At 45.4% G+C, this 144,179-nt stretch overlaps 1 protein-coding gene across 1 annotated transcript; it reads left to right on the forward strand.

Annotated features, from left to right (window-relative positions):
• The first annotated feature begins 82,123 nt into the window (after nucleotides 1-82,123).
• LOC123049118 (NDR1/HIN1-like protein 1) lies at nucleotides 82,124-83,064 on the forward strand. The gene has a single exon (XM_044472109.1). The coding sequence runs from the start codon at nucleotides 82,209-82,211 to the stop codon at nucleotides 82,854-82,856; it is 648 nt and encodes a 215-aa protein (XP_044328044.1). The 5' UTR covers nucleotides 82,124-82,208; the 3' UTR covers nucleotides 82,857-83,064.
• The last annotated feature ends 61,115 nt before the right edge of the window (nucleotides 83,065-144,179 follow it).

Below are 144,179 nucleotides of genomic sequence, written 5' to 3' on the forward strand. Positions count from 1 at the left end.
CTTTATAAAGAAGGAGTAGATTGTATCATTAGACGTTGTATACCTGAGCATAAACATGAACAAATCCTACGGAAGTGTCACTCTGAGGCTTACGGAGGACACCATGCATGAGATAGAACTGCACACAAGGTATTACAATCTGGTTTTTATTGGCCTACTCTTTTCAAAGATGCACGTAAGTTTGTTCTATCTTGTGATGAATGTCAAATAATTGATAACATTAGTAGACGTCAGGAAATGCCTATGAATTATTCACTTGTTATTGAACCATTTGATGTTTGGGGATTTGATTATATGGGACTTTTTCCTTCCTCCAATGGATATATTCATATTTTAGCTGCTGTTGATTATGTTACTAAGTGGGTTGAAGATATTCCAACTAGTAGTGCTGATCACAACACTTCTATTAATATTCTTAAAGAAGTTATTTTCCCGAGGTTTGGAGTCCCTAGATATTTACTGACAGATGGTGGTTCACACTTCACTCATGGTGCTTTTCGTAAACTTCTAGCTAAATATGATGTTAACCATAGAATTGCATCTCCTTATCACCGTCAGTCTAGTGGTCAAGTAGAACCAAGTAATAGAGAAATACAATTAATTTTGCAAAAGACTGTCAATACGTCTCAAAAAATTGGTCTAAGAAACATGATGATGCATTATGGGCTTAGAGAACTTCTTATAAAAATCCTATGGGTATGTCTCCATATAAAATGATTTATGGAAAAGCATGCCACCTACCTCTTGAATTAGAACATAAAGCTTATTGGGCCATTAATGAACTCAACTATGATTTTAAACTTGCCAGTGAAAAGAGGTTATTTGACATTAGCTCACTTGATGAATGGAGAACCCAAGCCTATGAAAATGCTAGGTTGTTTAAAGAAAAGGTTAAAAGTTGGCACGATAGAAGAATACAAAATCTGGAATTTAATGTAGGTGACCAAGTCTTGGTATACAATTCTCGTTTAAGATTTTTTTGCAGGAAAACTTCTCTCCAAATGGGAAGGGCCATATATTATTGAAGAAGTTTATTGTTCCGGTGCTATGAAGATTAACAACACCGAAGGCACTAACCCGAAGGTGGTAAATGGGCAAAGAATCAAACATTATATCTCAAGTATGCCTATAAATGTTGAGACTAACATTATTCATTCCATAACACTGGAGGAGCACATAAAGGAAAACCTTCCAGAACGCTCCAGAACCCTGAAAAGGAATAGGTATGTGATACGGTAAGTAAACTGACCCCAAATGTTCCATAAAGAAATTTACTCCGTTTTGGAATATTTAAAAAATTAGGAAAATAAAAAGTAGTCCAAAAAGCGCACGAGCAGGCGACAAGCCTGGTGGGCGCCCCTCCCGAGCTTGTGGTGCCCACGTGTGCCATCCGGACTCCGTTTTCCCCCAGATTACTTGTTTTGCATGGTAACTATTCATTATATAAACTCCCGGAGGTTTTGACCACCGTATCACGACAATATCCTCTGTTCTTATTTCGAGCTATTTTTCTGATAGATACGAAAGTATGTCGTCACAAGATTCAGATGGAGCGAGCAATGTTTCCCACTATGTTGCAGATCCAAGGACCTTTGGGGACATTTACCCCTATTTATGGTCCACGGATGAGGAGCGAGATTCCAACTTGGAGGGAGCGCAAGATGCGAGCTCAGATGAAGACGAAGTCGCTCTACCTCAACCATGGGATATGCATGTGGAGTTCAAGAAGTTAAGCCTCCCAAACAGACTAAACAAACCTAAGATCGAATTTATCCCATCCCGTTTTTTGTAGGAAACCAAAGTGGCATTATGTAAAAGGATACTAAAGCTTGAGCAAGAAAACAATGATTTGAGGGTGGAAATTTCATCCTCAAACGCAAGCTGGAGAAGCTTTCCGCTACATCTTCAACTTCATCACCACCACCTCCGAACAAGGAGACTTGACTACACGGGTAGGGCACTCCCCTTGTCTTGAGCCAAGCTTGGGGGAGGTTCCCCTGTATCGTATCACCATCATATTTGTATCTTTATCAATTATTTTAGTTTGATCCTTTTCGTTAAATCGTAATCTAGTAGAATAAAAGTTTTAGTATGATCTAGTCTTTAAGTTTTTGTTTCGTAATCTATCTATATAATCGAGTATGAGATTTATATAATAAAGATTAGTTTTGGAGGGATTTAATTTCTTGCTTGATCTTAGGGATGGTAAAGAATAAAGAAAAAGATCATATAATAATCTGATGGGGAGTGATGACTTCACATATAAGAAGTATAATGCATGAAATTTGTTGAAGGTTGACAAACATAGTGTTGGTCATTGTTGCAATTAATGAGAAGAAATGAGGAAAGAGAGATTTCACATACAAATACACTATCTTGGACATCCTTTACAATTGTAAGCACTCATTAAAATATTATATGCTAATAAGTGGATGTTAGACAAGGAAGACAATGTAATGTGTTGTGTTTCCTTATTTCCGAATACAAGTTATAATGTCATGGATCATCCATAATGTTGAGCATGCTTTCTATCCTTACTAGCCAAAAAAATTATGCACCAAGTAGAGATACTACTTGTGCATCCAAAAACCATTAACCCAGTTTCATGTCATGAGAGTCCAATATATCTACCTTTGGATTGAGTAAGATCCTTCAATTAAGTTGTCATCGGTGCAAGAAATAAAAATTGCTCTCTAAATATGTGTGATCTTTTAGTGTGAGGAAAATAAGCTTTATACGAACTTGTGACGGGTAAGAAACAAAAGTGACGGACTGCACAACAAAGTTCTCTATTACAATCGGCAATATAAAGTGACATTCCTTTGCATTAAGATTTTGTGCATCGAAATAAAAAGCGCATGACAACCTCTGCTTCCCTCTGTGAAGGGCCTATCTTTTATTTTAATACCTATCTTTATGCAAGAGTCATGGTGATCTTCATCCTTACTTTTACTTTTCTCTTTTTGGCAAGCGCTATGTGTCGGAGAAAGATCGAGACATACATATCCACTCAGATGTAGGTGATCATATCATAAGCCCCTTTCTTTCTATGTGTCTGGTTGAAGCTTTGATATCATAAGTATCACGTGAATGTTAGCAATTGTGAAAGATTAAGTGATGCTTGAGTATGTGAATTTGCTAAATAGATGTTCTTACATTGACTCATTCCGACATTATGACAAATTGCAATTGCGTCAAACGACCGAGATCATAGTTTGTTAGTTTTCAATGAAGTTTTGGTTCATATTTTATCTTGTGAACAAATTATCACTTTAGCATAAGAAGTCATATGACAATATATTGCTGTTCTCAAGATGATCATGATGCCCTCATTTCCGTATTTTGTTTTATTGACACCACTGTCTCTAAAACATGTGGTCATAATTATTGATTTCGGCTTTCGCTTGAGGACAAGCGAGGTCTAAGCTTGGGGAAGTTCATACGTCCATTTTGCATCATGTTTTTAAGTTAATATTTATTGCATTATGGGCTGTTATTACACTTTAGGATACAACTCCTATGCCTTTTCTCTCTTATTTTACAAGATTTGCATGAAGAGGGAGAATGCTGGCAACTGGAATTTTGGACCAGAAAGGAGAAAATCTGGGATACCTATTATGCATAACTCTGAATGTCATGAAAGTTTACTGTGAATTGTTTTGGAATATATAAGAAAATATTGGGCAAAGAAAGAACAGAAGGGGACCCACCAGGTGGCCACAAGCCTGGGGACGCGCCCTACCCCTAGGGCGCACCCCCTAAGCTTGTGGGCCCCCTGGCCAGGCTCGTACCCATCTTCTGCAATATGAAGCGTTTTGACCTAGAACAAATCAAGAGAAGCCTTTTGGGACGAAGCGTCACCGTCTCGAGGCGGAACCTGGGTAGAAGCAATCTAGGGCTCCGGCGGAGCGATTCCGCCAGGGAAACTTCCCTTGGGAGGGGGAAATCGAAGCCATCGTCATCACCAATGATCTTCTCATCGTGGGAGGACCAATCTTCATCAACATCTTCACCAGCACCATATCATCTCAAACCCTATTTCATCTCTTGTATTCAATCTTTGTCTTAAAATCTCAGGTTGGTACCTATGGGTTGCTAGTAGTGTGGATTACTCCTTGTAGTTGATGCTAGTTGGTTTATTTGCTGGAATATCATATGTTCATATCCTTAATGATATTCAATAACCCTCTGATCTTGAACATGAACATGCTTTGTGAGTAGTTACTTTTGTTCCCGAGGACATGCGGGAAGTCTTGTTATATGTAATCACGTTAATTTGGTATTCGTTCGATATTTTGATGAGATGTATGTTGTCTTTCCTCTAGTGGTGTTATGTGAACGTCGACTACATGAAACTTCACCATGATTTGGGCCTAGGGGAAGGAATGGGAAGTAGCAAGTTGTCGGCATCCTGGGAACGGGGGTACCTAGACTTGCCTACCTGCGGCCCAGGGTGTGGCTCCACCAAAGGCCTGGTATGGCTCACCTATGGCAGCAACCACTCAAGACCCTCTCGAGGGGCCACACCAAGACCTCCCCAGGGGTGGCCTCGCTAGGCTGGCTCCCGAGGGGCGGAGATATCTATGAAAGGGACACCTCGCGAGGTCCACGTGACGTGAGCCATGACGACCAAGGCCAGGCGGGCGCAGAGTACATGTTTCGTCTTTGGTCCTAAAGGGGCAAGCGCAGGCGAGGAGTCCCGAGGCATCCGGCAAAGGTTTCCATATCAGTGCAACAAGACCAAGACCAGTAGGACGGCAGGACAGAGGTCACCGCGGAGCCCACGGCAGCGTCACCACCAGAACCTTTGGCAGGCGAAGACCACCTTTTGTCAGGATAGCATGTACTAGTTGTCTCCCTTAAAAATTGGCCGTTGTGGGATCCCTTCCCTCCTAACATTTGGGAAGAGGACCGGGGCCTCTATAAATAGGACTAGCCACCACCGTAGTCAGGGATCGGCTCATCTTGGATTGGATCCACTCCACCAAGGCCATCTCACCAGCTCATCGAGCTCAAGAACACCTCACGTTAGGAGGTTGTTCATCCACTGTACTAGTTCATCCTTAGCCCACGAGGCAATCCACCACACCATACTAGAGTAGAGTATTACACCATAACGGTGGCCCGAACCAGTATAAACTCTCGTGTCCCTTGTTCCTTGGGTTCGGCGAGCTTGGCCTTGAGATCGTTGCGAGAGTGAGCTAGGGAGAGATCTTCGTGCGCACCCCAGAGTTCGAACCTCAAGGGTTTGCCAGAACTCGTAATTCGACACTAGATGATGGGTTGCTAGAGTGACAGAATCTTAAACCCTAGTTTATGCGTTGCTTCGTAAGGGGCTGATTTGGATCCACACATTTAATGGGCTATGGTTAGATTTATCTTAATTCTGCTTTCATAGGTGCGGATTCTTGCGAGAAGGGTTAATCATAAGTGGGAGGCTTGTCCAAGTAAGGACATCACCCAAGCACTGGTCCACCCACATACCAAATTATCAAAGTAGCGAGCGTGAATCATATGAGCATGACGAAAACTAGCTTGACGATAATTTCCATGTGTCCTCAGGAGCGATTTGCTTTATATAAGAGTTCGTCCAGGCTTGTCCTTTGCTATAAAAAGGATTGGGCCACCTTGCTGCACACTTTTTACTTGTTGCTCATTATGAATCACCTTGCCACCAAACTATTTCTTGCTGATAACTTCAGTGCTTGTAGAGAATACCTTGTTGAAAACCGCTTGTCATTTCCTTCTACTCCTCATTGGGTTCGACACTCTTACTTATTGAAAGGACTACGATTGACCCCCTATACTTGTGGGTCATCAAGGTGTCCTCTGCAGGGCCACGGCATCTTCATCCATGTCCGTGGCCTCACCATAGTCTAATTTGTCGGTTAAATCGTCGACCGTGGCGACTGGGTGGGTGGTGGGTGGGATGTAAATTTCCCGATCGTCGCCTTTAAGTCCGACCTAATCATAGACCGACGTCTTCTCGTCCGAGATGAACATGCCCTGGATATGGTCAAGCATCTCATTAAGGTGAGACAACTCTTTCGGATTCATTACTGGATTGTAAGCAGAGCTGACTTGAAGTATGCCCGGCGTGTAGCTTGACGTGTCTTCGACATGCGCGGGGTCTGGGAGTGATTCTGGGTTATGCACCAAGGTCAGGTCCAACCCTGATGTAATTCCTGAAGTGGGTACCTGATCTACATCTGAGCCGGAGATCGGAAGGGCATCGACCAAAGTAGTCATGTTAGGGGTCTCTAACAATGCCGCGGCGGGGATCGGTTCCAGGATCGAGCCCCCAGTGCCAAATGGTTCTCGATTTGGTCGGAGGCCCATCCCGATAAGACGAGCTCACCACGGGAGTCCGTAGTGTACTCGAGGCCGCCAAAGGTCACAATCTGACCTGGGGCATAGTTCCCGACCATGGCCAGATGGCAAGTCGAGTCGGCGCAAAAGACCATGCTGTCGAATACAAAAAGCTGGCCGGGGGCGAAAATGCTCCCGAGGCCTTTGGAGCAGTTGATCTGCAGATGAGCCATCGATCCTTTTGGTGTCTGCACATCAGAACTCTCCATGAAAGCACCAGTGTCAGTGTCAAAATCGACAGACCCCAGGGTAGGGGGTCCCGAGCTGTGGATCTCGGATCGAGGGTAATAGGGACGAAGGAGACGATTGAGAGGATCGGGAAGAGGGGTCTAGAGGGGGGGTATTAGACCCTTAACAAGCGAAAGTAGCAGTTTTTAAAACTTTCAAGTTAAGGTTGAGTTTTAGCACAAGTTAAAGTATTCACAATACATTTCAAGCAAGCACGATGATGTCGCTTGAAGCTATGTCGTTTTTTCCTCAAAGAGGAAGGGATGATGCAGCATAACGGCGGTAGGTATTTCCCTCAGATATGAAACCAGGGTTACCGAACCAGTAGGAGAACCAAGCAACACAACGTAAACAACCCCTGCACACAGATAACAAATCCTCGCAACTCGACGTGTTAAAGGGGCTGTTAATCCCTTCCGGGGTATGGCGCCTCAAGATAGGCAAACAGACATGAGATAATTTTGTAGTAAATTGATAGATCGAACGACAAATAGAATAAATAAGGAAAAATTGCAGCAAGGTATTTTTGGTTTAATAGATCTGAAAATAAAAGCAAAGGAAAAGTAGACCGCAAGCAAATATATGAGAAAGAAGACCCAGGGGCCCTAGGTTTCACTAGTGGCTTCTCTCGAGAAAGATAGCAAACGGTGGGTAAACAAATTACTGTTGGGCAATTGATAGAACCTCAAATAATTAAGATGATATCCAGGCAATGATCATTACATAGGCATCACGTCCAAGATTACTAGACCGACTCTTGCATGCATCTACTACTATTACTCCACACATCGACCACTCTCCATCATGCATCTAGTGTATTAAGTTCATGGAAAAATGGAGTAATGCAATAAGAATGATGACATGATGTAGACAAGATCTATCTATCTAGAGATAGACCCCATCGTTTTATCCTTAGTAGCAACGATACATACGTGTCGGTTCCCCTTCTGTCACTAGGATCAAGCACCGTAAGATCGAACCCACTACAAAGCACCTCTTCCCATTGCAAGATAAATAGATCAAGTTGGCCAAATAAAACCCAAAGATTGGAGAAGAAATACATGGCTATAAGAGATCATGCATAAAAGAGATCAAAGAAACTCAAATACTTTAATGGATATAAAAAGATATAACTGATCATAAACTCAAAGTTCATCAGATCCCAACAAACACGCCGCAAAAAGATCATATGGATATCCAATAGACCATTGTATTGAGAATTCAGCGAGAGAGAGAAAGCCATCTAGCTACTAACTACGGACCCGAAGGTCTGCAAAGAACTACTCACGCATCATCGAAGAGGCACCAATGGAGGTGGTGAACCCCATTCGAGATGGTGTCTAGATTGGATCTGGTGGTTCTAGACTCTGCGGCGGCTGGATGAATATTTCGTCGATGCTTCTAGTGTTTCTTGAATATTGGGGTATTTATAGAGCAAAGAGGCGGTCCAGGGGCACCCAAGGTGGGCACAACCCACCTGGGCGCGCCTGGGCCTCCTGGCGCGCCCTGGTGGGTTGTCCCCTCCTCGAGACTTCCCCCGGGTGCAACCAGGGCCCAACTTCTTCCTTCTGGTCCATAAAAAATCTCCGTACAGTTTTGTGGCATTTGGACTCCGCCTGATAAGGATTTTCTACGATGTAAAAAACATGGAAAAAACAGCAACTGGCACTTGGCACTATGTCAATAGGTTAGTACCAAAAAATGATATAAATGACTATAAATGATTGTAAAACATCCAAGATTGATAATAAAACAGCATGGAACAATCAAAAATTATAGATACGTTGGAGACGTATCAGCATCCCCAAGCTTAACTCCTGCTCGTCCTCGAGTAGGTAAGTGATAAAAAACATAATTTTTAATGTGGATGCTGTCTATCATGTCATATCATATTCTTTTCTTTATAGCATGGACATTTGGACTATGTGATTCAAAGCAATTGTTTAGTTTTGACATAATAATTTAGATAATTAAGCATATCAACAAGCAACCATGTCTTTCAAAATATCAACACTAAAATAAGTTATCCCTAGCCCATCATGCTCAAACATTGATCCATTCATGAAACACACTTTAATATTAGCTACACCCAATACTTAAGTACGATCATATTGCCTCCTAGTTGGTGCTTTTTTAAGAGAAGATAGAGACTTAAATTTTTAAATAAAAATTGCATAAAGTAAAAGAAAGGCCCTTCGCTGAGGGAAGTAGGGATATGTAGAGGTGCCAGAGCTCAAAGCGAAGAACTTAGAGATAAAAACATTTTGGGAGGTGTATCCATCCCACCAACAAAAACGACTTAGAGTTCCCAACACTTTCCATGCTAGATATGCCATAGGCGGGTCCCACACGAAAAATAAAGTTTATTCCTTTTCCCACCATACTTTCACTTTCCATGGCTAGCCGTATCCACGGTTGCCCTCCATACCAACACTTCCCAAGGAATTTATTATTTGACAACATAAAGTAAATTCATTTTTTTTGCATTTCGGGACTGGGCATCCCTAATACCTTTGCCTTACTCTCGTGCAATGACAAGTGAATAAACACTCATCTTGAGAATAACACATCTAGCATGGAAAATATTAGCCACCCGTTACCGTTCCGCGAGCGAAAAAACACACAAAAGAGAAGTTTATTTTGAAAATTAGAGATGGCACATGCAAATTTGCTTAGAACAGCAAAAGAATACCGCATATAGGTAGATATAGTGGACTCATGTGGCAAAACAGGTTTAAAGGATTTTGGATGCACAAGTAGAGATCATACTTGGTGCAAAATGAAGGCCAGCAAAGAGATTGAGAAGCGACCAACCAAGAAACGAATAATCTCATAAGCAAGCATTAAGCATAATTAACACCAAATAATGCACCACAAGTATCATATAATTTTCATTGCATGATTATTGACTTTCATGCATGCATTGGGAATCACAAACCTTAAGACTAATATTCTTACTAGAGCACAATTACTCATCAACATAACTCACATATCACATCATCATATCTCAAAACTATTACTAAGAATCAAGTTTATTTTGTCCAATGATCTTCATGACATTTTTTTTCTTTATCCTTCTTGGATATCTATCACTTTGGGACTAATTTTCATGTGTTGCTTTTCATAAACTCAAACAAATATAAGTGAAGATCATGAGCATAACAAATTTTCTTTCTCTCAAAATAATTTAAGTGAAGCAAGAGAGAATATCTTCAAAATTTTACTAACTCTCAAATAAATCTAAGTGAAGCAAGAGAGCATTTTCTTCAAAATACTAAGCACACCGTGCTAAAAAGATATAAGTGAAGCACTAGAGCAAGTCCATTGCTCATAAAAATTTAAGTGAAACATAGAGAGCAATTCTAACAAATCACGATATAATATTGGCTCTCCCAAATAGGTGTGTCCAGCAAGGATGATGCCTTAAAACACAAAATAAAACAAGAAAAGACTCATATCATACAAGACGCTCCAAGAAAAACACATATCATGTGACGAATAAAAATATAGCCTCGAGTAAAATACCGATGGTCGTTAGACGAAAGAGGGGATACCACTCGGCGGCATCCCCAAGCTTAGTTGGCTGCTCATTCTTGGATAATAGCTTGAGATGCCGGGGCATCCCAAAGCTTAGGATCTTCTATCCTTCTTTCATCCATCGTAAGATAACCCAAAACTTGAAAACTTCAATCACACAAAACTCAACAAAACCTCCGTGAGATCCGTTAGTGTAAGAAAGTAAACCGCTATTATAAGTGATGTGTCAAACCAATTCATATTTTTTTGTGTTATATCTACTATATTCCAACTTTTCTATGGCAAAAAATCATCAAAGAAAACCATAGAGCCATCAAAATAAGCACACAACACAAAGAAAACAGAATCTGTCAAAACAGAACAGTCTGTAGCAATCTGACTTAAATGAAAACTTCTGGAACTCCAAAAATTCTGAAAAATTAGGACAACCTGAGCAATTTGTATATTAATCTTCTGCAAAAAGAATTAGGGCAAAACCTCTTTATGAAAAAAATGAGAATTAATTTCATGAGCGCAAAGTTTCTGTCTTTTTCAGCAAGACCAAACAACTATCACCCAAGAAGATCCTATCGGTTCTACCTGGCACAAACACTAATTAAAACACAAAAACACAATCATAATAGTAGCATAATTGTCTAAACACACAAGAACAGAAAGCAAAAAGCAAAAATAAATTTTATTCATTGGGTTGCCTCCCAGCAAGCGCTATAGTTTTACGCCCTTAGCTAGCCAACAAGCGCTATGGAAAAAACAGCAACTGGCACTTGGAACTATGTCAATAGGTTAGTACCAAAAAATGATATAAAATGACTATAAATGATTGGAAAACATCCAAGATTGATAATAAAATAGCATGGAACAATCAAGCATTATACATACGTTGGAGACATATCACACGACAAGAGTATATGCAGCGGAAAGAGTAAAGCATGCAAGTTGCAAGAAAGTAAAGGGATGGGATTGGAGTTTGCAAACGCAATGGAGACACAGAGATTTTTGGCGTGGTTCTGATAGGTGGTGCTATTGTACGTCCACGTTGATGGACACTTCAACCCACGAAGGGTAATGACTGCGTGAGTCCACGGAGGGCTCCACCCATGAAGGGTCCACGAATAAGCAACCTTGTCTATCCTACCATGGCCATCGCCCACGAAGGACTTGCCTCACTCGGGTAGATCTTCACGAAGTAGGTGATTTCCTTGCCCTTACAAACTTCTTGGTTCATCTCCACATCTTGACGGAGGCTCCCAAGCGACACCTAACCAATCTAGGAGACACCACTCTCCAAAAGGTAATAGATGGTGTGTTGATGATGAACTCCTTGCTCTTGTGCTTCAAATGATAGTCTCCCCTACACCCAACTCTCTCTCTCTCTCTTAGATTTGGCTATGGTAGAAAGATTATTTTAGTGGAAAGCAACTTGGGGAAGGTTAGAAATCAAGATTCTTGTGGTAGGATTGGAATATCTTGATCTCAACACATGAGTAGGTGGTTCTCTCTCAGAAAATGTATGGTGGAATTGTAGGCACGTTCTGATAGCTCTCTCAGAAATGGAGAAGGGGTGGAAGGGTATATATAGCCTCCACACAAAATCCAACCATTACACACATTTGACTCATCTTGGTGGGACCGAATAGTTAAACTCTGTGAGACTGATATGTTCAAAAATGTGAACGTTAGGAATCTTGGTGGGACTGACTGGAACAACTTGGTGGGACCGATGTTCTAGGGCTTAGGGCAAATCTTTTCTCGGTGGCACCGATTGCATCAACTCGGTGAGACTGAAGTGAAGCAATAAGGAAACAGAGAGTTGGTCAAGCCATCTCAGTGAGACCGATTGCAATTCTCGGTGAGACCGAAATAATTGCAGCAAGTACCAGAGAATTGGCAAGACCATCTCGGTGAGACCGAGATCCGTATCGGTGAGACCGAACTGTTAGGGTTTCTAGCAGTGGCTATGTCATATGAACTCGGTGGCGCTGGATAGAAATAATTGGTGGGGCCGAGATTGAGTTTAGGATTTTGACATATTTGGATGGAGAAAGTGGCTGAGGGTTTCGGAGCAATATAACTAAGCATTTGAGCAAGCAAGCCATTAAGCAACACCTCATCCCCTTTTAATAGTATTGGATTTCCTATGGACTCAATGTGATCTTGGATCACTAAAACAAAGATGAAGAGTCTTGAGCTTTTTCCAATCTTTGCCCTAGCACCTTGATGGGGTTCCACATCCCCTTGTCCTTTCCACGCCATTGTTGAACTTGTTTGAAATACACTAGATGAAACTATTAGACCAACAAGAGGTATGTTGACATTAATTACCAAAATCACCCAGGGAGCACTTGTGCTTTCAGTCCCCCCTTTTTGGTAATTGATGATAACATACATCAAAGCTTTAAGTAAATGATATGAAGAGTAGTAAGTAAGGCTTTGGAGGAACATGTAACATGCATAAGCTCCCCCTACATGTATGCAAACATGTGAAGATAGAATGTAAGAACATGTGAGTGCATAACATGACAGAGTAAATAGAGAGTTACCTGTATCTTGGCTATATGCATGAGTGCAAACAATGTGGTTGAGAAATGTACCTTCATGTTTTTGATTCCCTCTTGCAAACAATATGTGCAACAACAAGGGATCATCATGCAGATGAATGTGATGCATATACTTACCTTGTGGTCTTGAGCTGACTAATGGGAGAAGGTAGGGTGAGGTAAAATCAGAGCAAAGATAGGTCAATTAAGGCAGAGCAACACTAGAATCAATCATACTAACATGTCTTCCCCTCTTAATGACATGTGACTTCTCTCCTCTTTATTAACATGCATTTGTAGAAGAGCTTAGTGTGCTCATTTGATAAGCTTTGATGTGTTCTCTCTGCCCCTTTGACATCAATTTCCAAGAAGGGTACTTCTGGAATCATGAGCCAAGTAGGCTTGGTCCTTGAGAGTCACTACAAAGTAGCAGGTAGCTTAAGATGCCGATAGAGGAAAAGAATCATTGAGTGGAGCTGAAGAAAATAGGCAATATCAAATGACAAAACGCTTTCTCGGTGTTGAAATCAGTGACACCGATCTCTTTCCGTCGGTGACTCCAAGATTACAGAGCCACAAAAGGTGCTCATAAGTGAGACCGAGCTAGCCCTTGTCGGTTGTACCGATGAACTATGTACAAGGGAACCTTGCATTTCGGTCTAGCCGATGGGCTTGGATCGGTGAGACTGAGTTCAACATAGAGCAAAATTTTGTCAACTCAGCTCACTTGGGAAATGAAATCTCACAAGGATTTGCAAGGAATTGTCATAAGTATTTGCAATGAACTTACTATAGAAACACAGATGAATAACAGAAATGTAAAAGAGATCTAGATGTTTTTTGAGAAGAGACACAATGGCAAGAAAATATGCAAAAGGGAAAACCAACTAAGCAAAAAAAAACAGTAGAGCACTTCATCTAGAAATGGTCGGCGACAATGTCACCTATGTTATAGTATATTGACGGGGGAGCCAAGTGAAATCAGAGTTAAGTGAAATCACTTGATCGTAGGTCATACTCATCATTTAAGCTCAAAATGGGGTTGCCATTTTTCGTTTAAACATTTTGATGTATTCACGTCTTGTTGAGTTGCTTTAACACATGACTTTGAGTAAAGCTTCTCTAAGATGGAATGGCATACCTTGGGTTGTGGTGTTGATCTTGATCATGTAGTTGAACTTATGTTAGATGCTCAAGGTTGATGTAGTCCATCAAGAGTTGGCAGCACCACTAGATGTTGAATTTCATCTTGCAAGGAATAGCACTTGTGTATCCAAATTGACAATCATGAAATCTTACATATTGGAATAGTCAAAGGATATGTTGAGTGAGTTTATGCTTCCTTGAAATTAACCACCAACTCATAGGAACTTCATGGTGTAGAAATTGATTGGGATGTGAGTGATTTGCAATTTCCTTGATTGATGCTCATCCAAGTACCTACGCGGGTTAGATAACATGCAAGGGTGCAAGAAATAAATCCAAGATAATAGACCATCATCATAAGAGAAATATCAAGGATTAGTCATAAAGAGGCTCATGCCTTGCATGTATCCAAATGGAATTTCTACTCCAAGTTTGAGGCATCGATGGTATTTAATTCACCTCTCAAACGGCAAAATATCTTTTCATCAAGCGGTTTGGTGAATATATCCGCCAATTGCTTATCGGTACGAACATGCCTAAGATTGATGTCTCCTTTAGCAACACTACAAAAAAAGACACATCCGTGACATTTTGGGCCGAACGAATTTTTTTCTGTCATACTTATGACACTTCTATGATGATAATTGTGACAAAACCCGGTATCATCATAGATGTGGTGGGGTCCTACTTCTATGACAAAAAATCATGACAGAAAATGGGCTTTTCGTCCTGGGCGGGCTGCAGACGCAACTGCATGACATTCTTTGGGCCGTCCATGAGGGAAAAGACCGTGGTAAAAGCGAGGGCGAGGAAAATATCAGGGAGTTCCCGGTTACGGTGGGTGGTCGGGGGCTGAGCGATGCGCGTTTCTCTCGTACGTACGCGCGTGTGTGCGAGGCGTTGGGCTCTAACTGAACCCAAGTGAGGCGTTGGGCTCTAACTGAACCCGAGCGATTGATCCCTTGCTGTTAACTGAACCCGAGTGATTCCTTCGCTACTGCTGCTAACTGAAGCTGATCGATGCAACCTCTGGATGAACAGTGAGCGTTGTTGGGGGGTTTGGATGAACAGTTTCCGGTGGGGGTTGGATGAGCAGTAACCCGTGGTAGTAGAGGCCGTTGCCGCTGGATGAACAGTACCCCGATCGATCGAGTTGGTGGATGAACAGGACCCTGCAGAGGGCTGGATGAACAAGACCCCTTGGAGGGCTGGATGAATAGTAGCCGGTGGAGGGCTGGTTGAACAGTAGCCGGTGGAGGGCTGGATGAATAGTAGCCCGTGGAGGGGTGGTTGAACAAGACCCCGTGGAGAGGGCTGGTTGAGCAGTAGCCGGTGGAGGAGCGCGCGGTCGAGGCTGGATGAACAGGAGCCCGTGGATGAACAGTCGCAGGTGGAGGCTGGAGGAGGTCGACGGTGGATAAATAGGAGCCCGTGGAGGCAGTCGACGGTGGAGATAAACAGTATCCTGTGGAGTCCCGTTTTGTGGTACGCCACACCCCTCCCAATGAACAGGACCCCCGTTTCGACCGTAGCGCTCCAACACAAGTCTGTTTCCTCTGTTTTGCGGTACGCCACACCCGTCCCGATCAACAGGACATTGTTTCCTCTGTTTTGCGGGATGCCAGACCCCTCCCGATGAACACGATCCCGTTTCGACCGTGGACGGTTGAACACAAGGACGTTTCCTCCGTTCTGTGGTACGTAGGCCTCGTTTCCATCGGTTGTTCCGTCCAAGCCGGTTGGCTCCCGATGAACAGCACGCGTTTCGTTGCCTCCCGATGAACATGACGCATTCCGTTGCCTCCCCATGAACACGAAGACGACGAAGTTTCTCCGTTCTGACCCAGCCATGTATACAAGCCCTGGCCGTACGTATGCGCGAGAAGACGTTTGAGACCCTGCCCGTATGTACGTACGTGGCCGTATTTACTTTCTTGCACCCTGGCCATTGTACGTACGTGTACATGCTACGTGCGCGCCTCTACTACAACACGTGTCGTTCCTTACACGGCCACGGTTCATTGCTGCAGCCTACAGACAGACCGATCGACCAGTATGTACGTACACGTTCGCGACCAGAATGACAACGCTACATACGCTTCAACCGGGTGGGTCCCGACTGTCAGGCACTTCCTTGCGTGCAAAGATGTAGCTGGTGGGTCCCAACAGTTAGGGGGCGAATCATTTTTTTGCCCGTAATATGGACGCACTTCCTTGCATGCGAAGATGTAGCTGGTGGGTCCTAGCAGTCAGGGGGGAAACATTTTTTTTCGTGAAATACGGTGGCCCGTCCGGTGGGTCCCTGCTGTCAGGTGGAGGAATAATTATTTTGCGCGTAATAAGGAGGCACTTCCTTGCTGCGACCATGACCCAGCTGTCAGCCTCCCCACGTACAGTACTCTTCCGACGAAAGTCGTCCGTTGACCACATTGACCACACCGCGCCGAGAGCACCAGGGCGGTGGACGATGGCGAGGCCTAGGAAGGGGACGATGCAGAGCAGGGGAAGACGCGGCAGTGGATGCCCACGCGGAGAGGAGTGCGAGGGTTCACTGGTTCGGCTGCGGTGTGAGCCTGCCATCGCTGCAGGGCCTGGCCAGTGGCGGGAGTAGTAGGGGGCAGTGAGGCCTCAAAGGCAGCACAGCCGGCAAGTATAGGCAGGAGCAGGCGGTCTCGTCGGCGCTGGTTTGGGCGGCTGGGGCAAGAAGAGCAGCGATTGAAGAAACAGCAGGACCGTTCGATTCAAATCCAACGGCCACTGCTGCTAGAATCGTTTGTTGACTAAGTTGACAAAGCCATGCGTACGCGTCAACTTAGTAGGCCCACAGGCCAGCCTCCGAACCGGTGCGCCCCAGATGTCAGTGGGAGGAATCATTTTTTTCGCGTAATAAGGAGGCAGTTGATTGCGTGCGGCCAGGCCAGCGGAGGGAGTAGGGTGTGCCGGTGAAGCCTACGGGGCATGACAGCGGGCCACAAGAGGAGGGAGCAGGCAGTCCCGCCGGCGCTGGTTTAGGCGGCTGGAGCAGGAAGATCAGAGATTGAAGAAGCACGTCGGCCGTTGTATGGACATCCAACAGTCACTGCTGCTAGAATCGTGTGTTGACTAACAAAGCCTTGTGTAAATAAGTCAGCCTCGAAATTTGTGGCGTGTACAGTCCATTTTCTATTATTTTTATATTTTTTACTCATTTTCTAATTCATATGGAATTTATTGCAGCCCATTATCCATTTTTAGAATTGCTGCCCATTTTCTGGTCAGTACTAGGGTTAAAAAATTGAACTAAAAATGTGCGAAATTTTGAAAATTCGCAATTTTTTCCTAGGGAACAAAATATTCTTAATCCAAAAATTATTAGCCATACTAAAACAAATTTAAAAATAAATTAGTACTATGTCATGTTAAAATCCAATGAAATATAAAATATCAGTGAAGAACAAAAACAAAAAAAGAAACTAATTTTCCCATTTACTTTTAACAGATACTGACCAAACTCTTTGGCAAGGCCGGAATGCATCAGTCCTCGTCTTGAAAGAGTTGCAGCCCAGTAAGTCGGAGAAAACAAATAGGCCTAGCTTGGGTATTCTTCAAAAAGAAATAGTGGCCTACCTATTTTCCCAAAGAAAAAACTGTTGGGCTGGTCATGTTGTTAGACGGGCCACAGAGACCACACAACCCAGTTTATAGCCTGCTCCTCCGAACAAATCCACACAAAAAATTGTGCAATTTTGTCGTTAATTGACTATACGTTGAAAATGATGTGGGTCCTCGATATCAGCAGGGTGGATTAGAGTAAAAACACGAGGGGTGCATCTGAGTAGTAAAAGAGGCGCTTTGCTTGTGTTCGGGAGTGGACCTGGTGGGTCCGTACTGTCATACTCACATCTACAGTCCTCTCCCGATTCACTATGTTGACAGGGCCGGACAGCGGCGCCGCGGCGAGCGCACCATGGCGGAGGATAAAGTGTTGTTGCCAATGTGCTGGGCTGGGTTGGACATTCTTATTGAAAAAATAAAAATGCACCGGAACTATTTACGACGTTGATTACGATTTGCATGGGTCTGCTGGTTGCAGGAAGAAAATGGTGGGAGAAAGAAGACTGGTCGCTATCTTTGCCTAAGAGTTATATCGACTAAATGTAAAGACACTATCATAGGAAATAATATCCTCCTATTAAATCATGAATTTAAAGAACTGGTACATGAGCATTTAGCTTTATTTATTTATTTATTTATTTATGTTTAGGGGACCATGAGCATGTACCTGGGCCAGATTCATGTGAGAGCCTCCCTTCCAGTTAATTATGGGCTCCTCTATTGGGCCTTCATCAGTGGGTTGCATGTTGTCAACAAGTGGAAAATGTGTTCCTACGAAAAATAGTATGCACTACGTACAGTACGGGGCACTAAAGGATCGGACCATGCAACGACTTCCAAAACATTGTGTTTGTCGTTCTAACAACACATTTATTCAACCAACAGACAAAATATACTACTGATTGTACATTGAAAATAGCAGCAGTAGCAACCAGGGCTGGGGGTGCAACAGAAGCAGTAAGCAGGCCAGAAGAGTAAAGACGCAGCTCTCTCTTCCAAACCAAACATTAGCCATCATTACAAAAGGGCTACCAAGAAAGAACAAGTGTATACATCAAACTAAATAAAGATCCTACTACACCAAGTGTACGCATCTAACTAACTGGCTTAGTTAGATGTTACTATTTATTAAGCTGTGGAGATTGGCTGACGGCTTGAACCAGATGGGTGCCTAACGGGGGAAACTCCAGCCAGCAGGTCGAAGTCTGATACTTGCGACCCTCTCTCCTACTTTGGGCTGCAGAGTGTGGCGGCACATATTAGGGTATGGTGCATCCAGAGACGCATGGTACGCTGTGTACACACAATTTTGCCTGATGAACGAAACCGTGCTGCCATCATGATCCTTGCTGCCGGTTATCTCCTGGCTAATCGGATAATTCAGTCCGAGAAACAGAGAGCGCGTACGAAGGCTACTTACTAGGCTCCAGTCAAAAATTCCTGAAGGCCCAGAGAAGCTGGGATCCTGCTCAAAGACCTTGCAGTGATTGTGATTGTATTCCGCGAAACAACACGTCCGGTACGTGCGAACGATCATCAATCATTCGCCATCGTCTCATCGAGCCAGGAACCACCTGCAACTGCCAGGCCGCTTTTCTTTGAAAGTTTCTGGGATTAGTAAGGGTAGGGACACCAGGCGGCCTACAACATCATATCAAGTTGGAGTCAAATAAAAAAGGGCTCTTAATGTAGTCAATCTTAAGAACAGCATGTTATGAGCATGAATATTTTTCCAGTAAATGTTGACATTAATATAAGCAAGCCATCATGATATCATAGGAAAGTAACATACTGCTGTAGCAGCCGTTTGTAGCGATGACTGGACTAGGCCAGCAATACGTCCAGCCATAGAAGGAGTCGACGACGTAAATGAAGCCCTTGTGTTCAATGGCATCAGAGAACCATGGAGGATGTATGATCCTGCGATGGACGTGCAGATTTATCCACTTACCGCAGTGACCTTTCAGATAGGCGAGACCGCAGTTGAAGAACGCAATTAGCCTGAAGTCTCATCAGCTTGCTTAGCTGCTTGCGCTGCAGCTCCCGAGCAGGGCTAACCTTTCTTGAACTCTATTGAAGTGCTGTCGGTTTTGTATATTATTTTGTCGGCGTGTTTATTTGCACTGGTGGCGATCTTTGATGCCAAGTGTATGTAATTTGCTGTCTGCTTGTGCTTTATTATCATAGTGGCGAACTTTGATGCCCAGTGGATATAATATGCTATAATTTCTTTATTGTATAGTCTAGGTTTTTCTTATTCACGATGCTGCAGTTATTTTACTGTATATATATATATATCATGTCTTCGCAGTAAACCGGCCAAACCATAAAATTATGGTACATAATCGGGTCGGCATGCAAATCACTACATAATGGGTCCGTTAACAGGCCTAAATGTAAACTGGCCCACTAGTAGATTTGGGCCTCTAATAGGCCGAGTAAACCGCCGGCCCTATTTTCGCAAGAAAACTCTATGGGCTTTTAGGAGGCTGAAAAGTAGGTTGGGCCTGAAACGTGCCGAACAGCTCATGGGCCGGCAGCAGGCTGAAATACACCTCGTCCCATGATTGTGCCAATCACATCACGGGCCATTAATAGGCCAAAATTGTCTGGGTCCTTGTTTGGCCCAGTCAGATTATCGGCTGTGAGCAGGCTGGATGCAAACTAGGCCGTAGTTAGGCCCAACTATATGACAGGCTTTTAACAGGCCGAAATAAATATAGGGCTGAAATGTTAAACATGCCTTTAACAGGCTGAAACTAATATCAGGCCAAATTACTAAATGGGCCTTTAGCAAGTGGGCCCAAAAGCATAGCGTCCAGTTGACAGGCCGAATCTGATATGGGCCATAATTTAGCCCAAACCTCTTAAAGGGTCGGATCTGATCTGGGCCGTAATTTAGCCCAGAACGTGGTAGGCTTTTAACGGGCCGGATCTCATATGGGCCTTTATTGGGCCCGGAACGTGGTAGGCTGTTAATGGACCGGATCAAATATGGGCCTGCATTTCGCCCAAAACATGGCAACCTGTTAACGGGCCGGCCCATTAGTGTCCTCAAAATCTTGTGGGCCTTTAGCTGGGCCGACCCATTACGGTCGGCGAAATCTCGTGGGCCTTTAGCCGGGCTGGCCCATTATGGTCGGCGAAATCTCGTGGGCCTTTATGGGCCACTTTAGTTAGTCGGCCCACGTGTCAACATATCATAGGTGCATCTCGCCCATTGGATGAGTGACACCTGTGCCGACGCGAAGCTGACACGTGGTTCTGTCGGCCAAGAGAATTTTACACGTGGAAAATCGTCATTGGTCGTGGCTGTTAGCGGGTTATCGGATCCAAAACTAGACCCGATAGCTTAACGGCGACCCGTTACGATGGATGCCACGTGTCGGTCACCCTTGACGAAATCACTTCCATGACATGGCATTTATCGTCATGGAAGTGAACCCTTCCGTGATGATAATTTTGGTAATGTCATGGAACACTTCTACGACAGCACATGTATGACTATCTTGATTCTGTCATAAAATCGTCATGGATGTACATGCATGACAGAAAACGTGACGTACTGTGACAAACACGTATCATCACGGAAGTGTCTTTTTTTGTAGTGCAACATGTTCTTGAATAAAATGATGCCGAACTTCAATATGTTTAGTTCAAGAATGTTGCACGGGATTGTGAGCAATCCTAATAGCACTTTCATTGTCATAAAGCAATGGAACATGTTTCACATGTATCCCATAATCTTTAAGACTTTGGGTCATCCAAAGTAATTGAGCACAACATGATCCGACGACAATGTATTCTGCTTCGGCGGTGGATAAGGATATCGAGTTTTGTTTCTTGGAGGACCAAGACACAAGGGATCTGCCAAGAAATTGACAAGTACCCGAAGGGGACTTCCTATCAACCTTGCCACTGGCATAGTCCGAATTGTAGTAGCCAACAATATCAAAAGATGACCTCTTAGGATACCAAATGCTAAAGTTTGGTGTATGAATTAAGTATCTCACTATCCTTTTCATGGCCTTAAGATGACATTCTTTAGGAGTTGCTTGATATTGTGCACACATGCACACACTTAGCATAATATCGGGACGGGAGGCACATAGATATAACAATGAACCAATCATAGAACGGTAAACCTTTTGGTCAACCAGATTGCCATCCTTAGTCAAGTCAAGATGTCCACTAGTAGGCATGGGTGTTTTCATAATTTTGCTTTCTTGCATGTTGAACTTCTTTAAAAGATCCTTGGTATACTTTGTTTGTGAGACAAAGGTACCTTCCTTAGTTTGCTTGATTTGCAGTCCAAGGAAAAAATTGAGTTCACTCATCATAGACATCTCAAACTTCTCCGACATTAGCCTTCCAAACTTTTCACTAAAATGGGGGTTAGTAGAACAAAATATGATATCATTCGCATAAATATGGCACACAAAATAATTCACCATTTACGCTTTTAGTAAAGAGTGTAGAACCAATTTTTTCAATTTCAAAGCCTTTTCAATAAGAAACTTTGTTAAGCATTTATACCAAGATCTAGGGGCTTCTTTAAGACCATAAAGAGCTTTATGAAGTCTTTAGACATGATTAGGTTTCTTGGGATTAACAATGCCGGGAGGTTGTTAACATAAACTTCCTCCTCAATTTCTCCATTTAGAAAAGCACTTTTAATGTCCATTTGATATAAAGTGATATCATGGCGACTGACATAAGCAAGTAAGATGCGAATGGACTCGAGTCTAGCAACGGGGGCAAATGTCTCACCATAGTCCATACCTTTTAGTTGAGTGTAGCCTTGAGCGACGAGACGGGCCTTGTTGTGTAGAACTTTTCCATCTTCATCTTGCTTATTCCGAAACACCCATTTGGTTCCAATGACATTATGATCATCGTTGGGCTTTTCAACCAATGTCCACACTTGATTCCTTTCGAAGTTGTGTAGCTCTTCATGCATAGCATTTATCCAATCCGGATCCTCAAGAGCTTCTTCTACCTTCATAGGTTCAACACTAGAGATGAATGAGTAGTGTTCACAAAAGTTAGCCAAATGAGTTTTAGAGCGAGTGATTCTCACGGTTTGCATGTCATTGAAGATTTCTTCGACGACATGATCTCTTGAGGCTCTTGCTCTAACTCGTGAGAGCTTTTGCTTGGGATGGGGTGGAACATCCTCATCATCTTCTCCTCTTCATTGTTGGTGGCATTGTCGTTCTCTTGTGGAGGTGGAGAAGGAGGTCGAGGTGGTTCATCTTGTTGTACTTCCTCATTTCCTCCGTCTTGACGTGTTCCACTTGTGGATGCCTCCAAGTCAACTTGTGGTTCACCTTGATGTGAGGTTGAGGCTTCCACTTGAATCGATGAAGTACTCTCCTTCACCTCCGTTGGGTGAATCTTGCCGATGGAAAAATATTGAATTGCTTCCGATGCATCTTTGTCTCCTACATCAATTGGCAATTGCTCTACTTGCGAGCCGTTAGATTCATCAACCTTCACATCTACCGTCTCTTCAACCTTTCTGGTGAAATTGTTGTAGACGCGGTAGGTGTGAGAGTTTGAACCGTAACCAAGTAGGAAACCTTCATGAGATTTAGGAGAAAATTTCGAGCAACCATGCTTGTCAAGAATGTATAATTTTGAGCCAAATACTCAAAAGTATCAAACTTGGGGTTTGTTACCGGTGAGTAGCTCGTATGCCATTTTGCCGAGAAGCTTGTGAAGATATAGTCGATTCATAGCATGACAAGCTGTCTCAATCGCTTCCACCCGAAAGTGTTTTGGCGTCTTGTATTCATCAAGCATCATTCTCGCCATCTCGATAAGTGTACGGTTCTTCCTCTCAACAACTCCATTTTGTTGAGGCGTGTATGTAGCAGAGAACTCATGTGAAATCCCCTCTTCATCAAGAAAAGTATCCACATTGGCGTTGTTGAACTCCATTCCGTTGTCACTCCGAATCTTCTTGATCTTCACTTCAAATTGGTTTTGGGCCTTCCTGACGAAATTCTTGAAGAACTTTTGGACCTGCAATTTGTCATCAAGAAAGAACACCCACATGAATCTTGAAAAGTCGTCAACAATGACTAAACCGAATGAGTTACCACCAAGACTCTTGTATGCTGGGACTGAAAAGATCCATATGAAGTGGCTCGAGCGGCCTTCTCGTGGTCATGATGTTCTTCACGGGATGACTCCCTCCAACCCGTTTTCCTGCTTGACAAGCACTGCAAAGTCTATCCTTGTCAAATATAACATCTTTAACACCAAGGATATGATCACCTTTAATAAGCTTATCAAGATTTCGCATGCACACATGACGTAACCTTCTATGCCATAACCATCGTTTAGAAGATTTAGCAATTAAACAAGTACGAGGTTGGGCTCTCTTAGTGAAATCAAGAATGTATAGATCACCTCTACGAATACCAGTAAATACGATGTTATGATTATCTCTATGGAACACTTGGCAATCTACTTCGGTAAATAGAACATTGAAACCAAAGTCGGCTAGTCTAGACACTGAAAGGAGATTGTAAGCAAGAGATTCAACTAGCATAACATTTTGGATAGAGCTGCCATTGGAAATGGCCACCTTACCAAGGCCAAGTACCTTACCCTTGGAGTTATCTCCAAAAGTTACATACTTGCGTGGGTCATCATTTTTAGCAAGCTCACGGAACATGTCCTTATCTCCAGGCATATGATCAGTTCATCCACTATCAAGAATCCATTCTTTCCCTTCGGCCATGTAGTCATGAAAGTTGGCCATGAGACTAAGATTTCTCATAGTCTCCTCAAAGTTAATGTCACTATCTTCATCTTCATCATAATAGCCATGCTCAATATCATCATCATGCGTGTGATCATCACCTAGAGCAAGTGATTTATTAGATTTATGACCATGACAATGTGCATGTTTATGAATTCTAATAGTTTGTGAAATGATGCTACTAATGACACCAACATTTCTGTTAGCACGCATAAGATCACAAAGCTCATATAGACATATCAAACTTAGGATCACTAGGCTTCATTTTATGAAAAGCAATAGACTTTTGAAGAATCTCATCTAGATTTTTCAAGGAATAATTCAGAAAATGTTCCTCAAGATATTTCCATATAGTATAAGCACATTCAAAAGTAGGCAAGCACACACACAAATTTCTAGGCAAGCCTTTAATGATAAGATCAATAGTTCTAAGATTGCGAACCATGTCAAGATACTCATCGGGGGTAGGATGCAAAGGAACAAAAGGAGGCACATAAGGGCTAGTAATATACTTGTTCAAATCATATTCATTGAAAATCTCAAGCATCTCATTCTTCCAAGAACTATAGAACTCCCCGTCAAGCATAGACACTCTATGTCTAATACTCCCGATCGTAGACTCATCCATCTTCCTCCAATGGTGATTAAACCAGAGTAATGGAGACCAAAGCTCTGATACCAATTAATAGAATCGAGAAGAGGGGTCTAGAGGGGGGCTATTAGACCCTTAACAAGCAAAAGTAGCAATTTTTAAAATTTTCAAGTTAAGGTTGAGTTTTTGCACAAGTTAAAGCATTCACAATACATTTCAAGCAAGCATGACAAGAGTATATCACTATTGCAGGATGCTGCTAACGCGACACTATGATCAGAGACCCTTTGACGAAACTGCGTGCGATGCCATAATCGCAAACGGTGGTGTAAAAAACCGTCAAAAAAGGTGCAAAACATTTGCGATGGAGGATGCATCAAACACGGTTCAAATTTTAGTTGCATTTGCGACGCAGGGCATACGGTTCAGCTCATTTAACTCTTTGCGATGAGGAGGAACAAAAGAAACGGGCAACCATATGAAGGTTTGTGCGATATACAGCATACGGTTCACTCAGATGAACTGTTTGTGATTAGGCAACACAAAAGAAACGGTCAGCCAGATCAAGGTGTGTGCGATATACGGCATGCGGTTCACTTGGATGAACTGTTTGTGTTGAGACAAGAGAACAAGATGTGTGTGATACGCGGCAAATAGGTCTGTAATCAGAAATGTGTGCGAAGATCGATAATAACACAGATGGTTGCTGCTAATAAGACGTGTGTGTTGTGCGATGGGATTGCATACAGAACAACAACATATATATATACACACACACTTATAAAGGACATGGTTGCATAACCAAATTAAACATCCACTTACATAGGTGGCTACTACAACCATGGCATTTGCACACACCAAAGTAAACTATTACATGCATAATTACATAGGTGGCTACTACACACATGACATTTCCACACACCAATAAAGTAAACTATATATTACATGCATGATTAACTAGCATAAACGGTCATCTAATCATCACCTACTTCTTGTGACGCTTGCTCTGCTTGTGGCTCGATCCGGGCTCGTCGATTTGGGTAACGAGGCACTTCCTCATGTCAACGATCCGCCTGTGTATCTCGTAGCATGTGTACACGCCCTTGGCCGCAAACCTAAGGTGAGGTTCATCCAGTTGCCGCATCAAGGCCCTGTGCCAGGATAGGGGACTTGTTCTCTGGGCATCCTGCTTCATCTTTTCGTAGTAGGGATCGATGATGGCCGACGTGAGTTTGACCAGGGAGTCCTTCTTCGTGCTGCCCCAGACCCTATAGTGGTCACGGATTTCGATAAGGTTCTTGCAGGCCAAGCCCGTAACATTGAGCGCATTTACATCGTCGGTGGTTTCCACCTTGGCGAATTGTAGTCGGTGCTAGTGACAAACCTGTTGAAACGGTCGCAAGGCTCTGTGGTCATGCAGTAGTGGTAGATGAGGACATGATGGCGCACGCACAACTGGGCGACGGAAACCTTTTGATCTATGCCGGGACAACCGGCGGTGTACTGGAGGTCGATGCCGACCACCTTGTACTTGTCTCGAGCAAGCAACTGCTCAACGCTGTTGATGTAGTCGTCCACCACGGCTGGGTTGATGGTGTACACCACTGAGAGATCTGTCTCCCTCGCGCGGGTCTCCACTCTATGCTCGCCGAACTCCATTGGAGCGCCGCTAGACATCCCCTCTCTATGTGTCGTCGTGGGTGTGCCTGTTGTGTTGTGGGGCGCGATTGAAAGGTTGAAGAGACTAAGGTTATAATGGCTGCGGGAATTAAAGGGGAAGCCGGACGGCCAGGAATATCGGCAGGCCCTGATGGCAGTTCTAATTTACAGCGCGTAACTCCATTGTGCCGCACGTAACTGCATCACGTGGCAATGCGCGCGGCGCAACTGCATGCATATTTGGCCCCCGAAATGATCGTGCGCGCGCCCAACCGCCGGCAGAGCGCGCGCGGAGGGACGCGAGTAGAGCGCTCCGCGGTTGCCTCAATGGCGAGCAACCATATATATATGCATATAGAAGTCGAACACGCAAGGAAAAGCTGTCCACAAGCCGAGCGCGCTGACGGACGTGAGCAGAGCGCGCCGTGGTGCCTAACAGCGGGATAGACCTTCATTCAAGCCAATCAACATGTGTTCAAAAAAACAAAATTATCAAAAAGTAACAAGATAGACACTGGCAGCACAACTTATAAATTGACGGATGGAGTACTAGTTACAGTGATGCATTAAGCAAAGGGATCGCACATGTCTATATTGACTAGAACGAGAATGCAAAAGCACAATAAGAATTAGGCCACGATGATGTGATCGCAGTGGTGGTTACAGGAGGCAAGAAGAAAGATGCATCCATCAACGTACGGCCTCCTCCTCCTTAACCCAGTGCATTGGACCACCGGCCGGCGGCTAAGGAGCAGTGGCTTTTGTGGCGAGGTCAAGGTGCTTCTCAGCAAAGGCATCCAAGGCTTCCAGCCGGCTGAAGAAGGCCAACGTCGTAGCGTCCTCACTGGCCTAGTAGATACCTATGTACACGATTTGCTCGTACACATGGATGTGTAGGTTGACGGATTCTTGTAGTGCGAGGCACCTCACGGCGAGCGTGACCTCTAGGTGGACATTCTTCATGGCGTCGGCGGGCAGTTGCAGGGCCACCAGTGATTAAAAGAGGTTCCGATCATGGAGGCCGATTAGGGTGGCAGGCAACGAGGAGCCCGGGCGCACAGGCTGGAGGAGTACAGCGATGTCGTCCGCGAGCTTCTTGACGACGGTGAACCTGTTGGTGGTGCGAACGATCATCTGGTCTAACTGAGAGTCGTAGCTGGCGTCGACGGTGGCCATCCACCAGCCGGTCGTCAACACCGTCTGGAGACAATTCACGGTGCCATGCCGCAGGCCGGCGTTGTGGACCATCTGGCACAGCCGCTGGCCGCTCGCGCGCATCGCCCCCATGTGTCTGGAGTGAGCACTTTTGTGCTTATTAGTGTACGTGCTTAGGCAAATGCTTAGGTGCGTACGATGTGGTAGATGCATTGGAATGGAGGGGCGCCTTTATATGAGTGCAAACTGCGTTGCATTCACATCGTGCAGCCTCTTTTCCCGGTCCTCCACCCAGTACTTCCCTCATGCATTCACACGATGCTAATTGAAGGAGGATGCATCATTGGCCGTTCAACATTTCGAGAACCGCTACCCTCTCCCTCGTCTGCATTAAAGCCGTATCGGGAGCTGCACCGCCCGCTGTCAAATCGAATAGTACAGCACCGCCCGCTGCACGCCCGGCTGAACACGCCTCCTCGCCTCCATCTATGCTTAATTACTGAATTTTAGTTGCAAAAATTAGATACTGCTAGTGATGTTTAGCTTCATATTTTGATGAATCGCAGTGTTTCAAGGTTGACAAATGGCAATGTTACTAGATCAACAAATGTCAATCTTTCCAGTTTGACAAATGGCAACATACCCAATATGACATATGCAAATCTTACCAAATTGTTTGTACGTGGTTGCACACAGGTCATCCAAAACAACCGTTTGCATTGAAGCGATGCACAAATCCTGCGCTGCGGATTTTCCCTCGACTTAAGGGGGAAGGCCATAGCTCTCACTTTGCATATGGGTGTTCTATCTAAAACGTTTGCGATCAAGAGCTGCAGAAATTCTGCTCGGCACATTTTCTCTTGGCTTCCTGGGGAAGCTGTCGGTTTGCATACGGGAGTTCTAACTAAAACGTTTGCGATCAAGAGCTGCACAAATCCTGCTCGGCACATTTTCCCTTGGCTTCTTGGGGAAGTTGTCAGTTTGCATATGGGTGTTCTAACTAAAACGTTTGCGATGAGTGTTTTATATTTAAAAACCATTGACGTTTTTTCAATAGAAAATCGTTTGATAAGTCTGTACATTCAGAGAGAGAAACGCAAGTTCATTCAAACCAGATCTTTCATTCAGTCACACTGCGAATTTATATTCATATGATCGATAATTCGAGATATAGTATTAAACCCCCAAAAAACTATTTCCAGCGGCGGCGGAGGCGGCGTGCCGCGCCATGGTTGTCGTTGTCATCCTCCGGGACGCCGTTGTTGAAGTCTTCAAGGCAGCACAAAATGTTATTCACTTGTAAATCAAACATCATGTCGTCGCGCGATCGACGGGCAGGGTGTGGGAGGACGGCAACTGGCGCGGCTGAGAGGTAGTGGTCGACGGCAGCGTCCCATGCCGCGGAGGGAGGCGTGTGCACGTGCACGGGCGCGGCGGGTGTAGCCAAACGCACGGGGACCGGCGCCGCGGTGGGTGGAGGGGCGTGCACGGGCAGGGGCATGGGCGCTGCGGGTGCAGCCAAATGCACGGGGGCCGGCACCACGGTGGGTGGAGGGACGCGCATGGGCACGGGCATGCTGGTGCTGGCATGTACACAAGCTCGCGCGGGTCCGCGGAGACCTTGCTGACGCCCGCGGCTTCCAGCTCTATGATTGTGCACGGCGACCAGCCCGTCAATGCTACGGGGATGGTCGCTGGCATGGGCGCGGGGATGGGAGCTAGGACGGGAGCGGGAGCAGCAACCTCCTCGGCCAGCTCATTCTGGGCCATGTCCATGAGGCCCCATTCCTCCTTATTTTCTATCTCCTCCGGCTCGGAGTCGATTTGACCAAACTTGAAGACTAGTGGCAGATGATCATTCTGCGCCATGGCGTTGGTGGAGGTCTGCGGGAGGGAGGGGAATGGGAGGCGAACAGTAAGGCCGGCCGTATTAAACAGCAGCTCGGGCACCATTAATGGAGAGGAAGGCGGGCGGCCATGGAAGTCAAAGGGCTCGCTTCCCAGTGAGCTTGCGCAGCATACAGCTCGCACACTTCCCGGTGAGCCTGCGCATTGGAGGACAGCTTGCACGCCTCTTGGTCAGCCTGCGCACCGGACTCCACTCGCACGCCTCCCGTTCAGTCAAGGTCAAGCAGCTGTCCGCACGGCACCTCCTATAGCCATTAAAACAAAGACACGTGGCGTCACGTGAATGGTTAACAGAACGCACACGATTTGAATTATACAAACGTTTGAGATATTGAAGTGGCAGCTATTTTTTCAAAATGCTTTGTTGGCTGTTATTCGAGTGCGCCTTCTCTCAAAATCGACACGAAAAATACCACAACATGTCGGGTGCCATTCCATGATAGCATGCCAAGTTTCATGAATTTCAGATGAGTTTTGGATTTACTAGAATTTAAAAACAATGTATCTCAATGTTTTTCCGGCAATCAACGGTGCCCTGGTGTTTGAAATTCATTCCCATTTCTTGCATGGGACCTAAGCATGCACCAAGGACACACATTTGATTTTTCAACCAATTTATAAGCATTAGAGCATGTGCATGTAGTTCAAATTTGAATTATGCACATAAATGCATTGAAAACTCAATTAGTGCATAAAAATGTCCAAACGAGCGCCAAAAAATCACAAAAATTGACACAACACTCCTGTTGTTCTATGTTGACACGAGAAATTTTTTGAAAGCAATAAGAGGCAATGGATATCGTTTCGTCCCCAAAGGTGGGACGTTCCCCACCGAAACCATCAGGCTTGTTGTGAGAAGCTCTGGTTTGTGAGAAGCATATCCCCAAACCTGCCCCAAATGGGACAAAAAATTTACCACCACATGTTGATGCCGCTCCATAATAGCATGCCAGGTTTCATGAATTTCAGACGAGCTTCGGATTTACTAGAATTTGAAAACTAGGTATCTCAATGCCTGCGGCCGAGTGACCGTGGCAGGGTGTTTGACATTCATTCCCATTTCTTGGATGGGACCTAAGCATGCAACCAAGGGCACAAATTTGAATTTTCAACCAATTTATATGCATTAGAGCATGTGCATGTAGTTCAAATTTGAATTATGCACATAAATGCATTGAAAAATCAATTAATGAATAAAAACGTCCAAACGAACCCCGAAAAATTCCAAAAATTGACACAACACTCATGTTGTTCTACGTTGACACGAGAAAATTTTTGAAAGCAATAAGAGGCAATGGATATCGTTTCGTCCCCAAAGGTGGGACGTTCCTTACCGAAACCATCAGGCTTGTTGTGAGAAGCTCTGGTTTGTGAGAAGCATATCCCCAAACCTGCCCCAAATGGGACAAAAAAATTACCACGGCATGTTGATGCCGCTCCATGATAGCATGCCAAGTTTCATGAATTTCAGATGAGCTTTGGATTTACTAGAATTTAAAAACTAGGTATCTCAATGCTTGTTGCCGAGTGACCGTGGCAGGGTGTTTGACATTCATTCCCATTTCTTGCATGGGACCTAAGCATGCAACCAAGGACAAACATTTGATTTTGCAACCCGTTTTTATGGACGGAGCACGTGCATGTAATTCAATTTTTAATTATGCACATAAATGCCTAGAAAACTCAATTAATGTATAAAAATGTCCAAATGATCCCCAAAAAATCCAAAATTTAACACGACACTCCTGTTGTTGTATGTTGACATGAGAAATTTTTTGAAAGCAATAAGAGGTGACATATATCGTTTTGTCCCCCAAGTTGGCACTTACCCTACCGAAACCATCAGGCCTGTTGTGAGAGAACCTCTGGTTTGTGAGAAGCTTATACCCACACTTGCCCCAAATGGGACGATATTTTTACGATGGCATGTCGCTGCTGTTCCATCATATCATGTCAAGTTTCATGAATTTCAGACAAGCTTTCGATTTACTAGAATTTTAAAACATGCTCAATGTTAGCGGCCGAGCGACAGTGTCAACGTGTTTGACATTTGTTCTCATTTCTTGCATGTGACATAAGCATTTGTATGGACGGAGCACGTGCATGTAGTTCAATTTTGAATTATGCACATAAATGCCTAGAAAACTAAATTAACGTATGAAAATGTCCAAACGATCCCCGAAAAAACCAAAATTTAACACGACACTCCTGTTGTTCTATGTTGACACCAGGAAAAAATTGAAATGAAGAAGAGGCGATGTATATCATTTTGTCCACAAAGGTGACACGTTTCCCTAACGGAACCATGAGGCTTTCTTGTGAGAAGCTCTTGTTTGTGAGAAGCTTATACCACAACCTGCCCCAAATGGTACAATATTTTTTACCCCAGCATGTTGGTGCCATTCCATGATAGCATGCCAAGGTTCATGAATTTCAGACGGGTTTTGGATTTACTAGAATTACAAAAGCAAGTACCTCAACATTTGCCAGAGAGCCACGGTGCCGTGGTGTTTGAAATTCATCCCCATTTCATGCATGGGACATAAGCATAAACCCATGGACACATATATGATTTTGCAACCCATGTTGGTGCACCGGACCATGTGCATGTGCTTTAATTTTGAATTGTGCACCTGAAATGGCTAGAAAACCAATTTAATGTATAAAATTTCCAAACGAACCCTGAATAATTCCATTTTTTACGACACACATATAGTTGCATGTTCACTACAGATAAAAGGTCTAGCAATTCAAACACCGTCCATTGCCGCTGTGACCCCATTATGTAATACAAATCAAGATGAAAAATCAAGTAGATCCCACACAGTTTATTATCACCAACCGTGTGAGATGCAGCACAAAATATCTTGGAGCACCGTCGGATTATAGTACGCATACGGCTTACGCGAGAAGGTGTGACGGCTACAGTCCACAGCCCACTCTGAATAAGGGACCATGTCTGATGACACTTTGCGCGCCAGTTTTTTTGCTGAAGCGGTTTCAAATTTTCGGCTTCCGCCGAAATATCTACCTCCCCGCCCCCTCCCCCTTACCAAAAGCCACATTTCCCCTATTTCTGCCTTTCTTTCCAAGTTGAAACCTTCACTCCTTGCTTGCAGCGCCGCCTCCTCGCTGGCGACCCTCCTTCACGCTGCTCGGCCTCGCCTATCCAGGCAGGTAATCCACACCCGACCCCATCCTCCTCCTCCTTCCACATCCCACATGCCCCGACCGTCGGTGCGAGCGCGACACCTTCCACCCAAATCACCGACCCTCCAGCAAATAAGCGCTGCACTAAGCCATGGTGCACGCAATATAGCCAGGATCTCAAGGAGCATTTGGCAACGGAGAAGCAAATCACGGCCGCACGCACGGATGAGGTCGCGATGGCCGCCATTCGTGCCGACCCCCAGATCTTGGAGGAGCACCTCGCCGTCGACGCCACCGTCGACGCCACACGCGCCGACGCCGCGATGCGGTTGGCTGCTTTAAACGACAGTTCGTGGTGTTTTCTCGGGGCCACCGTCGGTGCCTTCGACGAAGACTACGAGGTGTTTTCTCAGGGTGCATGTGCTTACCTCATCTCGAGAGCTAGTAGGCTGGTGCCCGGAGCGGCTCAGGCAACTCACCACTACGACGAGGGCACCCACGAAGCGGAGGCCTCGCCCTCTTCCATGTCCAAGGAGCCAATCATCATCGATATCTCCGATAATGAGGAGTAGCTTGTCTTATTAGATCACTATAAGGACCCATGTTCAGTTTGCTAGTTATTGCCTTTCCTTAACAAATTCTAGTGAATTGTGCTATCTACTTTTACCATGCAATCTTCTGCTCTAGAGTATATGTTCTATATGTCATGCAATGTGGTGTTCAGTTAACTGTTTGGTTCAATTCTGCAAATGTGATGTTCAATTCTCCAGGGTGCAATTTTCCAAGTTGTCAAGCATGCTAGGTTTGTTTAACTGTTCGATCTTCTATTAGGAGTATGTTATATTGTGCAATGTGGTGCTCAGTTAACGTTTTGTTCATTTGTTGTGGTGTTTCATTAACTGTTTGGTTCAATTCTGCAATGCGATGTTCAATTGTTGTGGGTGCATTCTGTTATTGTATACCATGTGAGAAATAAATCGAATTTGACTGTACTAAATACATTAGAAACAAATACAATTGCTATATTTCCAAGTTGTTAAGCATGCTTGGTTTGGTTAACTGTCTGATCTTATATTAGGAGTATGTTATATTGTGCAACGTGGTGCTCAGTTAATGTTTGGTTTATTTGTTATGGTGTTTAGTTAACTGTTTGGTTCAATTCTGCAATGTGATGTTCAATTGTTGTGGCTGCATTCTGTTATTGTATACCATGTGAGAAATAAATCAAATTTGGCTGTACTAAATACAAGAGAAACAAATACAATTGCTATATTTCCAAGTTGTTCAGCATGCTTGGTTTGGTTAACTGTCTGATCTTCTATTTGGACTATGTTATATTGTGCAAGGTGGTGCTCAGTTAACATTTGGTTCATTTGTTGTGGTGTTTACTTAACTGCATGGTTCAATTCTGCAATGTGATGTTCAATTGTTGTGGATGCATTCTATTATTGTATACCATGTGAGAAATAAATCGAATTTGGCTGTACTAAATACATGAGAAACAAATACAATTGCTATATTTCCAAGTTGTTAAGCATGCTTGGTTTGGTTAACTGTCTGATCTTCTATTAGGAGTATGTTATATTGTGCAATGTGGTGCTCAGTTAACCTTTGGTTCATTTGTTGTGGTGTTTAGTTAACTGCACGTGCATGGTCCGTTGTCTAAATAGCAGATTATTGTGCAATTGCAGGAACCATTCTAATATTTAGGTTTTTAACAATTTGGTCTTGCACATATAGGTCCTGCTGTCAGAGGTTTTGACCCACTGTTCGACCCTTTTTGCATATGGGGAAATGAGTTGTTCCTGAATATCAATCAAGTCAAGAAACTCAGAAAGATTGTTAGGATAAAGAAATTAGCGACAAAAAACAACAAGATCTTTGTCTGCACAATGAAGAAGACATCGGTCACTACAAGATGGTACTAACTATTATACCTTGCCTTTTTTTATTCCTTTGCCCCATTTCCAATATAGAGAAGATATTTATGCACAGCCTTGTTTTCAGGCCTTTACACAGCAGTTCACTGATGATTACCTCTCAAACCACCTCTATGGTCAGGAGGCAAGGAAGGTTTTCATACAACACCCATGGCTCAATATTCAAGTGTTTCTGAAGAGGACGAAGGACGGACGTTCAATCATCCATAGGCACTGGCCTAAAGTTGCAAAGACCTTCAACATGAATGAAGGATCAATATTCGCCTTCCGCTTCAGCAGTTTTCCAAATGAGATGCATCTTTCTATATACAGTCTATGATGCTCATTTTGAAAGGTTCTACATGTTGCATGTGAAACTTGGTGCTGGTGCAGTTGTGTAATGGGGTAGCTGAGTGCTGAAGCTATATCATGTTGTACTCTAATGCATTTCAATTATGAAATTCTGCTTCCTTAATATGGAAATGAAATATATTATGTGCTTAATATGAATGTCAATTAGATTAATAAATGGATTATTAATAATAGGGCAATTAGACTGCTAATGGCGAATTAGCCTGCTAATTGGGTTTTGCTATTGCAAATGGTTATTGAAAAAATACCGTGGGTGATGACCTCAGGCAACGCACACAGTTTCTAGGAATAAACCGTGTTGGGTCAATGAACAATCACACACGACTTTCTCTTGAAAACTGTTTGCATTAGGCCACCTTGCGCAAACGTTCACCACATAAAAACTGTGTATGATGGACAGCCTTTGCCACACAGTTTCTTCTACGGACCGTGTGCGATGCATTCAATAACGCAAATGATAAAATTGTTAATATCATGTGCAATGGGAACGCTATCACAAACGATTTAATGGGAAAATTTGTGTGTGATGTACCTGTGAACGGAAACGTTTTCCTTGGAGTGACTGTGTGGGATGTACATACGAACGGAAACGTTTAGCGGGGACTGACTGTGTGGGATGTACTTGCGACTAGAAACAATTTCGCGTGTATAATTGTATTTTTTTAGCTCTACTATACGTATTTCTTTATTTTTTAGCGGTCGCCGGTCGCACACGACCTCATTTTGCCGAGCGTGTGTGCCAGGAGGGCATATCCCCGACGGTTTCTGGGTCGTGTGGGAAGGACCCCCCTATCGTCGTCACTCACTAGGCGACGGTTCCAAATGCCGTCACGGAAAGGGGTTAAAAACCGTTTGTATAGCACCGACGCGTACCAGTGTATGCAGCAGAAAGAGTAAAGCATGCAAGTTGCAAGAAAGTAAAGGGACGAGATTGGACTTTGCAAACGCAATGGAGACATGGAGATTTTTGGCATGGTTCTGATAGGTGGTGCTATCGTACGTCCACGTTGATGGGGACTTCAACGCACGAAGGGTAACGGCTACGCGGGTCGATGGAGGGCTCCACCAACGAAGGGTCCACGAAGAAGCAATCTTGTCTATCCCACCATGGCCATCGCCCATGAAGGACTTGCCTAACTCAGGTAGATCTTCACGAAGTAGGTGATCTCCTTGCCCTTACAAACTTCTTGGTTCAACTCCACATCTTGACAGAGGCTCCCAAGCGACACCTAACCAATCTAGGAGACACCACTCTCCACAAGGTAATAGATGGTGTGTTGATGATGAACTCCTTGCTCTTATGTTCAAATGATATTCTCCCCAACACTCAACTCGCTCTCTCAGATTTGGCTATGGTGGAAAGATGATTTGAGTGGAAAGCAACTTGGGGAAGGCTAGAAATCAAGATTCTTGTGGTAGGATTGGAATATCTTGATCTCAACACATGAGTAGGTGGTTTCATAACCCACAAGTAAAGGGGGTCAATTGTAGCTCTTTTCGATAAGTAAGAGCGTCGAACCCAACGAGGAGCAGAAGGAAATGACAAGTGGTTTTCAGCAAGGTAATGTCTGCAAGTGTTGAAATTGTAAGTAATAGAGTAGTTTGATAGCAAGATAATTTGTAATGAGCAAGTAACGATAATAGTAGCAAAAGTGCAGCAAGATATCCCAATCCTTTTGAGGCATAGGACAAGCCAAAACGGTCTCTTATAGTAAGCAAAGCGTTCTTGAGGGTACACGGGAATTTCATCTAGTCACTTTCATCATGTTGGTTCAATTCGTGTTCGCTACTTTGATAATTTGATATGTGGGTGGACCGGTGCTTAGGTGTTGTTCTTACTTGAACAAACCTCCTACTTATGATTAACCCCCTCGCAAGCATCCGCAACTACGAGAAAAATATTAAGAATAAATTATAACCATAGCATTAAACTTTTGGATCTAGTCGGTCCCTTATGCAATAGCGCATAAACTAGGGTTTAAGCTTCTCTCACTCTCGCAACCCATCATCTAATAACTACTCCACAATGCATTCCCTTAGGACCAAATATGGTGAAGTGTCATGTAGTCGACATTCACATGACACCACTAAGGGAATAACAACATACATACTATAAAAATATCGAACACATATCAAGTTCACATGATTACTTGCAACATGATTTCTCCCGTGACCTCAAGAACAAAAGTAACTACTCACAAATGATAATCATGCTTGATATAAGAGGGGTATTAAATAGCATATTGGATCTCAACGTATAATGTTTCACCAAATAAACCATATAGTAATCAACTACAAGATGTAATCAACACTACTAGTCACCCACAAGCACCAATCTATAGTTCTGGTACAAAGATTAAACACAAGAGATGAACTAGGGTTTGAGATGGTGCTGTTGAAGATGTTGATGGCGATTGCCCTCCCCAAGATGGGAGATCTGTTGGTGATGATGATGATGATGATTTCCCCCTCCGGGAGGGAAGTTCCCCCGACGGAATCACTCCGCCGGAGGGCAAAAGTGCTCCTGCCCAAGTTCCGCCTCGAGATGGCGACGCTCCATCCTGGAAGTCCTCTCCTTATTTTTTCTATGTCAAAATGACTCCTATTCCAGAAGATGGGCACCGGAGGTGGGCCTGGGGGAGCACAACCCACCAAGGCGCGCCTGGGCTCCCTGGTGTACCCAAGTGGGTTGTGCCGACCTGGTGGGCCCCCTCTGGTACTTATTTGCTCCAATATTCTTCATATATTCCATAAAAATTCTCCGTGAAGTTTCATCTTGTTTGGAGTTGTGCAGAATAGGTAGCCTGCCGTAGCTTTTCCAGGTCCAGATTTCCAGCTCCCGGAATTCTCCCTCTTTGTGTGTACCTTGCATATTATGAGAGAAAAGGCACTAGAATTACTCCAAAAAACATTATTATGCATAAAAACATCATAAATAACCATAGGAAAACAGGATGCAAAATGGACGTATCAACTCCCCCAAGCTTAGACCTCGCTTGTCTTCAAGCAAAAACCAAAATCGGAAAAGATGTCCACAAGCTTAGTGAGAGAGAGGTGTCGATAAAAACAAAATACGGACATAGAAGTATCAGGTAGATTATTATAACATCAACAAATTTAAATATAAGACTTTTATCATAGACTTTTATCATACACTTCTCATGAATAAGTAACAGTTCATCACACTATCGAAGTATAAAGCATAAACTCTATTAGAAATCAACAAACTATGTCCTCAGTCAACTTTGCAACTACAATTCATCATCTTTTCAGGAAGGGTCACGTATCGGAGCCTTTAGGCAAGTACACTGTAACATCCCAAATTTTCAATTTGGAATGTTATACATAGGTCATTCATGCATATCATATTTTATTGCATTTTCGTTTGCGATCCTCGAAATTTCAAGCAACTCAAGGACCCGCGGAGAGAGTTGGGGATTTCACGATTTTCATATTTGAATTTTATCAAATATTGAAACAAGGATCATTTTGGTTTTAATCATTTTTCTCTCCGAAAATATTTCGAATTTAAAATATATGAGAGGAGATAATATGACTTCTCCAAAATAGATGAAATATTGGAGGAAAAATATTAAAATCAAATAAATAATTTTATTTGGATTTTATTGCTATTTTATTCGAATTAGGAAAAATACGCGTTTTTCAAAACTGTATTATAGGCCCAAATAAATGTTCACCCTCTCCGACATATTTTCAGAGGACAGGGAAAATTTGTTTCATGATTTTTGGAGTCAATTTAGTATTTCTTTTCATCATTTTCTGCGCGTCATTATATATTTTTTAAAAGAGGTTCAAACCGACTCCGGGCCGGGCCCGAACCGGAGTCCTCCGTCCGGGTCTTTATAAGCCGCGCCCCCTGCCCCGCAGCCCACCCCGCCAGCCCGTCGCCGCCGGAGCCCACCCCGCCGCCAAACCCTAGCGCCGCCCGCGCCAGCCGCCACCTCGCCGTGCCGCCGCCGGAGTTAACCGCCGTCGTTTTTCTTTCTTGTCGGTTTATTGCGGTAAACCCTAGATCTAGATCCGGTTTTTTTAGTTTTCAGTTTATTTTTTTAGATCGGTTTTCTGTCGGTTTATTTATTTAGCGGACGTTCGTTTTAACGAATGCCGTTCACCCGTTAGCCGCAGACAGCGAACGTTTGTTCGTTAGCCTATTCGTCAGTTTTTCTTTTTCCAGGGTTTTTCCACGATTATTTTCGATCGCGATTTCTTCCCTGATTTTCGTTTTAGTTTATCTTTTCGCTCGTTTATCGGAATCAGGCGATTCAAGCGCCTAGATCTTCGTCTCGAAGCCCTCTTTCTGTTTAACCAACTTTAACAAGATTTTGGTACTGTAAAATTTGACTTTAGTCCAGATTAGTAATCGGATCTTGTTTCTTTCGCAGTTTGAGTTTCGTTGCTCCGTTTGATTTGACTCTTTTTGCAAACCGGAGTTCTTCAGTTGAACTTTCTGGTTAGATCTTATTATTTGAGTTTTACCCGTGCATATTTGGTTGATTGCTTATGTATGCTATTGTTTGTTTGCGATAGAATTCCCGGAGTGCGAAGCGTGCTACTACGAGTCCCTAGGTTTTGCGGATCGTCAGCAAGGCAAGTAACACATTGATCATACTCTTTTCATACCCAGTTTTTATGCATTAGTAACAATCCTCAAACACTGCATGATTAGGATGTGATTAACTTGTGGGTATTGAGAAGTAGTTGATGAGGTAGAACCTATTGCCCTGTCTATTATCAAACCCTGGGAGTTACTTCTACGTTAAGCTTATATTGCCATGTTATGCTTGTACACGTGGATTGGGTTTGAGTGTATCCATGACAGATGTGAGATTGTTAATTACTGGTTCAACTTAAGGTGGCAACTTTAATACACATCTGGGTAGATTGTTTGTTTTGGGCACCTGGGGAATCCAGGATATCCCAGGGTTATACTGTGTGATCATCCTACGGTCTGCCACCCAAGCTCAAAGGGATCATAAGATTATTCATGCTAGAAACTTCCGTGTGCAGCCACAAGCCATTATGGGCTCTGGCATAGTTGAGTATGTTGTGTGACCTATTTCAGTGGTGGGCTAGTAGATGTAGAGGGAAAGTAGGTGTAACTGTCCACCCAGAGTAAAGAGTTAATGCTTCTGAAAGACTGTGTCTCGGTCATCCGTTTCTCAAACACCATGTAGTGCGAGAAATCCAACGGAGGAGATGGAGTCTTGTGGGGAAAATTGCGCAAACCTCTGCAGAGTGTATAAACTAATCATGGTTAACCGTGTCCCCGGTTATGGACATCTTGAGTATCTAGTACTTTAATTATTGATTTGATCTCATCACTCTAAATTAATTGTTGGGTTATTAATGATTACCTTAATTGGGATTGAGATGGGAGTACCATTCTCAATGTTTCAACCACCATGATAGTTAAATAAAATTTATTCCTTTGTTGTAGGGAAAAATTGGCTTTTCGCAAAAATCATATAACCATAGAGCCTCCACCAGCCATATATGCATGTAGTGATAGCATTGATCTGTTCATTGCTCTACTGTGTTATATTGCCAGCATATTCCATGTGCTGACCCGTTCTCGAGCTGCAACATATTATGTTGCAGACTTTTCAGACGAGGAGTAAGGTTCGCTAGGCCGTTGTCGTGCACTCAGCTATGTCGTTGGAGTTGATGGACTCACTTCATCTTCTAAGTCTTCCACTGTTATCTTATTTAGGTGGCCTTAAGCCATATTTATTGTAATAAGTTCTCTTTGGAGACATTCGATGTAATAAGTGTGTGATTGCTACTCTGTTATAAATCCTTCGAGTACTGTGTGTGTCAGCATTACCGATCCAGGGATGACACTGAAGCACAGAGACTTGACCGCCTGAGGTCGGGTTGCTACAAGATGGTGTCAGAACACACGCTGAATGTAGGACACGACCACTAAGAAAAGCCATAGGTCACTCTTCTCTACTCATTTCTGACTCCTCTCCATTTTCTACTCTTTAGGATGGCGGACTCAAGGAACAAGTTTGCACAACCAGATGAAGACACCCCCTTTGGACGACACCTGAAGGAAGTCACTAGATAACTGAACATTGGAATACCAAGCTTCACCGGGACCTACAACTCCACTTCACCAGAAGAGGAGCGCTAGATGATTCGAGTTCAAGTTCCAGGAAGGACATTCATGCCAGTCACTGAACCTATAGAGTTTTCCTTTGATGCCCCAACCTGGAGTCTAGGAAGGAGCATGGTAGCCCACATCGCCATGGGACACATTGGTGAAGTTTACCACAAGGATCTCAAGGGTACTATCTACCAGATATGTGGGCACCTAGATGAGCAATGGGAGATAGTCAACACCAGGAGGGACAGGTCCATTGCAGCATTCATCCAGGAGCTAAATCAGCACATTCGACGCTAGGAGAACTAGATGTGCACAAGCATGATAGATTTGAAGAAGGCGATGACAAGGATCACCGGGCTTGAAGAGGAACTCAAGTTTACACGCGATGGATATGAGGAGGAAATGACGATACTCGTGGAGAACAATGACGACCTAACAAGGAAGCTAGGAGTTTTCATGGGAGATCCCGCGCCAGGAGGAGAGGACGACGATTCCACTTGCCCGGAGAACTACATCATCATCGACGACACCGACTCCGACCCCGATGATAGTGAGGATGATTATGAAGATGAAGCTGGAGCGGACGTCATGGAGTCTTCCACCGATCAAAAATTTTAGATGACCACCATATGACTAGTAGTATTTCCCCATGTATATAGTAGTAGTCTCAGCACTTTTAACGATAGTTCTAGACCGATTGTATGCCCTTGCTTGATTGATTGAGTGATATGATTGTGTTTGTCTCATGTGCATATGGGTAGTGCTTTCTCACTAGACCCTTTTCTATTCTAATCTCTCCCCTCTAAACCCATTAGATGCCTCCGAGACGTGACACCGGATTTGTCTTCCCACCGCACCCAGTTGATCCAGCAGCAGAATGCCTTGATGCAGATATTAGTCCAGAACCAAGGCAACAACAACAACAACAACCCTCCACCAGTTGACAACTTAGCCCGTTTTCTGAGGTTACAGCCGCCGGTGTTTTCCGGTAGCACCGATCCCATAGTTGCGGATGACTGGTTACGCAAGATTGGAAGGGAGTTGACCACCGCAGGTTGCACAGATGCTGAGAAGGTGCGTTTTGCCACACACACCAATTGGATGGACTAGCAGCATCATGGTGGGAGAATTACACAACCACTTTCCCAATAGCCAATATCACTTGGGATCAGTTTCAGCAAGGTTTCCGCACAGCTCATGTCTCAACTAGAGCTATGAGCATGAAGAAGCGTGAGTTTCGCAACTTACGCCAGGGATATCGTACTATGGTCCGTACGTAGATGAGTTTAGTAAGCTGTCTTGCTATGCCCCTGATGATGTGGCCACAGATGCCGCGAAGCAAGAGAAGTTTATGGAAGGGCTGAATGATGAGATGAGCATGCAGTTGATGGTGGCAACATTTAATAACTACTAGGAGTTGGTAGACAAGGCTCTTATGATGGAGGGAAAGCAGCAGCAGATTAAGAGCCGCAAGAGGAAGTATGGACAGGGGAAGTACAACTCAGGATCTCAGCAGAAGCCTCGTTTCACCCCGAACTTGAGAGGACTTATCCATAACCATGGAGGCCACACCCACAATGGAGGGAGCTCTCACAACCACAATGGATCCAAGAATGGAAACGGGAATGGAGCAGGCAGCAATCAGAACCACTCTAACCCAGCCACACCCGCCAAGAAGGATCAAGGTCACATTACCTGTTTCAAGTGCGGGAAGACTGGGCACTACGCCAACGATTGTTCGGAATTGAAGAACGGTAATGGCAATGGAAGCACTGGGAAGAAGCCCAACCCTTTCAACAGGGGAAAAGTGAACCACGTGAATGTGGAGGAAATTGAGGAGCAGCCAGATGCAGTTATCAGTAAGTTTTTGGTTAAGTCTTTCACTGCAATCGTTCTTTTTGATACTGGTGCATCGCATTCATACATATCAAGGGGATTCGTGGATAAGTATAAGTTGCCCACTAAGGTACTTAGGACACCTATGTTAGTAAGTTCGCCAGGAGCGGAATATATGGCAAGACAAGGATGTTTTCAGATGCCATTGCCCATTGGAAGCCATGTTTTCCCCTCAGACCTAATAATTTTGGAGTCACAAGGATTGGATGAGATACTAGGAATGGATTGGCTATTGATGTATGGGGGAAACATCGATTGCGCCAGTAAGTCGATTTTGCTCACCACCCCGGAGGGAAAAAGGATCAAGTATGTATCCAGGCATGCACCGAGGAGGACTCAAGTAAATTCTCTCACGGGAGTTGTTCAGGAGGAAGTGCCAATAGTAAAGGATTACCCAGATGTATTTCCAGAGGAGTTACCAGGCATGCCGCCAGATCGAGACATCGAGTTTTTAATAGAACTACTGCCAGGCACCGGACCAATATCTAAGAGACCATACCAGATGCCCGCAAATGATCTGGAGGAGATTAAGAAGCAGATTAAGGAGTTGTTGGAAAAAGGTTACATTCGACGAAGTTCATCACCATGGGGAGCCCCAGTGCTCTTGGTCGAGAAGAAGGATGGATCGTTAAGGATGGTGGTTGATTATCGTGTGTTGAATGAAGTAACAATCAAGAATAAGTACCCACTGCCGATGATCAATGATTTGTTTGACCAATTGCAAGGAGCTAAGGTGTTTTCAAAGATCGATCTGCGATCAGGTTATCACCAGCTGAAGATTAGGGAAAAAGATATACCTAAAACAGCTTTCACCACAAGGTACGGGTTATACGAGTATACGGTTATCTCATTTGGACTAACTAACGCCCCTGCCTATTTCATGAGTATGATGAATAAGGTGTTCATGGAGTTCTTGGATAAGTTTGTCGTGGTGTTCATTGATGATATCTTGGTATACTCGAAGAATGAAGAGGAACACAAGGAGCATTTGCGTTTAGTTCTCGAGAAGCTCAGGGAACATCAGTTATATGCCAAGTTTAGCAACTGCGAGTTTTGGTTGAAGGAAGTTGGATTTCTTGGACATGTTATATCAGGAGAAGGTATAGCAGTGGATCCCACCAAGGTTCAGTCAGTCACTGAGTGGTTTGCACCCACCTCAGTTGGAGAGATCCGCAGTTTTCTTGGACTCGCGGGATATTATCGGAGATTTATTGAGAATTTCTCCAAGATTGCGAAGCCGATGACGGCATTATTGAAGAAGGACACCAAGTTCCATTGGACTGAAAAATGTGAAGCAAGTTTCCAGGAGTTGAAGAAATGTTTGACTACAGCCCCAGTACTGATTCTGCCGGATATACGCAAGGATTTCCAAGTGTACTGCGACGCCTCTCGCTTAGGACTTGGAGGAGTACTTATGCAAGATGGAAGAGTTGTTTCATATGCCTCAAGACAACTTCGACCGCATGAGTTGAACTATGCCACACATGACTTGGAGTTAGCAGCTGTGGTACATGCGCTCAAAACCAGGAGACATTTTCTCATTGGTAACCGTTGCGATGTGTACACGGATCACAAGAGTTTGAAGTATATTTTTACTCAGAAGGAGATGAACCTCAGGCAGAGGAGATGGTTGGAGCTCATAAAAGATTATTATATGAAGTTGCATTATCATCCGGGCAAGGCCAATGTCGTAGCAGATGCTTTGAGCCAGAAGAGTTACGTCAATACCCTCGTAAGCGGAGGAATGCCAAGGGAGTTGGTAGAAGATCTCAGGGAGCTACGTTTGGAGATAGTCCCTAGAGGTTTTGTTGCAGCGTTGGAGGTTCAGTCAACATTATTGGGAAAGATTCGAGAAGCTCAGAAAGATGACAAAGAAATCGCCGAAATAAAGGAGAAGATGAGTGAAGGGAAAGCCAAAGGTTTTCGTGAGGATGAGCACGACACCTTGTGGTTTGAGGACCGTGTATATGTGCCCAATAATACAGAGATCAGGAAGTTGATACTACAGGAAGCTCATGACTCGCCATACTCGATACACCCCGGAAACACTAAGATGTATTTGGACTTGAAGGAGCATTTTTGGTGGACTGGTATGAAGAAGGATATTGCCGAGTATGTAGCCATATGTGATGTATGTCAGAGAGTGAAGGTAGAACATCATAAGCCAGCAGGATTACTGCAGCCTATGCCGATACCCGAATGGAAGTGGGACAAGCTTGGCATGGATTTTATCACCGGATTACCCAGGACCCGATCGGGATATGATTCTATCTTGGTAGTAGTGGATCGCTTGACCAAAGTAGCCCACTTTATCCCAGTGAAAAGCACTTATACAAGTGCGAAGTTGGCCAAGATATATATGACCAGGCTCGTATGTCTGCACGGAGTTCCGAGGACCATCGTATCGGACAGAGGAACACAGTTTACTTCAATGTTTCGGCACCAGGTGCACCAGACTTTGGGAACTAGGCTAGAGCTCAGTACAACTTTTCACCCGCAGACAGATGGACAGACCGAGAGAGTCAATCAGATTCTGGAGGACATGTTGAGAGCTTGTGTGCTAGATTATGGATCTAGTTGGGATGACAACTTGCCCTACGCGGAGTTCTCGTACAACAACAGCTACCAGGCTAGTTTAAAGATGGCACCGTTCAAAGCCCTGTATGGAAGAAGGTGCAGAACACCGTTGATGTGGGATGAAGTTGGAGACCGTCAATTGTTTGGACCAGATTTGATGAAGGAGTCCGAAGAGAAGGTTAAGATGATTCGAGATAGACTGAAGGTAGCTCAGTCCCGACAGAAGAGTTATGCAGATTCAAAACGCAAGGAGGTAGTCTATGAAATCGGAGACAGAGCATATCTGCGAGTGTCACCTCTTTGAGGAGTTAAACGTTTTGGAGTTAAGGGAAAGTTAGCCCCGAGATTTGTGGGACAGTACCGTGTTTTGGAACGCATGGGAGAGGTTGCCTACAAGTTGGAGTTACCCGAAGGACTGTCGGGAGTACATGATGTGTTTCACGTTTCCTGGTTGAAGAAGTGCCATGCAGAGATGGCCGATATTCCTCTGAGAGATACAGTGCCCCTGGAAGCGATTCAGTTGGACAGTGATTTGACATATGAGGAGAAACCTGTCAAGATTCTTGAGTTTGCCAGTCGAGTTACTCGCAGCAAGGTTATCAAGTTTTGCAAAGTTCAGTGGAGCCACCATACCCAGGATGAAGCCACCTGGGAACGAGAAGATGATCTACGCAAAGACCACCCACACCTATTTTCTAGCCAACCCGAATCTCGAGGGCGAGATTCATCTTAAGGGGGGTAGGTTTGTAACATCCCAAATTTTCAATTTGGAATGTTATACATAGGTCATTCATGCATATCATATTTTATTGCATTTTCGTTTGCGATCCTCGAAATTTCAAGCAACTCAAGGACCCGCGGAGAGAGTTGGGGATTTCACGATTTTCATATTTGAATTTTATCAAATATTGAAACAAGGATCATTTTGGTTTTAATGATTTTTCTCTCCAAAAATATTTCGAATTTAAAATATATGAGAGGAGATAATATGACTTCTCCAAAATAGATGAAATATGGGAGGAAAAATATTAAAATCAAATAAATAATTTTATTTGGATTTTATTGCTATTTTATTCGAATTAGGAAAATACGCGTCTTTCGAAATTGTATTATAGGCCCAAATAAATGTTCACCTTGTCCGGTATATTTTTATAGGACGGGGAAAATTTATTCCAGGATTTTTCGAGTCCGTTTAGTATTTCTTTTCTTTGTTTTTCTGCGCGTTAGATTTTTTTTTTAAAAAAAAAGAGGTTCGAACCGACTCCGGGCTGTGCCCGAGCCGGAGTCCTCTGCCCAGGCCTTTATCAGCCGCGCCCCCTGCCCCGCAGCCCACCCCGCCAGCCCGTCGCCGCCACAGCCCACCCCGCCGCCAAACCCTAGCGCCGCCCGCGCTAGCGGCCGCCGCCAGCGCGCGCCGACGCCCTCCGCCTCGCCGTGCCGCCGCGCCACCTCGCCGCGCCGCTGCCGGAGTTAGCCGCCGCCGATGCCATTTTTCTTTCTTGTCGGTTTATTGCGATAAACCCTAGATCTAGATCCGGGTTTTTTAGTTTCCGGTTTATTTTTTTAGATCGGTTTTCTGTCGGTTATTTATTTAGCGAACGTTCGTACGTATGTTCGTTTAACGAACGCCGTTCACCCGTTAGCCGCAGACAGCGAACGTTTGTTCGTTAGCCTGGTCGTCAGTTTTTCTTTTTCTAGGGTTTTTCCGTGATTATTTTCGATCGTGATTTCTGCCCTGATTTTCGTTTATTTTATCTTTTCGCTCGTTTATCGGAATCAGGCGATTCAAGCGCGTAGATCTTCGTCTCGAAGCCCTCTTTTTGTTTAACCAACTTGAACAAGATTTTGGTACTGTAAAATTTGACTTTTGTCCAGATTAGTAATCGGATCTTGTTTCTTTCATAGTTTGAGTTTCGTTGGTCCGTTTGATTTGATTCTTTTTGCAGGCCGGAGTTCTTCAGTTGAACTTTCTGGTTAGATCTTCTTATTTGAGTTTTACCCGTGCATCTTTGGTTTATTCTTATGTATGCTATTGTTTGTTTGCGATAGAATTCCCGGAGTGCGAAGCGTGCTACTACGAGTCCCTAGGTTTTGCGGATTATCAGCAAGGCAAGTAACACATTGATCATACTCTTTTCATACCCAGTTTTTATGCATTAGTTACAATCCTCAAACACTACATGATTAGGATGTCATTAACTTGTGGGTATTGGGAAGTAGTTGATGAGGTAGAACCTATTGCCATGTTTATTATCAAACCCTGGGAGTTACTTCTACGTTAAGCTTATATTGCCATGCTATGCTCGTAGACGTGGATTGGGTTTGAGTGTATCCATGACAGATGTGAGATTGTTAATTACTGGTTCAACTTAAGGTGGCAACTTTAATACACTTCTGGGTGGATTGTTTGTTTTGGGCACTTGGGGAATCCAGGATATCCCGGGGTTATACCATGTGATCATCCTACGGTCTGCCACCCAAGCTCAAAGGGATCATAAGATTATTCATGCTAGAAACTTCCGTGTGTAGCCACAAGCCATTATGGGCTCTGGCATAGTTGAGTATGTTGTGTGACCTCTTTCAGTGGTGGGCTAGCAGATGTAGAGGGAAAGTAGGTGTAACTATCCACCCAGAGTAAAGAGTTAATGCTTCTGAAAGACTGTGTCTCGGTCATCCATTTCTCAAACACCATGTGGTGCCAGAAATCCAACGGAGGAGATCGAGTCTTGTGGGGAAAAGTGCGCAAACCTATGCATAGTGTATAAACTAATCATGGTTAGCCGTGTCCCCGGTTATGGACATCTTGAGTATCTGGTACTTTAATTATTGATTTGATCTCATCACTCTAAATTAATTGTTGGGTTATTAATGATTACCTTAATTGGGATTGAGATGGGGGTACCATTCTCAATGTTTCAACCACCATGATAGTTAAATAAAATATATTCCTTTGTTGTAGGGAAAAATTGGCTTTTCGCAAAAATCATATAACCATAGAGCTTCCACCAGCCATATATGCATGTAGTGATAGCATTTATCTGTTCATTGCTCTACTGTGTTATATTGCCAGCATATTCCATGTGCTGACCCGTTCTCGGGCTGCAACGTATTATGTTGCAGACTTTTCAGACGAGGAGTAAGGTTCGCTAGGTCGTTGTCGTGCACTCAGCTATGCCGTTGGAGTTGATGGACTCGCTTTATCTTCCAAGTCTTCCGCTGTTATATTATTTAAGTGGCCTTAAGACATATTTATTGTAATAAGTTCTCTTTGGAGACATTCGATGCAATAAGTGTGTGGTTGCTACTCTGTTATAAATCCTTCGAGTACTGTGTGTGTCAGCATTACCGATCCAGGGATGACACTGAAGCACAGAGACTTGACCGCCTGAGGTCGGGTCGCTACATACACATACTCAACCATCATTTAGTCTTCTATGATTACTAACACCCACCGCATACACATGAGCAAAACGTTTCATCCGGACACATAGAAAGATAGGGGCTTATAGTTTCGCCTCCCAACCTATTCACCTCAAGGGTGAGGTCAACAATAACAACTCATGCTACCCATATTCAACTAGACATGTGTGCCTAGATCTTTACTCACCACATGATGCTTGCCAAAGGAGAAAAATAAAAAGGAATAGAGAGAAGAAACTTTGATTCTTGCAAAAAGTAAATACATAAAAGTAAAAGATAGGCCCTTCGCAGAGGGAAGAAGAAGTTGCCATGCGCTTATTTTTTTGTATACTCAACCCCTTAGTGCAATAGAACATCACGTTGTATTGCCCCTTGTGATGGCGACCTTTATTATGCAGTCTGTCGCTTTTTTGTTCACCATCACAAGTTTGTACAATGCTCAATTTTCTCTTACACTAAATGATCTCACACTTTTAGAAGCAATTTTATTGCCTTATCACACCGATGACAACTTACTTGAGGGATCTTGCTCAATCCCTAGGTAGGTATGGTGGACTCTTGAAAATAAGACTTGGGTTTAAGGATTTTTGGATGCACAAGTAGTATCTCTACTTAGTGCGGAATTTTTGGCTAGCAAAGATAGGGGGCAAGCACCACATGTTGAAGGATCTATGACAATATAACTTCTATGTGAATATGAACAAACATAAATGATTATGTTGTCTTCCTTGTCCAACATCAACAATTTTGGCATGTAATATTTTGATGGGGGCTCACAATTACAAAAGATTTCTAGGATAGTATATTTATATGTGAATCTTCGCATCCCTTATTAATTCTTTCATGAGTTGCATCATTGACCAATGCTATGTTTGTCGATCTCTAATAAAACTTTCTACTTATACTTTTCCTTATGTGGTGCCATCACCTACCATAAGATTAGCATTTGATCTTTTTCATTTATTTCCTTTATTTTTGTTGCAACATGAAAGTAAAGAAAGCAAAAAACTCAAAGTAAACTTTATTATATATCTCGCACATGATTATAAGGATAGATCACTAAGCAAGCTCTCGAAAAGAAAGGATCGAACTAAAATAAGTAAATGCAAAAGATAGTGGGGATGATACGATACCGGGGCACCTCCCCCAAGCTTGGCGGAAGCCAAGGGGAGTGCCCGTACCCGATACTCAATTTTCTTTTGGTGATGAAGAAGAAGGTGGTGGTGATGAAGAAGTAGAGGGTTTGCCCTTCTTTTCCTCCAACTTACTCAGGAGGATAAAGTTATCTACCCTCAACTCATCATTCTCCATCTCGAGCTTTATTATCCTCTGGCATAATGCCTCCATGCTTTCGTTTTTTGAAACGGGGAGGAACTGATTCATCTTCATCCTCTTCGGAAGTCCAGCTATAGTGCTCCACATCCCCATAAGACTTGGGGTTTGCGACAAAATTAGCAACATAGCTCTCACCCTCAGAGTCTTGGGATGACATATTTTCAGATCTATCAGGGAAACAGCGAGAAAAGAAAACAGAAGATTTCTCCATGATACGGTGGTCAATAGGTTCGGGGGGTATATAAAGATTTTTTATCTTGGGAAACAAGCAAACAGAAGAAAACGGAGTCCGGAAGGTGCCCCTGGTGGGCACAACCCACCTGGGCACGCCTGGCAAGCCAAACGCGCCCTGGTGTCTTGTGCCCACCAGGGTCACTTTCCTGGAAGTTTCTTATTTTCCTAATTTTCTAAATATTCCAAAACTGACAAAAAATATTTTTGCGGATTTTTCGGAGTCCGTTTACTTACCGTACCACGTACCTCCTCTTTTTCACGATTCTGGATTCAGGAAGGACACTTTTATGTGTTCTTCCGGTGTCATTATTTGGATAACATTAATTTCAACCTTAATGGGTGTACCTGAGATATAATGTTCTATTCGTTACCCATTAACAACCTTCGGGTTAGTTCCTTCGGCATTATTTATTTTGATAGCTCTAGACCGATAAACCTCCTCGATAACATAGGGTCCTTCCCATTTGGAGAGGAGTTTTCCTGCAAAGAATCTGAAACGAGAGTTGTACAAAGGAACATATTCTCCAACTTTGAGCTCATGCTTTTGGATTCTTTTATCATGCCATCTTATAACCTTTTCTTTAAATAACTTGGCATTTTCATAAGCTTGGGTTTTCCATTCATCTAATGAGCTAATATCAAATAACCTCTTTTCACTGGCAAGTTTGAAATCATAGTTGAGTTCTTTGATTGCCCAATATGCTTTATGTTCTAACTCAAGAGGCAAATGACAATATTTTCCATAAATCATTTTGTAAGGAGACATACCCATAGGATTTTTGTATGCTGTTTTGTAAGCCCAAAGTGCATTATCTAATTTCTTAGACCAATTCTTCCAGGACCTATTGACAGTCTTTCGCAAAATTAGCTTTATTTCTCTATTGCTAAGTTCAACTTGAGCACTAGACCGAGGATGATAGGGTGATGCGATTCTATGGTTAACATCATACCTGGCAAGCATTTTACGGACAACACCATGAATAAAGTGTGAACCACCATTAGTCATTAAATATCTAGGGACTCCAAACCTTGGAAAAATAACTTCCTTAAGCATTTTAATAGAGGTCTTGTGATCAACACTACTGGTTGGAATAGCTTCTACCCATTTAGTAACATAATGAACAGCAACCAAAATATGTGTATACCCATTAGAGGAAGGAAAAGGTCCCATGTAATCAAATCCCCAAACATCAAATGGTTCAACAGCAAGTGAATAATTCATAGGAACTTCTTGAAGCTTACCGATATTACCTATTCTTTGGCATTCATCACAAGATAAGACGAACTTACTGAAGGAAATATGCCCTAGAGGCAATAATAAAGTTATTATTTATTTCCTTATATCATGATAAATGTTTATTATTCATGCTAGAATTGTATTAACCGGAAACATAATACATGTGTGAATACATAGACAAACAGAGTGTCACTAGTATGCCTCTACTTGACTAGCTCGTTAATCAAAGATGGTTATGTTTCCTAGCCATAGACATAAGTTTTCATTTGATTAACGAGATCACCTCATTAGGAGAATGACGTGATTGACTTGACCCATTCCGTTAGCTTAGCACCCGATCGTTTAGTATGTTGCTATTGCTTTCTTCATGACTTATACATGTTCCTCTGACTATGAGATTATGCAACTCCCGTTTACCGGAGGAACACTTTGTGTGCTACCAAACGTCACAACGTAAATGGGTGATTATAAAGGTGCTCTACAGGTGTCTCCAAAGGTACTTGTTGGGTTGGCGTATTTCGAGATTAGGATTTGTCACTCCGATTGTCGGAGAGGTATCTCTGGGCCCACTCGGTAATGCACATCACTATAAGCCTTGCAAGCATTGTGACTAATAAGTTAGTTGCGGGATGATGTGTTACGGAACGAGTAAAGAGACTTGCCGGTAACGAGATTGAACTAGGTATCGAGATACCGACGATCAAATCTCAGGCAAGTAACATACTCATGACAAAGGGAACAACGTATGTTGTTATGCGGTCTGACCGATAAAGATCTTCGTAGAATATGTGGGAGCCAATATGGGCATCCAGGTCCCGCTATTGGTTATTGACCGGAGACGTGTCTCGGTCATGTCTACATAGTTCTCGAACCCGTAGGGTCCGCACGCTTAAAGTTACGATGACAGTTTTATTATGAGTTTATGTATGTTGATGTACCGAAGGAGTTCGGAGTCTCGGATGAGATCGGGGACATGACGAGGAGTCTCGAAATGGTCGAGACGTAAAGATCGATATATTGGGCGACTATATTCGGACTTCGGAAAGGTTCCGAGTGATTCGGGTATTTTTCGGAGTACCGGAGAGTTACGGGAATACGTATTGGGCCTTATTGGGCCATACGGGAAAGAAGAAAAAGGGCCTCAATGGTGGCTGCACCCCTCCCCTTGGTCTGGTCCGAATTGGACTAGGGAAGGGGGGCGCCCCCTTCCTTCCTTCTCTTTTTCCCTTCCTCTTTTCCTATTCCATATGGGAGGTGGAATCCTACTAAGACTAGGGAGTCCTAGTAGGACTCCACACTTGGTGCGCCCCCTCCTAGGGCCGGCCCCCTCCTCCCTTGCTCCTTTATATACGGGGGCAGGCGGCACCCCAGAGACACAACAATTGATCCTTGAGATCTCTTAGCCATGTGCGGTGCCCCCCTCCACCATATTACACCTCGATAATACCGTTGCGGAGCTTAGGCGAAGCCCTGCGCCGGTGGAACATCATCATCGTCACCACGCCGTCGTGCTGACGAAACTGTCCCTCAACACTCGGCTGGATCGGAGTTCGAGGGACGTCATCGAGCTGAACGTGTGTAGAACTCGGAGGTTCCGTACGTTCGGTACTTGATCGGTCGGATCGTGAAGACGTACGACTACATCAACCGCGTTGTGATAACGCTTCCGCTGTCGGTCTACGAGGGTACGTGGACAACACTCTCCCCTCTCGTTGCTATGCATCACCTTGATCTTGCGTGTGCGTAGGAAAATTTTGAAATTACTACGTTCCCCAACAGTGGCATCCGAGCCTGGTTTTATGCGTTGATGCTATGCACGAGTAGAACACAAGTGAGTTGTGGGCGATATAAGTCATACTGCTTACCAGCATGTCATACTTTGGTTCAGCGGTATTGTGAGATGAAGCGGCCCGGACCGACATTACGCGTACGCTTACGCGAGACTGGTTTCACCGTTCGGAGCACTCGTTGCTTAAAGGTGACTGGCGGGTGTCTGTCTCTCTCACTTTAGTTGAACCGAGTGTGGCTACGCCCGGTCCTTGCGAAGGTTAAAACAGCACCAACTTGACAAACTATCGTTGTGGTTTTGATGCGTAGGTAAGAACGGTTCTTGCTAAGCCCGTAGCAGCCACGTAAAACTTGCAACAACAAAGTAGAGGACGTCTAACTTGTTTTTGCAGGGCATGTTGTGATGTGATATGGTCAAGACATGATGTGATATAATGTGTTGTATGAGATGATCATGTTTTGTAACCGAGTTATCGGCAACTGGCAGGAGCCATATGGTTGTCGCTTTATTGTATGAGATGCAATCGCCATGTAATAGTTTTACTTTATCACTAAGCGGTAGCGATAGTCGTAAAAGCAATAAGTTGGCGAGACGACAACGATGCTACGATGGAGATCAAGGTGTCGCGCCGGTGACGATGGTGATCATGACGGTGCTTCGGAGATGGAGATCACAAGCACAAGATGATGATGGCCATATCATATCACTTATATTGATTGCATGTGATGTTAATCCTTTATGCATCTTATCTTGCTTTGATTGACGGTAGCATTATAAGATGATCTCTCACTAAAATTTCAAGATAAAAGTGTTCTCCGTGAGTATGCACCGTTGCAAAAGTTCTTCGTGCTGAGACACCACGTGTTAATCGGGTGTGATAGGCTCTACGTTCAAATACAACGGGTGCAAAACAGTTGCACACGCGGAATACTCAGGTTAAACTTGACGAGCCTAGCATATACAGATATGGCCTCGGAACACAGAGACCGAAAGGTCGAGCGTGAATCATATAGTAGATATGATCAACATAGTGATGTTCACCATTGAAACTACTCCATCTCACGTGTTAATCGGACATGGTTTAGTTGCTTTGGATCACGTAATCACTTAGATGATTAGAGAGATGTCTATCTAAGTGGGAGTTCTTAAGTAATATGATTAATTGAACTTAAATTTATCATGAACTTAGTCCTGATAGTATTTTGCAAATTATGTTGTAGATCAATAGCTCGCGTTGTTGCTTCCCTGTGTTTATTTTTTGTTCCTAGAGAAAAATTATGTTGAAAGATGTTAGTAGCAAAGATGCGGATTGGATCCGTGATCTGAGGATTATCCTCATTGCTGCATAGAAAAATTATGTCCTTGATGCACCGCTAGGTGACAGACCTATTGCAGGAGCAGATGCAGACGTTATGAACGTTTGGCTAGCTCAATATGATGACTACTTGATAGTTTAGTGCACCATGCTTAACGGCTTAGAATCGGGACTTCAAAGACGTTTTGAATGTCATGGACCATATGAGATGTTCCAGGAGTTGAAGTTAATATTTCAAGCAAATACCCAAGTTGAGAGATATGAAATCTCCAACAAGTTCTATAGCAAAAGATGGAGGAGAATCGCTCAACTAGTGAGCATGTGCTCAGATTGTCTGGGTACTACAATCGCTTGAATCAAGTGGGAGTTTATCTTCCAGATAAAATAGTGATTGACAGAATTCTCTAGTCACCATCACCAAGTTAGTAGAACTTCGTGATGAACTATGGTATGCAAGGGATGACGAAAGTAATTCCCGAGCTCTTCGTGATGCTGAAATCGACGAAGGTAGAAATCAAGAAAAACATCAAGTGTTGATGGTTGACGAGACCACTTCAAGTGTTGATGGTTGACGAGACCGCTAGTTTCAAGAAAAGGGAAAAGGGGAACTTCAAAAGAACGGCAAGCAAGTTGCTGCTCAAGTGAAGAAGCCTAAGTCTGGTCCTAAGCCTGAGACTAAGTGCTTCTACTGCAAAGGGACTGGTCACTGGAAGCGGAACTACCCCAACTATTTGGTGGATAAGAAGGATGGCAAAGTGAACAAAGGTATATTTGATATACAGATTATTGATGTGTACTTTACTAGTGTTTATAGCAATCCCTCGGTAATTGATACTGGTTCTGTTGCTAAGAGTAGTAACTCGAAACGGGAGTTGCAGAATAAACAAAGACTAGTAAAAGTGAACAAAGGTATATTTGATATACAGATTATTGATGTGTACTTTACTAGTGTTTATAGCAACCCCTCGGTAATTGATACTGGTTCAGTTGCTAAAGAGTAGTAACTCGAAAACGGGAGTTGCAGAATAAACAGAGACTAGTAAAAGGCGAGGTGACGATGTGTGTTGGAAATAGTTCCAAGATTGATATGATCATCATCGCACACTCCCTGTACTTTCGAGCTTAGTGTTGAAACTAAATAAGTGTTATTTGGTGTTTGCGTTGAGCATGAATATGATCTGATCATGTTTATTGCAATACGGTTATTCATTTAAGTTAGAGAACAATTGTTGTTCTGTTTACATGAATAAAACCTTTATGGTCATACACACCAACGAAAATGGTTTGTTGGATCTCGATCGTAGTGATACACATATTCATAATATTGAAGCCAAAAGATGCAAAGTTAATAATGATAGTGCAACTTATTTGTGGTACTGCCGTTTAGGTCATATTGGTGTAAAGCACATGAAGAAACTCCATACTGATGGGATTTTGGAATCACTTGATTATGAATCACTTGATGCTTGCGAACCGTGCCTCATGGGCAAGATGACTAAAACGCCGTTCTCCGGAACTATGGAGAGACCAACAGATTTGTTGGAAATCATACATACAGATGTATGTGGTCCGATGAATATTGAGGCTCGTAGCAGGTATCATTATTTTCTGACCTTCACAGATGATTTGAGCAGATATGGGTATATCTACTTGATGAAACACAAAGTCTGAAACATTTGAAAAGATCAAAGAATTTCAGAGTAAAGTGGAGAATCATCGTAACAAGAAAATAAAAGTTTCTACGATATGATCGCAGAGGTAAAATATTTGAGTTACGAGTTTGGCCTTCAGTTAAAACAATGTGAAATAGTTTCACTACTCACGCCACCTCGAACACCACAGTGTAATGGTGTGTCCGAACGTCATAACCGTACTCTATTGGATATAGTGCAATCTATGATGTCTCTTACCAATTTACCACTATCATTTTGGGTTATGCATTAGAGACAGCTACATTCACGTTAAATAGGGCACCATCAAAATCCGTTGAGACGACGCCTTATGAACTGTGGTTTGGCAAGAAACCAAAGTTGTCGTTTCTTAAAATTTTGGGGTTGCGATGCTTATGTGAAAAATTTCATCCTGATAAGCTCAAACCCAAATCGGAGAAATGTGTCTTCATAGGATACCCAAAGGAGACAGTTGGGTACACCTTCTATCACAGATCCGAAGGCAAGACATTCGTTGCTAAGTATGGATCCTTTCTAGAGAAGGAGTTTCTCTCGAAAGATGTGAGTGGGAGGAAAGTAGAACTTGATGAGGTAACTGTACCTACTCCCTTATTGGATCACAGAAATCTGTTCCTGTGACTTCTACACCAATTAGTGAGGAAGTTAATGATGATGATCATGTAACTTCAGATCAAGTTACTACCAAACCTCGTAGGTAAACCAGAGTAAGATCCGCACCAGAGTGGTACGGTAATCCTGTTCTGGAGGTTATGTTACTAGACCATGACGAACCTACGAACTATGAAGAAGCGATGGTGAGCCCAGATTCCGCAAAATGGCTTGAGGCCATGAAATCTGAGATGAGATCCATGTATGAGAACAAAGTGTGGACTTTGGTTGACTTGCCCGATGATCGGCAAGCAATTGAGAATAAATGGATTGTCAAGAGGAAGACGGACGCTGATAGTAGTATCACTATCTACAAAGCTAGAATTGTCGCAAAAAGGTTTTCGACAAGTTCAAGATGTTGACTACGATGAGAGTTTCTCACTCGTATCTATGCTTAAGCCTGTCCGAATCATGTTAGCAATTACCGCATTTTATGAAATCTGGCAAAGGGATAAACAAAACTGCATTCCTTGATGGATTTATTAAAGAAGATTTGTATATGATACAACCAGAAGGTTTTGTCAATCCTAAAGGTGCTAACAAAATATGCAAGCTCCAGCGATCCATCAATGGACTGGTGCAAGCATCTCGGAGTTGGAATATACGCTTTGATAAGTTGATCAAAGCATATAGTTGTATACAGACTTGCGGTGAAGCCTGTATTGACAAGAAAGTGAGTGGGAGCACTACAGCATTTCTGATAAGTATATGTGAATGACATATTGTTGATCGGAAATAATGTAGAATTATTCTGCAAAGCATAAAGGAGTGTTTGAAAGGAGTTTTTCGAAGATAGACCTCGGTGAAGCTACTTACATATTGAGCATCAAGATCTATAGAGATAGATGAAGACGCTTGATAAGTTTTTCAATGAGTACATACCTTAACAAGATTTTGAAGTAGTTCAAAATAGAATAGTCAAAGAAAAGAGTTCTTGCCTATGTTACAAGGTGTGAAATTGAGTAAAGACTCAAAGCCCGACCACGGCAAAAGATAGAAAGAGAATGAAAGTCATTCCCTATGCCTTGGCCATAGGTTCTATAAAGTATGCCATGCTGTGTACCAGATCTATTGTATAGCCTACACTGATTTTGGCAAGGGAGTACAATAGTGATCTAGGAGTAGATCACTGGACAGCAGTCAAAATTATCCTTACTGGAATAAGGATATGTTTCTCGATTATGGAAGTGACAAAAGGCTCGTCGTAAAAGGTTACGTCGATGCAAGTTTTGACACTAATCTAGATGACTCTAAGTCTCGGTCTAGATACATATTGAAAGTGGGAGCAATTAGCTAGAGTAGCTCCATGCAGAGCATTGTAGACATAGAAATTTGCAAAATACTTACGGATCTGAATGTGACAGGCCCGTTGACTAAAATTATCTCACAAGCAAAACATGATCACACCTTAGTACTCTTTGGGTGTTAATCACATAGCGATGTGAACTAGATTACTGACTCTAGTAAACCCTTTGGGTGATCGTCACATGACGATGTGAACCATGGGTGTTAATCACATGGTGATGTGCACTATTCATGTTAAATCACATGGCGATGTGAACTAGATTATTGACTCTAGTGCAAGTGGGAGACTGAAGGAAATATGCCCTAGAGGCAATAATAAAGTTATTATTTATTTCCTTATATCATGATAAATGTTTATTATTCATGCTAGAATTGTATTAACCGGAAACATAATACATGTGTGAATACATAGACAAACAGAGTGTCACTAGTATGCCTCTACTTGACTAGCTCGTTAATCAAAGATGGTTATGTTTCCTAGCCATAGACACAAGTTGTCATTTGATTAACGAGATCACCTCATTAGGAGAATGACGTGATTGACTTGACCCATTCCGTTAGCTTAGCACCCGATCGTTTAGTATGTTGCTATTGCTTTCTTCATGACTTATACATGTTCCTCTGACTATGAGATTATGCAACTCCCGTTTACCGGAGGAACACTTTGTGTGCTACCAAACGTCACAACGTAAATGGGTGATTATAAAGGTGCTCTACAGGTGTCTCCAAAGGTACTTGTTGGGTTGGCGTATTTCGAGATTAGGATTTGTCACTCCGATTGTCGGAGAGGTATCTCTGGGCCCACTCGGTAATGCACATCACTATAAGCCTTGCAAGCATTGTGACTAATAAGTTAGTTGCGGGATGATGTGTTACGGAACGAGTAAAGAGACTTGCCGGTAACGAGATTGAACTAGGTATCGAGATACCGACGATCGAATCTCGGGCAAGTAACATACTCATGACAAAGGGAACAACGTATGTTGTTATGCGGTCTGACCGATAAAGATCTTCGTAGAATATGTGGGAGCCAATATGGGCATCCAGGTCCCGCTATTGGTTATTGACCGGAGACGTGTCTCGGTCATGTCTACATAGTTCTCGAACCCGTAGGGTCCGCACGCTTAAAGTTACGATGACAGTTTTATTATGAGTTTATGTATGTTGATGTACCGAAGGAGTTCGGAGTCCCGGATGAGATCGGGGACATGACGAGGAGTCTCTAAATGGTCGAGACGTAAAGATCGATATATTGGACGACTATATTCGGACTTCGGAAAGGTTCCGAGTGATTCGGGTATTTTTGGAGTACCGGAGAGTTACGGGAATACGTATTGGGCCTTATTGGGCCATACGGGAAAGAAGAAAAAGGGCCTCAAGGGTGGTCGCACCCCTCCCCTTGGTCTGGTCCGAATTGGACTAGGGAAGGGGGCGCCCCCTTCCTTCCTTCTCTTTTTCCCTTCCTCTTTTCCTATTCCATATGGGAGGTGGAATCCTACTAGGACTAGGGAGTCCTAGTAGGACTCCACACTTGGTGCGCCCCCTCCTAGGGCCGGCCTCCTCCTCCCTTGCTCCTTTATATACGGGGGCAGGGGGCACCCCAGAGACACAACAATTGATCCTTGAGATCTCTTAGCCGTGTGCGGTGCCCCCTCCACCATATTACACCTCGATAATACCGTTGCGGAGCTTAGGCGAAGCCCTGCGCCGGTGGAACATCATCACCGTCACCACGCCGTCGTGCTGACGAAACTCTCCCTCAACACTCGGCTGGATCGGAGTTCGAGGGACGTCATCGAGCTGAACGTGTGTAGAACTCGGAGGTGCCGTACCTTCGGTACTTGATCGGTCGGATCGTGAAGACGTACGACTACATCAACCGCGTTGTGATAACGCTTCCGCTGTCGGTCTACGAGGGTACGTGGACAACACTCTCCCCTCTCGTTGCTATGCATCACCATGATCTTGCGTGTGCGTAGGAAAATTTTGAAATTACTACGTTCCCCAACACTTACGGGCATCCTTGAAGAGAGTAGGCCAATAAAATCCAGGTTGCAATACCTTGTGAGCAGTTATGTCTCCCGCATGATGCCCTCCATAAGCTTCGGAGTGACATTTCCGTAGGATTTGTCCCTGTTCATGCTCAGGTACACAACGTCTAATAATACCATCTACTCCTTCTTTATAAAGATGTGGGTCATCCCAAAAGTAGTGTCTTAAATCATAAAAGATTTTTTTCTTTTGTTGGTATGTAAAGCTAGGAGGTAAATATTTAGAAACAATGTAATTAGCATAGTCAGCATACCAAAGAGTGTTATTAGCAACATTTATTGCAGCTAACTGCTCATCAGGAAAACTATAATTAATAGGTAGTGGGTCATCAAGCACATTTTCAAGCCTAGACAAGTTATCAGCTACGGGGTTCTCAGCTCCTTTTCTATCAGTGATATGTAAATCAAATTCTTGTAGCAAGAGAACCCATCGAATAAGTCTAGGTTTAGCATCTTTCTTTTCCATGAGATATTTTATAGCAGCATGATCGGTGTGAACAATAACTTTTGAATCAACAATGTAAGATCGAAATTTATCACAAGAAAACACCACTGCTAGAAATTCTTCTTTCAGTAGTAGCATAATTTCGTTGAGCACTGTCTAGAGTTTTACTAGCATAATGAATAACATTCAGTTTCTTATCAACTCTTTGTCCTAGAACAGCACCAACAACATAATCACTAGCATCACACATAATTTCAAAAGGCAAGTTCCAGTCAGGTGGTTGAACAATAGGTGCAGAAATTAAGGCTTTCTTGACTGTTTCAAAGGCTTCCAAACAATCATCATCAAAAACAAAAGGAACATCCTTTTGCAAAAGATTTGTGAGGGGCCTAGAAATTTTAGAAAAGTCTTTGATAAATCTCCTATAGAAACCAGCATGACCTAAGAAACTACGAATACCTTTGATATCTTTAGGACATGGCATTTTCTCAATTGCATCAACGTTAGCTTTGTCCACTTCAATCCTCTTTCAGAAATTTTATGGCCCAAAACAATACCTTCATTAACCATAAAGTGGAACTTCTCCCAATTTAAGACAAGGTTTGTTTGCTCGCATCTCTGCAAAAATCGATCAAGATTGCTTAAACAATCATCAAAAGACTTCCCATAAATAGAGAAGTCATCCATGAAAACCTCAAAAATCTTTTCACAGAAGTCAGATAATATAGCAGTCATACATCTTTGAAAGGTAGCAGGTGCATTGCATAAACCAAAAGGCATATGTCTATAAGCATAAGTTCCAAAGGGACAAGTGAAAATGGTCTTTTCTTGATCAGGTTGAGAAACAGGTATTTGTGAAAAACCAGAGTATCCAACAAGGAAGTAAAAATGTGTGTGCTTAGATAATCTTTCTAGCATTTGATCAATAAAAGGCAAAGGGTAATGATCTTCTCTAGTTGCTTTGTTTAATTTTCTAAAATCAATTACCATTCTATAGCCTGTAATAATTCTTTGTGGGATAAGTTCATTCTTATCATTAGGAACAAGGTAATACCCCCTTTCTTAGGGACACAATGAACAGGACTTACCCATCTACTATCAGCTATAGGATAGATTATAGTTGCTTCCAGAAGTTCTAATATTTCTGTTCTTACCACTTCTTTCATCTTCGGATTTAACCGACGTTGGTGATCAACAACGGGTTTAGCATCAAGTTCCATATTAATCTTGTGCTGACATAGAGTGGGACTAATGCCCTTTAAATCATCAAGAGTATATCCAATAGCATCTCGGTGCTTCCTTAGAACTTTCAATAATCTTACTTCTTCATGTTCTGAAAGGTTACCACTAATAATAACAGGATATATCTTATTTTCATCAAGATAAGCATATTTCAAAGTGTTTGGCAATTGTTTTAATTCAAACACAGGATCACCTTTAGGTGGAGGAGGACCCCCTAGAGTTTCAGTAGGCAAATTGTGTTTAAGCAGAGGACGTTGTTCAAAGAAAATCTCATCTATTTCATTTCTTTCATGCATATGTAAATCATTTTCATGGTCTAGCAGATATTGTTCTAGAGGATCAGTAGGAGAGGCACAACTATAGAAGCAAGACCAATTATTTCATCCTTACTAGGCAATTCTTTTCATGAAGCTTTCTACTAAACTTGGAAAAATTAAACTCATGAGACTCATCACCAAAGCTGACACCAACAGTTTGTTTCTCACAATCTATTCTAGCATTAATGGTGTTCAAGAAAGGTCTACCAAAGATAATGGGACAAAAGTCATCTTGTGGGGAACCAAGAACAAGAAAATCGGTAGGGTATTTTATTTTCCCACACAAGACTTCAACATCTCTAACAATCCCAATTGGTGAAATAGTATCTCTATTAGCAAGATTAATAGTAACATCTATGTCTTCTATCTCTACGGGTGTTATGTCATTCAAAATTTCTCGATATAAGGTAAAAGGAATAGCACTCATGCTAGCACCTATGTCGCACAAACCATGATAACAATGATCTCCTATTTTAACTGAGACAACGGGCATGCCAACAACGGGTCTATGATTATCTGTTTTATCACGTTTGACAATTCTAGTAGCTTCATTACAGAAGTAAATAACATGCCCATCTATATTTTCTTCCAGGAGATCCTTAACCATAGCAACACTAGGTTCTACTATGATTTGTTCATCAGGTTTGGGTGTTCTAATATAACTTTTGTTAACCACAGTTGAAACTTTAGCATGTTCCTTTATCCTAACAAGAAAAGGTGGTTTCTCAATGTAAGCAGTAGGAACAACTAGATCAACATCATAAATAATAGTTTCCTCTTTAGCTAGTGCCGGTTCTTTTTATTCTTTAATAGGTGGGTGATATTTGAACCACTTCTCCTTAGGGAGATCAACATGAGTAGCAAATGATTCACAAAAAGAGGCTACTATTTCAGAGTCAAGTCCAAATTTAGTGCCAAACTTTTGAAAAGCATCGGTATTCATAAAAGATTTAACACAATCATACTCAAGCTTAATACCTGACTATTTACCTTCATTGAGTTCCCAATCTTCAGAGTTGCGTTTAATTCTTTCCAAAAGATCCCACCGGAATTCAATAGTCTTCTTCATAAAAGAACCAACACAAGAACTATCAAGCATGGATCGATCATTATGAGAAAGCCGAGCATAAAAATTCTGGATAATAATTTTTCTTGAGAGCTCATGATTGGGGCATGAATATAACATTGACTTAAGCCTCCCCCAAGCTAGAGCGATACTTTCTCCTTCACGAGGCCCAAAATTATATATGTAATTCCGATCACGATGAACTAGATGCATAGGATAATTTTTTTGGTGAAACTCCTATTTCAATCGATTCCAATATCATCGCATAGCCTATACCATGCCAATGATTTTCCCTTCAAAGATAAAGGTAAAACCTTCTTCTTAACTTCATCTCCGGGTAAACCTGCAAGCTTAAATAATCCACAAATTTGTTCCACATATATCAAGTGCATATCAGGATGTTTGGTTCCATCTCCTGCATAAGGATTAGCTAGCAGTTGTTCTATCATACCTGAAGGAATTTCATATTCAATATTTTCAGTAGGTGCAGTAGGTTGAGGGGTAGCTAATTGTGGTTCCGGTCGAGGTGAAGATACCCCGAACAAACCCCTCAAAGGATTGTTTTCCACAGTAGCGAGTGACAATAAATTTCAGCACACTATATAAATGTTTCCTTACCAAATTCCACTTACCAAAGGCGCTTCACTCCCCGGCAACGGCGCCAGAAAATAGCCTTGATGACCCACAAGTATAGGGGATCAATTATAGCTCTTTTCGATAAGTAAGAGTGTCAAACCCAACGAGGAGCAGAAGGAAATGACAAGTGGTTTTCAACAAGGTAATGTCTGCAAGTGTTGAAATTGTAAGTAACAGAGTAGTTTGATAGCAAGATAATTTGTAATGAGCAAGTAACGAAAATAGTAGCAAAAGTGCAGCAAGATAGCCCAATCCTTTTGAGGCAAAGAACATGCCAAAACAGTCTCTTATAGTAAGCAAAGCATTCTTGAGGGTACATGGGAATTTCATCTAGTCACTTTCATCATGTTGGTTCGATTCGTGTTCGCTACTTTGATAATTTGATATGTGGGTGGACCGGTGCTTAGGTGTTGTTCTTACTTGAACGAACCTCCTACTTATGATTAACCCCCTCGCAAGCATCCACAACTATGAGAAAAGTATTAAGAATAAATTCTAACCATAGCATTAAACTTTTGGATCCAATCGGTCCCTTACAGAATAACGCATAAACAAGGGTTTAAGCTTCTATCACTCTTGCAGCCCATCATCTAATAACTACTCCACAATGCATTCCCTTAGGACCAAATATGGTGAAGTTTCATGTAGTCAACATTCACATGACACCACTAAGGGAATAACAACATACATACTATCAAAATACCGAACACATATCAAGTTCACGTGATTACTTGCAACATGATTTCTCCCGTGACCTTAAGAACAAAAGTAACTACTCACAAATGATAATCATGCTCAAGATCATAGGGATATTAAATAGCATATTGGATCTGAACATATAATCTTCCAACAAATAAACCATATAGTAATCGACTACAAGATGTAATCAACACTACTAGTCACCCACAAGCACCAATCTATAGTTCCCGTACAAAGATTGAACACGAGAGATGAACTAGGTTTTGAGATGAGATGGTGTTGTTGAAGATATTGATGGAGATTGCCCTCCCCAAGATAGGAGAGTTGTTGGTGATGATGATGACGATGATTTCCCCCTCCGGGAGGGAAGTTCGCCCGGCGGAATCGCTTCGCCGGAAGGCAAAAGTGCTCCCGCCCAAGTTCCGCCTCGAGACAGCGGCGCTCCGTCCCGAAAGTCCTCCTTATTTTTCCAGGTCAAAATGACTTATATACCAGAAGATGGGCACCAGAGGTGGGCCTGGGTGAGCACAACCCACCAGGCCGCGCCTGGGCTCCCTGGCACGCCCAGGTGGGTTGTGCTCACCTGGTGGGCCCCCTCTGGTATTTAGTTGCTCCAATATTCTTCATATATTCCATAAAAACTCTCTGTAAAGTTTCAGCTTGTTTGGAGTTGTGCAGAATAGGTAGCCTAATGTAGCTTTTCCAGGTCCAGATTTCCAGCTGCCGGTATTCTCCCTCTTTGTGTGTACCTTGTGAAGGAAATACGCCCGAGAGGCAATCATAAAGTTGTTATTTATATTTCCTTATATCATGATAAATTTTTATTATTCATGCTAGAATTGTATTAACCGGAAACTTAGTACATGTGTGAATACATAGACAAAACAGAATGTCCCTAGTATGCCTCTACTTGACTAGCTCGTTAATCAAAGATGGTTAAGTTTCCTGACCATAGACATGTGTTGTCATTTGATGAATGGGATCACATCATTAGGAGAATGATGTGATGGACAAGACCCATCTGCTAGCTTAGCATAATGATCGTTAAGTTTTATTGCTATTGCTTTCTTCGTGACTTATACATATTCCTCTGACTATGAGATTATGCAACTCCCGAATACCGGAGGAACACTTTGTGTGCTATCAAACGTCACAACGTAACTGGGTGATTATAAAGATGCCCCACAGGTGTCTCCGAAGGTGTTTGTTGGGTTGGCATAGATCAAGATTAGGATTTGTCACTCCGTGTATGGGAGAGGTATCTCTGGGCTATCTCGGTAATGCACAACACTATAAGCCTTGCAAGCAATGTGACTAATGAGTTAGTTGCATGATGATGCATTACGAAACGAGTAATGATACTTGCCAGTAACGAGATTGAAATAGGTATGAGGATACCAACGATCAAATCTCGGGCAAGTAGCATACCGATGACAAAAGCAATGACGTATGTTGTTATGCGGTTTGACCGACAAAGATCTTCGTAGAATATGTAGGAACCAATATGAGCATCCAGGTTCCGCTATATGTTATTGACCGGAGATGTGTATCGGTCATGTCTACAAAGTTCTCAAACCCGTAGGGTCCGCACGCTTAACGTTCGATGACGATTTGTATTATGAGTTATGAGTTTTGGTGACTGAAGTTTGTTCGGAGTCCTGGATGAGATCACGGACATGACGAGGAGTCTTGAAATGGTCGAGAGATAAAGATTCATATATAAGACGATAGTATTCGGACACCGAAAGTGTTCTGGGGGTACCGGGTACGTATCGGGTCACCGGAAGGGGTTCCGAGCACCCCCCAGCAAAGATATGGTCCTTACTGGGCCAAGGGCGGGACAGACCAGCCCTAGTGGGCTGGTGCGCCCCATATATGCCAAATAGGAGGAGAAGGAAGGAGGGGAAGAGAGAAAGGAAAGGGGAGGATTCGGCCTCCCCTTCCCTTCTCTCCCCCCTCTCTTTCCTTCCCCCTCCAACACTTTTGGAAGGGGGGAGGCCGAATTGGACAAGGCCCCAAGTAGGATTCCTCCTACTTGAGCGCGCCCTTGCTGCTCCCCTCCCCCTCCCACCTATATATACGTGAGGAGGGGGCGCTTAGAAGACACACCAATAACTGTTAGCCGTGTGCGGCGCCCCCCTCCACAGTTTACGCCTCCGGTCATATTCACGTAGTGCTTAGGCGAAGCCCTGCGCGGATCACTTCACCATCACCATCACCACGCCATCGTGCTGACGGAACTCTGCCTCGACACTTTGCTGGATCAAGAGTTTGAGGGACATCACCGAGCTGAACGTGTGCAGATCACGGAGGTGCCGTGCGTTCGGTACTTGGATCGGTTGGATCGCGAAGACGTTCGACTACATCAACCGCGTTACTAAACGCTTCCGCTTTCGGTCTACGAGGGTACGTGGACACACTCTCCCCGCTCGTTGATATGCTTCTCCTAGATAGATCTTGTGTGATCATAGGAATTTTTTTAAATACTACGTTCCCCAAAAGTGGCATCCGAGCCAGTCTATGCATAGATGTTATATACACGTGTAGAACACAAAGAGTTGTGGGCGATAATAGTCATACTGCTTACAAGCATGTCATACTTTGATTCGGCGGTATTGTTGGATGAAGCGGCCTAGACCGACATTACATGACCGCGTTCATGAGACTGGTTCTACCGCCGTGCTTCGCACACAGGTGGCTAGTGGGTGTCTGTTTCTCCAGTTTTAGTTGAATCGAGTGTAACTACGCCCGGTCCTTGTTGAAGGTTAAAACAGCACACTTGATGAAAAATCGTTGTGGTTTTGATGCGTAGGTAAGAAAGATTCTCGCTAAGCCCGTAGCAGCCACGTAAAACTTGCAACAACAAAGTAGATGACGTCTAACTTGTTTTAGGAGGGCTTGCTGTGATGTGATATGGTCAAGACGTGATGATATATAAATTGTTGTATGAGATGATCATGTTTTGTAACAGTTATCGGCAACTGGCAGGAGCCATATGGTTGTCGCTTTATTGTATGAAATGCAATCGCCATGTAATTTATTTACTTTATCACTAAGCGGTAGCGATAGTCGTAGTAGCAATAGTTGGCGAGACGACAACAATGCTTTGATGGAGATCAAGGTGTCAAGCCGGTGACGATGGTGATCATGACGGTGCTTTGGAGATGGAGATCAAAGGCACAAGATGATGATGGCCATATCGTATCACTTATATTGATTGCATATGATGTTTATCCTTTATGCATCTTATTTTGCTTAGTTCGGTGGTAGCATTATAAGATGATATCTCACTAAATTTCAAGGTATAAGTGTTCTTCCTGAGTATGCACCATTGCGACAGTTCGTCATGCCGAGACACCACGTGATGATCGGGTGTGATAAGCTCTACGTTCACATACAACGGGTGCAAGCCAGTTTTGCACACGCAGAGTACTCGGGTTAAACTTGACAAGCCTAGCATATGCAGATATGGCCTCGGAAAACTAAGACCGAAATGTCGAGCGTGAATCATATAGTAGATATGATCAACATACTGATGTTCACCATTGAAAACTAATCCATATCACGTGATGAGTGGACATGGTTTAGTTGATATGGATCACGTGATCACTTAGATGTTTAGAGGGATGTCTATCTAAGTGGGAGTTTTTAAGTAATATGATTAAACTTTAATTTATCATGAACTTAGTCCTGATAGTATTTGCATAACTATGTTGTGGATCAATAGCTCGCGATGTAGCTCCCTGTTTATTTTTTATATGTTCCTAGAGAAAAACTATGTTGAAAGATGATAGTAGCAATGGTGCGGACTAAGTCCGTGATCTGAGGATTATCCTCATTGCTGCACAGAAAAATTATTTCCTTGATGCACTGCTAGGTGACGGACCTATTGCAGGAGAAGATACAGACGTTATGAACGTTTGGCAAGCTCGATATGATAACTACTTGATAGTTTAGTGCGCCGTGCTTTACGGCTTAGAACCGGGACTTCAAAAACGTTTTGAACGCCACGGAGCATATAAGATGTTCCAAGAGATGAAATTGGTATTTCAGACTCATGCCCGAGTCGAGAGGTATGAGACCTCTGACAAGTACTTTGCCTACAAGATGGAGGAGAATGGCTCAACCAGTGAGCGTGTGCTCAGATTGTCTAAGTACTACAATTGCTTGAATCAAGTGGGAGTTAATCTTCCAGATAAAATAGTGATTGACAGAGTTCTTTAGTCACTATCACCAAGTTACCGGAACTTCGTGATGAACTATAATATGCAAGGGATGACAAAAACGATTCCCGAGCTCTTCGTGATGCTGAAATCAATGAAGGTAGGAATCAAGAAAAGTGTCAAATGTTGATGGTTGACAAGACCACTAGTTTCAAGTAAAAGGCCAAGGGAAATAAAGGGAACTTCAAGAAGAATGGCAAGCAAGTTGCCACTCCCATGAAGAAGCCCAAAGCTAGATGCAAGCCTGGAACTGAGTGCTTCTACTGCGAAGGAAATGGTCACTGGAAGCGGAACTGCCCCAAATACTTGGCGGATAAGAAGGATGGCAAAGTGAACAAAAGTATATATGATATACATATTTGATACTGGTTCAGTTGCTATGATTAGTAACTCGAACAGGACTTACAAAATGAGCAAAGACTAGTTGAGGGCAAGGTGACGATGTGTGTTGGAAGTGATTCCAAAGTTGATAAGATCACCATCGCACACTCCCTTTACCTTCGGGATTAGTGTTGAACCTAAAATAAATGTTATTTGGTATTTGCGTTGAGCATAATATGATTGAATCATGTTTATTGCAATACGGTTATTCATTTAAGTCAAAGAATAATTGTTATTCTATTTACATGAATAAAACCTTCTGTGGTCATACACCCAAGGTGAATGGTTTATTGAATCTCGATCGTAGTGATACACATATTCATAATATTGATGCCAAAAGATGCAAAGTTGATAATGATAGTGCAACATATTTGTGGCACTGCCATTTAGGTCATATTGGTGTAAAGCGCATGAAGAAACTCCATGCTGATGGGCTTTTGGAATCACTTGATTATGAATCACTTGATGCTTGCGAACCATGCCTCATGGGCAAGATGACTAAGACTCCCTTCTCCGGAACAATGGAGCGAGCCACTGACTTATTGGAAATAATACATACCGATGTATGCAGTCCGATGAGTGTTAAGACTCACGGCGGGTATCATTATTTTCTGACCTTCATAGATGATTAGAGCAGATATGGGTATATCTCCTTGATGAAACATAAGTCTGAAACATTTGAAAAATTCAAAGAATTTCAGAGTGAAGTGGAAATCATCGTAACAAGAAAATAAAGTTTCTATGATCTGATCGCAGAGACAAATATTTGAGTTACGAGTTTGGTCTTCATTTGAAACAATGTGGATTAGTTTCGCAACTCACGCCACCTAGAACACCACAGCGTAATGGCGTGTCCGAACGTCGTAACCATACTTTATTAGATATGGTGCGATCTATGATGTCTCTTACCAAATTACCACTATCGTTTTGGGATTATGCATTAGAGACAGTTGCATTCACGTTAAATAGGGCACCATCTAAATCCGTTGAGATGACACCATATGAATTGTGGTTTGGCAAGAAACCTAAGCCGTCGTTTCTTAAAGTTTGGGGTTGCGATGCCTATGTGAAAAAGTTTCAGCCTGATAAGCTCAAACCCAAATCGAAGAAGTGCGACTTCATAGGATACCCAAAAGAAACTGTTGGGTACACCTTCTATCACAGATCCAAAGGCACGATATTTGTTGCTAAGAGTGGATCCTTTCTAGAGAAGGAGTTTCTCTCGAAAGAAGTGAGTGGGAGGAAAGTAGAACTTGATGAGGTAATTGTACCTTCTCTCGAACTGGAAAGTAGCTCATCACTGAAATCAGTTCCAGTGATGCCTACACCAATTAGTGAAGAAGTTAATGATGATGATCATGAAACTTCATATCAAGTTACTACCAAACCTCGTAGGTCAACCAGAGTACGATCCACACTAGAGTGGTACGGTAATCCTGTTCTGGAAGTCATGTTGCTAGACCATGATGAACCTACGAACTATGAGGAAGCGATGATGAGCCCAGATTCCGCAAAATGGCTTGAAGCCATGAAATCTGAAATATGATCCATGTATGAAGAACAAAGTATGGACTTTGGTTGACTTGCCCGATGATCGGCAAGCCATTGAAGAATAAATGGATATTCAAGAGGAAGACGGACGCTGATAGTAGTGTTACTATCTACAAATCTCAAATTGTCGCAATTTTTTTTCGACAAGTTCAAGGTGTTGACTACGATAAGATTTTCTCACTCGTAGCGATGCTTAAGTCTGTCCGAATCGTGTTAGAAATTGCCGCATTTTATGAAATTTGGCATATGGATATCAAAACTGCATTCCTTAATGGATTTCTTAAAGAAGAGTTGTATATGATGCAACCAGAAGGTTTTGTCAATCCGAAAGGTACTAACAAAATGTGCAAGCTACAACGATCCATCTATGGGCTGGTGCAAGCATCTCGGAGTTGGAATATACGCTTTGATGAGTTGATCAAAGCATATAGTTTTATACAGACTTGCGGTGAAGCCTGTGTTTATAAGAAAGTGAGTGGGAGCACTACAACCTTTCTAATAAGTATATGTGAGTGACATATTGTTGATCGGAAATGATGTAGAATTTCCTAGAAAGCATAAAGGAGTGTTTGAAAGGAGTTTTTCAAAGAAAGACCTCGGTGAAGCTGCTTACACATTGAGCATCAAGATCTATAGAAAAAGATCAAGATGCTTGATAAGATTTTTCAATGAGTACATACCTTGACAAGATTTTGAAGTAGTTCAAAATGGGACAGTCAAAGAAGGAATTCTTGCATGTGTTGCAAGGTGTAAAGTTGAGTAAGACTCAAAACCCGACCAAGGCAGAAAATAGAAAGAGAATGGAAGTCATTCCCTATGCCTCAGCCATAGGTTCTATAAAGTATGCTATGTTGTGTACCAGACCTATTATGTACCTTGCCATGATTTTGGGAATGGGGTACGATAGTGATCCAGGAGTGGATCACTGGACAGCGGTCAAAGTTATCCTTAGTTACCTAAGAGGACTAAGGAAATATTTCTCGGTTATGGAGGTGACAAAAAGTTTGTCGTAAAGGGTTACGTCGATGCAAGCTTTGACACTGATCTGGATGACTCTAAGTCTCAATCTGGATACATATTGAAAGTGGGAGCGATTAGCTAGAATTAGCTCCGTGCAGAGCATTGTAGACATAGAAAATTTGCAAAATACATACGACTCTGAATGTGGCAGACCCGTTGACTAAACTTCTCTCACAAAGCAAAACATGATCACTCTTTGGGTGTTAATCACATAGCAATGTGAACTAGACTATTGACTCTAGTAAACCCTTTGGGTATTAGTCACATGGAGATGTGAACTAATCACATAAAGATGTGAACTATTGGTGTTAAATCACATGACGATGTGAACTAGATTATTGACTCTAGTGCAAGTGGGAGATTGAAGGAAATATGCCCTAGAGGCAATAATAAAGTTGTTATTTATATTTCCTTATATCATGATAAATGTTTATTATTCATGCTAGAATTGTATTAACCAGAAACTTAGTACATGTGTGAATACATAGACAAACAGCGTGTCCCTAGTATGCCTCTACTAGACTAGCTCATTAATCAAAGATGGTTAAGTTTCCAGACCATAGACATGTGTTGCCATTTGATGAACGAGATCACATCATTAGGAGAATGATGTGATGGACAAGACCCATCCGTTAGCTTAGCATAATGATTGTTAAGTTTTATTGCTATTGCTTTCTTCATCACTTATACATATTCCTCTGACTATGAGATTATGCAACTCCTGAATACCGGAGGAACACTTTGTGTGCTATCAAACGTCACAACGTAACTGGGTGATTATAAAGATGCTCTACAAGTGTCTCCGAAGGTGTTTGTTGGGTTGGCATAGATCGAGATTAGGATTTGTCACTCCGTGTATCGGAGAGGTATCTCTGGGCCCTCTCAGTAATGCACATCACTATACGACTTGCAAGCAATGTGATTAATGAGTTAGTTGCGGGATGATGCATTACAAAACGAGTAAAGATACTTGTCGGTAACGAGATTGAAATAGGTATGAGGATACCGACGATCAAATCTCGGGCAAGTAGCATACCGATGACAAAAGGAATGACGTATGTTGTTATGCGGTTTGACCGATAAAGATCTTCGTAGAATATGTAGGAACCAATATGAACATCCAGGTTCCGCTATTGGTTATTGACTGGAGATGTGTCTCAGTCATGTCTACATAGTTCTCGAACCCGTAGGGTCCGCATGCTTAACGTTCGATGACGATTTGTATTATGAGTTATGAGTTTTGGTGACCGAAGTTTGTTCGGAGTCCCAGATGAGATCACGGACATGACAAGGAGTCTCGAAATGGTCGAGAGGTAAAGATTCATATATAGGACGATAGTATTCGGACACCGGAAGTGTTCTGGGGGTACCGGGTACGTGTCGGGTCATCGGAAGGGGTTCCGGGCACCCCCCCCCCCCACGCGCAAAGGTAAGGGCCTTATTGGGCCAAGGGCGGGACAGACCAGCCCCTAGTGGGCTGGTGCGCCCCATATATGCCAAATAGGAGGATAAGGAAGGAGGGGAAGAGAGAAAGGAAAGGGGGGATTCGGCCTCCCCTTCCCTTCTCCCCCCCCCCCTCTCTTTCCTTCCCCCTCCAACACTTTTGGAAGGGGGGAGGCCGAATTGGACAAGGCCCCATGTAGGATTCCTCCTACTTGGGTGCGCCCTTGCTGCTCCCCTCCCCCTCCCACCTATATATACGTGGGGAGGGGGCACTTAGAAGACACACCAATAACTGTTAGCCGTGTGCGGCGCCCCCCTCCACAGTTTACACCTCTGGTAATATTCACGTAGTGCTTAGGCGAAGCCCTGCGCGGATCACTTCACCATCACCATCACCACACCGTCGTGCTAACGGAACTCTCCCTCGACACTTTGCTGGATCAAGAGTTCGAGGGACGTCACTGAGCTGAACGTGTGCAGATCGCGGAGGTGCCGTGCGTTCGGTACTTGGATCGGTTGGATCGCGAAGACGTTCGACTAAATCAACCGCGTTACTAAACGCTTCCGCTTTCGGTCTACGAGGGTACGTGGACACACTCTACCCACTCGTTGCTATGCTTCTCCTAGATAGATCTTGCGTGATTGTAGGAAATTTTTTAAATACTACGTTCCCCAACACCTTGCATATTATGAGAGAAAAGGCATTAGAATCACTCCAAAAGCATTATTATGCATAAAAACATCATAAATAACAGTAGGAAAACATGATGCAAAATGGACGTATCATGGGTCTCTCTTAGAAAATGTATGGTGGAAGTGTAGGCACATTCTGATGGCTCTCTCACAAATGGAGAAGGGGGTGGAGTGGTATATATAGCCTCGACACAAAATCCAACCGCTGCACACATTTGACTCATCTTGGTGGGACCGAATAGTTAAACTCCGTGAGACCGATATGTTCAAAAATGTGAATGTTAGGAATCTTGGTGGGACCGACTGGAACAACTCGGTGGGACCGATGTGCTAGGGCTTAGGGCAAACCTCGTCTCGATGGCACCGATTGCATCAACTCGGTGAGACCAAAGTGAAGCAATAAGGAAACAGAGAGTTGGTCAAGCCATCTCGGTGAGACCGGAATACTTGCAACAAGTACCAGAGAATTGGCAAGGCCATCTCGGTGTGAAAAACATTCGTATCAGTGAGACCGAACTGTTAGGGTTTCTGGCAATGGCTATGTCATATGAACTCGGTGGCGCCGGATAGAAAGAATCGGTGGGGCCGAGTTGGAGTTTAGGATTTTGACATATTTGGATGGAGAAAGTGGATGAGGGTTTTGGAGCAATATCACTAAGCATTTGAGCAAGCAAGCCATTAAGCAATACCTCATCCCCTTTTAATAGTATTGGCTTTCCTATGGACTCAATGTGATCTTGGATCACTAAACTAAAGATGAAGAGTCTTGAGCTTTTCCCAATCTTTGTCCTTAGCACCTTGAAGGGGTTCCACATCCTCTTGTCCTTTCGACGCCATTGTTGAACTTGTTTGAAATACACTAGATGAAACTATTAGTCCAACAAGAGATATGTTGACATTAATTGCCAAAATCACCTACGGAGCACTGGTGCTTTCAACGATGTTTACCCAGGTTCAGGCCCTGTTGATGGAGATAAAACCCTACGTCCTGCTCTTGTTTATATTGATGAAGATGTATTGAGTATAGAGTTGATCTACCTCGAGATCGTAATGTGTGATCTAACTTTAGGGCTAAGCGAATGATTTTGTGTTGATGTCCCCTCTACAGGCTAAACCCTATGGCTTATATACACGCTAGGGAGGGTATCTAGGGTTACAAGGCCGGCAACTAGAAGCTAGGTGGCGGCAGATATCTTGGAGTACACGTCAAGTCTTCGGGAGAGACAGTCTTGATCACGCCTCCTGCGTACGGCCTTCGGAGTCCACCTTGACCACGAATGAGGGCTTGTCGGTCCACCCCGAGGAGAATGGGCTGACTTGGTTAGTACCCCCTTATCCAGGACACCATCACCAGTGCTTAGATAAAATCTTCATCTTTATGGAAATCATCCTTAAGGCACCACCCATGTAGTAATCTTTTAGATATATCTTAATGAAATCATTAGACCATAGAGATGGTCATTAATTACCAAAACCACACTTAGGGGCTACATGCCCTTTCAGTCTCCCCCATTTTGATAATTGATGACAATGTCAAGAAGAGGGTTTATATAATGCATTTTGAAACAAGTATGCAATTTATGTGAGAATAAATTTTATACTTGAGGTGGTTTTGATAGCCTCAAATATCACAAAGGTAGTTGATGTTACCAAAACTGGTTGTACTAGCATCAAAATGCTACAAAAGAATTTGATGCTAGTAGAACTACACTATATAGGGGAAACTCCCCCACAACATATCCACGAGTGAATGAACTTGAATTTCATTGCATATATTGGATGACATAAACTTGGCGGAGTTTTCTCTATGTACACATCCATGCAACAATAATACACAACAAATGTAGATATGCATTAATGACAAGAACCTAACCTTCTCCCCCATCAACATCAAATGCCAAAATGGAAGAAATCTAGGCGGCCAATATAGTATGAGTTGCTCCATAATTTGTGCATTTCTCATATTTGAGTGAAATCAAATGCACATACCTCTTTATGAAGAAATGGAGGATCTCAAACTACATTGGGGATCCATGAAATGCAACAAGAAGATAAAACATAAGAATAAAAAATCCAAAGAACTTATTTTGGAAAAGATAGAAAGGAAGTATCCAATAAGATCATCATGATAATCATGGGTCCAAAATATATCCAAAACTCATGAGTGCAAGGATGTAAGAAATACATAGAAGCACTCACTTCTCATCCTCTTACCGGGTCCATCAAAGAATCAAAAAGAGACAATCCCAAGGAACGATAGTTAACAAAAAGATATCAAAGAGGGATATGCACTTTATCATGTGTATAAGTTTCCTATGTGGCCAATAATCATCAAGATGAGCATCAACAAGGAAACTTGCACACACACACACACACACACACACACACAGAGAGAGAGATACAAAAAATAAGGACATGATATTCATGAATGAATCCATTATTATACAAACTTGATCTTAGCATAAGAGCTTTGTCACATGGCACAAGACACATGGCGCAAATTGACCTCATTTGCATAAAAATTAATTACTAAGCATGAGAGCCCACAAGCAAATTGAGTGTTTTTACATTTTTAATCAATATTACTCATAAGATCACTTTGAGGAATTAATGTGCAAAAATTGCTTAACATATTTGGGATAAATGAACCATGAGCATGGTTTTGTATGTCCCCATGATATGATCCTTCTAAAATGGCTTATAGATGCAATAAGGAGGTTTAAGGTCTTGCAAGAAACACAAACACACAATAAGTACTATTCATGCCATGATGCAACATACACAATGTTGACTCTATATTCTAAAAATGCATGAAGTAAGTACTTGTTATCAAGAAATCATTGGTTTGAGGCAGTGGATCTTGTTCTTGTATAGGTACCTGATCCCCAAAGCATCTTGCTCTTGAGTTCGGGTGATGACTTCCTTTACGGGGATTCCACAAGAGAGTCACTTACTCCTTCTTTCCCTACAGGAACTTTGGATGTTTGTTGTGGAAGAATATGAACAATCCCCATCATCCTTATAGCTTGGGAAGGAGCCTCATCACCTTCAACACTTGAAGCAATTTGCTCCGGTTGGGAGCCGTTATCCTCATCAAAATCCACATTCCTCATGAATAAGCCAAGCACCCAATGCTTTCTCCAAAGTGCGTAAAATATATCTAGATACAATTTGGTCCCCAAACTTATTGGCTCCAAAGTTGTTAGCACAACTACAATATGTAGGGAAAACTCCACATTAAATATGTGCATATGCATATGAACTTGAATTTCATGGACGTCTTAGCCATTAAGGATTTTATGGAGCTCCACCTATGTAACTGATCAAGTAGAACAAGCATGGCATGAGGATAAATAGAAATAAATATGCATGCACAAGCCTATCAAGATCCAAGGAGATAAATTTGGACAAGAAAACACATATGAATAATCCAATAATATGATAAATCATTCAAGTTGTCCAAATTACATCAAAGTGAGGAATCCACACAAGACCGCACACGAAGAACACCATATGAACTAAGCAAAAAAACGACGAGCATAAGATATACATGGCACACATGTTCATAGGTGTATCTCACTCAAGTCGATAATAGATGGCACAAGCAATGCGATAAGACAAGTTGAAGCACAACCCAAGAAGAAGATGATCATAAAGTTCTACCAGAAGAAGAAATACCAATTATAAGAGAATACAAATGGTATTTGGAGTTAACACTCGGTGGTAGATTCCGAAGATGCACAAGATCAAAATCACAATCCAAAGCATATGATGAGAGTTGGGAATAAAGCACAATGCTTGGATAGAAGATTCTTGAAAATTCCAATTGTCAAATTAAGCAAAGCAATAATTGGAAGAACTTGAATCAAGCAATTTCCAAAAACATATTAGATATAAACATTTGGAAAACCGCACAAGAGAACCTCTCTTAATTATTCACATCTTCTAGGCTCGTTATATGCACAAGGCATATTACTCCCCCATGACGTGATAATTAATTTATTGTACACAAGCGGAAAATAAAATCCACGTGACGACAGCCTCAAAACCCCGTGCCCACGGGGTACCCAGAAATAGCCCAAAGGAGGAAACTTAAACATGCATAACTGTGGCATACAAACTCCAGTTTCGATGATCTTGGGTTTGTTTTAAAGCTATGGACAAGCTCAAGGTCCTCACATAGAGAACCACCCAAGATCAACAATAAATAATGATGCAAAATATGCAAAGGTTTGAGATCTCTACTTGCAATGTTCTCAAGCTACTCACCCGAAAGTCCCTCTTGATAGTACGACTATCAAACCTATAATCTCATTTCCCATGAAGCACCATGAGACCGGTAAAACTAGGAGAACCTAGCTAAGTTATACGTTTTCCTTGCGTATTCCACTTCAGCTTGATGATGACTTTAATGCTTGCCTTAAGTTGGACACCTTTTCTTGACCACGAACACTTGGTGAAGATATACGAATTGCTTCCCCATATTGCAACGAGGGAAGCCTACACTTAAGACCATCCTCACATGTACAAAAGCACAATGTGGACCACAAGCTTCAAAGAATGTAACCTCCGGCTTCTCATCTTACACTTGGGACTTCTCAAACTCGATGACCATCACCACGTGATATCATCCTCACATAGGCCACTCAAAATCTTTTCTTTTGATGCAAGACTATGAGAAATACCTAACCGGCAAAGACATAGCAAACACATAGCACGGGTTAGTGCACAAAACACAATTCACAATCACGTACCATACCACTAGCTAGATCACATGATCCCATGCGGTACATTGTTTGTGCCTGTGTGTTGATCACCTAGATAGAATCTTCGAGCTACATCTTGCTCAACCAACATCTGTACTTCATGGTCCATATTGGTTTCTTCAAATCCATAATGAACTCTTCGTTTTACATCATTGGTTCAAGACTAGATCACCACCGACTCTTTCATGACCATATCAAGATTCGCCATGAACATCATATTGGTCATCACTTGCTCTTTTAAATGCCCATCACAAAGTCTTGAGAGGCACAATGAATTCTTCACTCTATTTTCTTGCTTCAAAACATGATCAATCAAAACTCAACACATGAGCTCATCATGATCTTCTTTTGATCATACCATCGCTTGAACTCTTCTCTTTAATTATACTCTCAAGACCTTGATTCTTATAAGCCCAAATGTGCAACCTTTGAGATCCTCCAGTGAAATCCACCTCGAACATATTTGTGCAGACACTGAAATCAATCTTGATGGCTTCATTAGATACATCCAAAAACAAACTAGTATCCTCAGCAGGCAAGAGACCCCGAGAGTCAAACCCTAGGCACCGTGTGCAAGGGGAGAGACTCTGTGCGCACGAGGTATCTAGAGATTGTAACACTCGACCCCATGTGCATGGGGAACAGGAAGCCCATGTGCACGGGGTGTCCAGAGTGAATACCATGAGGAATTCTTTGAGACGCTTTTGATGGAACTCTTCCCAAATAAATCCAACAAGCTTCATACATCACCGTGGAACATTTCTTCATATAACATACAATGCCCTTGATGCTTCATAGGAATTGTCATTCAATACCAAAGCTTAGAGAAAATCTTCATCTTTATTTCAATCAGCCTCAAGGCACCATCTATGTTGTATTCTTTCGAATATATCACAGTGAAAGCATTAGACCATAGAGATGGTCATTAATTACCAAAACGACACTTAGGGACTACATGCCCTTTCTCCAGGTGTCATATCCTCATCACCGAGCATCACTACTATACCGAGCAATGAGAGTTCATTGCCTCGGTAGATCCATGGTCCCTAGCATGCAAAAAAGTTGAAGTCGCCGCTGGGGTGTAGCGTGATGATAAACCGGTTGTTTGGATTGGTTAAAAATCCTGCCCTCTACTAAGTTTCCTAGCAAAATTGAAGTGATACGTTATGTCATCGATATTCGGATTCCTATGGTTGATGTAGCGGGCGATGAGTCTAGCAGTGCCCCTCCCCCATCAGTTCCCTACTCTGGCTCAAGCACCAGAAATATATTCGACATTCATATCCAGCGTCTCCTTGATCGCGCCTATCGCCAACAGACAGCATCGGATGAGTGTGCACTAAGATTGGAATGATACTAAGATTAAAACCGAATAGGGAATTATCGAAAATAGGGGATCAATTTCCTGACCTAGGGCGCGCAATTTATAAAGGTCATCCAGGGTGTTCTTTCCTTCACTTCGTCAACATTAAGAAGGAGACCTAGTAAAGAGGACGGATCGTAGACGTTGCACACTCGGAGACACAGATTGTTTGAAGACTCTTGACACTCATGTGCATGATCAATCAGGAAGGCTTGACATGATCACCCGTCAGCGCGTAGCCAGACGGTGTTGTTCCCAAAGAAGTACTTTGCCGATCGAATTACCAGAAAATCGGTTGAGACGTTGCTTTCCCTGCCGTCCACCCCATACGAAGATCAAACCGAAAACATTTTTACACATGCAGTGCAGTACTGTACTCCTTAGCTATCATCTCCAGTGATTTCTAAAGCCATTAATACGTACGTACTCTATTGGAAAGCGCGGCTCGCTCACTCACTGAAGAACAGAGAGCAGAGCGCAGAGCACGACCCGCAAAAAAAGAAGAGAAAAGAGAGCAGAGCCATAAGCACAACTGCACAAGCACGAGGACGAGCACCACCTCCGGCGCTGCTGCGTCGGCTTCGCTGCATGGCTGGTCGTCTACCTGGCGCTCCGCCCCACCAAGCCTTCATGAGACCAAACGTGGTTACAACAAAAACTAAAAAATAGAAACGCAACAAACTACCATCTGGCTTTGGCTGCTCTTGACAAAAAATAAAAACCTTTACAATGGGGTCAGAAATAATTCAGAACCTGATTACAAACACAGCCTGGGATTCGATCCCGGCGGCTGTGAGCATGTGCCAAGCGAAGCTAAAGAAGGAAAAGGGCTCAATGGTAGGTGGTATATGCATATCCATCAGCTACGGATGCTGCCTACCCTTAGCTAGAAAGGTCCGCGAAATATCCGTATATGCAAAAAGTTTCACCTAAATCCATATATTTGCGTACTCAGTGGTAGTCGGTGACTTGTGCATGGAAACGCTCAGGTTAAATATGAAGCAAATCGCGCTGGAGAGAGGAGAGGGGACATCGACTCGGGAGTTGGGGAGCGGCAGTGCGTGTAGGGCACCCTGTCCACAAACGCGCACTTGATTGCAGCTATGCATGATTCCATATGATGCGCCGCACGCCCTGGTTGTCCTACATTCACGCCCATCGGCGCCGATAGACAACAACAACCGAGCAGCAGCGGCCCATAACTTAGCCTTTTTCTGTTAATAACTGTGTCATTCTAGAGCACGTGATTTTACTACGTACTGTATTTTTGTTTTGACAATGACAATCTCTCCATCTCAGCTAAAATATTTGGCGGGAATCGGTGAGATCTGCCACCATTAGTCTAGTACTATATGAGTTGCGCTCACTGCTTCCTTACGCCTCCGTAAATAAAGATTGATGTGAACATAGCCCGATAAGGCTATAGAACGGTGGTACACATGGCCTTGTCAAACGCAACTGCATTGTTAATTTTTGTTTTTAACGAGTGCCTGATCGATTGGGACTCACTTCATGATCACCAAGCTGCCTCAAACAGCAGAATAAAGGAAGAATCTCAAAGCGCACGCGCATGCAGGACCAACCGCCCAAGTTACTCGCCAATCGAATTGGCAGAAGAATCTTCTTCGGTTGAGACGTTTTTTTTATAGGAAAATTCTTCGGTTGAGACGTTGCTCTCTGGCCTCCACCCCCATCTTCCTACTTTTAAAGCCATTAACACCCACTGAAGAGAGTAGCTAGCGCGCCACTGCACGCACACCCACCAGTCACACAGAGCACAGTACAGAGAGCAGAGCCATGAACAAGGAGAAGCACCACAGGAACGAGCACCACCTCCGGCGCTGCTGCGGTGGCTTCGCGGCATGCCTCCTAGCGCTGGTCGTCGTCGTCGCATTCATCTCGCTCGTCGTCTACCTTGCGCTCCGCCCCACCAAGCCTTCCTTCTACTTGCAGGACCTGCAGCTCCACTCCATCAACCTCGGGGACCCCTCCCTCTCTGCCACCGCGCAGGTCACGCTCGCCTCCCGCAACCCCAATGACCGCGTCGGCATCTTCTACAGGCGCCTCGACGTCTTCGTCACCTACCGCGACGAGCCCGTCACCGTGCCGATCTCCCTGCCGCCCATGTACCAGGGCCACCGGGACGTCACAATTTGGTCCCCCGTGCTGTCCGGGGAGTCCGTGCCCGTGGCCGGATACGTTGCCGAGGCCATGAAGCAGGACATCGCCTCCGGGTACGTGTCGCTGCAGGTCAAGATCGACGGCCGCGTCAAGTGGAAGGTCGGGAGCTGGATCTCCGGCAGCTACCACCTCTTCGTCAGCTGCCCCGCCATGCTCGCCGCCGGCCCCGGCGGCATGCCGCTCGGGGGTGGCCCCAACGGCACCGGGGGCGCCGTCGCGTCACTGAAATTCACGCAGCCGACAGGGTGCACCGTCGGCACGTGATAGAATGGACTCTGCATACGGTCGCACGTCCGTACTGTAAGTGGAAGGAACTACATAGCGCGGTTCTTCGGTTGTTGTGTTTATTGTAGTAGTAATATATAAATTGTCTAAAGCTCTTAATTTCTGTATGACTCGTTAAGAATAAACTGTGTTGATGCATGTACTCATTCAATTTTGGAATTCATGGGTGCGATTCTTATTTTGCCTATTATGTACATACATGTACATGTCTGTTCTTAGATATAACCCATGCGTCGCAACAAAAAAAATCTATTTCCACAAAAATCTGAAAAACAATTTATATCGGACACATCAGGGACTTTCAGATTTTGATTTTGATGCCGATCGAATCCTCGTGCGTTGATGACGGGCTTGAGCTGGTCAGAGTAAGGTGGGCATTTGTGAGGTCGCCCCTATGACTGGAACGTGTTGGTGAAGGGTACCGATTGCTCGACATGATTGTTATTGAAGACCGGAGGCCACGCCGAGCTGCACACACGCCACATACACGTCCTCCGTGGGACGACGGCCAAATACTAATGGCAACGAGGTTGGACTATTGATTAATAAGTGAATCAGGTCTTCTATCACAATCAAAAGCTAGGTTTTTTTTTTGCGAATACAATCAAAAGCTAGTTGAATTGGTTGAATCCTCGTGAACTGAAGGGAGGCAGTAAGAGTTCAACCCTCCACAGTAGCAATTTTTGCGTTTTGGACCAGCGTGGCCCAGTTCGATGACGCGTGAAAAAGGCGCAGCGGGGTTGCTGTGTACCGTAGGCAAAGGCCGAGTACGTCTGACCACCGTGGCCCACTTCGATGTCGCCCGGAAAAGGAGCAATGGGGTTGTTGCATATTGTAGGCAAAGGCTGGGGAGTACGTGTGCGGCGCGGACGGGAGTCCCATCGTGAGCGATGGATTTACATGATCGATTCGTGCCATCCATTTTTTTAGAAAACCCGCTTAACCGATCGTGACGCCCCCGATTCGACCGTACACTAATCATACACGCAAATGTGTACGATTAAGATCAGGGACTCACGGGAAGATATCATAAGACAACTCTAGACACAAATTGAAATAATACAAGCTTCATATTACAAGCCAGGGGCCTCGAGGCTCGAATACAAGCTCGATACACAAGAGTCAGCGGAAGCAACAATATCTGAGTACAGACATAAGTTAGACAAGGATGCCTTAAGAAGGCAAACACAAAAGCAACAACGATCGAAGAGGCAAGGCCTCCTACCTAGGACCTCCTAACTACTCCTGGTCATCGACGGTCTCCACGTAGTAGCATCCGTCGGCAGTGGCATCTGACTCCAGGGATCCGCCATCTGGTTGCATCAACCGGAAAGAAGAAGGAAGGGGGAAAAAGGTAGCAAAGCAACCGTGAGTACTCATCCAAAGTACTCGCAAGCATCAGACATATACTAAGTATGCATTGGTATCAAATGAAAGGGTTGTATCTGTGGACAGAACTGCAGAATGCCAGAATAGAGGGGAAGGCCTAGGCTATCGAAGACTAGCATCTTCAAGCCGCTCCAAGCATCTTGCAGCATGTAGAAGAGTAAAGAATAGTAGTTTAATTATCAAGCATGTTGTAGCAATAATGCCCAGAGATCCTTCCTCGACTCCCTGCGAGAAAGCAATCCTGGAGCCACATAACTTAAGTATCCATTTCTAGTTGTATTAGATCAAGATATAAGTCTGAACGTCCATTACCGTGGACACGGTATTCGAATATGTATCTTCCCTGCAGGGGTGCACCACGTTTTCCAACACGCTCGATCACTCTGGCCGGACACACCTTTCTGGGGTCAATGCCCGGCCTCGGAAGATCAACACGTCGTAGCCCTACCTAGGCTCAGCAGAGAGGCCCCCGCCGATCTACATCCTAAGCACTCCAGGGTCTGGGCCCATCGCCCGTTGCACTCCGGATCGTTGCGCGCAGGGCGGATCCAGGCTGCCCGGATGGCGCCGCCCCAGCCGTGCCGCAATGCTGAACTGGACGTCTGACAAAGCTTCAGCTGATACTGGGACGTCGAGGCCCATAACTATTCTCGCGTGGTGGTTAGTGCATAAAGGCCAAATGCCAACTCAGAACAAATACCCAAACCATAGTGTATTATTAGCTTGCGGAGACGAGCAGAGACTCACGATAATGTGACCCCGTCGCCCTTTCTCGAGGAAATACGGCAAGGGCAAGCCCAGCCCACTCGAGGGCTGCCTGACTTCACGGTCGTGCCTCGTAACCATCTTGCGGGTGCTCTCCGGGCCCGCCCGACTTTCCCAAGGGTCTCAAGTAAAGTCAAGGTAACCGTGTGTCCAGACATCAAGGGGGAAACCCGAGGAATCACCCCCGGTGGATTCCACTCGATGTAATCATCAAGGTGAACGTAAGAGGGACCACCCTCGAGGTTCACACTTGAGGTGTTGCACGACAGACACACAAAAAAAAGACACATCCGTGACATTTTGAGCCGAACAATTTTTTTTCTGTCATACATATGAGTCTTCTATGACGATAATTGTGACAAAAACCCGGTATCATCATAGATGTGGTGGGCTCCTACTTCTATGACAAAAAATCATGACACAAAATGGGCTTTTCGTCCTGGATGGGCCGGAGATGCAGCTGCATGACATTCTTTGGGCCGTCCATGACGAAAAAAAACCATGGTAGAAGCGAGGGGGAGGAAAATTCGGGGAGTTCCCGATTACGGTGGGAGGTCGGGGGCCGAGCGATGCGCGTTTCTCTCGTACACGTACGCGCGTGGGTGCGAGGCGTTGGCTCTAACTGAACCCGAGCGAGGCGTTGGGCTCTAACTGAACCCGAGCGATTGCACTGCAGACTACGCGTTACTGAACCCGAGCGATCGATCGATGGCTGTTAACTGAACCCGATCGAGCGATCCCTTCGCTACTGCTGCTAACTGAAGCCAATCGATTGGATGAACAGTGAGCGTTGCGGGGGGGGGGGGGGGGTTGGATGAACAGTGAGCGGTGGCGTTGCCTCTGGATGAACAGGACCCCGTGGTATGGAGGGCTGGATGAACAGTAGACGGTGGAGGGGTGCCCGTGGAGGGGTGGTTGAACTGGACCCCGTGGTGTGGAGGGCTGGATGAACAGTAGACGGTGGAGGGGTGCCCGTAGAGGGGTGGTTGAACAGTAGCCGGTGGAGTAGCGCGCGGTGGAGGCTGGATGAACAGGAGCCCGTGGAGGCTGGAGGAGGTCGACGGTAGCCCGTGGAGGCTGGAGGAGGTCGACGGTGGAGATGAACAGTATCCCATGGAGTCCCGTTTTGCGGTACGCCACACCCCTCCCGATGAACAGGACCCCCGTTTCGACCGTAGGAGGTCCGTTTCGTCCGTTTTGCGGTACGCCACACCCCTCCCTATCAACAGGACCCCCGTTTTGACCGTAGGACGTCCGTTTCGTCCGTTTTGCGGTACGCCACACCCCTCCCGATTAACAGGACACCCGTTCGATCGTAGGAGGTCTGTTTCGTCCGTTTTGCGGTACGCCACACCCCTCCCGATCAACAGGACCCCGTTTCGACCATAGGAGGCCCGTTTCCTCCGTTTTGCGGTATGCCACACCCCTCCCGATCAACAGGACCCCGTTCCGAATGTAGGAGGTCCGTTTCCTCCATTTTGCGGTACGCCAGGCCTCGTTTCCATCGCCTGTTCTGTCCAAGCCCTCCCGATGAACACAACCACGCATACCGTTCCAACCCAGCCGGTTGGCTCCCACGCGTTTCGTTGCCTCCCGATGAACACGACGCATTCCGTTGCCTCCCCATGAACACGACGCATTCCGTTGCCTCCCCATGAACACGACGCATTCCGTTGCCTCCCCATGAGCACGACGACGACGGTGTTTCTCCGTTCCGACCCAGCCATGTACACGAGCCCTGGCTCTACGTATGCGTGAGTAGGCATTCGAGACCCCGCCCGTATGTACACATACGTGGCCGTATTTTCTTTCTTGCACCCTGACCGCTGTACGTACGTGTACATGCTACGTGCGCGCCTCTACTACGACACGTGCGCACCTCTACTACGACACGTGCGTGCCTCTACATCGACCAATATGTACGTACCACGTTCGCGACCAGAATGACAACGCTACGTACGCTTCGACCAGGTGGGTCCCGACTGTCAGTCACTTCCTTGCCTGCGAAGATGTAGCTGGTGGGTCCCAACAGTCAGGGGGGGCGAATCGTTTTTTTGCCCGGACGCACTTCCATGCGTGCGAAGATGTAGCCGGTGGGTCCCCGCAGTCAGGGGGGCGAATGGTTTTTTTGCCCGGACGCACTTCCTTGCGTGCGAAGGTGTAGCTGGTGGGTCCCAGCAGTCAGGGGGGCGAATCATTTTTTTTGCCCAGACGCACTTCCTTGTGTGCGAAGATGAAGCTGGTGGGTCCCAGCAGTCATGGGGAAACATTTTTTCCATGAAATATAGTGGCCCGTCCGGTGGGTCCCAGCTGTCAGGTGGAGGAATCATTATTTTCCGCGTAATAAGGAGGCACTTCCTTGCTGCGGCCGTGGACCCAGCCGTCAGCCTCTCCACGTACAGTCCACGTCCGATGGAAGTCGTTCCTTGACCACGTTGACCAGGCCGCGCCGAGAGCACCACGGCGGTGGACGACGGCGAGGCCTAGGAAGGGGACGATGCGGAGCCGAGGAAGACGCGGCAGTGGAAGCCCGCGCGGAGAGGAGTACGAGGGTTCACTGGTTCGGCTGAGGTGTGAGGCTGCCGTCGCCGCAGGGCCTGGCCAGCGGTGGGAATAGTAGGGGGCGGTGAGGCCTCCACGGCAGCACAGCCGGCCACGGGAGGTAGGAGCATGCGGCACGACCGGCGCTGCTTTGGGCGGCTGGAGCAAGAAGACCAGAGGTTGAAGAAGCACTACGGCCGTTGGATGGACATCGTACGGTCATTGGAGCTAGAATCGTTCATATTGACTAAGTTGACAAAGCCCTCCGTCCCCGTCAACTTAGTTGGCCCACAAGTCATCCTCCCACTATGGTGGGTCCCAGCTAGCAGGGGGTATTCTTTTTTTTGTGCGTTATAAGGAGGCACTTCCTTGCGTGTGAAGATATAGCTGGTGGGTCCGACATGTCAGCGGGGGAACGTTTTTTTCGCGAAATACAGAGGCCCTTCCGGTGGGTCCCAGCTGTCAGGTGGAGGAATCATTATTTTGCGCGTACAGTCCACGGCCGATGGATGTCGTTCATTGACCACGTTGACCAGGCCGCGCCGAGAGCACCATGGCGGTGGACGACGGCGAGGCCTAGGAAGGGAACGACGCGGAGATGGGGAAGACTCGGCAATGGTTGCCCACGCGGTGGGGAGTACGATGGTTTACTGGTCCGGCTGCCGTCGCCGGAAAATAACAGGAGGTATGGGTGAGTAGAGGAATGGCCTGGCCAGCAATGAAGTAGGGTGGGGCGGTGCGGCCCGTGCGGCAGCACAACCGGCCACGAGAGGCGGGAGCAGGCAGTCCCACCGGAGCAGGTTTGGGCGGCTGGAACAAGAAGATCAGATATTGAAGAAGCAGCACGGCCGTTGGATTAACATCCAACGGTCGCTGCTGCTAGAATCGTTTGTGGACTAAGTTGACAAAGCCAAAGTACACGTCAACCTAGTAGACCCACAAGTCAGCCTCCAAATCTGTCCCAAACAGCATACAACCCGAAATTTCTAGCCAGATTCAAATTAATTTTAAATCTAAATATACCTTAATTTAAATTCAATGAAATTTCACCCGCACAAAAACAATGAAATTTAAAATATCAAAATCCGAAAGAAAACAGTATTTTGGAACTAATTGCCTGTTTGCTGTATTTTTTCATTTTACATCCCATTTATTATTACTTATAGCCCATTTCTTATTACTTATAGCCCATTTTCTGGGCAAAATGCATCCCTCCTCGTCTTGAAAGATTTCTGACCTAGCAGGGCGTAGAAAAGCAAGTAGGCCTACGTTGGTTATTCTGCAAAAAACAAAATAGCTGGCTAGCCATTTTCAGAAAGGAAAAAACAAACTGGGCTGGTCATGTGCTAAACATATGAAATAAAAGCCTGGGCTAGACGGGCCACGGGTCCCGCACAACCCAGTTGATACCCTTCTCCGTCTCGAAAAAACAAAATTACTGCGCGCGCTGCTGGGTCCCTACTGTCATCCTCACCATGTACAGTCATCTCCTTATTCCTCTCGGTTGTTGACCATGTTGACAACACCGGAGGGCGGCGCCGCGGCGAGCGAACCTAGGCGGAGGACAATGGTGAGGCCTTGGACGGGAACGAACAGGAGCCGGGGAAGATCACAACCAGCCGTGGGAGGCGGGAGCAGGCGGTCCCGCCGGCGCTGGTTTGGCTTTGGGGCTCGAGGAAGAAGAGACTGAAGAAACGCGGCAGACGTTGAATGTCAATCGAACGGTCAAGGTTGGCACAATCGTTTGTTGACTAAGCGGACACCAAGTAGCATACTTTTTTATATATAGGAAGAAAACTGCGAGGAAAATGTGTTCGTCTGCCGTCCTCCTCACAGGGAACGTTCGTCACATAAGTGACTAGCACCCTTGGTTTTCAACTGAGAGGTCTTGGGTTCGAGTCCCAGGAACTCTCAATTTTTTCCTCCTTCCTTCCTCGCAAAAAAAGGTAAAGAAAATCAAAGACTTGGGAAGGCGTACAGAACAAGCTAGTGTATCAATAAAGAGACGTTGCCGAGTTTTAGAAAAAAGAAAGACGTGCTCCTGTAGCTGGTTTGAATCCAAACCTAGACTATGACTATATATGGTGCTATGCTACTCTGCAAGTAATGAAACTGACATATCCAACGTTCGCTTCTCCTCTTCTCTACTTACTCTGCCTAGCATCAGAAGCTCTGGCCGCAGCAACCATGTCCGCTGGCTGCTCGTCCACCTGCTCTTCAGCAGGCAACAACCAGATATGCGCCAAGTCGCCACCCGTACCATTGCCTGTGGGTCTCATCACACCCCCGCCGGCACGCGCACCGCAGCTGATTGCTCATCGCAACCCGCTGCCGTTGGTGTGGTGCCACTGCTGCAAATCACGCAGAGTCATCCATCGCGTCTCAACCACAATCCGCAACCCTGGCCGAGTCTTCTACAAATGCCCGAATCATGGGGTAATAATATGTTTAAGTGTTGTTCTGCGGCTTTCAGTTGCTGATTTTTTTAATAGTTTGGTTGATGATCTTCCAATTTGATTCGTGCAGAAAAGGGAAGATTCGTGTGATTTGTATTTCTGGGAAGTTGCTGATGTGGGGGAGTGCAACTACGCTGATTATTTGGTTAGCCGAGGAATCCCAATACCAGCAGGTTGGGGTGTTGGACAAGTAACTGAAGGAACGGCAGAAGAGGAAGATGCAGAGCAGAAGGTTAAAGATGCAGTTCCTCTGATCATGGCCAAGCAACAGCTGCTGAACGGCCTTGACAGCAATGAGGAGATGAAAGAGCTTGTGAAGATAATGGGCAAAATCGATGTGCTTTGTAGGATGATTATCTCTTTATTTGCAGTGTATGTAGCACTCGTGATGTATTCAGTGGCTACGACATGAGCACTTTGTTGAAACTAGTAATGAATGAAACCTGTGTAGCAGGCTGGCCGTAGTGTTGTGAACATCTAATGATTTCTATTAACGGAAATCAGGGGGTATCCCCTTTTCCTCATATAAATAAATAAATAGCAGAGGCCCTGTCGGGTCAACTTTGTTCTCATTCGAAGACGTCGAGCAAATTGCAGTCCAACAGCAAACTATGTCATCAAATTCAAGTTTCGCAGCCAAATATGAGTACAACTAAACAGCAATGTCATCATGTTTTAGTTGTCGTACAATCACCAAACACAAATCAGCATACATAACAAGTGATGTTCTCACAGCAAAATACTAAACAACATGTTCATCAGGTGTCAATTGTCATAGCAAACACAATTTCACATAGTAGATAAAAAAACGTCTTCTCGCAGGCAAATACGACAAAAGCAATGTAATCATCATCCGCAGCAGCAGCGTCAACATCTTCGCCATGTGTATCAGTCTGAATCGTAATTCCCATGGTGTCATCTTCTTCTTCGTCCTCAACGTTGGCTTCTTCTTGATCAACTCTTGTATGTCCACAGCACGACAGACAATCTTTTCGCTGGCGTCATTGACGTGATGGTTCTCAAAGATATTAGGAACATCTGTGTTATCTTGTACATCAGGAGCAATTTAAGCATCATCTTGTTGTGCAACTTCATTAAACGAATTCCTCTGCTCAAACCTTTGCAATACTCTCTAGTCATCGCTACGTGCAAATGTGTCTTCCAAGAAAAATATCTGTGTTGCTTGATTTGCCAAAATAAAAGGCTCGTTGGTCTGGTACGCCGCCTTGACATTGATGGATTTGAAATAATCATCAGCTCTGGGTTTTGCGATCCTGGAAAACAGGTTATACCAACGACAGCACAACAGAACCACACACCGACGATCCTCGAAACTGGAGATATACTGCAACTGAACAATGTCTGTTATGTTAGCATACATTTCAGTTGTCTCTTTGTCATACGTATCCATGCTCATGATGGCACTGTTTTGTGTCTTCCTGCCTTCGTCTCGTGCAAGGGTGTTGTAGCGCACATCTCCAACAACGCAAGATTCATAATGTCTTACCCGAGTATCAGGACCCATTGCTAGTGAGTAAAGGGCATCATCAACTGCCTGCCCATCCTCCCGCATCTTCTTAACCTATGGTTAGAAAATAGACAAGCTGATCATCTTATGTACTCAATATATTAAAAAAAACTGACAGTGCACTTCAAAAGCTTACATGGTTCTTGAACCATTTCGCAAATCCTGCCATAACCAGTTTGTCAATGTTTCTTGGATTTTGTGGCAGTAACTCCTCTTTGTAGATGTTGCACAACATCGTGATCGCGTCAAACATCTAAATATATAAGAATGTGCTGCAAGTTTAGTAGATTATGATGTATAAGCTGCAGTGCTGCACTTACTTGATATAAGGTAGTATCTCAGGACAGTTATTCAACACATACCAAACCATTTTGTCCAAATCTTTAGGTTTGTCCTCTTGTCGACTCTTCCCTATAACTCGAACAGAATAATCGAAAACATTGAGCCCGGGATTGTCTTCACCCACCTCTTTGCTAAGCTGATCAGCTGTTTCAATGTATTTTGAGCAGAATGTCAATGCTTCTGCAGCAATGTAGGCCTCTGCAATGGAACCCTCGGGTCTAGCTCTATTCCTAACATAGCCCTTGAAAGTGCCTAGCCGCCTTTCAATAGGGTACATCCAACCATACTGTACTGGACCTCTAAGTAGTGCCTCATCAGGTAGATGAACAGCCAAATGCACCATCACATCAAAGAAGGCTGGAGGATATATCTTCTCAAGGTCGCATAGGATAGTTGGTATCTTGTCTCTAAGACGCTCCAAAGCATCTATCCTGATATTCCTACTGCAGAGTTCCCTGAAGAATTGTCCCAACTCTACAACTGCTCTGTATAAGTCAAGGCGGCCCAATCCTCTAAGGATAACAGGTAAAACCCTTTGAAGTAGGACGTGGCAGTCATGAGTTTTCAACCCTTGTACCTTGTTTCCATCTGCACTGACTCTCCTTTCAGGGTTGGAAGAAAATCCATGTGGGAATCTCACACGTGACAGGACCTCGCAGAATTCTTTTCTTTTTACCTTGTCCAAGACGTACACAGCTGGTGCCATATCCCGTGGTTTACCTTCATCTTGCACCTGCAAATCCTTTCTGATACCTAGGTGTGTCAAATCAATCCTAGATTTTAAGGTATCTTTCGTCTTGCCTTCAATATTAAGAAGTGTGCCGATAATGCTGTCTCATATATTTTTCTCGTTGTGCATCACATCAAGATTATGCCGCAGATCCAAATCTTTCCAATACTCCAAGTCCCACAAAGTGGACCTGCGGGTAAACAATAATCTCTCTTCTACCCTGTCACGCTTCCTTTTCCCGCTACCATTACCAGGATGGTTTCCTGGTGTAATATGCCTGTCCTTCTCTAATTCCACTTGCAACTCATCGGCGGTGAGCCTCTTTGGCGCATCACGGTTTTCATGCTTTGCATTGAACACATGTCTTGGGTATTTTCTAGGATGCGGCTTGTCCTTGGCAAGGAAACGGCGGTGTCCAATGTAACAGATCTTGCTAAGTATTGCGTATGACAGCGGATTCCTGTCACAGCGAACACATGCATTGTAACCATGTGTCGTTCGCCCTGACATAGTGCCCAAAGCCGGATAATCATGGATGCACCAAATTATAACAGCACGCAGAAAGAAATCAGCTGGTGGGCTGCTATATAGGTCTCGAGTGAGAACACCCTTCCATAGCTGTTGAAGTTCCTCCACAAGAGGCTCCATGAACAAATCAAAATCCTTTCCAGGACTTTTTGGACCTGGGATGAGCAAGGCCATCATGTAGTTTGATTCTTTGGTGCAGACATTTGGAGGCATGTTGTAAGGGATAACAAGCACTGGCCACATGCTATATGTGGTGCTCTGGTGGCCAAATGGGTTAAATCCATCTGAAGCTAAGCCAAGTCTAATGTTTCTCGGGTCAGCAGCAAACTCTTTGTGTTTATCATTGAAGCTTTTCCACTCACTACCATGAGATGGATGGCTCATTACATTCTGATCTCTGTACTCCTGGTTCCTAGAATGCCACAGTACATCCTCTCTTGTTTCAGCATCATGAAACAACCTCTGCGATCTTGCTGTAATTGGAAAATGTCTCAGAACATTATGAGGAATCCTCTTCACAGCATCGCCATCTTTCCATCTTGATGATTTGCATTTCGGGCATTCACTTAAGTTGGCATAATCCTTCCGGAACAGAACACAATTATTCTTACAAACATGGATCATATCATATCCAATTCCAACTGCACGAAGGAAATTCTTCATTTGACTGTAGGTGTGTGGCAGCTAAGACGCATATGTGAAAGATTTTTGGAAAGCAGCCAACATCGCATCCAATGATTTGTTGGTCATCCGCTCAGATGTCTTCACTTGAAGAAAGGTGACCATAGCTGAGAATACTGACAGCTTATTTCCTGGGGTGACAGCAACGTTGCATTGTTCCAACATGCGGGCCCACCGTTTTTCTTCTGCAGGTGAAAGTTCACGGAATGCACGAGCATTTCGTAGCATTGTTTCAATGTTGGTCAAACTCACTGGCTCCGCCACCACCACCTCCTCCTCCTCTTCCACCTGAGCATCAGGCAGATCAAGATGGTGATCTGCTGCTTCCACGTAGTCAATAACATTGACGTTCACAGCTTCACCATGATGAACCCACCTAGTATATGTGACCGACATCCCATACAAGTGTAGATGATTTTGCACAGTTGACTGGGGTCTTGTAACTGAATTCATACAACTGCTACACGGGCAGAGCACATCTGATTTCGGACCACCGTACTCAGCTCTGATAAAGTTCATGAAGTTTTCAACCCCCTCGACATATGCAGCGGAGAATCTTCGAGCAGAAGTTATCCAAGTCCTGTCCATCTGTTAGACATACAAATTAGTTCTTCTACTAGATATTACAGGAAAAACATATATGCTTTTTTATGAAGTCCAGAAAAAAATACCTAGGTCGATGTCTAAAGCTATGGCAAGATATTTGGACGAGCAGATCTAAGTAACGAAATATATGTAAAGCTAATTCAGCAAACAGATTTGAGTGCCAAATTATGGCAGGCTGTTTCAGCAGTCAATGAGGCCGAGCACACAGCCATCGAACTATCGAAGGCCATCGCAGCAACAAAGATCGAGTATAAAACGGTGTAGAGCTATTTCACCTAACAGATTGGCTACTAGACCATGGCAATCTACGTCACAATAAATATATGGCAGGATATTTTAGCAACTAATCGGCCTTGGCATGCCATCTCAGCTAAGCAGATTGAGTGCAGAACAGGGCAAGGAAGCTTCTTAAGCAGAGCATATTGACAGTAAACTACTTCGGCAAACAGTGAGATTAACAGCGTCTATCAGCTAACATTCAGCGCTACACCGACATGAACGGGGCCTCAGTCTAGAATGCGCGTACCGTGGGAGAAGCTGACCGCCGTGCGTCTCCACACGAACGTCGCCAGCGGTGGCGGCGCTGACCGCCGTGCGCCTCCACAAGAACGTAGCCAGAGGTGGCGGCGCGGCTAGAGGACGGCAGTCTACGAGAGCGTACTGTGGGAGCGAGAGGATCGCCGAACCGCGGCGCCGACGTATCGGCGCGGCGGGGAGGGCGGCTTTGGCGGAGCGAATGGAGTGGAGGGGGACAGGGGGGAGGGGGGTTTGGGGAATATTATTGGCTAGTTGGCCGAAGGGCGGTTGAATCGGATTTGGGGGGAATTTTTGGGTGTGGGGGGGGGAGGATTTTCGCGCGGTGGGCGGGGGGAGTTTGGCGCATGGTCGGTTTCTCCAAGTGCAGTCCCACGTGTCAGTGAAGAGGCAAGCCGAAGCGCGTTCCGTTTGCGTGAGCCGTGTGCAGGACCGAACGTGTGTGGGGTGCAATGCGACCGCGACAGGAGTGCTGTGAGTGTACCGCCTTTTTTCCTTTTAAACTAGGTGCTTCGCCCCCTCAAAAAAAATTTGTTGCTTCGCGCGATCCATCGATACTACTACTAGTAATCCGGTAATCCCGACTAAAACGGCGCGGCCGGGTCTTTTCCCGCGCGATATGCTGGGAGGTTGGCTTAGTTGGGTTTTTTAGGACGAGTAATGCTACACCTACGTAATCCCAGTTACGTAATTAACGTAATGTGAAACGTGTGAGCTGTTGATTGTAGATTGGGGGGAGGGAGGGGCCCACCACCATGAAAATCAGGGGAGGAGAGAGAGAGGCAATTTACGTTAACCCTTTCGTAGGTTCCCGTAGATGTAGAAAGATGTGAAATGCGTGAATGTGTAGTGGACGTACTATTGGAGTGCCTAAGATAATTTGTGTATGTATAGACCCTATGTGTTTATTTTACTTCGCATGTTAGATTTGTCTCGGTTCAATAAAAAGCAGAGTTGGTGATGATGGTGTGCCTGTCATCCTGCAATATAGGCCGTCCGATCTATATCTAACGGATAGGAAGGAAACTATGACAATTTACCCGCACTCCTCTCCACATTTGCAGATAAGGCTTTCCCTCGTTCATCCTTTTCTCCCACAAGATCTTGATCTTCCGTGCAACGCACGGGCATCTTGCTAGTACTCCTACAATATGTATATTATTGTGAAAGTTCATATACACCGGCCGAGATTAATGCAAACACGGCAGATTTTCATTACATTTCGAACTTTTATAGGACAGAAAAATAAAAGAAACCCGACCCTAAACCTATTCTACGGCGGCGACCGACGTCCTCCATCTGCGATCTCTATGTACGGGGGCGGGGTTCAAGACCCGTGAAGTGAAGGTGCGGTCTCCGGCGAGGAAGAGTAGAACACGGGATACGGACCGGCCAGTTGGCACACCATGCCCTGCCGCCTCCCATGCCCTACTCATCCTCGGAGGAGTCCCCGACCTCGGCGGTGCCGGACGTTGGACGGCGGCAAGTAGGACGCGTGGCTGACGGTGCTCCCGTCGTCGGCCGCCAGCGTGGCCACCGCTTGTGCGGTCGCGTCCGCGTCCGGCTACGCCGCTATTGCGTCGCGAGAGGCGACTTGAGCGAGGGCGGCGACCTCGAGCTTCATCCCCGAAGACAAGCTCTCCCGCAGAGCGTTCGCACTTGCGGTCATGGCGGATGTGGTGCCAGGTAGGAGGACGATGCGCTATGGTGTGGAGGTTAGCTGGGCGTTGCCGCTTTAAGTAGCGCATTCCGGTGAGGCCAAGCGTCCGGGTGCGTCATTAAGTCGCCGGAGTTGGTTCCTCGGGCACCGAGCCTCTTAACGACGACATACGAACGGACGGCATGAATGCGGGCAGCTGGCGCCGGCTGGGAACGCACCGCGCGACGGCGCGAGGGACGAGGGTTTTGGTGTGCCAGGGTAGTCAGCTGCGGTCGTGGCAACGTTGGAGATGCCCTTTGCTCACATGCGATCCCCGCATGTCATTGAAAAAGCAAGACGACCCGGCATGGTCTCAGGTCCAGAGGATGCAGTTGGCCGCGCTACACCACTCCGCGGACGCGTCGCGGCGCCCCGTGCATCCTCGACGAGCCGGGTGTTGGGGTGTGTTTGGATTGTGGCCAAAGTGCACCTTACCAAAATTTTGGTCATGACCCAAAGATTGGTCTTTGTTTGGATGGTTGCCATTTTTTTGGCATGCCAATGAACTCTAGCCAACTCTAGTTCATTTTTCTTGCCAATGTCGGCCAAATCATGGGCAACCAATACCTCAACCAAAATTTTGGTCATGACCCAAAGATTGGTCTTTGTTTGGATGGTTGCCATTTCTTTGGCATGCCAATGAACTCTAGCCAACTCTAGTTCATTTTTCTTGCCAATGTCGGCCAAATCATGGGCAACCAATACCTCAACCAAAATTTTGGCTACCCAATGCTTTGATGGGGCAACCTTGGGCACAAACCAAACATACCGTTGGTCGTGCCACAGCACTAACGCCACCCTCGGCACACTGAAACCGACCGTGTCTAGCGACGATATGAGCGTGTCGCTCACCGCGGTCGCCGTGTCCAGAGGCGGTGCTGGAGCTGCGCCCCGTTGTTGGCCCCAACGACCCACATGAACGGTTGTCGGTGGCGAGGAGGTCGTGGGCCAGCTCCTCCATTGGACTAGTCTGCGCTACGTCGTCCCGACGGGTGTGCCCCACATGTCGGTTTCCCTGTTTTCCCGGCCATATTCGAGCGTCAGTGCTCCGCGTTGCGCATTAGGCCTTTCACTATGTAGGCCAAGCGAGACAACTTATTGTTTATTTGAGCCGTTCAAGTATAATCATGTGGCGTTTGCTTATTTCTCATTCCTCTCCAACCCTCTTCTCCATCGATCATGTCGCCCTCCAGTCGAGTCCATCCTCCCGCATGCCTCATTTGAACATTCCGCCGAGTATCATTCGCATGTACCCACCCTAGTCCTCTTTCAATAGATCTCCGGACCCCGAGATGAAATCGAGAGGGAACGAGTGGGGGCACGTGATACCTAAGGCGGATTCAAAATTTTGAACCGGTGATCATAGCATCCGCAAATCATATATAAAGGGTATTCAATGTTCGTTTCGTTTTTGAACGTACAATATACTCCCCCTATCCTTTCTAGTTTACATATAAGTTTTATGTGTAGTCAAAGTATCTCTACTTTGATCAAAAAGGTATCAACATTCAACAACGCCCAATCAATATTGTTAGATTCGTACGTACTCCTAGATTTGTACTCGAGATGGTTTCCAATTTGACTATTGACAAGATTAATAGTACATGAGATGTATAATGTGAAAATTATATCATTGGAAACTCCTTTCACATACGAATTTGACCGTATGCTTTGTGTAAGTTGCATGTCATATATTATTACTCTAACATTTGGTCAAAGTTAGCCTCGAAAAACGCATTAGACCCTGTATGCTTTGTGTAAGTTGCATGTCATATATTATTACTCTAACATTTGTGTAAGTTGCATGTCATATATTATTACTCTAACATTTGGTCAAAGTAGTATAGTGGAAGTGGATCCTCTGACGTAGGTATCCCTGCCTTACCCTCCCTTTCGGTCACTTACTGGCGGACCCCATGCTTGCTAGGCCCCGCATGTCAGTTACTCAATGGGTTCGGCCACGTCAGGGGATCCTCATCCGTAGTATACTCCCTCTGTTTTTATTTACTCCGCATAAAACGGAGGGAGTGGTGGTATAATAAATGACGCGGGCGGGGGAGGGGGAGGGACGTCGGTTTGCTCTCAACTGCGGTCCCACAAGCGAGCGAAAACGCAAGACGAAGCGCGTTCCATTCGGTGAGCGACGTGGAGGGTCCAGCGTGCCGGGCTGCAACGCGAACGCGACAAGAGCGATGTACAGTCAAAACCGATTGACCGGTCGTCACCGGAACCACTATTCACACCAGAACCTTCGCTGCTCGGCCTACGCCAGCCACTGCCCTAAAACCACACCAAATCTCCAGCCCATTCCCCCACCTTTCGATCCCCTAGCCCGCATCAAGCGTCCCCTAGTTCGCCGGAAAGCCATGGTGCGCCGCAAGATCACTTACTACAAGATGCTGACGCCGGAGCGCCGCGCAGAAATCGCGGCGGCGGTCGGCGCCACAGACCTCCGTTCCCAAGCTCGCTTTGCGGCGGGCCAATCCCCGAGTTCTCTGGAGCCAAGCTACGAGGAGGAGGAAGCCGATCCAATGTTCATGGCGGAGGTCGCGGCGCAGAAGGCCCCCGATGGGTATGAGACGATGGACGTCGACTTCGTGCCGGCGTCCGAGTCCCCCATGGTGCAGGCGGACCAGCGGTTCAACATGGCGATACTAAAGGAGGACCGGGAGGCAGAGGCTCAACTCGACGCGGAGCGCGCGCATGCCGCTGCCATCGAGGCTCTCCTGCAGGCGGAACCGGATGTCGTGGATGTGAACCGGGCGGCGGAGGCTCAACTTGAGGCGGAGCGCGCGGATGCCGCTGCCATCGAGGCCCTCCTGCAGGCGGAACCGGACGTCCTGGACTTGAACCGGGCGGCAGAGGCTCGACTCGACGCAGAGCGCGCGGATGCCGCTCTCATCGACGCCCTCCTGCAGGCGGAACCGGACGTCCTGGACTTGAACCGGGCGGCGGAGGCTCGACTCGACGCGGAGCGCGCGGATGCCGCTGCCATCGAGGCCCTCCTGCAGGCGGAACCGGACGTCCTCGACTTGAACCGGGCTGTGCTCTCGTCCGTGCAGAGCGCCCGCACGCTCCGCTTGAACGAGTAGCTGGAGGCCGAGGACAACCACGGTGCGGAGACACACGTCGGCAGCGACGGCTGGTTCGCGCCGGCAGCCAAAGACGACGAGGCCGTCTCTTTCCGCGAGCAGTGATAGTTTTTCTTTATGTTGTTGTTTTTATGGATCTTTTGCTGTGTAAAAACATATATTTGTTATGCAAGTCGCCTGACTTGGGTCAGTCTACCATTTCAGGCGGTTGGATGAATATCCTACGTCTCCTAACCCTTCTTTCCTTCTTCCTCACCTCTTCTTCTTCCCCAACAGACCACCGCACGGGCCGTACGGATACTCCCCAACATGCGGTTGGATAAACATACTCTATGAACGAAAATTATGTGTCAGCGATAGGATGGCTGAGTTTGGTTTGTTCACATGCGACAGCACGTGTCAGTGAGGGTGCGTTCCCTTGGTTGGGTTTGCGGCGTGCAGGAGCGACTGTGTGAGGGTGCGGTGCGACCGCGGCGTGCAGGAGCGACCGTGTGAGGGTGCGGTGCGACCGCGACAGCCGTGCGCAAGTGTACCTCCTTCTCATTTTGAAAACTTTAGGCAAGCTTGGCAAAAATGTGTGGCGAAGTTTGGCAATGCAAGGCCTAGACCCAAACAGGATAAGTACGTACGTACTAGGAGTACTAGTGTTAAAAAAGAAAGGCGGGGTTTTCCTTCGCGGGATTTAATCGATACAAATCCTCGTTTCACGTGTCAATTAATGCGTATTTTTTTCTCCAAAGACCAAAGAGCTAACCATCTCACTCCTCATCGCTTGATTAATGCAGCGCCATGCAAACCAACCTTCTCACTTCCGCATGCATGCAGGGGATATTAATGTCCTTGGTTGCTAACCCCATCAATTTTGCCTCGATTAGTGTTAGTGGCCCTTTGCAAATTGTAATTTTGATATACTGGCCTTGTGTACAAAAAAATGGAGGTAGTAACTATATTTGACTTCCTTCCCCATTGCGGTGACGTCGACGATATCTTTTTTTTGGTGGTTTGGCGAAGTGCGTTCGACGGAGAACACCATTGAGGGAGACCACGGTAAGTCGTTCGCAAGTGCCGCCTGCAAGCCGAGACAACCGCCTTATTTGCATCCAGGAAGTCCTTTACTAGTACTACTAGGAGTACTAGTGCGGTGAGATGGTTTCTCGAAGAAGACGATGGAGAAGCGGAGTCAGCGAAGAGTGAAATGATGGTTGCTTCGTCCGTGCTTTTGTGATTTGACGCCTCACTGCTTTGTGATTTGTGATAGAAGGGACAGGGGAGTAGACTCTGTGCTCTATACTGTACTACATGCGTCCAAGCATGGGAGAAAGAGGAGAGACGTTGCATTTTTCTATTCCTTCAATCAATCAATCAGGGAGCTTCGGTTCCATCTTTTTGGCTTTGGCAACACCGTCCACAATGGTTCCCACGATGCCAAAAGCTATTTTCACATTTGGCTACACATTGTGGATGCCCTTAACCGTACCACTTGGTTTTGCTCCTGTGTGCTATCTATACAAATCTCAATTATATTGATCTAAAAAATTATAGAATCAAGATTAGTAAAAAGGAGGTGATTTTGCCGCGCGGATGGCGGGGGAGGTTTCTTATTTGAGCAATGCTACATCCACGTAATGGTTTACGTAAAGTTACGAACTGATGTGATGTGGGACTATTTGATTGGATTAAAGGAGAGGATTAGGCCCACCCCACCTGAAAATCAGGGGGGCATATATAGATTAGATGGAAAGTATACGTAGCAGCTACGTAGCCCTTTGTAAGTCTAGGATTAGGCTTCTTATTTTCGGAGGACGTTGTCCTGGCGGTTTGCTAACATGCGGTCCCACGTGTCAGTGCTTTACCAAGCCGATCCGCGTCCCACATGAGGCAGAACAACGGCAGAAGCAACACGTGGTTAAGTTGAAGAAGATGAGGGAGAAGCGGATTCAGCAACGAGTGAAATGATGGTTGCTTCGTCCCTCCAACTTAACTGCGGGAAAGGTGCAGCTTTGTGATTTGACGCCTCATTGCTCATTACTACGCCGGCGCCATGACTGGGGTGCTTCACCCCGGCTGCTCTGCACTGTATTCCGGTATGGCACGTGGACCCGGTAGCTTGATGTCCCACATGTCGGCGAAAGGGACTAGAAGATTTATGAAAGCGAGCGCTCCACTCTTACGACGGAGGAGTAGACGACACGACGGCCCAGTGAACTGTCACTTGTAGTACTGTATAGTACTATAGTTTTGCTGTTTCGCACGATCCATCGATACAAACCCGATTAAACAGGAAAGGGCGGGATTTTTCCCGCGCGGTAGATGATACTGGCCATACATTTCAAAGGCAATTTTAATGTATGCAAACTGAATAATTATAAGTAACAATATGATATCTAGTAAAACTAAAAACACATATGATTTATTGTGTTAGAGTGTAGTAGTAGTGCTGTATTGCATAGTTGTTAGATGTAACATGCGAGAACGTGTAGAGATGTAGTTTTGGAGGGCCTACAGAGAGAAAAGCGTAATACGGTCACCGAACTTCAGAATAAGCTGATTACGGTCACTATATACGTTTTGCGGTGATTATACGGTCACTTGCTCACAGTTCAGCATCGGATTGCACTCTGTTGACCGGCCAAATAGTCTGCGTGGCGCCATGTTGACTAGTTAAATTGACCACGTTCCTTGTGGGTCCCACCTGTCAGTTCGCATAGGCAAAAGGTCAGATAAACACAAATTTACGCAGGCGCGACAAGGCTCCAACCCGTGCGCGGGAATCACCTGGTTGTGTATGTGTCTGTCAGGGCCTGATGTGTGCGCATGCACGTGTAGGTTGAGCACTTGAGCGTGAGAGTGTGTGTTGGTCGTGTGGTGTACTGGTGTGTGCATGCATGCGTGCGTGTGCGTGTGAGTGTTGCGTGCGTGCGTGTGAGTGTTGCGTGCGTGCGTGGCTGCGTGTGTACGTGTGAGTGTTGCGTGCGTGCGTGGGTGCATGTGTTTGTGTGAGTGTTGCGTGGATGCAGTTCGTGTGCATGCGTGCGTGTGTGTATAATCACCACACCAGCTCCTGTGTGTTAAAACAGACGGCTCAGCATACCAATACAAGGCCACCTTGTCCGCTGTGCCCGCGGTCATGACTTCGAACCACCGTCCAAATATTTTTTGTCGTTTGTTTTCATTCTTACTAGCAAGATGCCCGTGCGTTGCACGTAACATCAAGATGCATTTGTATGACTTGTTTATCTTGTGAGAGAAAAGGATGAACGAGGGAAGGCCTTATTTGCAAATGTGGAGAGGTGTGTGGGTACCTTTTTGCAAAATTGCCATAGTTTCTTTCCTATCCGTCAGATATAAATCGGACGGCCTATATTGCAGGATGGCAGGCACACCATCATCACCAACTCTGTTTTTTATAAGAGTGTATTTTATGTATTTTATAAGAGTGTAGATGTAGAGTAGATACAAGTCGACAGGTGGGCACGATGGTAGTGAGATAATGTGATGCAACACTAGAGGTGCCACGTGGAGCGTTTAACTGGTCAACTAGTCATGTCATGAGCAAATACAGAGTTGTACGGTGAGCCCGTGACTGTATAATAACCACTAAACGTAAATGGTGACCGTAATGAGTGGATTCTGAAGTCCAATGTACGTATCGTGCTTTCGCTTCAAATACAATGATCGTCATTGCATATATCGCGAGAGAAAGATGAAACATGCGTGAATTTTCTGGGGGCTTACTTTTAGAGGACCTGGAGATAGTTTTGTGTGCATACGTGAAAGGGGCGTACAGGGGGGTATGCGATGGAGAGAGAGATGCTCTTCGTTTCTCTTTATTATGACTAACTTTGTATATAGTATAAAAATATACAAATTCACAGTGCGGAATAAATATCATTGTGGGCACCATGCAATGCAAATTAGCGTTCGTACTCCTCCATATAACTTTGTAATGTTGTATATATGTAGAAACTCTAAAATAATTTTTTGGCCACACTTTATTCAAAAGGAATGTTGTATGCGAAATAAACGTGAAGAGAGGGCTTTTTAGATCAATGGGGTACGTGATGTAACATGTGTGAATGTGTAGTTGATGCATTTGGCGGGGCCTAGAGAGGTATGTGTGTGTATTACGTATTCGAGAGAGGCATGGATAGAGGGGCCGACGGGGGGGGGGGCGTGGGAGAGATAGCACGAGAAATGAGAGTGGTCTAGAGAGAGAGACGAATATGACGTCACGACAAGAGATTCCATTCCCTTGAGTGTGTATATGCAAGGGGGGAGGGAATAGAGGCACCAGGAGAAATTTTCTGTGTGTGTGGTGTTTGTGTTGGTATGTGTGGGTGTGAGAAGATAATGAGACGTGGGGGCAGAGGGTGTGTCACCGCGTGAGGTCCGGTGGGTCGAGGTGAGGCCCTTCGTTCGGTTCCGTCCTGCGCCACATTGGTCGGCCCGTGACGCATTTAGGAAGACCCATGGATGACTAGTCGTACAAGACAAAGATAGCAGAATTGTGAAGGACTCTGTGTCCACTGACAAAGCCGGCTAGGATTTGTAACCCTAGGTTCTCGGACTAAGGTAACCCCTTTATCTCTGATATTACTATTCATCCAACCTAACTTTAAGGGGCATCCTACAGAATGCTCTGCTAGAATCATACTCGTCGATTAGGAAGAGAGGTGTGAGACAATGCGTGAGAGACAGGCGTAAAGATAATGTGCGTACATGAGACACGTAGGCAGGTCCATGTATATAGAAAGGGTCGATGAGGATTGTGCGTGTGTATGTTTGCGAGAGGAAGAGTGCTTGTGATAAAGGTTAGTGAAAACAGTTGTAAATGGTTACGAGAGGGAGGGAGGGTTATATCTAGAGCATGTGTGCGAGAAAGACACCTCGGGAGAGAGTGTGTGAGCATGTGTGAGAGACCACCGATGGAGAGTGAAACTACACGTAAAAGACTGCTCTACACATTGATTAAAGATATAAATTGTATCCAAATATTAGGATGGGATCATGATATTTGCAATTCGCGTAAGGAGCGGTCATTGATCCATCAGACATCTAGATTCTATCGAATTTGAGCATGTCTATGTTATTATTCGACACAATTGATCCACATAGTTAGTATTTTGAACTCCAGACAATGCATCGCTTTAGCAATCGAATATAAACGTGAGTATAGTTCATGTTGTGTGTGTAAAGCACATTATACATACGAAAGTTACACAATGGACATTATAAATAGCTACCTATGAACTAGCATACATTTGAATTCAACTTAAGGTGGTTTAAAAAAATCGAATTCAACATGAAGTCCATTCAATTATTTGAATTTGATATCATGGCATTTGTAAACCATACCTAAATTATGGGGGCACCAATCTTTGCTCTGATTTTGTACATAATAGCATATGTAGTCGTGTACAAAATAGATTCAAATTTAGCTCCTCCATTCCAAAATAATCGTAGTTATAGGATTTTCAAGTGTCAAAATTTCAAAAAGAAGCGGATAATTTAATGAGGTTTTCAAACATACAAGGTCAAATATAACGTTGTCTATTTAGGTCAATCCTCATAGTTCAAGAGTACTCTAAACGTGAATGCTTGTGTTTCAAAATTTCGAACGAAGCGCCAAAAGAGCCTCTACTCGCCCGAAACCGCGTGAGACCAATGTTTGGTAGTACAAGGAAATTACTTTTCTAATAACTCCGACCCGTGAAACCTACCGGCCCGACGTCCAAAGGTCTAAACCGGGGTAGGTTTGTAGCTTCATCTAGACGCCACGCAACCGCATCCGAAAAACATTCATACACAATGGCCGCCTAAGCACACATGCGCGCGGCCGAAATCGCTCCCGCCCACTATTTGGGACACCTGGGATTACCATCCTACCCCCGACCCGCAGTAGGTCCGAAATTTAAGAGGGGGGCAAAGTTTGTACTTTCCCCAAATTTCAAACAAGCGCGTCCCATCTTCTGTTCAAAAAAGCCAAAAACAAGCGCGTCCCAGACCGAAACATGGTTCCCCCCACCCGTCCGATTCCCCATTCGTACTCCGTGGGCGCCAAAACTACCTCTCCACCAGCCGCGAAACCCCGGCGTCCTCCGTCCGCCACCCCATCCCACCCATCAACCGCCGCCCTCCTCCATCACGCCGGAGCCGATACCCCGACGTCGTCGTCCACCGCAACCTCAACCGCAACGCCCTCCACGGCTAGTAGTTGAAGCCGAGGCCGAGCCGTCCGTACCCGAGCCAGTTCAACCACGCCGTCCTGCGCCTCACCGCTGCCGCTCCAACTTCGCCACCCTCCACCGCACCGGAGCTGTTCCTGCTACGCCGTCCTTCGCCGCCTCGGATCTGCTTCCCCTCCGCCGACATACGGCCACGGCAACACAGTCAACAATTTGGCCATGGGTTCGTCCAAGCCTGCACCCTCCAGAACATCGGTTTCCCCGGTAAAAAGAAGAAGATCGGCGCGACATGTGGAGGTGACCACACCGGCAACCGAAAAAGGTACTCCTCTTCCCTTATTCGTGCAAATCTTACGTCTCTGCTTGCACGGTATTCATCCCACAGAAGACACTAGTTGACCGCTTCTTCTTGATACTAGATGTTCCTAGTAACTCGCGATGCACAAGGTTTCTCCTCATATACTATTTCACCTTAGCTAGAGGTCCGTCGCCCCCCTGAATTTCAATTTCTGGCCAGTTGATTCCCAATTAACGGAAGCATTCCCCGGCGTAACAGGCGCTAGTACGCCTATTACGCCGGGGAAGCAGCGCCTTGGTGTTTATCTTAGGGGCGTGTGCGGCCTAGAGCTACTGGCGCCCGATCTGGAGGTCGGCCGGGATTAAAGGGATGGCCTGGGGGCGCTGCCAAGCACGGCGGTGGTGTGAGGTCGATGGGAGGGCGGGGCGGCGGAGGCAGGGGTCTGGGCCGGTGGTCGCTGGCGGTTCGAGAAAGATCGTCAACAGTGACTGGCGGGAGGTAGACGAAGGCCATCTGCCCGTTCCTTATAGATCGGACGGTTCATTAAAAAAATCGACTGACCTATTTATTTTCAGTCGACTGTTATCTTAGATATGACCACATGTGGTGGTGTGCTGGAGGAGTACCTGCATTTCCTGTGCTCATATATTACAAAATCATACGGAGTAGAATCTAATTTTGTTTGCCATGCAATGTTGTAGAGCTATCATATGTCTCCTGTCATTTATTTTTCAGCCACCTGCTATCTGCTACTTTTACAGTGCACTAGTTCTGCACACACTTCACCCTTACTCTCACTATTGTGTTTTTATGCAAGGGTATTTCAGACTCTGCTGCCATGAGAGAAGCCAAAAAGAAAAGAGAGAAGTCGCTCCAGCTTCGTATGCGGGTAGGCAAGACACGTTACAGCGCTATAAAGGGTGCAGTGTCAGCAGATGGAGACGGTAAACGTAGCTCTGGAGTTGATGACCTCGCTCGCAATGAACCACCATCCCAGGTGCTTGCTTTAACTTCGCGGTGTCATATGTGGTTGCATGTTCCATATGGTGTCTAGCTTGTATTCGAAAGGCCGAAGTCGGTAAGATAAGGAAAGATATTTTTTACATGAACCACCATCCCGTGAGCACCAGAAGACAAATAGCTAGTCAGGGCACTGGCCGAGCCAGTGACAAGCCCAGCAAAGATAGGCATCACCTGGAAGCCAACTAAAAAGCTGCGATGGTGGCGAAGCAGCCCGCCTCCCACCAGGCTCTCAGGTCCTAGATGATCATGCTCACCACTCCAGCCGGATGTCTAGCTTGTATTGCTTCCAATTTGGTTAAATTGCATCTGCTTAGCTTACACATTATACCTTTGAATATGACATGCCTTTCTGTTTTTGGTACATACTAGTACATCTGTGTATTAACCATGTTCTTACATCAAACTAATGTTCTTGTGTATCCCTCATCAATCACTTATGACGAGGCAGGCAGGCAAGGGGACTACTCCTCATTTAAAGAATGCAGCGTCAGCCTCCCGACATGATTCTCAAGAAACAGAAATGCTAGATGAAGATAGTGAACGTAGCTCTGTAGTTGATTACAGCATTTCCCCTACACTAGCATCGCAGGTGCTTGCTCTAACTTGGCAGCGTGATATGTGGTTGCATGTTGCATATGGTGTCTAGATTGTAATTCTTCCAATCTGGTTAAACTGCATGTGCTAGTCTGCTTAGCTTATACATTATACCTGTTAATGTGACATGCCTTCCTGTATTTAGTACATAGTACATCTGTCTATTAAGCATGTCCTTACATAAAACTATTGTTTTTTTGTATCCCGCATCAATCAACATGACGAGACACCTTTAGTATATGCAGTGCGATATTAGTTGCATCTTTCATATGATTTATAGCATGCGCTGCTTCTAATTTGTTGAAATTCCATTTATGATGGGACGCTTTTAACTTGGCAGAGTCATATTGGTTGCATCTTTCATGTGGTGTCTAGCTTGCATTGCTTCTTATTTGCTGGAATGGTTTCTGCTTAGTTTACACAAACAGTTGTGAACATGCCATGCCGTCCTGTTTTTCGTACATATTCCATCCTGGTATCATGTGTTTGCCTTACATCAAAGTAGTGATTGTCAGTATCATGCATGAATGAGTTCTGAAGAGAGAATTTTATTGCTTTTTCTTGTCGGTTTTACTTGACAATTCAAAATCAATAAAGCGGAAGGAAGTTAGCAAGGCAGCGGATAAAGGTGCTCCTTCCGAACGGAGGGCCTCTACAGTTTCTACTCCTCCACACCCCAAGATGATTTCCAAGACAACACATGCATAGACACTCAACAAAGCTGTGTTTATGATGAGCACGTCTCCCCTAGTGCAGCATCACCGGTGCTCCCTCTAACTTGGCACTGTTATATGTGGTTGCATGTTATGTGTGATGTCTAGCTTGTATTGCTTCTAATTTTGTTGAATTCCATCTGCTTACTTTACACATTATACTTGAATAAGACACGTGTTCCTGTTTCTAGAACATACAATATCTGTCTATCACACCATGTTCTTACATCAAATTACTACTGTTGTGTAACCTGCAACAATCACTTATCATAAGACACGTTTGACTTCGGAGTGTGATATAGGTTACATCTCACATTCTTTTCTAGCTTGTACTACTAATTTGTTGAAATGGCACTTATGACGAGACAGTTTTAACTTGGTAGAGTGATATTCGTTGCATCTTTCATATGGTGTCTAGCTTTCATTGCTTCTAATTTGTTGAAATGCCTTCTCCTTAGTTTACACATCATAAGCTGTGAATATGCAATGGCACTAATGACAAGAGACCTCAAACATGGTAGTGTGATGTTGTTTGCATCTTGCACATGATTTATTTCTTGTACTGCTTCACATTTGTTTAAACGCCATTTATGATGAGACACTGTTAACTTGGCAGAGCGATATTTGTAGCATCTTTCATATGGTGTCTACCTTCCATTGCATTGCTTCTAATTTGGTGAAATGTCTTCTTCTTAGTTTACACATCATAGTTCTGGTTATCTCTTCCGTCCTATTTTTCATACATATTACATCCTCCTATCATGTGGTTGTCTAACATCAAAGTTCAGTTCGTCTGCATCACGCATCAATTTGTTCTGAAGAAATAAATTGTTATTCATTTTTCTTGTCGGCTTGACTTAACATGGCACAGAGAAAGAGGAAGAAACACAGAATGGCAGGGAATGAGAAGCGGATGAATCCTGCAGATTCTGCTGGTACTGATGGTGCAATAGAAGGTCAAAGTCCAGCGAAAAATTCTACAAACACGGCATCCCATGCTACACGAGTTGCAAAAAAAGCCACACAGAAACAAATAGCTTCCACCAAACAAGCAGAGACAGCCCTAGTTCTTGCAACACCTACCACAGTACTACCAGCTGCACGACTTACTCGTGCGTCAACTGAGCTAGCAGCATGTCCCCAAGCTCCCTTGCCACCTGACACTACTTCCCAAGCACTCTTGACACAAGACGAGTTGGCAATATCAGATGAACCTTGTGAGCTTCAACAGCAAGAAGGTAGTTGCTGGAGTCAAGTTACAGTTGCATGCTTCTTTATACGTAGTCTCACAGTTTGATGTACACTAACACTTCCTATGTTCATTGTTGGACTAGCACCTAGGAGCAAGAGGAAACAAACATCAGGGACAATGCTCGTTAGGTTAACTAAATCTAGAGGAGGAAGAATGGAGATCCGTTTTGAGGCAGGTTTAAAAAGGCCACGTGATGCTACAGAGTCAGCCAAGTTAGTATCAGAGGCAGCGGTTGCCATTAGGTGTCATGTACGTATCCTCCCAACATGGATTCAGTACAGGAATGACAAAGACGAAACCCAGTTCAACACCTTCCTCGACCATTTATCTGTAAGTATGGTTATGTATGGAAACTAGTAATATCGTCTTGCTCTGTCCCATACTTTCTAGGTTGCTGATAATGAGACTCCCATAATTTTCAACATATGAGGTTCAAGTTGGATAGCCAAGATGATGCAACCAGACAAGCTTGCACCCATGTTTTCAAGTCTGCTCTGCGACAGTATCGGTATAACTTGAGGAAAACTCACTTTGAAGGCAAGGCTAACAGTGAACTTTCCCAAACATCTCCAGTGGAAAATATATCGGGTGAAGACTGGAGGGGCCTCGTTAAACATTGGTATGATCCAAAGTATCAGGTACATTATATATATGTGACCAGATCACATGTTGAAGTCCTATTTACGCATGTGCCACACAAATCTATCTTCTTGTAGGTGAACTGTTCAAAGAACAAGGCCAACCGTATGAAAGTGAATTCCGACAGACGACATGATCTCGTAGCTATATTGCACACTGCGAGGCTCTTGTAATTAGCTGCTGTTTCACTCTTTTTGCTGTACCATATTATCAGATCTATATTGACTTGTTCGAAATGCAGAGGAAAGCCCGCAAGGACCAAAAAGTACCTGAACCAAATGCTGTGGAAATCTTCAAGGACTGTCACACCAGCAAGAAGAAGGGCATGACTACACCAGTCAAAGCCGCTGTTGTAAGTCCTTAATCCTCATGCCTTTTAACTACTACTTACTCTGACTTGTGCCTTGAACTGCATGGTTTGCAGCCAATGTCTATTACTCTTTTCAATTTTATACACAATTGTCTTAGCGTATCATTGCACCTTACAAGGTTTAAAAGAGAGGAGTGATGTTCCTTTGATCTTGACCCTTAATCTAGTTCCGTGCTGGACTTGCCCACACAACGTTACAATTGCCTGTTTGTCTGTTCTCAGTTGTTTTGTGATATGAATGATGTCATACTATGCTTACCGTATTATAAACTTCGTCTCTTTATCCTTAGCCCTCAATACAATGTGAAGAAATAGACAATACATTAGCGATGGTACATGGTCTTATGTTTGGAACCTGGTTTTATTATGTACTTTGCAATAAAATACAACTAATATTTTACATGGGTTCACCAGAATAAGTTCTGTATATAGACCAAAGCTATTTTGTTTGGTTTTGCTGCCTCCTTAATATCTTCTGTTCTGGTACTACTAATGTAAAACCTCAACTTTTCAGCAAGCTATGGAAAAATGGTGGAACCGCCACCTTCTGAAGGTGGCGAGGCAACTATAACCGCAATGTCAGCTCTTGCTCCAGTGGGTCAGTACCTGTCCACTAACAGTGCCAAAAGCACGTTCCTGCGTAATACTGGGTTGGTTGTTAAGGCAATATCGTCCAAACTGCCTCATGATCAAGATATGCAAGCTCAAAGCAATGTTGTATCTGCGCTCCAGACACAAGTCGATTCCCTAACAGAGACCCTTTGTGAAACAAGGAGAAACATCGCTCAATGTCGTCAAGATATGCATGGTTTTGAAACCAGACTATCAGACATTTGCTATGTTGTTCAGGAGCCTCGGGGAAATGAAGGCGAGGGTTATGGTGCTCCATCGGACAATACAGCATGAAAACGTAACAGTCAGGTCAAATGAACTGAGCGTCTGAACTTCTGGTGGTGCATTTATCTGCTATACTATTAAGTTTTATGCCAACCTTCCTTTTGTTATATAGTTGTAATTTGTTTTGGTGCGATACAAAATTTATTCTCAACGTGCAACCACCGGCTGAAGAAAACAGCAAGCCATTTTTGTATAGTGTAGGGTGTTCCCTATATTTGCACTGGTGGCAATCTTTGATGCCGAGTGGATGTAATCTGTGCAATCGCCTTAATAGCCTAGCATTAGTTTCGGCCTTATTTATTTCCTAGTCTTCTTTTTCCCTGGTTTGCTAGTGGCCGCAACTACCATGGGCCATATACGGGCCGTAGGATCCATGGGTCTCCTACGGGCCGTCGATAAATGGGCCTGTAATCGATGGGCCTCGGGCCGTCGGATAAATGGGTCTACATGGGCCGTAATCGGGCGTAATTGGTATCGGCCCAGCACGTAACAGGCCGTTAACAGGCCGTAGGACAGCAAAGGCTTAATTCTGTCACAGGCATAATAGGTCGTTAATGGGACAGAATATAGGACGGGCTGGAAACGGCGCAACGGGTTAACAAGCCAGAAACGGGCCGACTCTTGCCATGGGCCGAATTTGGCCCATTAGAGTAACAGGACAGTAACGGGCCGACTCTTGCCATGGGCCGAATTTGGCCCATTAGGGGAACAGGCCAGTAACGGGCCGGAAGTAATCGAGGGCCGAAAAGGAGCCCAAGAACGTATGGGCCGTCAATAGGCCAAAAGCTAACACGGGCTGGAAACGGCCCATGTAAATCACGGGCCGTTAACGGGTATAAAGAAAATTACTATTCATTATGGGCTAGAGTCACCGTGGGCCTGTCAAGGGCCGAAAGATACGAAGGCCTCATATGGGCCGAAAGACGTCGTGGGCCATACATGGGCCGAAAGTGAAATGGGCTGGTGTTATATTCAACGGCCCACATGACGTTGTTGGGCCGATTTCCTTTAGGGCCTAACGGGCCGTGAGTTAACGGGCCGTAAAATGGGCTATTTGCGAAGAGACCGTTAACAGGCTTTTCATGGGCCAGCCCGTTAAGTTTTGACCAAGTCAAACGGGCCGGCTTTGTAAGCTAAATGGGCCAATGGTGGGGCCGTGGCACGTGTCGACATATCATAGGCGCCTATCTGACCCACTGACGAGCAGACACGTGTTTCGTCCGGCCAATAAGTATTTTACACGTGGAAATTTCCCATTGGTCGGGGCTGTTAACGGGTTATCGGATCCAAAACCCGACCCGATAGCTTAACGGCGTTCCGTTATGGTGGATGCCACGTGTCGGCCACCCTTGATGAAAGCACTTCTGTGACGCGCGATTTATCGTCATGGAAGTGGACACTTCTGTGATGATAATTTTGGTAATGTCATGGAACACTTCTACGACAGCACAAGTATGACTATCTTGATTCTGTCATAAAATCGTCATGGATGTACATGCATGACAAAAAACGCGACCTACTGTGACAAACACGTATCATCACGGAAGTGTATTTTTTTGTAGTGAGAGCCGTATCGGGAATGGTGAAAGAGGAAATCACCCTCGATGACCACGACCGAGTAGCTACACTACAGAATTATCATCAGGAGTGCGTTATGAGGGATCACCCTCGGCACTCGAGAGTAGCTTTGTAGAGTCGAGCAACAAAAGGGGCGTGATGTGATGTGAGGTGTCGGGCTCTGGTAGTCGATCACGTTGATCGAGTCATCGATGATGAAGCAGGGGCAACAAGGACAAGGTGGGGGGTCACTGATGGATCACTAACCAACCTATACTATGCAGTTTAGGATAAGCAGGTAGGTAACAATTGTAGGCACAAAAGCAGGCTATGCATCAAAATAGAGGCAATCAATAACAGTAGCAAAATCTAATGCAAGCATGAGAAAATGGAATGGGCGATATCGGGATAGTCAAAGGGGGGGCTTGCCTGGAAGCTCCGATGAAAGGGAAGAAGGGTCGTCGTCGACGTAGTCGATCACAGCGGCATCGGCATCGGTCTCTGGGTGTACCGTAGAGAAGAAGAGGGGGAAGAAACAGTAAATACAGAGCAAACAGATGCATGACAAGTCAACAAACAAAGCTAGGGGTGATCTAACACAGTGCTGCACCATACCGGCGAAGGGGGAAAACATCCGGGAAAGTTTTCCCGAAGTCCGGCATTTTCAGACAGATGAAACGGAGGGGAAAGGTTGCAGGTTCGCTATGCTAGAGACACGTGGTAGATGAACGGGCTGCGTATTCAGATTCGTCTCGTCGTTCTGAGCAACTTCCATATAGAAAACATTTTCATCCGAGCTACGGATTAATTTATATGATTTTCTAAAGTTTAAACAATATTCTGAAATTTAATATTAATTCGAAAAAAAGACTAAAAGCTCGGTGCATCCAGCTCTGCGTACACAGAAGTGTACCAGAGGCTGACAGGTGGGCCAGGGGGTCCCAGTTGACCAGTCATTGACTGCTTGAACTAAATACAGGTTTAATTAACTAACTAGGTAATTAGGTTAATTATGCAGGTTAATTAGATTAAGTTAATTAATTAATTAATTTTTTAATATTTTTACTACTTATATTTTTGTTTTATATTTTTAACAGGGGCATGGGGCCCATATGTCATAGGCCCGAGGGGCAACAGGGCGAAACGGGTGCGGGCGCCCGCCCGCATGGCCACGGGCGTGAGGGCGCTAGAGCCGGCGGGGTGGACCCAGGCGACGGCGTGCCCACCGCGGGGCTCGCCGGCCAGCCACGGCAGGCGGAGGCGGGCGCAGGGGCAGCTGCGGTGTGGGGCAGCAGGCGACGGAGGCCGAGCGGCGGCGCTAGGCGCGGTGGCAGCAGCAGGTCTGCACGGGCGGCGGCGGTGGTGGAGCAGAGCCGCGGGGCGCGGCTCGAACACGTGAGCAGGGGAGGTCCGGCGCGGCTGCGGGTAGCGCCCGGTCGCGGCGGCGACGGTGGTGGCCGCGAGCGGGCGAAGCAGGGGAGGCGAGCCACGGGCGCGGGCGGTGCGACGGGTGCGCGGTCAGGGCGCGACGAGCACGCGCTCGCCGCGAGCGCGAGACGGAGAGGGCGCGGTGATGGCGTTTAGTCGATGCCGGCGCGGAACGAGGGGGAAAGGAGGGCTCACCCCCGTTGCAGGGGTACGGCGCCGAAGGCGCGATGGCGCCGGTGGGGAGGACGACGGGGACGTTCTGGCGACGGGTGACGGTGCAGCGTCGGGCAGCGCGGCTGAAGGCAGCGCCGGGGATGGCGTCGATGGTGCGGGCGAGGTGGCGGGGCGATGTTGGGGCAAGTGGTGCCGGGGCGGTCGGGGGTGGCGATGGTGACGAGGCCCTCGAGCGGCGGCAACACGGCGAGGGCGACGGGAGGTGTTGGGGCCGAGCCCTTGTTCAGATCGGGGGGGGGGGGGGGCGAGACAGCGAGCGAGATAGGTGGGGGTCACGCGCGGGGCTCTCCCCTGGCGGCGCTGGAGGGAGAGGGTGGAGATCGTGGGGGAGTGGGGGGGTTGCTTCTAGGGTTCGGTTGGGGGGAGTTGGGGTTATAGGCCAGGGGGTGTGGGGAGTGGGCCGGCCTGCTTGGAGGGGGGCAGTTGGGCCGAGCCCCAGTGGGGAAGGGGCTATTCTTTTTTGCTTTTAACTTTTCTGTTTTCCATTTTCTCTTTTTCTTTTGCATTTTCTTTTTGTACCAAATGAGTTTTGTTTTGAACAAAACTTGGCACATAAATCTAACACAATATAATGAGATGGAACAAAAAGTATGGGGGTCAAAAGGAGTTGTCTAACCATTTTTAGAAACTGAAAAGGCCAATTAATTTGCTGCTGGATCAAAAATTAATTCCCAGGGGCATTTTGGGAATTCAAAAGAGGTTGGTTCCAACATGACAAATATCCAGGAATTATCCCCCCCTGAACATTTTAGTTTGCATGTCTGAGAAATTTGAATTTTGGACATTAGTTTGAACTTGAATTTGGATTGCGATTTGGATCAACCGAGGATTAGCAACAGTAAGAGTGGTGACGTGGCACTATTAACTTAGGATTACTGTAGCTTAATTATCCGGTCGTCACAATTCTCCTCCACTACAAGAAATCTCGTCCCGAGATTTAAGGGGTGTAGTAGGGGAAAGACTCGAAAAGGACGGGGCTCAACACAAGATAGGTACCTGGGTGCTATCTCACGACGTGGCTTAGAGGCATCTCTCGAGTTGAAATTCAAGAAAGTCATCGAGAGCAAGGTAAGGAGGAGCAATAAGAAGCTTCAAGCGGATGGACAATCGTTCGATGTCTGAAACAGAGTGTGAAAGGGGTTCAGTGCATCGAGAATAAGTATTGCATCTGATAGCAGAACAGATCACAAGAAAGATGGCTCGCGAATTACATACGAAGCCAAGCCCGAGGGATAACTTAGAAAACAAGGATGTATAGGAGAGTCAGGTTTTGATCCTGTGGAACTGTGGGTTATGGGCCCACCATGTGGGTTAAAAGCAGGAAGGGTGCTAACATTTTGTACGGTTAAGGTAGGAAGGCATGTCAGAGGACAACCTATCAGTTATGTTGGCAACAACGTTGGTACCAAGGGCGAGGGACGAAGAGAACCATTTTCCTTCTCGTTAAGACGAGGCAGACCAATAGGTAAAGTTCTCGTCCATCGGTGGCTACCGGAATGTCATCAACAATAGTAACAAGGTCTTAGAGACAGAGCTTGCACACCGAGGTGTTACATAAGCAGGGAATTACCACTGCTCAGGTATCTTAGGTTCCAAGAACGGTTAAAGAAAACAAGGGAAAGGGAAGTGTAGACTTGAATCAGTTAACGGTGTCCTCGAGTGTCTAACAACTCAGAACCCGTGGAAAATTTGAATCGGTGAGAAATAATAGTTGTGGAAGAACTCATCAGAAGTTACGTAGTTCTATGATATTCTCGAGATACCAGTGGGTAATACTCGAAGGTAGATCAAAGTAGAGTTTGGACTGGTGAAATGATCTGCAGAAGACAAGTACTTTAACTCGTCTGAGAAAAGCAATCGAAGGATAACTGTCATGGTCAGAACCATGGTTGCAAAGGACCAAACATAGATACAAGATGAACTTATCACAAGGGGATTATTATTATTGCAAGAGGCTTCCATGATAAGTTCCACATCGTGTCCATGGGTAAGAACACAAAGTTCAAGGTCGACTCCTACTTCTCTAATGCATAACCTTTCATTCACTTCTCGCTTTCGATGAAGTTGTAGTGTTGATATTATATCTGGAAAAACACTAGAAGAGTAAGACTCACGAAGACTCTCGGGTTCAAACGGATTAGGGGAGGCGTAGGTTCAACCCATAGGGGAATCTTAGGAACCTATACCACAAACTTCACGAGTAAATAACTCAAGCCCAGAAGCAGAGTATGGCTGACAAGAGCAGGGGATACGATTTACCAAAGGCATTGTGTATCCGAGGAAAGGCTCAAAAGGTTACTGAATATGAAGGATGCTGTCGGATAAAACCGAACAAAGGACTTGGAGGTCCACAATGGATCTGATGTGAGTATTGGTACTCAACCAGAAGAAGAAAGAATTCAAGGAGGTCAGGTTATAGAAACAACTGACTAACTAAAAACTCAAATGCAAAGGAATTATGGTTTCCAAATCGGGGGATCAGAAGTAGAGGCTCTGATCAAAGACAAGTAAGTTCAATAGACATAGATCGACAATCAAGCAAGGCTTGTTTCGCCGAACACCAGCTCATGTCCGGAGTGACGTCTGAACCAAGGGAAGGATTTTAAATAGGACTGGTGATCGCGAGCATTCACAAACAAATCGAATCAAATGCCCGAATTCACGATGACAAAGTACGCTAATGAGTATTGCTAGCCATATGGAAGTAACCATAATGCAAGCAGATAAGGAGGAACAAGAGCAATAGGCTACTGAGGATTTTTGGAAGATCGAATAGTATTTCAGAGTATCTTGTGAATTACTTGATCAACTAGGAATGAACAAATCCTTGATAAGTGTGAGGAATTACTATAGGGGTATGCAGGTGGCAAAGGACTACAAGGTTGTAAGCATAAAGGATCCTCGGAACATCGGAGAGTATTTCATGACATCTTGTAATAACAAGAGCAACTGGGGATGATGGTATCAACGACAATGTAGGTAGCTACTCATAAGGACTTATCGGTGGTAGGGATCGCAACGGCGAAGGGCACAAGGGTCTCGAGAAAACTACGGAGAGTATCTTCAGAATCTTCCGATGCACCAAGTAATAATCTGGAGTGAGGGGTTCTCCGGGAGAAAGTATTTACGAGAACCTAGAGTTAGAGTCAGCAAAATCATTTACCCGAATAGAAGAGAGATAAGAGTCCCAGAGTATAGACGAGGAATAAAAGATCCTAATACCACCCAATGGCGACGTGGGCCCGTAAGCCACACAACCATGTTAGTAAAACCGTTTTTCAAAGACTAGACTCAACTTCGGCCAAGGAGTTGGAAAGGGGGAATCCTACAGGCGGTCGGCTCTGATACCAACTTGTGACGCCCCCGATTCGACCGTACACTAATCATACACGCAAATGTGTACGATCAAGATCAGGGACTCACGGGAAGATATCACAAGACAACTCTAGACACAAATTGAAATAATACAAGCTTCATATTACAAGCTAGGGGCCTCGAGGACTCGAATACAAGCTCGATACACAAGAGTCAGCGGAAGCAACAATATCTGAGTACAGACATAATTTATACAAGGATGCCTTAAGAAGGCAAACACAAAAGCAACAACGATCGAAGAGGCAAGGCCTCCTGCCTGGGACCTCCTAACTACTCCTGGTCGTCGACGGTCTCCATGTAGTAGCATCCGTCGGCAGTGGCATCTGACTCCAGGGATCCGCCATCTGGTTGCATCAACCGGAAAGAAGAAGGAAGGGGGAAAGGTAGCAAAGCCACCGTGAGTACCTATCCAAAGTACTCGCAAGCATCAGATCTATACTATGTATGAATTGGTATCAAATGGAAGGGTTGTATCTGTGGACTGAACTGCAGAATGCCAGAATAGAGGGGAAGGCCTAGCCTATCGAAGACTAGCATCTTCAAGCCGCTCCAAGCATCTTGCAGCATGTAGAAGAGTAAAGAATAGCAGTTTAATTATCAAGCATGTTGTAGCAATAATGCCCAGAGATCCTTCCTCGAGTCCCTGCGAGAAAGCAATCCCGGAGCCACATAACTTAAGTATCCATTTCTAGTTGTATTAGATCAAGATATAAGTCTGAACGTCCATTATCGTGGACACGGTATTCGAATATGTATCTTCCCTGCAGGGGTGCACCACGTTTTCCAACACGCTCGATCACTCTGGCCGGACACACCTTTCTAGGGTCAATGCCCGGCCTCAGAATATCAACACGTTGTAGCCCTACCTAGGCTCAGCAGAGAGGTCCCCGCCGGTCTACATCCTAAGCACTCTGGGGTCTGGGCCCATCGCCCGTTGCACTCCGGATCATTGCGCGCAGGGCGGATCCAGGCTGCCCGGATGGTGCCGGCCCAGCCGTGCCACAATGCTGAACTGGACGTCTGACAAAGCTTCGGCTGATACTGCGACGTCGAGGCCCATAACTATTCTCGCGTGGTGGTTAGTGCGTAAAGGCCAAAGGCCAACTCAGAACAAATACCCAAACCATAGTGTATTATTAGCTTGCGGAGACGAGCAGAGACTCACGATAATGTGACCCCGTCGCCCCATCTCGAGGAAATACGGCAAGGGAAAGCCCAGCCCACTTGAGGGTTGCCTGACTTCCCGGCCGTGCCTCGTAACCATCCTGCGAGTGCTCTCCGGGCCCGCCCGACTTTCCCAAGGGTCTCAAGTAAAGTCAAGGTAACCGTGTGTCCAGACATCAAGGGGAAAACCCGAGGAATCACCCCCGATGGATTCCACTCAATGTAATCATCAAGGTGAACGTAAGAGGGACCACCCTCGAGGTTCACACTTGAGGTGTTGCACGACAGAGCCGTATCGGGAATGGTGAAAGAGGAAATCACCCTCGATGACCACGACCGAGTAGCTACACTACAGAATTATCATTAGGAGTGCGTTATGAGGGATAACCCTCGGCACTCAATAGTAGCTCTGCAGAGTCGAGCAACAAAAGGGGCGTGATGTGATGTGAGGTGTCGGGCTCTGGTCGTCGATCACGTTGATCGAGTCGTCGATGATGAAGCAGGGGCAACAAGGACAAGGTGGGGGGTCACTGATGGATCACTAACCAACCTATACTAAGCAGTTTAGTATAAGCAGGTAGGTAACAATTGCAGATACAAAAGCAGGCTATGCATCAGAATAGAAGAAATCAATAACAGTAGCAAAATCTAATGCAAGCATGAGAAAATGGAATTGGCGATATCGGGATGATCAAAGGGGGGGCTTTACTGGAAGCTCTGATGAAAGGGAAGAAGGGTCGTCGTCGACGTAGTCGATCACAGCGGCATCGGCAACGGTCTCTGGGTCTACCGTAGAGAAGAAAAGGGGGAAGAAACAGTAAATACAGAGCAAACAGATGCATGACAAGTCAACAAACAAAGCTAGGGGTGATCTAACGCAGTGTTGCACGATACCGGCTAAGGGGGAAAACATCCGGGAAGGTTTTCCCGAAGTCCGGCATTTTCGGACAGATGAAACGGAGGGGAAAGGTTGCAGGTTCGCTATGCTAGAGACGCGTCGCAGATGAACAGGCTGCGTATTCAGATTCGTCTCGTCGTTCTGAGCAACTTTCATGTAGAAAACATTTTCATCCGAGCTACGGATTAATTTATATGATTTTCTAAAGTTTAAACAATATTCTAAAATTTAATATTAATTTGAAAAAAGACTAAAAGCTAGGTGCACCTAGCTCTGTGTACACAGAAGTGTACCAGAGGCTGACAGGTGGGCCAGGGGGTCCCAGTTGACCAGTCAACATTTGACTGGTCAACAGGGGTGGGCCCCCCTGTCATTGACTGCTTGAACTAAATACATGTTTAATTAACTAACTAGGCAATTAGGTTAATTAAGCAGGTTAATTAGATTAAGTTAATTAATTGCTTAATTAATTAATTTATTAATATTTTTTTACTACATATATTTTCGTTTTCTATTTTTAACAGGGGCATGGGGCCCATATGTCATAGGCCCGAGGGGCGACACGGCGAAATGGGTGCGGGCGTCCGCCCGCATGGCCACGGGCGTGAGGGCGGTGGAGCCGGGCGGGGTGGACCCAGGCGACGGCATGACCACCGCAGGGCTCGCCGGCCAACCGCGGCAGGCGGAGGCGGGCGCAGGGGCAGCCACGGTGTGGGGCAGCAGGCGGCGGAGGCCGAGCGGGGGCGCTAGGTGCAGCGGCAGCGGTAGGTCTGCTAGGCGGCGGCGCTGGCGGAGCAGAGCCGTGGGGCGGGGCTCGGACGTGCGAGCAGGGGAGGTCCGGCGCAGCTGCGGGTAGCGCCCGGTCGCGGCGGCGGTGGTGGCCGCGAGCGAGCGAAGCAGGGGAGGCGAGCCACGGGCGCGGGCGGTGCGACGGGTGCGCGGTCACGGCGCGGCGAGCACGCGCTCGCCGCGAGCGCGGTCGCGAGACGGAGAGGGCGCGGTGATGGCATTTAGTCGATGCTGACGCAGAACGAGGGGGAAAGCAGGGCTCACCCCCGTTGCAGGGGTACGACGGCGAAGGCGCGATGGCGCCGGTGGGGAGGAGGACAGGGACGTTCCGGCGACGGGTGACGGTGCAGCGTCGGGCGGCGTGGCTGAAGGCAGCGCTGGGGATGGGTGTCGATGGTGCAGACGAGGCGGCGGGGCGACGTCGGGGCAAGTGGTGCCAGGGCGATTGGGGGTGGCGACGGTGACGAGGCTCTCGAGCGGCGGCAACACGGCGAGGGCGACGGGAGGTGTTGGGGCCGAGCCCCTGTTTAGATCGGGGGGGGGGGCGAGACAGCGAGCGAGAGAGGTGGGGGTCGCGCGCGGGGCTCTCACCTGGCGGCGCTGGAGGGAGAGGGTGGAGATCGTGGGGGAGTGGGGGTTGCTTCTAGGGTTCGGTTGGGGGGAGTTGGGGTTATAGTCCAGGGGGTGTGGGGAGTGGGCCGGCCTGCTTGGAGGGGGGCAGTTGGGCCGAGCCCCAGTGGGGAAGGGGCTATTCTTTTTTGCTTTTAACTTTTCTGTTTTCCATTTTCTCTTTTTCTTTTGCATTTTCTTTTTGTACCAAATGAGTTTTGTTTTGAACAAAACTTGGCACATAAATCTAACACAATATAATGAGATGGAACAAAAAGTATGGGGGTCAAAAGGAGTTGTCTAACCATTTTTAGAAACTGAAAAAGCCAATTAATTTGCTGCTGGATCAAAAATTAATTCCCAGGGGCATTTTGGGAATTCAAAAGAGGTTGGTTCCAACATGACAAATATCCAGGAATTATCCCCCCTTTGAACATTTTAGTTTGCATGTCTGAGAAATTTGAATTTTGGACTTTAGTTTGAACTTGAATTTGGATTGTGATTTGGATCAACCGAGGATTAGCAATAGTAAGAGTGGTGACGTGGCACTATAAACTTAGGATTACTGTAGCTTAATTATCCGGTCGTCACGCCGATAAAGGTACTTTTTTTACCATAAAACAGTAGGGAAAATCCTACTGTGTGTCATTTTCATTATAAAGAAATCAGAGTGTTCTGTTACAAATGCAACAATGGGGTTGCATAGAGTTAGTGAATGTTTGCATGAATTACATATGAGTAACTTATACACTATCTATCCAAGATCTCATTCCTTCTTTGATGCTAGGCTTAGCCCTCTTCATAGAGGTGTGGATGGTATTGATATAATCTGTCTTGCATTGGCTTATTGAGCACCGAATTCCTTCAAAAATCTTGTCATTTTTTGGTTCCATATGCTCCAACACCCAATAATTAGAATTTCCATTATGAATTCCAGGTTGTATCTGTGCTTGGCAACAATGATCATATTATGAATATTTTCATCAGTGTTCCATTCCATTTCAATACTCCACCAGAATCCTTGACTGAAAGGGCAGCCAAAAAATAAATGCATACGGCTTCCACAATATAGTCCTCACATAATGAGCATTCGGTGCTATCGAGGTGGAATTGTTTCCTGCTTAGGAGATCACATGTATTACCTCTATCATGAAGCATAAGCCAACAAAATAATTTGTGTCTTGGGAGGCAACATGTTTTCCATATCCATGTGATAGGTTGGGGAGGAGGTCCAGATGGTCCCATAAGGGCATTGTAGACTTTTTTGTGTCGTAATTGGATCCACCCCATTTGAAATTCCATTGACCCTCTCTTGTTTGTTTTTTATATGCTCTAAGGTATTACTGAGTTGGGTAAATTGCTGAAAAGCAATATTAGGCAGTGGCAGTTGAAACATGGAGTAGTAATTGTCTACTGTTTTGGCTTTGAGTATGGAGATGTTATCATCATCAACAAATGAGTGTAGTTGAGGGAATTTGTCCATAAGTGATTGTCCACACCATTTATCCTTCAAAGCATGATAGTATCACCATTATTGGCAGTGCAAGTAGTTAGGCAGCAGTATATATCATAAATATTCATAAAATCCCTCAACTAGAAAGATCCTTTATTAGTGCATGCCTAGGGGCAAAATTATTGTGGCACTGGGCTTGCCAGATGAGTTCGACCCAGAGAATATCAGCATGGAGTAGAACTTGTGTAGATGTTTCAGAATCAGAGCAATATTCTGGCTCTTGAGATTAAGCACTCCTAGACCACCAAGTTCTTTTGGTTTGCAGACCATTTACCAGTTTGCAAGATAGTTACCTTTCTTGTTGATATCATTGCCATGCTAGAGAAAGTTTCTGCTTGCTTTATTGACATTTTCCAGTATAGTGGTACGGACTTTGAAAGTGCACATTGCAAATATGGGCATTGAAGCAATAACCGATTGACATATGTCACTCTACTAGCATAGTTCATGAATGTGGCCACTCCAGAGTTTCCTGTAAATTCTAGACATGATGGCATTAGATCTTGCATAGATGGCTTGGTGGTGCCAAGTGGTAGTCCTAGATAGGTGAATGGTAGGCTTTCAATTTTACAACCAAATGCATCAGCCAGTTGGTTAATAGTGGCATTATCAGTGTTGATTGAGACCATGGATGATTCGTTGAAATTAACAAAAATCCAAGTGGATTGACTAAATAGTAGTAGCAGAGTTTTGAGATGCATAACTTGGTCAAGGTCAGCAGGCATAATCATGAGTGTGTCATCTGCATACTGTATAATGGGGTATTGTTATCCATATGCACAATCAACATGTAAAGTTAATTCACCATTCATCCAGGCCCGACTAACTATGGATTGGAGGAGATCTGCCACAAGCACATATAGGAGTTGGGAGAATGGGTCTCCTTGTTTCACACAACATTTACAATGAATAGTTTTTCCAGCCATCTCATTAAGTTGGACTGATGTAGTACCAGACTGTAATATTCTGGTGAACCAATTAATCCATCCTGGTCGAAATCCTTTAGCTTTAAGCATGGCAATAGTAGCATTCTGTTCCACTTTGTCAAAGGCCTTCTCAAAATAAAGTTTCAATATAATGATAGGTTTCTTTAACTGGCGACTGATAACCCAGAAGTATAGGGGATTGCAATAGTTTTCGAGGGTAGAGTATTCAACCCAAATTTATAGATTCGACAAAAGGGGAGCCAAAGAATATTTGCAAGTATTAGCAGTTCAGTTGTCAATTCAACCACACCTGGATATTAAATATCTGTAGCATAGTGATCATAACAAAGTAATATGATGGTTTTGATAACAGTGGTAATAGTAGTAGTAGTAACGGTAACAGTGATAGCAATGGTTCTGTAGCTAGTGTAACAGTGACAACAACAATAGTAACTTAGCAAGAACAATATGTGGAAAACTCGTAGGCATTCGATCGGTGAATTGGTTGGATGATATTCATCATATAACAATCATAATCTAGGGCGATACAAAACTAGCTCCAGTTCATAACTATAATGTAGGCATGCATTCCGTAAATACTCATACGTGCTTATGCGAAAGAACTTGCATGACATCTTTTGTCCTACCCTCCCGTGACAGCGGGGTCCATAAGGAAACTAAGGGATATTAAGGTCTCCTTTTAATAGAGAACCAGAACAAAGCATTAACACAACGTGAATACATGAACTCCTCAAGCTATGGTCATCACCGGAAAGTATCTCAATTCCTGTCACACTGGGGGTTTACGGATCATAACACGTAATAGGTGAATATGACTTGCAAGGTCGGATCTAGAACATAGATATAATGATGAAAATATAAACGGTTTAGATCTGAAATCATGGCACTCGGGCCCTAGTGACAAGCATTAAGCATAGCAAAGTCATAACAACATCAATCTCAGAACATAGTCGATACTAGGGATCAAGCCCTAACAAAACTAACTCGATTACATGATGAATATCATCCAACTCCTCATCGACCATCGAGCCTATGAAGGAATTACTCACTCCCGGTGGGGAGCATCATGGACTTGGTCATGAAGGAGGGTTGGCGATGACGAAGACCAAAGATTCCCCTCTCCGGAGCCCCGAACAGGCTCCAGATCTGGCCTCCCGAGGAAGAACAGGAGGTGGCGGTGGCTCCGTATCGTGAAACGCGATGAAACTTCCTCTCCTATTTTTTTCTCAGAAAATAGGTATTTATGGAGTTAGAATTAGGGTCAGGGGGCACGAGGTGACCAGAACCCACCAGGGCACGCCAAGGGGGGGGGCTGGTGTATCTTGGCCAGCCAGGGCACCCCCTCCGGTGGTTCTTGGTTCCAGTATTTTTTATATATTTTGAAATAAATCTCCAAAAAGTTTGGTTCGAATCCGAGAACTTTTATTTCCGCACAAAAACAACACCATGGTAGTTCTGCTGAAAACATCGTCAGTCCGGGTTAGTTTCATTCAAATCATGCAAATTAGAGTCCAAAACAAGAGCAAAAGCGTTAGGGAAAGTAGATATGACGGAGACGTATCAACTCCCCCAAGCTTAAACCTTTGCTTGTCCTCAAGCAATTCAGTTGACAAACTGATAGTGATAAAGAAAAACTTTTACGAACTCTTTTGTTCTTGTTTACATAAATAATCTTAAGTAGCACCTAGGTTTTCATCAAAGATTATGACTAACCATGTCAACAATAACTCTTATAAATTATATTAACTCATATCAATGGCATAAACAACTAGCGAGCAATAATAAATTATCTCAAATGACAACACTTTGTCAAAACAACCATGATATAATATGAGAACGGCGGTATCTCGCTAGCCCTTTCTGAGACTGCAAAACATAAATGCAGAGAACCTCCAAAGTTCAAGCAGCGACTAAACATTGTAATTCATGGTAGAAAAGATTCAGTCATGATGCATCCAATATTAACTATACACAATGCATGAGGATGGAAATAGTGCTCTCTGGTATGGCGCTTGTTTGAGAAGGTGATGACTCAACATAAAATTAAATAGATAGACTCTTCGCAGAGGTAAGTAGGGATTTGCAGAGGTGCCAAAGCTCAAAGCTTAGAACAGAGATAAATATAATTTTGGGAGGTACACCCTTCCTGTCAACGTTACGACCAAGAGTTATCAATATCTTCCATGCTAAACACATTAGTGGCGGTTCGAAAGCAATAAAAGTAAAGGTTTACTCCCCCTCCACCAACAAACACACTCTACGGCTACCCGAATCCACGGGTACTGTCCATACCAACAACAATCCTGGGGGAGTTTTGTTTAATTATTTGCAATTTTGGAACTCAGGACTGGGCATCCCTATTACTGCCCCTCTCGTGCAAGGACGAGTGAATAAACATTCATCGTGAGAATGACCCGCTTAGCATGGAAGATACTGACCACCCCCTATCGCTCCAGGAGCGGTCCAGGCACACAAAATTGATGTTCATTTGAAACTTTAGAGGTGGCACATGCAAATTTACTTGGAACGGCGGGGTAATACCGCATATGGGTAGATTTGGTGGACTCATCTGGAATAACTTTGGTTTAAGGGTTTTTATGCACAAGCAGTATTCCCTCTTAGTACACGCGAAGACTAGCAAATAGGTTGAGAAGCGGCTAGCTAGAGAGCGAAAATGGTCATGAACATGCATTATGCATAATCAACATTGAATACTAGTATGAGTAGGATATGAGCACCATGAACATAAATATCATGAGGCTATGTTGGTTTTGATTCAACTACATGTGTGAACATGCATGTGCCATGTCAAGCCACTTGAAACATTCAGAGGAGGATACCATATCATCATACTACATCACAATTATTTTAATGCATGTTGATACCCAAGATAAATCATTATCCACTCCTAGCTACTTAAGCATGGCATGAGCAACTACAATCTCTAATTTTCATTGCAAACATGTTTGATCATAATATGTTGAATCATCGATACTAGTTTAAACATATTTACAAAAACAAAGCAAGTTGAGTTTATACCCGCTTCTCTCTGCCACAGTCACTTCATCAAATATCGTCATTATTGCCTTTCACTTGCACGACCGAATGATATGAAAATAATAAGGGAATTTTATTTCCTGTGCCCCTGGTTTGTTAGTTGTACTCATTCATCCCCACTCTGTAAACTTTTGCTCACTTTTCCCCACTCCCTTGCCCGAAACCCTCAGAACATGTTACAATGGACGTCGCCATCGGGTCAATGCCTTTGACCGTTAACTCTGACGAGTGGGTGAGGGAGTCCTGGATTAGGGGGTCCTCGGACGTCCGGGCTGTGTGACGTGGGCCGGACTCGTGGGCCGTGAAGATACAAGATGGAAGGCGTTCCCCCGTGTCCGGATGGGACAAGCTTGGTGTTCGGATATGAAGATTCCTTTCTCTGCAAACCGACTCTGTACAACCCTAGCCCCCTCCGGTGTCTATATAAACTAGAGGGTTTAGTCCGTAGAGACAATCATAATCATACAGGCTAGACATCTAGGGTTTAGCCATCATGATCTCGAGGTAGATCAACTCTTGTAATTGTTGGGGATCGTAGCAGAATTTAAAATTTTTCTACGCATCACCAAGATCCATCTATGGAGTATACTAGCAACGAGGGGAAAGGAGTGCATCTACATACCCTTGTAGATCGCGAGCGGAAGCGTTCCAATGAACGGGGTTGATGGAGTCGTACTCTCCGTGATCCAAATCACCGATGACCGAGTGCCGAACGGACGGCACCTCTGTGTTCAACACACGTACGGAGCAGCGACGTCTCCTCCTTCTTGATCCAGCAAGGGGGAAGGAGAGGTTGATGGAGATCCAGCAGCACGACGGCGTGGTGGTGGAAGTAGCGGGGTCTCGGCAGGGCTTCGCCAAGCTTCTACGAGAGGGAGAGGTGTTGCAGGGGAGAGGGAGGCGCCAGGGGCTGTCTTGTTGCTGCCCTCCCTCTCCCCCACTATATATAGGCCCCCTAGGTGGGGGGGGGGGGCGCTGGCCTGGATCCCATCTGCAAGGGGGGGCGGCGGCCAGGGGGAAACTTACCCCCCAAGGCAAGTGTGGCGCCCCCTACCCTAGGGTTTCCAACCCTAGGCGCAGGGGGAGGCCCATGGGGGGCGCTCCAGCCCACTAAGGGCTGGTTCCCTTCCCACTTCTGCCCATGGGGCCCTCCGGGATAGGTGGCCCCACCCGGTGGACCCCCGGGACCCTTCCGGTGGTCCCGGTACAATACCGGTGACCCCCGAAACTTTCCCGGTGGCCGAAACTTGACTTTCTATATATAATTCTTCACCTCCGGACCATTCCGGAACTCCTCGTGACATCCAGGATCTCATCCGGGACTCCGAACAACTTTCGGGTTTCCGCATACTAATATCTCTACAACCCTAGCGTCACCGAACCTTAAGTGTGTAGACCCTACGGGTTCGGGAGACATGCAGACATGACCAAGACGCCTCTCCGGTCAATAACCAACTGCGGGATCTGGATACCCATGTTGGCTCCCACATGTTCCACGATGATCTCATCGGATGAACCACGATGTCGAGGATTCAATCAATCCCGTATACAATTCCCTTTGTCAATAGGTACGTTACTTGCCCGAGATTCGATCGTCGGTATCCCAATACCTTGTTCAATCTCGTTACCGGCAAGTCACTTTACTCGTACCGTAATGCATGATCCCGTGGCTAACTCCTTAGTCACATTGAGCTCATTATGATGATGCATTACCAAGTGGGCCCAGAGATACCTCTCCGTCATACGGAGTGACAAATCCCAGTCTCGATCCGTGCCAACCCAACAGACACTTTCAGAGATACCCGTAGTGTACCTTTATAGTCACCCAGTTACGTTGTGACGTTTGGTACACCCAAAGCACTCCTACGGTATCCGGGAGTTACACGATCTCATGGTCTAAGGAAAAGATACTCGGCATTGGAAAAGCTCTAGCAAACGAACTACACGATCTTTTATGCTATGCTTAGGATGGGTCTTGTCCATCACATCATTCTCCTAATGATGTGATCCCGTTATCAACGACATCCAATGTCCATGGTCAGGAAAACGTAACCATCTATTGATCAACGAGCTAGTCAACTAGAGGCTTACTAGGGACATGGTGTTGTCTATGTATCCACACATGTATCTGAGTTTCCTATCAATACAATTCTAGCATGGACAATAAACGATTATCATGAACAAGGAAATATAATAATAACCAATTTATTATTGCCTCTAGGGCATATTTCCAACAGTAACCCCTATACTCATCAAAGTCAATCAAGCAGGAAGTAGGGTATTACCTCCATCAAGAGGGCCTGAACCTGGGTAAACATTGTGTCCCTTGCCTCCTGTTACCATCGATCCTTAGACGCACAGTTCGGGACCCCCTACCCGAGATCTGCCAGTTTTGACACTGACATTGGTGCTTTCATTGAGAGTTCCTCTATGCTGTCAGCAGAAGGTTCGATGGCTCCGACAATCATCTACAACAACGCCGCCGCGAGGGAGACTTTTCTCCCCGGCCAAAATTTTGTATTCGCTGGCTTCGCGCTGTGTGCCAACTCGATTGGCCACCTTGAGCAGATCGATAGCTATGCCCCTGGTCATAAGATCAGTTTTGGGAACCTAAACTACGTCGCCGACATCCGAGGAGACTTGATCTTCGAGGAGTTCGCGGCCTCCGTTGCCGCTCCAGCCTTAGATCTAGAGCGGGTTGTGAGGTCTGAGGACGGTAGTTTAGAGCCCGCAGGACTCTCTACAACTATGGAATTTGCTACTGGAGATCCGGAAGGGGCGACGTCAACAGCAAACCTAAAGACGAACCGAAATCCCCTCGACGCTCAAGCGCCGGACACTCCACCGGACTCTAAGTCCGAACTCCCAGGGTCCATGTTAAGTAGGCGTGACCAGGAGGCACCAACCCTAGACAGCCCCGCGGACTCTCTTTTCTCTGCCCAAACCTCGCCTTTGAACGAGGCTGTGGATATGATGCGACCACTCGCCATTATGGAAGGATCGCTTCCGAACTACGCCCAGCCCAGACTAGGGGCTGAGAGCAGGGAATTTTACGTCCCACCCACCACCCACTTCATAGCCACTGTCGAAGACTTGACTGACATGCTGGACTACGCCTCTGAAGATATCGACGGTATGGACGACGATGCCAGAGACGAACAAGGCCAAGACCCTCTGTTTATCGGACGATGGACGGCCACTTCCACATACGACATGTACATGGTAGACACACCCATGGAGGACGACGACGGCAACAAGAATCCGGATGAGGACAAGCCTACTGAAGCCCCTCCAAAGCGTCGACGTCAACGGCGCCGCTCAAAATCGCGCCGCGACAAAGACAGCAATACCGGCACCGGAGACGATAGCACTCCAGAGAACGCCGAAGACCCCGAAGCCCCCGCAGAGCCAGCCTCCGATCAGGACGATTGGGAGGAGGGGCAAGTTGACCCTGACGATCCCGTCAACAACGAGGGCTCGGAGGATAGTAATTACCTACCAATCTCCGAAGAGGACATGAGCCTCGGCGACGAAGACTTCATCGTGCTGGAGGAACCCCTCGACCAGGAGCGCTTCAAGCGCAGGCTAATCGGCACTGCAAGAAGCCTGAAAAAGAAGAAGCAGCAGCTTCAAGCTGATCAAGATCTGCTCAATGACAGATGGACTAATGTCCTGGCAGCCGAGGAATATGGCCTCGAACGCCCAACTAAGAATTACCCAAAGCGCAAGCTGCTACCACAATTCGACGATGAGGCGTTAGAGCCCATACCGCCAACACGTGATGCTGTTGACAGACCAGACCGACCACCACGTGGCCGGGACAGGGCTGCAACTCAAGCCAAACACCAGCCCACACCGCCTCGCCGCAGAGGCAGAGAAATAGCATACACCTACGACCTACGACAGGACTTGGACAATAGAGCCGGTCAGACTAGATCAATCTACGGATCAAGGGGGCGCGCCCCAGCACAAGAGGAAGGCCATCAGGCCTGGCGCGACAAGCACAACCTCACCCGGGCAGAAAACCGCATACAGACCTCATCCGAACTGCGTCGGGACGTTGCCCGATACAGAGGCGCCGCACACCCCCTATGCTTCACCGATGAGGTAATGGAACACCAGTTCCCAGAAGGGTTTAAACCCGTAAACATCGAATCATACGATGGCACAATAGATCCCGTAGTGTGGATCGAGGATTTTCTTCTCCACATTCACATGGCTCGCGGTGATGATCTACACGCCATCAAATACCTTCCCCTAAAACTTAAGGGGCCAGCTCGGCACTGGTTGAATAGCCTCCCAGAAAATTCTATTGGAAGCTGGGAAGACTTGGAAGACGCCCTTAGAGACAACTTCCACGGCACGTATATCCGGCCATAGGACGCTGATGACCTCAGTCATATAGTCCAGCAGCCCGGAGAGTCGGCCAGGAAATTATGGACCAGGTTCCTAATTAAAAAGAACCAGATTGTCGACTGCCCGGACGCCGAAGCCCTAGCGGCCTTCAAGCACATTATCCACGACGAATGGCTCACCCGACACCTCGGCCAAGAAAAGCCGAAGTCCATGGCAGCCCTTACAACACTAATGACCTGCTTTTGTGCGGGCGAAGATAGCTGGGTAGCCCGTAGCAGCAACAGTACCAGTGACCCCGGCACCTCCAAAGCCAGAAACGGCAATGGAAGGCCCCGCCGCAACAAACATAAGCGTCAGAGCAACAATGATAATACAGAGAATATGGCGGTCAACGCTGGATTCAGTGGCTCCAAATCCGGTCAACGGAGGAAGCCATTCAAAAGAAACAAAGACGGTTCATCAAGCTTGGACCGAATACTTGATCGACCTTGCCAGATCCACGGCACTCCTGACAAGCCTGCCAGCCACACCAACAGAAGTTGTTGGGTCTTCAAACAGGCCAGAAGTTGATTGCCGAGCACAAGGAGAAAGGGTCGCCCAGCGAGGATGACGATAAGGAACCTCGCGCACCGAACACGGGGGGGGGGGGGCAGAAGAAATTTCCCCCCGAGGTTAAAAAAGTGAGTATGATATACCTTACTCACATCCCCATGCGGGAGCACAAGCGCGCGTTAAGGGACGTCTACGCGATCGAGCAAGTCGCCCCAAAATTCAACCCATGGTCAGCATGTCCGGTCACTTTCGATCGCACAGACCACCCGACTAGTATCCGTCATGGAGGCTCGGCCGCGCTAGTCCTTGATCCAATTATTGATGGATTCCACCTCATGCTAGTCCTCATGGACGGCGGCAGCAGCTTTAACCTGCTCTATCAGGACACAGTCCGCAAAATGGGTATTGATCCTTCAAGAATCAAGCCCACAAAAACCACCTTTAAGGGAGTAATACCCGGTGTAGAGGCCCGCTGCACGGGCTCAATCACATTGGAGGTTGTCTTCGGTTCGCCGGACAACTTCCGAAGCGAAGACTTAATCTTCGAGATCGTCCCTTTCCGTAGTGGTTACCACGCACTGCTCGGACGAACCACGTTCGCTTGCTTCAACATAGTCCCACATTATGCCTATATCAAACTCAAGATGCCCGGACCCCCGCGGTGTTATAACAGTCAATGGAAACATGGAGCGCTCCCTCCGTACTGAGGAGCACACTGCGGCCCTGGCAGCGAAAGTATAGAGCGGCCTTATCATACCGAATACTATACCGGCAGTCAAGCCCCCGGACACTATCAAACGAGTCCGAACTACCCCTCAACATGATAGTCCAGCACGTCAGGAGCTCGACTAGCAATTCGTCCTCCGTCGTAGCCCCAACCGAATTGCGGCATACCTACCACACGTATATCACTACGTGCTAAAGATACCATGGGCAACGATGGATGCATAGTAAAGATATAGTCCAGAATACGGCTCGACCCTATCTGCACCCTGATATTTCTTTTCCTCTTATTTTTATTTTTCCAGGTTCCTTACAACCCACGTCATCTTTCGGCGGTACCAAGGGCCCTTTTTCCAAGCCCGTCATGAAAACTTGATCATTGATCCTTTCGAAGGATAATACGCCAAGGAGAAAAGCAGCGTAGCTATGTGGCAGAGTATCTAAAGGATCTTTAAAGATTGCCACTTTCTTCTTTAGGACCCATACACAGCTTTCCCTTGTGCTCAGCATGTAAAATAGCATCGATTCTTATCGAATTATTTGTAAAAATACGTTTTGACATATCAATCAGACTATAATGGAAACAGTTTTTTCGCCCAACCAACTCGGTTCTGGCTTATTCCTTAATCTGTGTTCCCTCTTCTTTATCCTGTTGCCATGTACAACTCGGCTCGACTTAAATCGCCAGGGGCTCCATTTGGCCACGTACATTGTTTTAATAAATAATAGTAAGTCCGAACACTTTTATAGTACAATTCGGCGTCACGAATTAAGCATTATATGCATCGGCTCTGAATCATGTCTTTGGTCAATAGTTGGGTTGCCCGGCTCCTGTGGTTATTGCCTGACGTTCCGCTTGTTCGGCTAAGGCAGTAAAGGGAGAACTACTGCGATTGTCTTTCCGGCTCATCCGGATAAACACCTCAGTAGAGAAAGACGAAAACTGACTGTCATGGTGCGGCGAGAGCTGGTCAGCTATTCGAAGACTAATTACAGATCTCTTGCGATTTTTTCCGCATTATGCGAGGGACCGGTCTTCGCCCGGTTAGGCATCCATAGCACCGAAGTTCAGATAATTGAATCGCACCAGGGGCTGCACCTACAACCTCATTGTCAAACTCTTATGGCTAAGTGAGAGCGATAAAGCCACATAGTCTGATTGCCTGGTTCGCCGCACTAACACCTCCTTCAAGGACCAAATCTGATGGGTCAAGTGTGTTTAGGTGCTACTCCGAACACCCCCGTACTACCTACGTGGGGGCTGAAGCCGACGACTGGCCAACTCTCAGTTATCATAAACGGCTGCACGGGAGGAAAAAATTTGAGGTAAGACAAACAACATATTATACATAGGCCTTGTTTCATAATACATAGTTCGGACAGTCAAGTTACATTCATTCAAAAATAATGTCCTTCGAGCACTGGCCCTCTACAATGCGAGATCCTTCGAGGACGTCGTCAAAATACCGCGCCGACGTGCGGTGTTCCTTGCCGGCGGGCAGTCCCTCGGTTGCAAGCTTGACGGCGTTCATCTTCGCCCACTGCACCTTGACGCGGGCAAAGGCCATCCGTGCACCTTCGATACAGACCGACCGCTTCACGGCATCAAGCCGAGGGCAGGCACTGACTAGCCGCTTCACGAGGCCGAAGTAGCTACCGGGCATGGGTTCGGCGGGCCAAAGATGGATTATAAAATCCCTCATGGCCAATTCGGCTACCCTATGCAGTTCGGTCAACTGCTTCAGCTGATCGCTGAGGGGCACGGGATGCTCTGGCGCAAGGTACTGCGACCAGAATAGCTTCTCCATTGAGCTCCCCTCTTCGGCTCGGAAGAACTCTGCAACATCAGCAATACTTCGGGGCAGGTCCACAAACGCTCCTGGAAAACTCCAAATCCGGGTTAGCAAGATATACTTTTTTCTCACGAATTTGCTCTGCATGTTAAAGGCCTTACCCGCCGCAATCTGCTTTGCCTCCTAGATCTCCCGGACAACACTTTGGGATTCGGCCCGGGCATCCTGTGCACTTTGGAGTGCCTTAGCAAGTTCAGAATTTTGCTCCGAAATCTTGCGCTCTAACGACTTACATTTGCCTATGGCATCCTTGAGCTCTTGCTAGACTTCCTCCACCCGTGATTCATGTTTCAGGCGGGAGGATTGTTCCTCCTCCGCCTCCTTCTTGGCTTCAGCTAGCGCGCTCTCGAGGGTCTCGACCTCCGCCGCGTCAGCTATGAGCATTATTATAAAAGCTCATTCAGATAACAATTCATAGCTGATCTCATTTCACACATGTTTTCGGTGTCACATACCTTGTTTTCCTCTAACTTCCGCCTCAGCTCAGACGCCTCGGCGGCATGGGAAGCTGACGCCTGCATCACAGCCTGTTTTTCAAATAGATATGTATGTTAATCTCCTGGGTGAATTATTAGATCATCTGTCCGGCTTTTCTTTATGAACACCGAACAGAGTCTCAGGGGCTACTATCTATACACAGGCATTCCTCTTATACATAGCTAAAAAGCATTATTTCAAATACCTCAAAGCCTCTCAGAAGGCTAGTGTAGGCTTCGATCAATCCGCTTTTCGCGGACTGAACCTTTTCAACCACCGTACCCATAAGAGTACGACGTTCTTCCACAATGGTGGCGCTCTGAAGCGCTCCCACCAGAGTGTCCAGCGCCTCCACATTGACAGAGGTCGCCGGTGGGGTGGGCCCATCCCCTTCTTTCGAAGGAGGCTTCTCATCTGACTCCGGAGCCGTGTGGGTCTCCGGAATGACATTTGGTTGGGGGCCAAATTGGACATGGCCCCGTCTCCAGCCTCCATGGGGGCCGGTTCCCCCATGTTCTCGGCAGCAGGGGTATCACCCTTTGGCGCCGTCTTGGCAACCTCCCGCACCTGTCCCTGTCCTGGAAGGGTCCTTCGGGACAACACCTCGGTGTTATCCGCAGTAGTGGGGGAGGAGGCTGGTGGAGGTGACTCGCTCTGCATCATGTTCGGACCAAGCGAGTTCCCAGAAGATGAAGATCGCTGGGGGAGGTCATTAATCGGACTGCAGCATGCAATTTAGCGTATTACAAGCACAAGACAAAAAGCCGGATATATATATATATATACATATATATATATATATATATATATATATATATACCTTTGAGCACTTACGATCCGACCCGGGGCTTTGGCCTGGGGCGCCACTCATCGGCGTCCGACTCGGAGTCATCCGTAAGGGAGGTTCTCCCTTTCTTGGACGCTTCTGCCTCTAGATCAGCGGAAGCTGCCCTCTTCTTCTTCTCCCCCTTTGGGGGGGATTGCTCTCTTCCTCCTCCTTTTTCTCTTCGTCAGGGGAGGAGAGAGTTTTGGTGTCTTCGGACACTACGTCCGAAACACCTTTACGGCGGAGGCCACTCTTGGCCTCCTTTCCCTTCTTCTTGGCCTTCTTTTCCGGCTCCTGGTACGACGCCGGGACCAGCATCCCGTCAACAGAGGAATAGCTGGGTCTTTGGGCAGCGGAGCCGGAGAGTGAATGCATTCCGCTTTCTTCATCCAGCCCTACGAGGAGAATGGGAAGTTTAGTATGCTCCTTGGACTTACAAAGTAAGGTTATCAAAGAACTTACGGGGGTCGCAGCATGGGCGTAGTCATAGCCGAGGTCTTCGGTTGTCTCCGGCCATGACTTCTGTGTCTTGAAAAGCAGCTTCCACATGTCTTCGTGCTTCGTGCCGAAGAACCGCTGCAGGGTCCGGGGACCGGCCGGGTTGAACTCCCACATATACTCTTGACGCGCCTGATAGGGGAGAATCCGGCGGAAGAGCATCACCTGGATCACGCTGGCAAGATTGGTGTTTTGTCTACCATGCTCTTGACACGCCTCTGCAGAGTCATCACCTCGTCAAATGACGCCCAGTCCTGGCCCTTGTTGAGCCAGGATGTCAGCCACATTGGAGGTCCGGACTAGAATTCGGAAGGAGCGGCCCATGTGGAGTCACGAGGTTCCGTGACATAGAACCACTCTTGCTGCCATCCCTTCACGGTCTCCATGAAGGTGCCCTTGGGCCAGGTGACATTGGGAAGTTTGCTCACCATTGCACCTCTATAATCTGCGTGCTGACCATCCACCACTTTCACCTTCACATTGAAGACCTTGAGCCATAGGAAGAAGTGGGGGGGGGAGACGCGGAGGAATGCCTCGCATACGACGATAAACGCCGAAATGTTGAGAAAGGAATTCGGGGCTAGATCATGGAAATCTAGCCCGTAGTAAAACATGAGGCCATAGACGAAAGGATGAAGGGGAAACCCCAGCCCGAGAAGGAAATGGGAGATGAATACTACCCTCTCATTAGGCTTTGGTGTGGGGATGATCTGATTTTTGGCCGGAAGCCGGTGGGCGATCTCCTTGGCCAGGTACCCCGCTTCCCGAAGTTCCTTGATGTTTCCCTCCGTGACGGAGGAAGCCATCCACTTGCCTCGCGCTCCGGATCCGGACATGGCTGGAGTACTTTATGGGATTGGAGAGGATTGAAGCTTGGGCACTGGAGCTTGAGGGCAGATGGGCTGAGGAAGAGGAAGGCGTGGGGCCAAACGGGGGGAACCTTATCTCCTTATAAAGGCAATGAATATCATGCGTCCCCCAAGGGGTCGTGCAAAGTGGCACGTTTGGGTTTCCCAAACCCATATTGATGAGTATCCCGTAATAAGGGGGCACGATCTCTGCTTTGACAAGACGTGTCGCCGGAGGCTGCGTCTCGAAACGCGAAATGGGAGGCCGAAAAACGAATCGAAATAATAAAGTGGCCGGACGTAACGTCTCACCAGTAAAACTGTTAGAAGATAGAACCTATTTTTACTTAAGTATTTTGCCCTTGTGATTCAGGGTTGTGACTATTGTAAAGAGCCGTATATAGTACTGGTGATCAACTACTTTGACGTGTTCGGAGGAGGAACCCGCCTTGCAATGCCGAAGACATTCTGCGCACCGGACATATCGTCATTGAAGCCTGGTTCAGGGGCTACTGAGGGAGTTCTGGATTAGGGGGTCCTCGGATGTCCAGGCTGTGTGATGTGGGCCGGACTCATGGGCCATGAAGATACAAGACGGAAGGCGTTCCCACGTGTCCGGATGGTAGTCCCCTTGGCGTGGAAGGCAAGCTTGGCGTTCGGATATGAAGATTCCTTTCTCTGTAAACCGACTCTGTACAACCCTAGCCCCCTCCGGTGTCTATATAAACCGGAGGGTTTAGTCCGTAGAGACAATCATAATCATACAGGCTAGAAATCTACACTTTAGCCATCACGATCTCGAGGTAGATCAACTCTTGTAACCCCTATACTCATCAAAGTCAATCAAGTAGGAAGTAGGGTATTACCTCCATCAAGAGGGCCCGAACCTGGGTAAACATTGTGTCCCTTGCCTCCTGTTACCATCGATCCTTAGATGCACAGTTCGGGACCCCCTACCCGAGATCTGCCGGTTTTGACACCGGCAGTGGGGCCGCGTAGGGCCGAGTCCACCTTTGACTGTTTACCCGTGTAGTCGTATTCATACGCTGACCGTACAATGGTATTCGTATACGTGGGCGCATGCAACTGGCCGCGGTCTTGGGGTAGCACGTGTCCATGGGACATGCCCGAAACGTCCCATCGTATAAATAGGGGGAACCACCTCGCGGCGCATCGCCGCTACCATTTCCCCCTAGGGTTTTCCCCCAAATCCACCCCCTGCCACATCATCTTTCTCTCCCCCACCGGCGTCGTCTCGCTCTCCTCCACTGCCTCCACCGCACCGTCTCGCTCTCCCCCACCGCATCCTCTTCCTCACCTTCGCCTCCATCTGTCCGACGGCGGAAGCTTGTGGCGACACCGGCGCAACGACCGGAGGTGTAGTGAAGCTGCAGGCGCGGTGACCACGGATGTTGGCGGTGTCCACGGCGGTGCGGGGAGACTCGCAACTGCTGTGGATATGGAGAAGGAGGTGGCGGGCTCCGCCTCAGCGCTGCCACAGCAGAACGTGACGGCGTCGAGCGGCGCAGTCCATCCCGATACCCCCGATGCGCAGCCTGGCGAGGAGGAGGAGGTATTTGCACTGGATCACTTGCTTGTTAGTTGCAATATTTAGGATATTAGCTTGTAGAGTTAGTTGCATTGGTTAGATTGATTCATACGGTAGTACAGATTGTAAGTGCATCTAGTGCCCCCTAGTGATTTTGGTGTATTGAAGACTTATAGGTTAAGGGACTATTGTGTTTATGAGTGTACACATGTCTATAAGTCTATGAGGAGTTTGATATTTACAGAGAAAGTCAACCCCTAAAAATGAAGTTCTTCGACTGAAGACTTTGGATTTCTGAAGACTTTCTGAAGACTTTGAAAGTGAAGAAGTTGGTGTGACCTTGAAGACTTGGTATTCATTTGAGGAACATGAAGCGTGAAGACTTTTGTTTTCGTAGTTTCATTTTCTCTTTCTCGAGTCATAGGAAACACCGTACTGTTAAAGGGGGTCGAGGAAATACTAAGGAAAAATTTCCATGTGTTGCTCAACTCAAAATCCTACACCTACCAATCCCTTCGAGTGAAGCCATTGGAAATCTCATACAGTTCAGTCATATTCTTTAGTGACAGAGACGAAGTTCTTTTGGTCTCTGAGGAATTTGTTCTGACTAAGGAGTTAGGAATTCGCCAGTGCGGATTAGCTACACAGTGAGGAACATGATAGCCCTGAGGAATTTGATACTCAAATTTCCGACCGTTGCTGTGCTATGCGCCAGCTGTCCCAAAATATCTACCCACCTAACGGTCATATCATTGAAGGGCATTTATGTCTTATCATGTCGGGCTGCTCCCCAGGCTATAAATAGCCGCCCCCTACAACCACTAGCTGGTTGGCTGCTCCGAGAGAAATTGACATTTGTCATTTCAGAGCATCCCATCCTCCGAGGACTTTGAGCGAAAATCATCAAGTGAGGAAAACCCATACCCAAACACCTACAAACCCAAAGTGATTGAGCATCACTGAAGAGATTGATCCTACGTGGATCCGACGCTTGTTACCTTTGAAGACTGTGCTTCTTCCAGACGGTTAGGTGTCATGGTCTAGATCATCCAAGAGGAAATTGTGGATCGCCGAGTGACTGAGTATGTGAAGGTTCGGAAGTCACCTGAAGACTTACCACGAGTGATTGGGCGAGGTCTGTGTGACCTTAGCTCAAGGGGAATACGGTGAGGACTAAGTGTCCTGGACTGCGTGTTCAGGACTGGGTGTCCGGGACTGTGTGTCCTCAGGTTTAAATACCTAGCCGCCCTAACCAGATGTACAACTGAGACAGCAGTTGGAACTCGTCTACCAAATCATTGTCTTCACCAAGCCTACTGGTTCTATTTCCTCAACTCTTTCATTTCCTCATAACTGTGTTGTGCACCTGTTCATATCTGTGTTTCAAGACTTTGACTGAAGACTTTCTCAATTTCCTCAGTTCAATTTTTTTAGTTTGTTTGTCTTCATCCTATGTTATCCTGTGTTTACGCTTTCTGTACTCTATGCTTGTCTTCATTTCATCATGATGACCATGCTTGTGTTCTGCTATGCACACTTTTGAGTACTTATTCTGCTGCAAGTAGTTCTTCGCTAAGGAATTTCCTCACTGGCAAATTCCTCAGTGAAGAATTCATAAAAATCGCCTATTCACCCCCCTCTAGTCGATATAACGCACTTTCAATTGGTATCAGAGCAAGGTACTCCCTTGTTCTGTGTGATTTTGGTTTAACCGCCTGGAGTTTTAGTTATGTCGACCACAGGTATGATCAAGGTCTCTACTGGGTGTCCTACCTTCGATGGGACGGACTACCCCTACTAGAAGAATAAGATGCGAATGCATCTTGAGGCAATTGATAACGATCTCTGGTATGTTGTGGAAAATGGTGTTCCCTCTGTCTCACCCTCACTGAACGCTACCGATGTGAAGAGATTCAAGCAACTCGATTCTCAAGCGAAGAATATCATATGTGGCCATCTGAGCAAAGGACAGTATGGAAGAGTGAGTGCTTTGGAAACTGCTAAGCTTATCTGGGATAGGCTGTCCAAAGTGAATGAAGGAGTCTCAACTCAGCGTGACTCTCGAGTTGATGTTCTTCGCAATCTCTTCAACCGCTTCAAAAGACTCGACAATGAAAATGTTCAACAAACCTTCGATCGCCTCACTGACATCTCAAATGAGCTTCAAGCGCTTGGTGCCACTGACATCACCGACCATGAGGTGGTGAAGAAATTGTTGAGATCGCTTGATTCCTCATTTGATACTCTGGCATTGATGATACAAGAACGTGCTGATTACAAGTCACTTGATCCCGCTGATATCCTCGAAAGGCTAAATACTCATGAGTTCCAGCTTGCTGAAAAGAGAGACCTCTATGGTTCGAGCTATGGCAGATCACGTGCACTGAAGGCCAAGGGCAGTTTCTGAGTCTGAAGATGAAGACTCTGGCAGCAGCCTTGGTGATCCTGAAGAACTGAGCCAGGAACTAGCACTGCTCGTGAAGAAATTTCAAAAGTTCTCAAGACGTGGTCGCTTTGGAAGATCCTCAAGGAGCAATGATTCCTCATCCAGTGACTACAAGAAGAGGCTTTGTCACAAATGCAAGAAACCTGGACACTACATTCAAGATTGTCCTCAGTGGGAAAAGGAATCAAAGAAGAAGAAATACAAGGATTACAGTTCTGATGATGCGAAGAAAAAGAAGAAATCCTCAAAATCTTCATCATCAAAATCCTCAAAGTCTTCATCTCACAAGAAGAGCAGCTCCAAGAAGGCTCGGGCATTCATTGGCAAGGAAATGGACTCTGAAGCTGAATCTGAGGAACATGAGGAAGAGGAGGCATCTGAGGAGTCCGAGTCTGGAGTAGCGAGTCTAGCTCTCGCTACTGCATTCGTCAGCAAGTCTATCTTCAACTCTGAAGAAAATGGCTTCACCAACAAGGCTGATGAAGGCAATGATGACTACGCTCCCACCTATTGCTTCATGGCAAAGGGTGCCAAGGTACTCAAATATACCTCCTCTGAATCTAGTGAGAATGAATCTGATGAAAACCTTAAGCCCAGCTATCTAAACTTGCTAAGATTGCTGTGAAACAACAAAGGGCTTTGAAAAGGTTCAAAACATGCTAGACAAAAGTGATGATATGTTGGGTGAAGAAATGGATCGCACTAAAACCTTGACTGAAAATCTTCAGAGACTTCAGACTAGGTTTGACAACCTTCAAGGTCATCATAACACTCTCTTATCTGATCATGAGAAGCTTTCTTATGAATTTCTTCAAAGAAAGCAAGATCTTGAGAAGCTAAGAGTGAGTTATGAAGATCTTCAGAAGGAGCGCGATTCATTACTTGCTCAACAAATCAGCGCTGCTCAGGAAGAATTTGTTCCTCCATGTTTGAAATGCATTGAACGTGAATCTGCTAATTCTTCACCTGAATGTTCAAATGCTTCTAATGCTACAAATTCTTCAACGGTCTCTGCTATCACTAATTCCTCATCTGAAGACATTGCTAGTATCACTGACGATGCATGGCTGAAGGAATTGTACATGACAGGCATGTACAAAAGCCTCAAAGGGCATCAGACTCTTTGTGATGTGCTTAAAAAACAGATCCTCAACAGGAACCCTAGGAAAGAGGGTATTGCCTTTGAGAGGAAACTCAATGCTGATGGTACATATTTGAAGCCTGAGCAGTACCCCAAAACCTCATGGGTTGTTGCAAAGGGATCTCCAGTTGATCCATCTAATTTATCTGGCTTTACATGTGAATCTTCTCATTCTTCCGATGAGTCATTTGACTCCAACTATAAATTGTTTAAAAATCAGAATGGTGAAGTATTTGCTAGATATGTTGGCACTAACTGCAGGAACGGTTCTCCTATGAAGAAAATCTGGGTTCCCAAAAGGTGCCTTGAAAGTCTTCAGGTGAATGTCCTCATGTCACCACCTGTGAAGAATAGGAACCCCAGATCAAATTCTTCATATGGACCAAATTCTTCATATGGATCCAAGTCCTCATATGGATCATATTCCTCAAAAGGATCAAAGTCCTCATATGAACATTATCGTGCTAACAACTCTGTTTCGCAGGGAAGAGCTAAGGGCTATGAATATGAGCATCATTCTTCTAATGATTATGTTCATAAGTCCTCGAAGACTTTCTCTGCTTATTCATATGCTTACCCTAACTCCTCTTATGTGAAACGAAATGGATTGGCTTCTATGCCACCCTTCTCGTATGGAGCTCGCAGAGTGATGAACTCTTTGCCACCCCTTCAGATGTGGGTGGTGAAGAAAAAGAACTAATCTTTTATGCAGGGTCAGGTCTCCAGACGTACTTTAACGTATGAAGAATTTGCTGGAGACCTAAAAAGTGCCTGAAAGGACGCAGGCTAATCATGAAGAAATGAACTTTCATTTCTCACGTCCTCATACTGTTTTTAACAGTTGCATTGCTTGATGAAATTGGTCTGATGAATTGTGATGTCATATTCTTCACTGGTGCCGTATATGAAGTCCGTAAGCTGCACTAATTCCTCTGCAGGATGATCAACCCAAAGCCACTGAGTGGGTCCTCGATAGTGGATGTACAAATCACATGACTGGTGACAAGAATCTATTGATGGATGCTCCCTTATCACCATCGCATCTGAAGCATATCATCTTCGCTGACAAAGGCAAAAGTCAGGTATTGGGTCTAGGTAAGGTTGCGATCACAAAGGATCGACACATGGACAAAGTCATGCTTGTCGAGTCCTTAGGATACAACCTCATGTCTGTCTCAATGCTTTGTGATCTTGATATGGTTGTTGTCTTTGGCAAGTATCGTTGTGTTGTGGTTATGGAAGCTGACAATTCCAAAGTCTTCGAAGGCTTTAGGAGAGGAGACTTGTATATTGTTGATTTCTCTACAGGACCGCAACCAGCCGTGTGCCTACTTGCAAAAGCTTCAGAAGGCTGGCTATGGCATCGACGACTTGGTCATGCAGGCATGAGGAATTTGCACACGCTTGGGAAGAAGAAGCATGTCATTGGCATTGAGAATGTCAAATTCCTCAAGGATCACTTGTGTGGAGCTTGTGAAGCTGGAAAGATGACCAAGGCTAAGCATCCAGCGAAGACTATCATGACCACTACTCGACCATTTGAATTGCTTCATATGGATCTCTTCGGTCCTAACCATTACTCAGCAGTCACAAATGACGC

The sequence above is a fragment of the Triticum aestivum genome, chromosome 2D (genome assembly GCF_018294505.1).
Source record: "Triticum aestivum cultivar Chinese Spring chromosome 2D, IWGSC CS RefSeq v2.1, whole genome shotgun sequence".
Lineage (NCBI taxonomy): Eukaryota > Viridiplantae > Streptophyta > Magnoliopsida > Poales > Poaceae > Triticum > Triticum aestivum.

What these genes read in the sequence shown, in the direction of transcription:
- LOC123049118 (XM_044472109.1), top strand. Translation starts at nt 82,209, where the DNA reads ATGAACAAGGAGAAGCACCACAGGAACGAGCACCACCTCCGGCGCTGC.